This window comes from Hippocampus guttulatus, chromosome 12, assembly GCF_054856545.1.
Source record: "Hippocampus guttulatus isolate MCC_2025c chromosome 12, RoL_Hgut_1.0, whole genome shotgun sequence".
NCBI lineage: Eukaryota > Metazoa > Chordata > Actinopteri > Syngnathiformes > Syngnathidae > Hippocampus > Hippocampus guttulatus.
In genome coordinates, this window is record NC_141272.1 from 14,770,324 (window position 1) to 14,885,000 (window position 114,677).

At 43.3% G+C, this 114,677-nt stretch overlaps 5 protein-coding genes across 8 annotated transcripts in view; 1 reads left to right on the plus strand and 4 right to left on the minus strand.

The window, feature by feature from the left end:
• Positions 1-4,283: 4,283 nt before the first annotated feature.
• Positions 4,284-11,174, minus strand: foxa3 (forkhead box A3). Its single transcript, XM_086126048.1, has 2 exons — positions 10,837-11,174; positions 4,284-8,153 (listed from the first exon to the last, which is right to left on the minus strand). Exons 1-2 carry the CDS (start codon positions 10,906-10,908, stop codon positions 6,921-6,923), a joined length of 1,305 nt encoding a protein of 434 aa, XP_085982174.1. The 5' UTR covers positions 10,909-11,174; the 3' UTR covers positions 4,284-6,920.
• A 3,730-nt stretch (positions 11,175-14,904) lies between these two features.
• Positions 14,905-18,197, minus strand: irf2bp1 (interferon regulatory factor 2 binding protein 1). Its single transcript, XM_086126249.1, has 2 exons — positions 16,920-18,197; positions 14,905-16,081 (listed from the first exon to the last, which is right to left on the minus strand). Exons 1-2 carry the CDS (start codon positions 17,918-17,920, stop codon positions 15,799-15,801), a joined length of 1,284 nt encoding a protein of 427 aa, XP_085982375.1. The 5' UTR covers positions 17,921-18,197; the 3' UTR covers positions 14,905-15,798.
• A 349-nt stretch (positions 18,198-18,546) lies between these two features.
• Positions 18,547-21,778, plus strand: polr1g (RNA polymerase I subunit G). The gene is made up of 3 exons (XM_086126375.1): positions 18,547-18,737; positions 18,857-18,998; positions 20,812-21,778. Exons 1-3 carry the CDS (start codon positions 18,653-18,655, stop codon positions 21,410-21,412), a joined length of 828 nt encoding a protein of 275 aa, XP_085982501.1. The 5' UTR covers positions 18,547-18,652; the 3' UTR covers positions 21,413-21,778.
• Positions 21,779-45,455: 23,677 nt separating this feature from the next.
• nova2 (NOVA alternative splicing regulator 2) lies at positions 45,456-105,042 on the minus strand. Of its 2 annotated transcripts, XM_086124850.1 has the most exons (5): positions 104,351-105,042; positions 101,564-101,632; positions 87,808-87,951; positions 60,972-61,138; positions 45,456-54,236 (listed from the first exon to the last, which is right to left on the minus strand). In XM_086124850.1, the coding sequence occupies exons 1-5, from the start codon at positions 104,505-104,507 to the stop codon at positions 53,214-53,216; spliced, it is 1,560 nt and encodes a 519-aa protein (XP_085980976.1). In that variant the 5' UTR covers positions 104,508-105,042; the 3' UTR covers positions 45,456-53,213. The 2 variants fall into 2 exon arrangements, with proteins under 2 accessions (XP_085980976.1, XP_085980977.1); XM_086124851.1 differs by lacking the exon at positions 101,564-101,632.
• Positions 105,043-112,454: 7,412 nt separating this feature from the next.
• Positions 112,455-114,677, minus strand: part of gpr4 (G protein-coupled receptor 4) — an 18,273-nt gene continuing 16,050 nt past the window's right edge. For all 3 annotated transcript variants that reach the window (XM_086126168.1, XM_086126167.1, XM_086126166.1), the window contains one exon: positions 112,455-114,677. This exon is cut by the window's right edge and continues 368 nt beyond it. In XM_086126168.1, the coding sequence (XP_085982294.1) occupies positions 114,333-114,677 (345 nt within the window). In that variant the 3' untranslated portion in view covers positions 112,455-114,332.

Below are 114,677 nucleotides of genomic sequence, written 5' to 3' on the forward strand. Positions count from 1 at the left end.
TTGTGCGGCACTTGGATGTCATACGCCGTCCCATAACCAAGCGATGGACGTTGTCAGATGCGTCGAAAAGACAAAAATCCAACGTGCTCCTTCTCCCGCCGTCTTTGTTGATTCGTCGTCGAGGTCGCGCCGAGGTCAGGATACGCACGCGAACGACCCGCCGACGGCCCTCGCCCAGATTGCTCTTTGAGGCTCTCAGTGTGAGGCGTCCATGTTTAGTCTGCTGCACGCCGCGTCCATTTGGCCCCGAGCTGTCTCAACAAGAAAACGAAGCATTTGACCACCTTGGTGGCGCTTCTGGGCCCACCATCACTCGCAGTTCACGGTAGCACTTCAGTATATATTTTAAAAATTCTGTGGTTCTTAACCTTTTTATTGGTACCGAACCCAACCAGTTAATATGCACATTCACCGAACCCTTCATGAGTGAAAAATAAAAATAAATATCTTTTTACAAATTCAAGATCTTAAAAAAAACGCATTTATTAAAAACGGAAAGAATTAATACAATTTAAAGGGATAAGTATACTTTTTTAAAAAAAAATTACGACGTACTACCACGATAGTCACACATTGACAACAAAGCGAACTAAATTTCCCACAGTACTGATTGGACAAGCAATGTCATGTGATCATCTGCAGCCAGTGATGGCCAAGCGGGCATGTCATAACTAATTGACATCTTGAGTCGTGTGTGTCTTAACCTTCATGGCAAAGGCTCCATCGAACCCCTGAGACCGACTCACTGAACCCATGGGGTTCGATCGAACCCAGGTTAAGAACCACTGATATATATACATATATATACTGTATATATATATATATATGTGTGTGTATATATATATATATATATAAAATTCCTCGTCTCACCCCCCCTCGGGTGGTGTCCGTCCCTCATTCAGCTCGGGTCCTCTACCAGAGGCCAGGAAGCTTGAGGGTTCTGCGCAGTATCCTTGCTGTTCCCAGCACTGCACATTTCTGGACTGAGATGTCCGATGTTGTTCCCGGGATCTGTTGCAACCACTCATCTAGTTTGGGGGTCACTGCCCCGAGTGCTCCGACCACCACAGGCACGACTGTCACCTTTACCTTCCAGGCTCTCTCCAGCTCCTCTCTGAGCCCTTGGCATTTCTCAAGTTTCTCGTGTTCCTTCTTTCTGATGTTTCCATCACTTGGGACCGCTACATCCACTACAACGGCTTTCCTCTGCCCTTTATCTATGATCACGATATCTGGTTGGTTCGCCATTACCATCTTGTCAGTCTGGATCTGGAAGTCCCACAGGATCTTCGCTCTGTCATTCTCCACCACCTTCGGAGGTGTTCCCCATTTTGACCTTGGGGTTTCCAGTCCATACTCCGCACAGATGTTTCGGTAGCTATGCCAGCCACCTGGTTATGGCGTTCCATGTAGGCTTTCCCTGCCAGCATCTTACACCCTGCAGTTATGTGTTGGATCGTCTCAGGTGCCTCTTTGCACAACCTACACCTTGGGTCTTGTCTGGTGTGGTATATCTGGGCCTCAATGGCTCTGGTGCTCAGGGCCTGCTCTTGAGCAGCCAGGATGAGTGCCTCTGTGCTGTCCTTCAGGCCAGCCCTCTCTAGCCACTGATAGGACTTCTTGAGATCGGCCACTTCAGTTATGGTCCGGTGGTACATCCCGTGTAGGGGCTTGTCCTCCCATGATGGTCCCTCTTCCAGCGCTTCATCTTCTGTTCCCCATTGTCTGAGGCATTCTCTGAGTACGTCATCCGTTGGAGCCTTCTCCTTGATGTATTCATGGAGCTTGGATGTTTCATCCTGGACAGTGGCTCTCACACTCACTAGTCCCCGGCCTCCTTCCTTTCGGCTTGCGTACAGTCTCAGGGTGCTGGATTTGGGATGGAACCCTCCGTGCATGGTTAGGAGCTTTCGGGTCTTAACGTCCGTGGTCAGAATCTCTTCCTTTGGCCACCTTATTATTTCTGCAGGGTATCTGATCACTGGCAGGGCATAGCTGTTCATTGCCCGGGTCTTATTCTTGCCATTGAGCTGGCTTCTTAGGACTTGCCTCACTCGCTGGAGGTATTTGGCCGTAGCCGCTTTCCTTGTTGCCAGTTCGAGGTTGCCATTGGCTTGTGGTATACCGAGGTACTTGTAGCTGTCCTCAATGTCTGCTATTGTTCCTTCAGGGAGTGAGACCCCTTTAGTGCGGACTACCTTTCCTCTCTTAGTCACCATCCGACTACATTTCTCAAGCCCGAATGACATCCCGATGTCGCTGCTGTAGATCCTGGTTGTGTGGATCAGGGAGTCTATGTCCCTTTCGCTCTTAGCATACAGCTTTATGTCATCCATGTAGAGGAGGTGACTGATTGTAGCTCCATTTCTGAGGCGGTATCCATAGCCTGTCTTGGTGATTACTTGGCTTAGGGGGTTCAGTCCTATGCAGAACAGCAGTGGGGACAGTGCATCACCTTGGTATATGCCACATTTGATGGACACTTGGGCAAGTGGCTTGCCATTGGCTTCAAGTGTGGTTTTCCACATCCTCATCGAGTTCGCAACGAAGGATCTTAGGGTCCTGTTCACCTTATACAACTCCAAGCATTCAGTGATACATGCATGTGGCATCGAGTCATAGGCTTTCTTGTAATCAATCCAGGCTGTGCACAGGTTGGTACGTCGGGACCTGCAGTCTTGTGCGACTGTTCTGTCAACCAGGAGCTGATGTTTGGCTCCTCTGGTATCTCTACCAATGCCCTTCTGTGCTTCGCTCATGTATTGATCCATGTGTCCACTTATCTTAGCCGCAATGATGCCTGACATGAGCTTCCATGTTGTGGAGAGACAGGTTATTGGCCGATAGTTGGATGGGACTGCACCCTTTGAGGGATCCTTCATGATCAGGATCGTTCGCCCTTCGGTTAGCCATCCTGGGTGAGTCCCATCCCTCAGCAGCTGGTTCATTTGTGCTGCTAGGCGCTCATGGAGTGCTGTGAGTTTCTTTAGCCAGTAGGTGTGGACCATGTCCGGGCCTGGTGCTGTCCAGTTCTTCATATCTGAGACTCTTTCCTGTATGTCTGCCACTGTTATGGTAACTGGGTTCTGTTCAGGGAGGCTGCTGTGCTCCTCTCTCAGGGTCACCAGCCATTGTGCACTGCTGTTATGTGCAACCTCCTTCTCCCATATGCCTTTCCAGTACCTTTCAGTTTCCAGTCTTGGTGGGTCAGCTCTGTTGTTAGGACCCTGCCACTGAGCGTACACTTTCGCAGGTTGTGTTGCGAACAGCCTGTTTATTCGTCTGGCCTCATTCTCTTTTGTGTATCGCTTTAGGCGGCTGGACAAGGCTTGGAGCCTTTGTTTGGCAGTTTCGAGTGCTTCAGGTATGGTCATCTGGATGTACCTCTCGGGTATCGGCCTTTTCATCACACCTCTCTGGGCCTCAGTCAATTGACTCACATCTTTCCGAGCCGCCTTGATCTTAGCCTCCAACCGTCTTTTCCATGGTGGGTAACGTATCTCATGGCTTGCATGGTTGCTCTTATAGCCAAGCATCTCAAGGATCACTGATGCTGAAGCGTATATCAGCTCATTGGTTTCCGGGATCGTTACGGTAGGGATATATATATATATAGGCGGCCCGGTAGTCCAGTGGTTAGCACGTCGACTTCACAGTGCAGAGGTACCGGGTTCAATTCCAGCTCCAGCCTCCCTGTGTGGAGTTTGCATGTTCTCCCCGGGCCTGCGTGGGTTTTCTCCGGGTGCTCCGTTTTCCTCCCACATTCCAAAAACATGCATGGCAGGCTGATTGAACGCTCTACATTGTCCCTAGGTGTGAATGTGAGCGTGGATGGTTGTTCGTCTCTGTGTGCCCTGCGATTGGCTGGCAACCGATTCAGGGTGTCCCCCGCCTACTGCCCGAAGACAGCTGGGATAGGCTCCAGCACCCCCCCGCGACCCTAATGAGGATCAAGCGGTTTGGAAAATATATATATATATATATATTGTGTGTGTGTGTGTGTGTGCGTGTGCGTGTGCGTGTGCGTGTGCATAGTGCAGCATGGTTTGCCAAATTCCCAAACACACTTAACTGCACTTGGACCTGCACACAAAATCACCTCTGCGCCATTTTTTTACAGCCAACCTTACTGTCTACGAAAATAGAGCCCTCTTTATCAGGGGGAAAAATATATATATTTTGCTATAATATGATCCAATTGTAATATTATACTCTTGAAACACAGAATTTGCCCACACAAATGTACAATGAACAAAATGCCATGAAAACACAACGCATTTTTCCCATTTAAACCTTTTTTTATTAAGAAATATGAATGATGGCCATCACATTGAGAAGAATAAACAATATATTAAAAGGACACACACAGTTAAAAAAAAAGTAGTTTGTGAAAACAAAAAGCGACCACATAGCTTAAATATGACAATTTGTCATCCGTCATGTGACCTGAACTTTTATCATCCTTCACTTCGTTGAAAAAGAGGGGGGAAAAGGCACTTTTGGACCGCAATGTGACACGTTTGGCTAAACTCAGAGACCGCCCCGCTCAGTATTGTAACACACACACACACACACACGCACACATATACTTACACACACGCACACTATCAGCCCACCTGGCCAGTGGGAGCTCCATAGTGCAAAGTACTGTATGTAAATCTCCCATAGTGCATCTCTCCTCTCTTCTCGTATTAGTAACTAGCTTCACACACACACATACACACACGCACTCCCCGTTGACGACTGGCCTGGTCCAAGCCAACCCACTTAAACAGGTAACAAGGGGGAAATTAAATGCGTTGTTTGAAAGTTTTTACCACAGTTTGCTTTGCCTCCCTCCTCTAAACATCCCCATATTCCAAAACAACCTTGATCTTCCCAAACACTCCTCATTCGAGAATATTTGTACCCCAGAACTTTTCCATTCACTCATTTCGCCATACCAGAACATTCTTGTCCCATATTTCTTATTCCACGATAGTCATCTATTCTGAATGGTGTTCTCGTCGAAAACCCTCAGACCAAATGTCCCCATAGTCCATCTATTTCCTTTCTCAAACCTTCCATTTTCCAGAATATTCATATTTAAGTACATTCCTACTCTAGAATGTTGTCATACCAGAACATTCGTGTCCGATAACATTCCTTTTTTCCAGAGTTGTAATTTATTGTGGAACATTACAATTCCAGAACATCCCCATATTCCAGAACATTTTTATTCCTATTCCAGATTTTGGATGTACCAGAACATTTGTGTCCCTAATTCAGAATAGTCATTTATTCTGAAACGTGTGTTCCGAAATATTCCCATAACACTTTTTCCTCAACATTCCTATTCTAGATCTTTTCCAGACCAGAACATTCCTTTCCCATAACATTCCTTATTCCAGAATAGTCATTCATTCAGGAACTTTATACTATTCCAGAACATTCCCCGAACAGAATCTTGAACATTCATATTCTAGCTGTGTCCCATACCAGAACAATCATTTTGTCAGAACATCCCTAAATTCCAGGACACATTCCTATTTCCAAGCAATGCTTATCCCAGGGCACTAATATCGAGAACATTCATATTCAAGACCTCTCCCACACCAGAATATTACCCTCTCATAACATTCCTTATTTTAGAATGTTCCTATTCCTGAACATCCCCATATTCCAGACCATTTCTATTCTACATTTTTTCCAGACCAGAATATTCCCAATTTTAGAACATTTCTTATTCCCGAATATCCCTTAATTTCTGAATATTACAGTTCCGGTATTTTTCTCTGCCAGGATATTCCTGCCCCATAACATTTATTTATTCCAGAACATACCTATTCTAAAACCTTTCCACACTAGAATGTCTGTGTCCCATAACATTCGGCATCCCAGAATATTCAATCATTCCAGAACATCACTTATTCCAGATTAAAACTAAAAAGGGGCAAGCGGTACGGGATGTGATGAAAACAGGCTTTTGTAACATGAAGTGTGAAAGTAACACCTGAAGCACATGTTTGTAACTGTTTGGACAAAGCAGAATATAAGATATATTAAAATTTATTCCCTTTATAAATAAATGCAAATACCCATTTTACACACTCACGCATACGCACACTATCACACACATTCCCGCTATTTACACTTTGTACAAAATCTATCTTCATCGTTGGATGTAACCAGAGAGTCTCCATAGGGGGAAAGAAAAACATGTGGTCCTTCGTAATGTGGCTAGGGAAAGCCGTCTGAGCATTTATCCCAGGTCCATGATAACCAGCATCAAGTTCATCGACTAGTATGCTCATTGCCTCCACAAGTAGGATATGGGAGGCATACGATATGGAATAAAACCTCGATAAGGAGTCTACTATTGTATGCCGCATGCCGATGACTTGGGCCTTGTAATGGTCACCGGTAAGATTTCATTGCATACTAGGAGATCAAAAGTGACACAAGTAGTGGAACGAAGCATTTCTCATCAGACAGCAGTGGGAAATAACGTTACTCGTTAAGACAGGCATTCCACTCATGTGCGAAAGAGGGTACTAGTACATGGACCTGAAGATGGATCTCAAGGATGTGGAATAAATTCTCAAACTGCATTTGAGCATGCATTCCATTTTCTTTATATATTCTAATTGGGCGCTGAATTGTCCAGTTGGGCCTACTAGTGTTACTGTTCAGCTAAGTAGTTCATGAGTAAGGTTTCATTACGTACTGGGAGGACGCAAGTCATGGAGAAAAACATTATGAGTAAGACACAATCATTCTTCCAGGGGTAGAATTGTCTTCCTAGCGATGCTAACGAACATACTAGTACACGGACATTAAAATGGATCTCAAGGATATGGAAAAGAGGCTCAGATGGCTTTGCGTACACGTTGGCCATTTTAGAGTCTGTTCAGCAAGCTTCCATCTTGTATTGTGTTAGATTACGATGCGTTGAGCACGGAGCGGCTGTAGAGAGTCTGGTAGTAGGCACCAGAGTCCATGGCTGCCGGTCCGGGGCTGTCGTAGATCTGCTTGGCGGCCACAGGTGAGCCGCTAGTGGCATAGCTGTTGTACGCCATCACCTGGTCCTGGTAGGACTTGAGGTCCATCTTCTGCTCATTGGACATGAGGTTGGTGATGGAGAAGGGGTGGTTGAAGTTGTAGTGGGGGTCCAGGGACTTGAGGGCGTCGCTCTGTAGGTCCATGTGCGGCCCCATCGGGCTGGGTAGGAGGTGGGTGGACTGGGAGTGGAAGATGGCAGCCGAGGAGGTGGGTGGCATGGCGGTAGGGGCGGGAGGTGGCGGTGGGCAGTCGAGCGGCACCAGCAAGGCGTTGCCGGCGGTCCCGCGGGGTAGTGACTGGTCGTCGGACGAACCCGGGTGGGAGTTGTCCGAGTGGGCCGAGTCAGCTTCGTCCGAGCCTCCGCCCGCCGGGCTGCGGTCGCCCGCCTTACCACCCTCCTTTGCCGCTTTTTTGGATACCTTGTCGTCGATTTTGAAGCGTTTCTGGCGTCGTAGGTAGCAACCATTCTCGAACATGTTACCCGACTGTGGGTGCAGAGTCCAGTAGGAGCCTTTGCCCGGTTTGTCGGGCGAGCGGGCCACCTTGACGAAGCAATCGTTGAAGGACAGCGAGTGGCGGATGGAGTTCTGCCAACGCTGCTGGTTCTCCCGGTAGTACGGGAACAAGTCCATGATCCACTGGTAGATCTCGTTGAGGGTGAGCATCTTGCTGCCACTCTGCTGGATGGCCATCGTGATGAGCGAAATGTATGAGTAGGGCGGCTTGGCGTGTGTCAGCGAGCGGCGGTACGGCTTGGGCGGGATCTCCTTGTGCGCGGCGCGGCCTAGAGAGGCGCCCGACGGGTAGCCCAGCTGGCTCATGGACTGGCCCATGTTCCCGTAGTGGGACAGGGAGCCCTGGGTGGCGCTCGGGCCCAGTTGGGTGAGTGAGCCCGAGCCCAGGGAGGGCGCTACCGGTGACAGTGGCATGTGGGCCGGGCCCGAGCCCATGGAGGTCAGTGGGGATGTGCTGAGGCCCGAGCCAGGGTACGCCATGTTCAGGCTGCCGCCACTGCCGCCGCCCGTCGGGTTGAGGTTGATGTAACTGTTGATGGGGCCCATGGAACTGACGGAAGCCAGGGCGGAGTTCATGCTGCTGGGCGAGGAATACATCTGAAAGACAACAGCAGTTCATTAGCAATACAGCCATCCATTTTCTATTGTGCTTTTCCTCAATAGTGAGGCGAGTGACTTTTGACAGCTGACTTTTAGGCAGGATGCACCGTGGGCTGGTTTGAATTTTTTGCGCTGATTCCGAATCTTTCATCGTCTTTTTTTCTCCAGCACATCCCGTATTCATTCATTCATTTTTTTCTGAAATATCAGGGATTACAATGTGTAGTACAAATGCGCATTTTGTAGGTCAAACTTAAAAACAAAAAATGAAAATATCTCAAAAACCTGATGGGCTACAAAAACAACAAAAAAGTAAAGGCTTTTTTTTTTTTAATCAGCATCAAAAATATGACCCAGTGCCGATTTGTCAGAGCGTGTTTCCTGTTTAGAAGGTGAAATTCTGAGGAATTGGCCAATTTCAAATTAAAAAAGGTATTGAAACGATTCATTATCTAAATATTTGTAAGTCATTTTGAGAACACTGGATTACAAACAATGGATTGGTCAATCGTCAATGCCAGGGTGCACAAAGACAATCAATGGTCTGGTTGCCAGCCAATCATAAAGCACATACGCGACCAGTGGCCGAACTTTATTGAGAAGTTGCTTGGTCGATTTGTATTTTTTTCTTTGTGTTGTGCGCCAAAATTTGAGTTGCAATTGAACATCAGAGCTGCTACTGCTCAAGTGAAGTGAAAAACAAATGGACCACTGTTTGATACCCTGCACATGGGCAAGGAGAGCCAAGAGTTTCTTGAACTCGACTAATCGTCAAACCCGCTAATTCAAAATGGAAATGCACGCAAGAAGCCACTCCGACTCCAGCCCATGATGTCACTCACTAGGCCACGCCCCCTTTTAAAGGACAACCAGCACACGGATACAACAGTGAATAGCAATTACATTTGATGAAACCATGCAGGTTACAACCTCTTTTGTTCGGTTATGTTTTTATATTTGACGTTAATAATACTGTATTTATTCCTGATTAAAAAATGTAAAAAGGTGCCCATGCCCCCCCCCCCCCCACCAATCCATCTCCCCCCTTGCAAGCCACCACCTTAATCAGTTGTAGCTGCCCAAGAACAATTGTTTTCTGATCATTGTTGTATTTTTGTATTCATGTATTGGATGTTTGCCTTTAAGGGGTGTGGCCTCGCGAGTGACGTCCCAAGATTGGAGTCAGGTTTGTGGCCTTGCCAGCTTCTCCCCAGTTTTGTGATTAGCTTCTTTTTCCCCAGTTCCCCCAAAATTGGAGTAACAACTAAAATGAAGGGGTTTTTTTCTGGAAATTGTGAAGGTGCCTTTTCGTGAGTGGCTTCTTCTCCTTCTTCTTGTCAATGCACAATGAAGCTCTCAGTGCGCGCGGATTTCACACTCACGCGTGAACGTCAAAGTGCGTAAAAAGCGCGTCACGATGCTCCGCACGCACCCCCCACCCACCTCTCCGTGCTCGGAAAAACGCAAGTAGCTCCAAACGGTCTTACAAATTGTGTTAAAATGTTTTTTAAGTGTATATGTATATCTGTATGTGTATATATATATATAAATGTCTAAAATTGAAATTTTAAAAAATGGCTCACGATAAGATATACAACGTCGCGGAAAATTCCAAGTGAGGCGAGTTGAGGCTTCACGCGCACTTTGGTTAAATATTACCAACGTGGTAATTTCATCAGTAGTTGATTACATTCACTTTTAATTTAATTATCAGCCCAACTTTAACCACTTATGCCTTTAAACTGCTTTACAGACTGGATCTGAATTCAATGTGTCTCCGTAAAACCAACTGCAATTACGTCACCAAATGTGAACAATTGCTTCATTTTTGATCGACTTGGGGGAAAAAAATCTGTCATGTTCAATTTGGAATATGACATATAGGTGGAATTCTTTTTACTTCGGCATTTTTTCTTGCTTCTTTTTGACATATATTAATGTTTTTGAGGGCCTCTAAAGTAAATATAATTGTTTTGTAAGTTGTTCCTGCTTTTGAAGTACATTTCGAGTCTAGTCAGATTTATTCATATACCCTAAAATCAAATCCTTTATTGTAGGATTTTGGCCTATAAAATATATAACGTATTTTCTGTTGGTTTTGCCTTTACAAGATAAAAAAAATACACATTTAACTATTTGTACCGTTCCTGTAATATATTTATTTATGCATTTCTTTTCCCCTTTGGCATAGAAAATACACGCAATTATTTTTGCTGTGCTATTTTGGCCTCTAAATATACACACGTACTTGTATACACATTTTCTACTCCACGTTTTTGGCAAGTAAAAATACATGTTATCTTTTTGTTCTTTTGGACTCTTCAATGTATTTTAAATGATTGATTATATTGTTTTAGGAAAGAAATATATGTACTGAATTGTGTATACGGTTTTAAATGTTCACTTTTGATAAAAATGCATTCATATTCATTAAGTCACTTATTGGTCATCCTTTCGTATTTGACTACATAATTTAATATCACTTCATTTGAGAAACGAAATATTTGTACAGATTAAATGAGAATTAAGTTAATGAGTGAGTTGAAGTCAGTTTCCCCCCTAAGTTAAAAAAAGAAATACAGCTTGCATTTACCAGGCAACAATAATAAGATATTTTTTGTACGTGTTTACATTTATGTAGCAATATTTATGCAAGAAAAAAAGGGTTTCTTGTCCTTACCTCGCTGGCCTCGCTGTAGAAAGTATTCCACTCAGGTAGGTCGTGGGCTTCCATCTTCACAGAGCTCAACATCCCCACAAAGAAACACTGAGAGGAACCGGATGAGCTACTCGCACTTTAACACTTTTTCCCTGTTAAAAAAAAAAAAGTTACAATCCTTGATGACACGTAAAAAAAAAAAACTCCGTTAACGTGGAAAGTTGTGTCAAGTGACTCAAAGTTCATGGGTCCATTGTTTCCCAGCTGTGTGCAGACGTGGAGGCCCGTGGCGTGACGAGCAGGCCCGGAGCGTGTCAGGCGGTAGCGCAGGACGGCGTGAGGACAGCGGCCGGTCCCACTTCCAGTCCTTTATAAGGTACAGCTGGACCCCGCCCACGATACCCCCCCCCCCTTCCTCCTCTCCTGCACATTTCAATATGGAGTCAGGAAGGAGGCCCCTGCAAAAAAAGACCTATGTGGCCCCCTGGCGTGCTGTTTATTGGCCCGGTCGGACCGGCGGCCACCCCGGCTGTAGCAGGCAGGACCTCCAATACCACCACCACCACCACCCCCTTTGGCCCCCACCCTCTCAAAAGCCCATTAAAAGTTCAGATGGCATACCCACAAAAGTGAAAACAAGTTAAAACTGTCAGCATGGCAAGTGTTGGTAGGGGGGCGGGCAGAGGTCCGTCAGTTTGTGGCCCGAGGGTTGGGATGGGGAGGGAGGGGGGCGGCACTTGATAGTTGTTAGGTGGGTGTTGGCGTGAAAGTCGTTAATTCCCGCGGCTGTCACCTCCTTGGAATCTTTCACACGTTGGCAAAAGGAAGACATTTACAAGGCTGCAAATTTGCCTTAAAAAAGGCCATCAAATCAGCCCACGTCACTCAGGCGCATGCGTAATATCAATAATTTGAACGTTACTCAGAGAAGACTATTGGCGAACGCTCAATTCTATTGGCATGAAACATGGCACAATACAACACGTTGCATGCACAAGAGCATATAGCAGTAATTAAATAGCCCAATTATGATGTGAACGCACATTGAGACTATCATTATGAGTATATGATAACTATGCAAGATGTCTAATTTATACATTGAAATATTGAAGGGTGTGTGGGTGTGCATTGATAAACGAACATTAAATATATAATTAAAATAAATACAATACTTCAATTGAAAAAAATATATAGAATTCAGTGGTTTATTTCAAATTGCTGGTTTCATGAGTGCATGCAACCAAAATTAAATAGATTCAATATGAAAAATATAAAAGCAAAAATTCTAATGTAAAAGGCCAACTAAGATCAACAAAATATGTTTCATTATTATTATTATTATTATTATTATAGCTGTGACATATCGGCAAATTTAGTACTGTATTTTCTTTTTTTGGTACATTATTCGCTTAGTTATTTTTGGCCTGAGATTATACACATTGAACTTTTTGTTTGCTTGTTTTTTTGCATCTACAAGAAATATTTCATGATTGCTTCTTTTTAGCCTGCAACGTGTAAATAAAATTACTCCTTCGTTCTTGTCGTCATTTGAAACAATTCGATCGTTTTACGTTCCCCTGTGGACTTTGACGTCCATTTCGTTTCTTGTACGCATTTGCAAATGAAATATAAAGTAAGGACTACTGCTTTCTGTAAAGGATATTTTTTTAAAAACACATTGCTTTCTCACAGCGTAATTCTGTCACGTTACCAACTAGAATTTGATATAACAATCGAGCGTAATGCCAAGTAACGTAACGCAGTGTACTGTAGTGCGATGTCATGCATGCGCGGGGCCGGAATACACAAGACGGCCGTGAGTGTGCATGATAATGGGGGCCGGCACAATGGCCGTGTAATGAGTGACGCGCACACGGGGAGGTCGTCGGCGTGGATTAGGATACAGCAGGAAAAGGGTAGAGGGTGGGTGGGGGTGGGGGGTGTCACACGCGCACCTGCATCAAGGAGGACCTGAGTGGATCAAGGGGAACACCTGCGTACGCGTAATGATGTCGCCTCATGACAACAGCTAATCTTGTCAGTGACGTCATCGCGTGCAAGGAAACGCAATTTTTATGTACGGTATGTTTCAACGTAACTAAAGAAATATCGATTTGAAATAAGCGCCTCTTCCGAGTATTGATGGAGATGAACATCAAATTAAGTATAATTGAATGGTTTTTTTTTTTAGACATCGAGTTCTAAAATTCAAATAGAAATCACAACCTACATACGTGCCCCCCCCACACCCCCTACCTTCCTCAAAACCTTTTTCTTGTAAAAGTAATACTTGCCTCTCTCCCCAAAAATTGCAACACTGCCCCCCCCCCCAAAAATAAACCTTACAAGAGTTCAACATGTTTTCTTATAAGATTACAGTGTTGAAAAATAATTTTCTTCGGTTGAAAAAAGAGAGCTATATTATTTGAATTTAAAAAACTGATTGTTGAAAAGTTTGAAAAAATACATATTTTTAAAAAAACACATTTTTGCTAAAATATAAAAAATTAAAATAAAAACATTTTAAAATGTCAGGGTTTTTTAATGATAGTTTCGATTCATTTTTTTTAATTGTCGAGACAAACTTTCTCGTTGAAAAATATTTTTTAATGCTTAAAATACTGAAAAAAAACGATTTCATAAAAATAATTTGTTTGTCAAAAAGGGCGTTATAAAATTGACCTTTTTTTTTTAATTGATAAAATATCCACACCGTTTTGCAGAGGGCTTGCACATGACACACAAAAGAACCACGAATACTAAAGTCTGGAAGCGGGGGACGTCGTTGACTGCATCTGCAGTGTGCGCGTGTGTTCGCGCGCGTATGTGCGCGGGGGGCCTCCCTGCGTGCCTTCTTTGCATGTCACTGGTCGCTGCGTGGCCCATTAGCACGTGCATAATTGCTCCCACAATGGCGGTAATGAGTTGACACTTTCACTCACTTTCGCCCCCCCCAATCAGTGTGGTTGCATTCAGACGGAACGTCACATAATGACGAAAATGCGATCAGTGCGGTACAATATTCGTTGCAGCGCAAAGGCGACATCTGGGGGTCTAGCCTATTCCAACAACGTTATCAGTTATCACTCGACTATTTTATAAACTCATCAGTATGATGATTATGACCATTGTTGGACTAAGTCCAAAGTTAATTCAACATCTCACGTTTAAGTATCAATCTGCATAAAGCCAGTAATCAATGAAGATGTTTACTAGAAGTACAATCCATGCTGATTTATATAGCGCTTTCACAACAGCGGCAGCTGTAACAAAGCGCTTAACAAAACAGTTAACATAAAGTAAAATAATAAACACAACACCTAACATAAAACACGGACAGTCGTGCAGTCCTAACTACTTTTCCGTCACACGCTTTGTTGTTTGAAGCAGTTTGAGATGAAAGAGGAGAGAATCAAAGTGTCCTTTAACCAGTGGATCAGAGACGTCATGCTCAAAATGTGCACATGTCGGCTACAAGCTAAGTTTCAAAGTCAACAAGAAGCTGTAGCATCCATTGACGAAAAAGAGATTGGTTCACTTCTCCTGTCCCATGGAAATCCATTTCAATTCCAAGCGGTGACTCTCGGTTCCAAATACGCATCGGCGCTCTGCGCCAACGCTCCTCTCTCCTCATCCTCAACTTCAGCAGCCACCCATCCAGCCGCACCAACGCCGACTGTCCAACAGCGCCGACATCTCCACTGAACAAACGGGGTTGTGAAAAATGCTGCCCATTACAGGCGCAAAAAACACAAGCGCCCCAGGTCTGTCCAGCACCGACAGTCAATGGCGCCGACATTCCTCCCAATCAAAATCTGTGCTGGTACAGGCGTGCTGCCGAGAAGGCGCAACCACCAAGCACAGATACTTCTCCTTTGACAAATGTCGTGGCCAAAAAAAATGCTGAAAACAGTCCATATCAGGTTCACACGATGAAACAACAAACAACATGTGACCAAACAAAAAGACAAAAACAACAAAAAAGAACAAAAAAAGCAAGGCTCTTGAAGAGCACTTGCCGAAGGCTGCCTACTCGGGTGCCATTTTGGGAAAAAAAAAAGGTAAAAAAAACAAATACCAAGACAAATGTGACTTTTTCCATCCGATTTATTCCCGCCGGGTCGTTTTGTACAAGAAGCTGCATTCAAAAGATGAAAGAGCAGATTGGTTGTCGCCATGGCGACGCCACAGAGCGGCAGGACACTTCTGCACAAGGCACTTGTCTTACACCGTTAACGTCAGCATATAGCCGTACAGATTGTATACACATACATTGGCTTTGGTTTGGTTCATCTGTGCAAGGAACATTCTGGTTCTACAAAAAAAAACATTGGCAAGTTTATGAAATGATGTGCAATCTTTTTCAATGACAGCTTGTCGAATGGATGATTGCACTTGAAACAACCAGGAACCTTTGAGAAGGAAACACTGGCAGGCAGGTGACATGATAGTGGAAATTGTGGGGTTTGATATGTTTGCTTGATGAACTTCGACGCAAGTGTGGCACCAGCCTGATTGTCCAATTTTGTTTGCTGGTGGGGCTCTAATTCTTTGTGGGGACATTTTGACTGGTCTTTGTGCCAAGGAACTACATTGGAGTGAGTTGAGGGGCTGTATTGAGACAAAAGTGTGTGTGTGTGTGTGTTTTCTCATCTTTGCGTGGCACTGCCTTTGATATCCCAAGTGGTATTAAAAAAAATAAATAAAAAGATGCTGGTGTGTGTAAGTGTTCTTGTCTGTCTGTCATGCAGCACCACCACGAGCGTCCCACATTTATGGAGGGGACATTTTGGCTGGTCTATGCACAGAAAATGTTCCCAGTGTGTTGGACAATGATAAGATGCATGATCACTCTATGTGTATACTTCAAAAAGATATGGTGGCCCACACCTAGAGGGAATACAGAGGAGTAAAAACATGTTTGTGGATGGGTGTTTGTGTTTTGTGCCTGCCTGCTGTTCCATTTTGCCACAGAAACCACCATTACGTCTCTCGCTCCTTCTTGACGGTGACATCGCCGCTCTGTGCCGGGGCCCCATTGGAGCCACCGGCACCCCCGGGTCCACCAGGCCCCGCTCCGGGTGGGGCAGCCGACGGGACGCCCGTCACGCCAGTGCCCAGGATGGTGGACACCTCACCCTGCATGAATGCCCAGGGGGGGCTGTTTACCGACGTGTCCAGAGGGCAGCGCCCACCGCTGGGGCAGTAGACTTCGCCATCACCCCGCTGACTCTGGATGTACATTCTGGTGCATGGGAAGCAGAACCTGTGCGTATGTACAAACACATTAAACTTAGATGTCATATAGAAGTCTTTAATTGTTAATATTTTATCAGGGAACCTTGCATTTTTCTTTTTGGTAACATTTGTTCTGTTAAGTGTGCTTATAAGCTAAACTAACCTTTTTTGTTTTTACTATTTATTAACTATTTTTCTTTTATTATTTGGCGCTGTTGGACAGTCGGCGTTGGTGCGGCAGGATGGATGGCTGCTGAAGTAGAGAATGAGGAGAGAGGAGCGTTGGCGCAGAGCGCCGATGCGTATTTGGAACTGAGAGTCGCCACTTGGAATTGAAATGGATTTCCATGGGACAGGAGAAGTGAACCAATCTCTTTTTCCTTCAATGGATGCTACAGCTTCTTGTTGACTTTGAAACTTAGCTTGTAGCCGACGTGTGCACATTTTGAGCATGACGTCTCTGATCCACTGGTTAAAGGACACTTTGATTCTCTCCTCTTTCATCTCAAACTGCTTCAAAGCGTGTGACGGAAAAGTGGTTAGGACTGCACGACTGTCCGTGTTTTATGTTAGGTGTTGTGTTTATTTATTTTACTTTGTTAACTGTTTTGTTAAGCGCTTTGTTACAGCTGCCGCTGTTGTGAAAGCGCTATATAAATCAGCATGGATTGTATTGTATTAACGTTGAATTTTTCGATTTACTTTTTTATTTCTCTAGTTACTGTAAAAAAAAAAAGGCCAGTTTTTACGAATACTGTTAGGAGGTATTTTTAAATAAGTTAACTGAAATGATTCAACTTTGCCAACCCCTGATCAACACGATACATTACATTCAATATTGTGTAGTAATGTGAGTTGATACACACCGGTGTCCCGGCACGGAAGGACACTGCACAAAATGTGTGTCCTCCAGCCTCTCGTGACACAGCGTGCAGGACAAAGTGCTTCCGGTTAGGCTGCTGGCGGCCGAGGTGGAGCCCACCTCGGACGCTCCACTGTGGGGCAGGGCGGCTGCAGCAGTGGTGGCCGCCTCTGACGAGCTGCTGGACGACAGCGGCTCCCCTCCAGCGCGGGCGGCGAGGGGCCGCGGCTGCCTGGCAGGCGACGACGCGGGCTTGGGGCTCGTTTGGCTGACAGAGGCCGATGATGATGATGGCAGGCCGGCGGTCTTGCTGGAGCCGACGTGGGCCTGTGGCTGTTGCGACTTGGCCTGGGATGAGCTCAGCTCCCGCTCGAGCTCCGGCGTGATGAAGGGGGCGATTCCCATACCGATGCCGAGCTGGCGGCGGTTCATCTCGGCCAGCACCGGTGCCGGGAATATCATCGGGCTGCTCATGGGGGCCGTCCGAGCAGTCAGGCCAGCCGGCATGCCCGTCAACAGCCCGTGGGGGATTCCTGCTATGCTCTGAGTCACGAGATTCGGGGGTATGACCGCTCCGAGCATGGGTCTCCGGCTGCCGCTGGGGCTCTGGCGGTTGACCTCTTGTGACGGCTGCCCGTCTCGGTGCAGCCCGTTGGGCGGCACGCGAGCGGCGGCCGCGCTGCCGCCCTCCCCTCGACCACCCCGGTCGAAGCGCTCACCGTGGGGCCGGCCGCCATCCGTCGCCGGCTCACCGCGGCCCGGTACGGCGTGTTTGTGGGGCGAGGGTCCCGGTCCCGGCGAGCGGACGTGACCGTCCTGCATGCCGTGGCTGCGCTTCAGTTGCCGCGCGCTAGCAATCAGGAACTCGATCTGGTTGGCGCCCTCGTAGTTGACACAGCCGCGGCACACCACCTCGCTGAAGTCCCACACCACCGTCCACGGCATCTTGGGCAGGTCGCACAAGTAACACCACTGGCGCCGCGAGAACGAGGAAGGCGAAGACATGACGGCCGGACAGCGAGCCGGCTGGCGAGTTAGCCGGCTAACCCAACGTAGCGCACGTTCGCTAACCCAACCTGTTTATCTTTGAAGTGGTGTTAAGAGCGCTGGTTGCTAATTAGCTTCTCTTTTAGCTTCCTCGGGCACGGTTTGGAACAACCGTAAACACACTAACAATAAAAGGCGAGAGAACACTTTGTTGATTTTGACGATTTCCTCCACATTTTCCGAATTTGTTTACCCACTTAGGCCTGCTTCTGTCTCCTGTCAACCCGCTCTGGCAAAGAACGCGCGAGCTTTTACGTAATGAGTTAAGATGCATTGTGGGCGATGTTGTTTATGACGTCGCGCTCTTTCAACGCAAGCGGATGCACCACGTCTGGTTTTTGGACTACAAACAGTGTTGCCACAGGAAGCGATGCAACCAACTGCTGTCAACCGCTCTCGCGATATGTTCTTGCCAGTTCGAGCCCGTGCTGAATAACCTTAAGTAAACTGGCGAAATGCTTTCTGGGTCATGTCGTTTCTTCATCGGAGTCTTAAAGCAAACCAACACAACACCGTCTGGTTGTTGGACTACAAACAAGGCCGACGAAGGAAGTGCGGTACACCAGGGTCACAGTTCATCTGTGGCCATACGCACACGTGCAGTTATCTTTTCAAGCGCGCACCCACAGCTTTCAAACGTTGGAATACAGTTCGGACCACTTTCCCCGGTAATTTTTTAAAAGCATAAAAATGCCTCGAGATGTTTCATCCTCGTCAAGTGAGGACGAAGCGAGTAACCCGCCAGCGGAAGCGTCGTTTAGGCAAAAGCACGTCGGTGAGTTAGCACTCTATTATGTTTCTCTCTCGAAGCAGCAAACATCAGCATAATGCAATTATATGAAGATAATATGTGCTTAAGTGTACTTTATGAGGTGCTTGATGCTGTTTTGTCAGAGAGGAGCAGCAAGTATCAGTGCCCCGATGACTTCGTGTGCTTCAGCCACAAGCCTTGCAGCAGCACGCTGACTGAGAGCCTGAAGAGCAGCGAGAGCGAACTGTGGCTCATTAAAGCCCCTGCCAACTTTGATCCTCGATGGTCCGTCACTTCTTTAATGTTTTCTTTTGGGTATTTTCCACACACTAGTTGCGATAAAGACACAGGTAACAAGTTTACCAATTTACCGGAAGGCACAAGTCAGTTGGTCCCGAATGGCATCATGGATGACGTTTGGCTACTTTAGGGGGGTGTGACAGTCAAGAAATAAGCCCGTGAGAACCACGCTCACATCTTGATTGTACAACTGCTGCAGTGAAACTACTATGGATATGTATTTTTCCCCTTTAAGTTATTCAACACAGACAAAACAAAGTAAACACCCTCACTTGAGGCTCTTTAACGGTTTTAGTTGGCATTCTAGGCTAAATAACACTGGCACAAACTGTTTGGACAAACAAATGCGCACTAGCAATTTATGCTATTAATTCGTTAAGCTTACTTCTTGGCACGCAGAGTAATAAATTTTAGGGAATGCAGGCGCATTCTTTCTGCACGGTAGAAAAGTAGCTGCATATAAGGGGAGCAAAATCAAACTTGAAAATGATAGTCACTGGGGGCATTCAAGCACTGCCAAAAAAACAATTTATGAAATTCAAAACGACATCTCACTGTGATAGAAGGCATTTTTCAAATCGCAAAGATTTAAATTCATGGGGAGAAAAAAACAAAGCGGCTGGCTGCATTTTGGTCAGTCGGATGGATAATTACATCCACCCATCCATCGATTATCTGAGCCACTTATCTTGAACAAGGTCGCGGGTGAGTGCTGGAGCCTATCCCATCTGGAGGCAGGGTACATCCTGAACTGGTTGGCAGTCAATCAAATTTTGATATTTAGTGTTGTGATCTGTTTGGTCCTTAATAAGTACAGTCCGCGTGTTGACGTGCCATTGATTCACGAGCCATGAAAAGTTGTCAGCGTTTAGTAAGGTTGCAGTTTACTCTAAGTAGATGAATGAACTGTCTTTTATTTGTTGTCATTTTCTATAAATGTAACCTATAAACCCAAATACATTTATGGTAAATATTTGATCAGATTATTCTTGTAGAGGTGCAATAATTAATCGACAATCAATCGATTATCAAATTAATCTAATTTTGATCGTTGTTTAGCTCGCTTTATTAATTCCGAATTGTCCTAATTCTTTGAATTTCAGCTTCGGAACGGCCAAATATTCTCAGGTTTCTGTCGTCCTCCGTGAATCATAATATCATTGGAAAATTCCTTTTTTCCTAAATTTGTTCAACCTTACAACAACAGCAAGATTCCACCAGATGTTGTCAAATGAATACTTATTGCTTTGTCTAGAGCAGTGGTTCTTAACCTCCAACCAGTTCATATGCACATTCACCGAACCCTTCATTTGTGAAAAATAAAAATATGATATTTATTTATTTTTTTACAAATTCAAGACATTAAAAAATACATTTATTAAAAACAACCCCCCCCCTTTTTTTTTTTTAAATTGTGCACAAAATGAACCAGCCAGTGATGGCCAAGTGGGCGTGTCATAACTAATTGACATGTTGAGTCGGTTGTGTCTTAACCTCCATGGCAGAGGCCAGGGGTTCAGGTGAACCCCTGAGACGGGTTCACCGAACCCAGGTTAAGAACCACTGTTCTAGAGCACAAAAACAGATGAGATGTTGAATGAATAATGGAGGACGGATCCCTTCAAAAGTCTGAAGATACAAACTTGCGATTACTGAGTCACAAATATGCGGGTGTTCACTGTCTTGTGACAAAAGTAAGCAATCTACCATGGTCTTATTTCCTTTGTCACACCTGTTCTTTCTATTATTAATGTGGTGAAAATCTCAATGCGGTCTGACTTTTATTTCCCTCCCGCAGTTTGAGAGGTGCAAGCGTCAATCTTTCCGGCTTTCAGTCACTGAAGCTCCCTTCCGCTTCGGCTGCCGGCGACGGGCATGGCCAGCAAGTCTACAACATCCTGGCGTCCAATCACGGCACCTCCGACCTCCGCTTGCTCACCGCCGCATCTTCGTCGACGGTTGTGGCGCCTGCCTTCTCTGGCCTCTTGAGCGTTTGCGAGAGCTACGGGGGCGCCCGCGCGCCCCCCTGCGTCGTCCACGCCGCGCCCGCGCCGGCCATCCCGCCCGGACTCAAGCAGAGATTCCAGCCCTTTGGAAGCAAGACGCCCACCACGGCGCAGGAGACACAAGATGAGGACAGGAAGAGGAAGAAGAAGAAAAAGAAAGACAAGCACATTAAAAAGGAGGAAGAAGTGAGGGTCAAGCAGGAAGTTGAGGAAACAGGCCAGGAACACACTGAGGAAAAGAGCAGCAGGAAAAGGAAAAAGGTGGAGGAGGAAGTGGCCGTCGTGCAAGTGAAACAGGAATTAAAGCGTGAACTGGACGTGGGCGCTTTATACAATGATGACAGCTTAGCAAAAAAGAAAAAGAGGAAAAAAAGCAAAATGGACGCAGAATAAATGTCATCAACTCAGATTGAACTCAGATTTTTTTTTTTTTGAGGGATTGCGTACCTCAAAACATTTTCGCATTTGTCCTCATTGGGGTGTATGTGGGCTGGAGTCAGATGACTTTTGGTGACAGGTGGTGTACACCCTGGACTGGTCGCCAGCTCGTCGACCAGTTTTACTAGGACAAACATTCACTTCCATTCACATTTTGGAATGTGGGAGGAAAACCGCATGCACGCAGAAAGAGAACGTTCGAACTCTACACAGGAAGTGAATCCAGAACCTCGAGACTGCGAGGCACACATGCTAACTCGTAGACCTCTGTGAAGCCCCAAAAATAAAAACAAAACAAAAAACAAGCATTTTTTTAAAGCACATTTGTGTCATCCTCTTTCTTTCAAATTGATTATTTACAAACATTGATTTGTACTATGAAACAAAATATTGTCAGTGTTTCCATGGCTTTTTTTTCCTTCAATTTTGTTTTCAACACGAGTAAACAACAAATTGTCAAAAAGGCTTTCGCTGATTCTGGCAAATTTTGGTGTGCCGAATCCAAACATTGCATTAGCTTTTTTCAATCAGGTCAACTTTTTGAATTCTGGCCATATGTTTGTTACATGATTGTTTTTTTGCTACACGATATTTATAGGTACTTTCATCAATGTCTTTAATTTACATTCAACTTTGTAGCCTTTGGTTAGTAAACTCTACCAAAATAAAACGTCTCAATAAACTATCTCAGGGAAAAAAAATCTGAACAAAAATCAACCGATAATGTCACAAAAGTGTAATCAATTTGGAAAGAAACTTACTTTTTAAATCAACTTCACATAAAAAACCTAACCTGAACAAAAGAAACGGATCTCTTTTCACCAATGCAAAATTGGAAGAACGGTTTGATTTTTAAATGTTATTTTTTATTTTATGTGAACTGTTTTGTAAAGTGCTTTATGACAGCTGCAGCTGTTATGAAAGCCCAATGTATTGTATGTATACAAAGCCTAACGTTACTCGGTGTCCGAAAACTACAACCAATCGTTCACCAACATTTATGAACGCAGCTCGTCTCATCCCCACTTCAAGTATTTAAATGATCTGGCCGATATTTTTTTTACTTTGTGTGTGGATTTTAAGTGTTTTCCTCTGCTCAGAAAAAAAAGCTTCACGTCGCCTGACGCCAGCAAACAGTCTTTAACGTTTTATGGACGTTACGTATCCATAAAATCCCAAATATTGGGTCATTGTAATGCTCACATTCATTTTGATAATTGATTGCAGTTCAGATGTGAAGCAGTATAAAGCAGTTTCTCCATAGTGAGAGTCTACGGAAAGAGATGAGCAGAACGTCCAAAATACATGAGCGAACGTTCTATTTTCAGGTACGAATAGCAATGTTCACATGAATGTTCGTGATGACCGGTGGCCGTTTTCTGACATTTAAACAGCAATAAGATTTATTATGGTCACTTTAATTGTTTTGGACTGTCACTTAAAGTCGCAGGTCCTTCACTCAGTTCACGCTCTCTCGCCAGTCACGGATGAATCCATTTTTACGCATGAACTTGTCCAGCAGGTGGCACTACACTCCGCCCTTTCCTCCAGTAGACGCTGCAGCTTCACAGTCACCAACCATCTACACAGTATTTTCCACGCTTATCCTGAACAAGGTCGTGGGTGAGTGCTGGAGCTTAACGAAAACTATACCATGATCTGGTCACCGGTCAGTCGAAGTGCATGTATGGAGACGATTCGAACAACCGTCACTGAGTGGGAACCGAGCCCACGATGCTCGCATACAAGTCAGCCATCAGCGACGCGAGTTGAATTTCATGAAACCAAATTTGTTCACTTGTTTTGAGATCTCCCAAGTGTAACCCGAATCACTGTGCTTTTTGTGTGTTTTCAAGTGCAATGGTCCTCTGCATCCTCCCCCCTCCCGCTTCTCGGTGGTCGTCATGTGCTGTGCTGCTCTGCACCAGAGTGTGTTCCTGACTCCTAATGAGCTCCAGCATCTGCTCATGCGGAGATGGAGATACACGGCAAGCAGCTCTGGACATTAGGAAAAATTCAGCCCCTGAAGCCATGCAGTTTGACTTTTAGCAATGTCAAATTTAGTAGATGTGTCTATCATGAGTTAACCCACCCAAAAAAAAGCCATGCTTGAAATGATCCGGGAAGTTTTCTCCAAAGACAAACTACGACTGGAAATCTAAGAAATCCATCCCCTAAAGCCAGCTTCACATATCCACGTGAAATTTGATAGACTTGTCAGGCATGAGAAACCCCACAAACAGGCTTGTGTGTGTGTGTGTGTGTGTGTGTGTGTGTGTGTGTGTGTGTGTGTCAAGGAGGATGAATAATAAATGCAGCTTGGAAGTTTGGCTGCGACGTGTTCAGACTGCTGAGCAAAAGCTGAGGCCTTCACTGGGCTCAGCTGATGCTTGTGATGGGATGCAAGTGGGGGGGGGGGTCGTTATTGAGTTAATGAATTGGAGAGCCAACCCCCTCTCTTCAACCCTTCCTCCCTTCCCCCATCTCCAATTCCTCCCTCTCACTTTCTTTTATTTCCAAATAGCGCGCACATCGCTCCAGCTAGCCTGCGGCAACGAGAGCGTTGCTATGGCAACGGGGACCTGCCAAGGACCAGTGTGTTGGTGAGAAAGAGGGGACGGGGGTGGGTGGGGGTCGGGAGTGGGGGTGGTGGAGGGGTTATCAATGTCTTACACCCCACCATTTGACCAAAAATTAGTACACAGTGGCTCAACGTGTGCATGAATATACACAAACTCAACATTGTTTTCACTTTCAGAAGACACGCACGATACGCTGGGCGTGTTTGTGCGCAAGGCTGCAGCAGACATCAAAAGCCGATCCCTGCTGCCTCGCCTGAACCCCCTTCACCCGCCTCTTTATATCTGCACACTCCAACCCCACTCACTTACTGACTGTAATTAATATGGCCCAGACCATCAGTGCGCACTTGAACGCACACACGCACACAAAGAGGATGGGGCATGTGTCAATCACGTCGGCTATGTTGATGTCACTTACACAAGTTTAACGTTAGATTATTTTATTAGAAACCAGATATTTTTTGTCGTCGTCTAATTTCATAGAAGATATAAGAAACATGGACTGACTAAGAATGGGGCAAAAAGCAGGATTCAGACCAGAGTCTGGACAAGTTTCAGCAGTATTATGGTGAGGACCAGGGCTGTGAAATAAACTAGGATGGAGATTCTGGACTGGAGTCAAGATGAGAATTAGGAACAGGGCCAGGGAACGGATCGGGATAACGAACCGGACCCGTATCAGAATGTGGATTGGGATGAGTAATTGAGGAAGACTCAGGAAAGGAAAATGAACCGGTTCAGGATACGGGCCAGGCCATAGACCAGGATGAGGATCCTGAAAAGGACATTGACTGGGATGTGGATCATGACAGGAAATGGTCTAGAATCAGAAAATTGAGAAACACTAAAACCAGGACAAGAACAGTGAAATTAAGCAGTCTGACTATGAGGATCATGAGCAGGAAATTCACTAGAATCAAGGAATATAAATGGACCAGGACAAGGAAATGGCCCATAATCAAGTACAAGACCACAATAAGGAGCAGGAAATAGATGAAACATCAGGGCCAGGATTAATATAGAAATCAAGACTAGGATGAAGGTTAGCAGTAGACTATATCAGGAAAAGGGGCCTTGTCCTCATCCAGACAAGTTCTGGACCAGGACCGGCACAGGCATCCAGATCAGTCAGGACGATGATCAGGAAATAGGTGACCATTAAGATAAAGACCGGGACCAGTATACTGTACTCGACTCGATCAGAACTAGGTCCCTTTCATGGTTCTGTGAGAGATCCTAGATTAGGACTAGGAAAATCACCCAAAGCAGGAAATGGATGAGTATTTGAACTAGGGTTACATCAGGACCAGGATGAGAATCTGGACTTAGTCTTTGGCAACAGACTTTGGAGTCCTGAGGTGAAAAAGGTTGAGGAAGGCTTTGATTATGTGTGATTGGCTGCACACATAAAATGTGTTGCCAGGCTGTATGTGTGTGTGTGTGCGTGTGTGTGTGTGTGTGTGTGTGTGTGTGTGTGTGTGTGTGTCGCACAGTCTATGTGTGTGTGATCAGGCAAGCGTGACATATGTTCTGGTAGAGGCTCTCTTTTCAGCGTGCTGCTGTTGCCATGGAAATCACATCACCATCAGCACATCCCCCCATTGTGTAGACCTCTCTGCTTGCTTGCGTGTGTGTGTGCGTGTGTGCGTGTGTGTGTTTGTGTGTGTGTGTGTGTGTGTGTTTGTGTGTGTGTGTGTGTGTGTGTGTGTCCTTCATGTGTCCTTCATAGCGGATGCATCCAGACAAGAGTCTTTCATCAGTCCTGCTGCCTCCTTCCAGTTCATCTGCAATGATGTTTGGTGGTTATTGATCCTCGTATGCCATGTGAGGAAAAATGATTTCATTTTCACAAAGCAGAAACTTGGTTTAATCCATTCAGACAATCAAGTGAAAGCATTTTGGGTTGTTGTTGTTGTTTTTTTTTGAATGGTCCTTAAGTGTATTATGTGTTCAATGAATAGTTGAAAAAAACCCATTGCCAAAGTTATGTCACGTTATTAAGAAGAAAAGAATATCCCCAAAAATGATAGCTCATCTTTATGTGCTGGCAAGATCGATAAAGCGCTCGTTTTCATGATTTTATTCATACCGTGAGATAATTTGAAGGTTCGGTTTAGCCAGATGTAAAGGAAATTGCATTTGATTTATTTTGGTTTTAATCAAAACACGTTTGTTTTAGTTTGGTTTAACTTAAACAGGCCACGATTTAGGCTTTTCTAAATTAAACTATTACTCGGTCTTGCTGAAATGAAACCATCTTTGCTTGAGTCTGGTACACGTGAAAGCATTTTCATGTTGTGTGGTTTGGATTTAATTTGGCTTGTTTTAATGCAAACCTTCTTTGATATAATCTGGACTAAATTAAACAGTTTCTGGTTTAGTCTTGACACGAATCAAACCGTATCTGATGCAATCTAGTTTAAATTGAACCATACTAGTCTGGTGTGAAATAAAGCATCTTTGGGTTCGTATGGTTTCAATTTAGTCTGGCCTTGGTTCACTCTCACCGCTTCAAAGATTCTTTATTTTACACAGGAAAGAAGTCGGACTGGTTGGGAGAACAAAAACATTTTAGTCTGCTAAAAACAGCCATAGTTTGTTTTTGTGAAATGTTGTAGTTGAAATGAAACTAGTGTTAGTTTTTTAGATGAATTCTGATCAAGGATTATTCCAATTAAAATTGCTTGTATAAATTGAGGGGTTCGTTGTTTTTAGTGGATGGCTCTACTTTACGAACGGCAAAAGGAGAGATGGAATCCTCTAAATGCAGTTTTATTAAAAGGGGGGAAAAAAGACATCTGCACCTCCGAACGGATGGACGAGAACACACCCCCTTTCAGTAACGAAAACACTTCCTGCTTCTCTTTAGCCAGTCAGACGCAAGCAACATAAGAATGTTTCAACAATTATTAAACAATATAATTTAGGTAACTATAACTTACTGTAAAAAATATATTGCTCAAATATAAAATGAAAATAATTAATAATTTAACATAAGATTACATTTGTGTGTAAAAGGGTAAAATATGTGACTCAGCCTAAAATCTATTAAGACAAAACCGTTTTATGAATCATAAAATTGTAAGAGTTTGACTTGGCCAACTTGAGCCGTGCAGTAGGTCAAAAACACCATAAAAGGGCAAGCAAATCAGGCAGTTGCAACTCTGAATATGTCCCCCCTCCCCATCTAATTTACCTCCCATGACATACACATACGTACTCACATGTTTCCAACCATTCCAACTGTGCAATTCATTTTGAACATGTCAGTTGACGCATTTTCGAGCGGCTCGCGAACGCATCAATCACTCGTCTTCACGTGAGCTGTTGAGCGCAGGTGCCTCCGAATCCAATCATGGCGGGAGAGCCGACCTACTGCTCAACACACAAGCCATGTAAGTCGAGTCAAACGGTTACACGTTGATGACGTAGACAATTCACGACGGTTTAGTTGTTAACATTCAGGGATAATCAGTGACGTGCGGTGAGATTCGAGACTGGTCTTGCCAGTGTTGTGTCCAAGGACCGGCAACCCGAGGCCAAGGCCAAGGACTTGACTCCGAGGCCAAGGCCAAGGACTTGGAAAATTTTCCGAGGCAAGGCCAAAGCCAAGGACTTGAGAAATTTTCCGAGGCCAAGGCCAAGGACCAAGGACTTGCCTCCAAGGCCAGGGACCAAGGACTGATTTTGAAGCTGAGGCCTAGCCGAGGACATGTATAAAACAATGCTATCATACCACTTGGCAGGTCTTCATGATTTGCAACACCCCTCCATCATAACCCCTTGCACTCCCTAACGCTTGAATGAAGTGTTTTTATTCAAAGAGTAGAACAGTCAGGGTACGTGTTATTTATACTGAGAAAAACAAAAAAGCATATGATATACATTTATGAATTAATGTTTTAGTGCAGTAGTTTCTTAATGTGAAGTAAATCAACACTCAACAGGCATGACATGGCACGGAAGACAAGTTGAGAAATGACTTTGCATAGAAGTCAATCACTGAGTGCAGAAAAAGCGGTAATCTCTGCAGTGATAATTTTACAGTTTACCGTCAGCGAGTCCCAGGGACTCGCTGATCAGAAAAGTATGAGTCCCATTATGCATTGAGAGAGTCCCAAATTTCAAATTTTGTAATTCAATTGCATATGATAATAACACAAACAACAACATATACATACAATTATAAACAAATGTTGCAAAAATTTAAATAATTCAGGAGCAGGCCTGAGGATTTCGGCTCTTTGAAGTGAACGATGAGTCGTTTTTAGACGAAAAAAACGACCATGTAGACTCTACATGGTCGTTTCACCTTACTCTACATTGTAGAGTAAAGTGTTTTTAGCCCCAAAAAAACCGACCGTGTATAGTAAGGCGTTTTTCGATGAAAAAAACCCTACATGTATAGGAAGGCGCTTTTCAACGAAAAATACGACCATGAATAGTAAGGCGTTTTAACAGAAATAAAAAAAAAACAACCATGTATAGTAAGGCGTTTTTAGACGAAAAAAACGACCATGAATAGTAAGGCGTTTTAACAAAAAAAAACCCCAACCATGTAGAGTAAGGCGTTTTTAGCCGAAAAAAACGACCATGTATAGTAAGGCATTTTTAATCCCAAAAAAACGACCATGAATAGTAAGGCGTTTTAACAAAAAAAAAAAACAACCATGTATAGTTAGGCGTTTTTAGCCGAAAAAAACGACCATGTACTGTATAGTAAGGCGATTTTGGCCGGAAAAAAAAAAATGACCATGGATAGCAAGGCGTTTTTAGCCCAAAAAAACGACCATGTATAGTAAGGAATTTTTAGCGTCAAAAACGACCATGTATAGTAAGGCGTTTTTGGCCGAAAAAAAAACGACCATGTATAGTAAGGCATTTTTAGCCCCCAAAAAACGACCATGTATAGTAAGGAATTTTTAGCGTCAAAAACGACCATGTATAGTAAGGCATTTTTAGCCCCAAAAAAACGACCATGTATAGTAAGGCATTTTTAGCCCCAAAAAAACGACCATGTATAGTAAGGCGTTTTTGGCCGGAAAAAAAACCACCATGGAATGTAAGGCATTTTTAGCCCCAAAAAAACGACCATGTATAGTAAGGCATTTTTAGCGTCAAAAACGACCATGTATAGTAAGGCATTTTTAGCCCGAAAAAAACGACCATGTATAGTAAGGCATTTTTAGCGTCAAAAACGCCCATGTATAGTAAGGCATTTTTAGCCCGAAAAAAAAAACGACCATGTATAGTAAGGCATTTTTAGCCCCAAAAAAACGACCATGTATAGTAAGGGGGCGGCCCGGTAGTCCAGTGGTTAGCACGTCGACTTCACAGTGCAGAGGTACCGGGTTCAATTCCAGCTCCGGCCTCCCTGTGTGGAGTTTGCATGTTCTCCCCGGGCCTGCGTGGGTTTTCTCCGGGTACTCCGGTTTCCTCCCACATTCCAAATACATGCATGGCAGGCTGTTTGAACGCTCTAAATTGTCCCTAGGTGTGAATGTGAGCGTGGATGGTTGTTCGTCTCTGTGTGCCCTGCGATTGGCTGGCAACCGATTCAGGGTGTCCCCCGCCTACTGCCCGAAGACAGCTGGGATAGGCTCCTGCACCCCCCGCGACCCTAGTGAGGATCAGGCGGTTCGGAAAATGGATGGATGGATGGATGTATAGTAAGGCATTTTTAGCCCGAAAAAAAACGACCATGTATAGAAAGGCATTTTTAGCCCCAAAAAAACGACCATGTATAGTAAGGCATTTTTAGCTTCAAAAACGCCCATGTATAGTAAGGCATTTTTAGCCCCAAAAAAATGACCATGTATAGTAAGGCATTTTTAGCCCGAAAAAAAAACGACCATGTATAGTAAGGCGTTTTTGGCCGAAAAAAAACGACCATGTATAGTAAGGCGTTTTTGGCCGAAAAAAAAACGACCATGGAATGTAAGGCGTTTTTAGCCCAAAAAAACGACCATGTATAGCATGGCGTTCTTAGCCGAAACCCCCCCCCCCCCCCGACCATGTATAGTAAGGCATTTTTAGCCCCCAAAAAACGACCATGTAAAGCGTTTTAACCCGAAAAAAAACGACCATGTATTGGAAGGCGTTTTTAGCCGAAAAAAACCGACAATGTTTAGTAAGGCGTTTTTAGCCGAAAAAAACCTACCATGTATATAGTCAGCCGTTTTTAGCCAAAAAACATGACCATTTGTAGTAGGGCGTTTTTAGCCGAAAAAAACCAACTATGTTAAGTAAGGCTTTTTTAGCCGAAAAAATACGACCATGTTTAGTAAGGCGTTTTTAGCCGGATAAAAAACGACCATCGATAGTAAGGCGTTTGAACCCCAAAACACGACCATGTATAGTAAGGCGTTTTTCAACGAAAAAAAATCATGTATACTAAGGCGTTTTTAGCCGAAAAAAACGACCATGTATAGTAAGGCATCTTGAGCTGAAAAAAATGACCATGTACAGTAAACCGTTTTTAGCCGAAAAAACCCGACCATGTTTAGTAAGGCGTTTTTTGCCGAAAGAAAACGACCATGGATAGTAAGGCGTTTTTAGACGAAAAAAACGACCATGAATAGTAAGGCGTTTTAACAAAAGAAAAAAAAACGACCATGGATAGTAAGGCGTTTTAACCCAAAAAAACAACCATGTATAGTAAGGCATTTTTAGCCCCCAAAAAACGACCATGCATAGTAAGGTGTTTTTAGCCGAAAAAAACACCATGTACTGTATATAGTAAGCCGTTTTTGGCCGAAAAAAAGAAACGACCATGTATTGTAAGGCGTTTTTAGCCGAAAAAAACGACCATGTATAGCACGGCGTTTTTGGCCCAAAAAAACGACCATGTATAGTAAGGCGATTTTGGCCGAAATTTTTTTTTACCATGGATAGTAAGGCGTTTTTAGCCGAAAAAAAAGACCATCTATAGCACGGCGTTTTTAGCCGAAAAAAAATGACCATGTGTATATATAGTAAGGCGTTTTTAGCCGAAAAAAACGACTATGTATAGCATGGCGTTTTTGGCCGAAAAAAAAGACCGTGTATAGTAAGGCGATTTTGGCCGGAAAAAAAATGACCATGGATAGTAAGCCGTTTTTAGCCGAAAAAAAAGACCATGTATAGCACGGCGTTTTTAGTCGAAAAAACGACCATGTATAGTTTGGCGTTTTTAGCCGGGAAAAAAAACGACCATGTACTGTATAGTAAGGCGATTTTAGCCGAAAAAAAACGACTATGTATAGCATGGCGTTTTTGGCCGAAAAAAAAGACCATGTATAGTAAGGCGATTTTGGCCGGAAAAAAAAAGACCATGCATAATAAGGCGTTTTTAGCTGAAAAAAAAGACAATGTATAGCACGGCGTTTTTAGCCGAAAAAAAATGACCATGTATAGTAAGGCATTTTTAGCCCAAAAAAACAACCATGTATACAGTAAGGCGTTTTTAGCCGAAAAAAAACGACCATGTATATAGTAAGGCATTTTTGGCCGAAAAAAAACGACCATGTATCGTAAGGCGTTTTTAGCCGAAAAAAAACCGGTGCAAATACTTTTCTTGATTGGCTGTCAGCCGGGTGAGGGTGCCCCCTCCCCTCTGCCGATGGCCCGAAGACAGCTGGGGGAGGCTCCAGCACACCCCCCCGACCCCGACCCTTGTGAGATCAAGGGGATGAGAAAATGGATGGGAGGGTGGACGAACAGCACCCATGCCAGCAAGAAGAGAACATGCAAGAGCGACAGGCCGGAGCTGGATTTGAACCCTGGACCTCTGCGTTCGCACTCCAACGCACTAACCAGTGGGCCACGGAGCCAGCCCAGCGTCATACTCAAAAGTATAAATGAAAGCATAAAACACTTTTTTTTTTTTAAATAAAAGATCAACACAACACATTAAAAGTCATGATACTCTTAATTCTCTCTGAGTTGTCATTTCTTGCTCTTGTGCAGCTTTCTTGGCTTCGATCTTCTCCACCTGTTCCTGTCGGAGAAAGGGGATATGTCATCTGACCATCTAATCACAACAGGACATTTCCTGAATGTCATCAGCCATCTAAGTCACAACAGGATTTTTGCGTTTTTGGCCAAAAAAAAAACGACCATGTATCGTAAGGCGTGTTTAGCCGAAAAAAAGGACCATGGATAGTAAGTTGTTTTTAGCCGAAAAACAAAACGACCATGTATAGGAAGGCGTTTTTGGCCCAAAAAAAACCCGACCATGTAGAGTAAGGAATGTTTAGCGTCAAAAACGACCATGTATAGTCAGGCATTTTTAGCCTAAAAAAAAACGACCATGAATAGTAAGGCGTTTTAACAAAAGAAAAAAAACCGACCATGGATAGTAAGGCGTTTTAACCCAAAAAAACGACCATGTATAGTAAGGCATTTTTAGCCCAAAAAAACGACCATGTATAGTAAGGCGTTTTTAGCCGAAAAAAAAGACCATGTATAGCACGGCGTTTTTAGCCGAAAAAAAACGACCATCTATAGTAAGGCATTTTTAGCCCCAAAAAAACGAGCATGTGTAGTAAGGCGTTTTTAGCCCAAAAAAACGACCATGTATAGTAAGAAGTTTTCAGCCCAAAAAAAACAACCATGTATACTACGGCGTTTTTAGCCGAATAAAACGACCATGTATAGTAAGGCATTTTTAGCACCCAAAAAACGACCATGTATAGTAAGGAATTTTTAGCGTCAAAAACGACCATGTATAGAAAGGCATTTTTCGCCCCAAAAAAACGACCATGTTTAGTAAGGCGTTTTCAGCCCAAAAAAACGACCATGTATACTACGGCGTTTTTAGCCGAAAAAAACGACCATGTATAGTAAGAAATTTTTAGCACCCAAAAAACGACCATGTAAACGACCTTGGGGCTAAAAATGCCTTACTATAGGCATTTTTAGTGTCAAAAACGACCATGTATAGTAAGGCATTTTTGGCCGAAAAAAAAAAAGACCATGTATAGTAAGGCGTTTTTAGCCGAAAAAAACTACCATGTATAGTAAGGTGTTTTTAGCGAAAAAAAACGACCATGTATAGTAAGGCATTTTTGGCCGAAAAAAAAGCAACCATGTATAGTAAGGCGCTTTTAGCCGAAAAAAACGACCATGTATAGCACGGCGTTTTTAGCCGAAAAAAAACGACCATCTATAGTAAGGCATTTTTAGCCCCAAAAAAACGAGCATGTGTAGTAAGGCGTTTTTAGCCCAAAAAAACGACCATGTATAGTAAGAAGTTTTCAGCCCAAAAAAAACAACCATGTATACTACGGCGTTTTTAGCCGAAAAAAACGACCATGTATAGTAAGGCATTTTTAGCACCCAAAAAACGACCATGTATAGTAAGGAATTTTTAGCGTCAAAAACGACCATGTATAGAAAGGCATTTTTCACCCCAAAAAAACGACCATGTTTAGTAAGGCGTTTTCAGCCCAAAAAAAACGACCATGTATACTACAGCGTTTTTAGCCGAAAAAAACGACCATGTATAGTAAGGCATTTTTAGCCCAAAAAAACGACCATGTATAGTAAGAGGTTTTCAGCCCAAAAAAAACAACCATGTATACTACGGCGTTTTTAGCCGAAAAAAAACAACCATGTATATATAGTAAGGCATTTTTAGCACCCAAAAAACGACCATGTATAGTAAGGAATTTTTAGCGTCAAAAACGACCATGTATAGAAAGGCATTTTTCGCCCCAAAAAAACGACCATGTTTAGTAAGGCGTTTTCAGCCCAAAAAAAAAACGACCATGTATACTACAGCGTTTTTAGCCGAAAAAAAACGACCATGTATAGTAAGGCATTTTTAGCACCCAAAAAACGACCATGTAAACGACCTTGGGGCTAAAAATGCCTTACTATAGGCATTTTTAGTGTCAAAAACGACCATGTATAGTAAGGCATTTTTGGCCGAAAAAAAACGACCATGTATAGAAAGGCATTTTTAGCCCAAAAAAAACGACCATGTTTAGTCAGGCGTTTTTAGCCAGAAAAAAATGACCATGTAAGGCGTTTTAACCCAAAAAAAAACGACCATGTATAGGAAGGCGTTTTTCAACGGAAAAAAAACCATGTATAGTAAGGCGTTTTTAGACGAAAAAAATGACAATGTGTAGTAAGGTGTTTTTTTTGCCGAAAAAAACGACCATGTATAGGAAGGCGTTTTTAGACGAAAAAAACGACCATGAATAGTAAGGCGTTTTTAGACGAAAAAAACGACCATGTGTCAGGTGTTTTGAGCTGAAAAAAATGACCATGAATAGTAAGGCGTTTTAGCAAAAAAAAAAAAACGACCATGTATATAGTAAGGCGTTTTTAGCCGAAAAAAACGACCATGTATGTAGTAAGGCATTTTTGGCCGAAAAAAAAACGACGATGTATCGTAAGGCGTTTTTAGCCGAAAAAAACCCGGTGCAAATGGTTTTCTTGATTGGCTGTCGGCCAACGCCTTACTATACATGGTCGTTATTTTCTGCTAAAAATTCCTTACTATACATGGTCGTTTTTTTGGGGCTAAAAACGCCTTACTATACATGGTAGTTTTTTTTCGGCTAAAAACGCCTTCCTATACATGGTCGGTTTTTTGGGCCAAAAATGCCTTACTATATACATGGTCGGGTTTTTTTCGGCCAAAAATGCCTTACTAAACATGGTCGTTTTCTTTGGCCAAAAATGCCTTACTATATACATGGTCGTTTTTTTTTTTTTCGGCCAAAAAAGCCTTACTATACATGGTCGTTTTTTTCGGCTAAAAACGCCTTACTATACCTGGTGGGGTTTTTCGGCTAAAAACGCCTTACTAGACATGGTCGTTTTTTTTTCGGCCAAAAATGCTATACATGGTCATTTTTTTGGGCTAAAAACGCCGTATTTTACATGGTCGTTTTTTGGGGCTAAAAACGCCTTACTATACATGATCGTTTTTGACGCTAAAAATTCCTTACTATACATGGTCGTTTTTTGGGGGCTAAAAATGCCTTACTATACATGGTCGTTTTTTTCGGCTAAAAACGCCGTAGTATACATGGTCGTTTTTTTGGGGCTAAAAACGCCTTACTATACATGGTCGTTTTTTTGGGGCTAAAAATGCCTTACTATACATGGTCGTTTTTTTGGGCTAAAAACGCCTTACTATACATGATCGTTTTTTTTTCGGCCAAAAATGCGTTACTAAACATGGTCGTTTTTTTTTTTGTTGCTAAAAACGCCTTACTATACATGGTCATTTTTTTTCGGCTAAAAACGTCGTGCTACACATGGTCTTTTTTTTCGGCTAAAAACGCCTTACTATACATGGTCGTTTTTTTCGGCCAAAAACGCCGTGCTATACATGGTCGGGGTTTTTTTCGGCCAAAAACGCCTTTCTACATGGTCGATTTTTTCGGCTAAAAACGCCTTACTATACATAGTCGTTTTTTTCGGCTAAAAACGCCTTTTTTATACATGGTCGTTTTTTTTGGCCAAAAACGCCGTGCTATACATGGTCGTTTTTTCCGGCTAAAAACGCCTTTCTATACATGGTCGGGGGGGTTTTCGGCCAAAAACGCCTTACTGTACATGGTCGGTTTTTTCGGCTAAAAACGCCTTACTATACATGGTCATTTTTTTTCGGCTAAAAACGCCTTACTATACATGGTCATTTTTTTCGGCTAAAAACGCCTTACTATACATGGTCGTTTTTTTCGGCTAAAAACGCTTGACTATACATGGTCGTTTTTTGGGGCTAAAAATGCCTTGCAATACATGGTCTTTTTTTTGGGTTAAAAATGCCTTTCTATACATGGTCGTTTTTTGGGGGCTAAAAATGCCTGACTATACATGGTCTTTTTTTTCGGCTAAAAACGCCTTACCATACATGGTCGTTTTTTTTCCGGCCAAAAATGCCTTACTGTACATGGTCGTGTTTTTGGGGCTAAAAATGCCTTACTATACATGTTCGTTTTTTTGGGGCTAAAAATGCCTTACTATGCATGGTCGTTTTTTTTTCGGCCTATAATGCCTTACTATACATGGTCGTTTTTGACGCTAAAAATTCCTTACTATACATGTTCCTTTTTTGGGGCTAAAAATGCCTTAGTATACATGGTCGTTTTTTTGGGGCTAAAAACGCCTTACTATACATGGTCGTTTTTTGGGGGCTAAAAATGCCTTACTATACATGGTCGGGGTTTTTTTCGGCTACAAACGCCTTACTATACATGGTCGTTTTTTTCGGCTAAAAACACCTTACTATACATGGTCGTTTTTTTTTTTTTGTTGTGTTAAAACGCCTAACTATCAATGGTCGTATTTTTTCCGGCTAAAAAACGCCTTACTAAACATGGTCGTATTTTTTCTGCTAAAAAAGCCTTACTATACATAGTCGTTTTTTTCGGGTTAAAACGCCTTAATATACATGGTCGTTTTTTTCGGCTAAAAACAGCTTACTAATATACATGGTCATTTTTTTTCGGCTAAAAGCGCCTTACGATACGTTGTCCTTTTTTTTCGGCTAAAAACGCCTTACTATACATGGTCGTTTTTTTTCGGCCAAAAATGCCTTACTGTACATGATCGTTTTTTGGGGGCTAAAAATGCCTTACTATACATGGTCGTTTTTGTTTTTTCGGCTAAGAACGCCGTGCTATACATGGTCATTTTTTTCGGCTAAAAACGCCTTACTATACATGGTCGTTTTTTTTCGGCCAAAAATGCCTTACTATACATGGTCGTTTTTTGGGGGCTAAAAACGCCGTAGTATACATGGTAGTTTTTTTTGGGCTAAAAACGCCTTACTATACATGGTCGTTTTTTTCGGCTAAAAACGCCTTACGATACATGGTGTTTTTTTTCGGCTAAAAACGCCTTACTATACATGGGCATTTTTTTTCGGCTAAAAACGCCGTGCTATATATGGTCGTTTTTTTTTTCGGCCAAAAACGCCTTACTATAATACATGGTCGTTTTTTTGGGGCTAAAAATGCCTTACTATACATGGTCGTTTTTTTCGGCTAAAAACGCCTTACTATACATGGTCGTTTTTTTGGGCTAAAAACACCTTACTATACATAGTCGTTTTTTTCGGCTAAAAACGCCTTACATTCCATGGTCGTTTTTTTTCCGGCCAAAAACGCCTTACTATACATGGTCGTTTTTTTGGGGCTAAAAATGCCTTACTATACATGGTCGTTTTTTTGGGGCTAAAAATGCCTTACTATACATGGTCGTTTTTGACGCTAAAAATTCCTTACTATACATGGTCGTTTTTTGGGGGCTAAAAATGCCTTACTATACATGGTCGTTTTTTTTTCGGCCAAAAACGCCTTACTATACATGGTCGTTTTTGACGCTAAAAATTCCTTACTATACATGGTCGTTTTTTTGGGCTAAAAACGCCTTGCTATCCATGGTCTTTTTTTTTTTTCCGGCCAAAATCGCCTTACTATACAGTACATGGTCGTTTTTTTCGGCTAAAAACGCCTAACTATACATGGTTGTTTTTTTTTTTTGTTAAAACGCCTTACTATTCATGGTCGTTTTTTTGGGATTAAAAATGCCTTACTATACATGGCCGTTTTTTTCGGCTAAAAACGCCTTACTCTACATGGTTGGGGGTTTTTTTTGTTAAAACGCCTTACTATTCATGGTCGTTTTTTTCGTCTAAAAACGCCTTACTATACATGGTTGTTTTTTTTTTATTTCTGTTAAAACGCCTTACTATTCATGGTCGTTTTTTTGGGATTAAAAATGCCTTACTATACATGGCCGTTTTTTTCGGCTAAAAACGCCTTACTCTACATGGTTGGGGTTTTTTTTTGTTAAAACGCCTTACTATTCATGGTCGTTTTTTTCGTCTAAAAACGCCTTACTATACATGGTTGTTTTTTTTTTATTTCTGTTAAAACGCCTTACTATTCATGGTCGTATTTTTCGTTGAAAAGCGCCTTCCTATACATGTAGGGTTTTTTTCATCGAAAAACGCCTTACTATACACGGTCGGTTTTTTTGGGGCTAAAAACACTTTACTCTACAATGTAGAGTAAGGTGAAACGACCATGTAGAGTCTACATGGTCGTTTTTTTCGTCTAAAAACGACTCATCGTTCACTTCAAAGAGCCGAAATCCTCAGGCCTGCTCCTGAATTATTTAAATTTTTGCAACATTTGTTTATAATTGTATGTATATGTTGTTGTTTGTGTTATTATCATATGCAATTGAATTTCAAAATTTGAAATTTGGGACTCTCTCAATGCATAATGGGACTCATACTTTTCTGATCAGCGAGTCCCTGGGACTCGCTGACGGTAAACTGTAAAATTATCACTGCAGAGATTACCGCTTTTTCTGCACTCAGTGATTGACTTCTATGCAAAGTCATTTCTCAACTTGTCTTCCGTGCCATGTCATGCCTGTTGAGTGTTGATTTACTTCACATTAAGAAACTACTGCACTAAAACATTAATTCATAAATGTATATCATATGCTTTTTTGTTTTTCTCAGTATAAATAACACGTACCCTGACTGTTCTACTCTTTGAATAAAAACACTTCATTCAAGCGTTAGGGAGTGCAAGGGGTTATGATGGAGGGGTGTTGCAAATCATGAAGACCTGCCAAGTGGTATGATAGCATTGTTTTATACATGTCCTCGGCTAGGCCTCAGCTTCAAAATCAGTCCTTGGTCCCTGGCCTCGGAGGCAAGTCCTTGGTCCTTGGCCTTGGCCTCGGAAAATTTCTCAAGTCCTTGGCTTTGGCCTTGCCTCGGAAAATTTTCCAAGTCCTTGGCCTTGGCCTCGGAGTCATGACTCGTTTGTCTTCAATTTAATCCGTTTTATGTTTGCCTGAAGTCTAGTTAATTTTAGATTTCATCCTAGTCCTGTCTTGGGTTCTGTCTGTTTTATATTGAGCCATACCGTCCTCTTTAACGTTGAAACTTGTCACCTGTTGGGTTGAATCTTTGAAGTGAGGGAAGGCTTAGCTTCATTTACTTCATTGGGCCACGTGACTTAACGGTTTTGCTTGATGGCTCCGCTGGTTCCGCATCATCGTTCAACGAAAGCATACATCATACCTTCCTTTAGCACTTCCTGTTTTCTGCTGATGTTAGTCCCGACCACATGAAGCACCCACTGGAAAATGTTTATTTTTAATTATAAAAAAATTCCAACAAACATTTATTTGCACATCGTGTTCACCACAAGTCACAAACATTCTCAACAGCGCTACTTCTTGCACAACTTGAAGTTCACTTTGTGAGCTTTGGTTTTAGCTGCCCCCCAAAAATGGGATTTTATTTCAGGCCACTTCTAATCTGAGTTTAATATAATCAATTTTGCTTTTTGGAGATAAAAGATCAGCGTAATGCCGAGTAAAAAGTGCAGCATGTGCGCGCGCACACACACACACACACACAGCTTTTTTCAGTGACTATCACTAAACTTCCCGCGCATTCTTTTTTTGGCGGGCAGCACAAAAGTCAAGTGGTTAGCATTCCTGCCTCAACGTTTGAGGTTCAGAGTTTGAATCTCTATTTTGACCTTCCTGTGTGGGGTTTCCATGGAGGCCCTGTGTGAGTTTTTCCTCGTTGGCTTCTGTGAAGTCTCTTGATTGTCCATTGGAGTGAATGCGTGTTTGTCTATAGCAGTGGTTCTTAACCTGAGTTTGATCGAACCGCAGGGGTTCGGTGAGTCGGTTTCAGGTGTTGGACGTAGCCTCTGCCATGGAGATTAAGACACATGTGACTCAACATGTCAATTAGTTATGACACGCCCGCTTGTCCATCACTGGCTACATGATCAAATGACATTGCTTGTGCAATCAGTGCTGCGGGAAATTAAATTCGCTCAGTAGTCAACGTGTGACTGCCGTGATAGTACGTGGCAAAATTAAAAAAAAAAACGTATACTTATGTCTTGAAATTTTATTGACTTTTTTTCTGTTTTTAATAAATGTGTTTTTATGTCTTGAATTTGTAAAAAAGTCGTAGTTTTGTTTTTCACTCATGAAGGGTTCGGTGAATGTGCATATGAACTGGTTGGGTTCGGTACCTCGAACAAGGTTAAGAACCACTAGTTAGAGGGTTGACTGCACCTCATCATTCATTGCAATGTGAGTACGTTAGATTGACTTTTCAAGACAATCGATCGACCTTGCGCCTCAAAACCCGGCCAGGTATGTTATTGGCATTTCCGGTGAGCCCCTCGTCATCCTCGCTGCATGGTCCGGTCTTTGCGAGCTTCTTCAAGGCTGCAGTCCTGATCGCTTTTTGTGTTCTCCCGTCTCCAAGCGGGTAATGGCGCTGCCGGGCCGGTGTTGACAAAGGCGGATAAGTCGGCGTAAAGCAAGCGCTTGTATGCTTGGGAAGACGAGGCTTGAAGCTAAAGATAGTCGCCCGCGGCGTCGGGGCGACATCTGAGTGTCCCACTTTCGTGACGAGCCGGAGTCTATCCTGACCTTTTGGTGAAGGGAGCAAGGTTCACTCTGGGCTCATCGGCAGTTAATGTCAGGGCACATACAAGACAAAAAGCTTCAAGTTAACATGCATTATTTGGGGAGCCAAAGTAGCCGCACTTTCAAGCGCAGAGTTTGACTGTGGGGCCGATGCGTTAACCACCGTTCAACTGTGCTCCTTTGAGATTCAATGTGAATTTTATGATCAAAATGCCTTTTTATGATCAAAATCAGTGTTCATGTGCTCGCAGAATCAACAAGAAGCGTCTGACGCCAGTTCGGGAAGCAGAAAATGCTCCCACGATGCACTTCGGCGTGACCCCAACTTGGTTCCTGGAAAAATGGCGCTTGGGGAACAGTTCAAAAAAGGACACTGCACGGTTCATCCAAAGTCGGGCTATTGCGGCTCGCTCGAGGTAGAATATCACATCAAGGTCAGCGCCACCCATCTCTCTTTGCCAAATTCAAGGTGATGTATCTCATTTGAATGCTGTCTTGACATGAACGTTTACAACCAGCCGTCGTCGTTGTTTTCTTAGAAATAATGACATTTTGATTTTATTAGGGAACATTCAGTTCCTGGTTTTCATCTGGCGTTGACAGTTGCACCTCTGAAGCATGTTGAATGGGAAATTAGAAAGTTATTTCACCCAGACATTTCAAAGTAATTGCGATGCCATGAAAACGCAATATTTTTGCTCATGGTTTTCATGCCATCAGAATCTGAAATTGGCCGATGCCTAATGATCGATATCAAGTTGATTCGAGAGTTCAATACGCTGTGAAGACCGGTGTCCTATTATTGCCACAAAATGCATGATTTTCTTTTCTTTTTTTTAATGTTTTGAGAGCATGTTAAAAACTTTTGAAGTGATCTCGAAAGCACTCATCAAGACCTTTAATTTCTGACTTGATATACACTTTTTACAGTTCTTTTTGGGGGGGGGGGGGGGGGGGGTTAATTTAACCCCAGAAGATCTTATAAAGATCAAAGCCACCATCACACATTGAACTCAGTGAGCGGAGTGGCGAGCTACCACCTTCATGTCTACCAAGGGTAGAAACAATTGGATTTTAAAAAAAAAAAGTGTGGAAGAGTTTAGAATTTTCGTTTGACATGCTTGACCTGAACTTGACCCCTTGAATGTTTTGGTGATAATTTGTCCATATCCTTCCATCCATCCATTATCTGAGCCGCTTTATCCTCACGTTGGCGGGGCGACACCCTGAACCGTTTGCCAGCCAATCGCACGGCACACATCGACGAAGAACCATTCGTGCTCACACTCACACCTCAGGACAATTTAGAGTGTTCCACTAACCATCCATCCATCCATCCATCCATCTTCTACCGCTTATCCGAGGTCGGGTCGCGGGGGCAGCAGCTTTAGCAGGGAAGCCCAGACTTCTCTCTCCCTTAGAGATAAGGTGAGAAGCTCGGTCATCCGGGAGGGGCTCAGAGTCGAGCCGCTTCTCCACATCGAGAGGAGCCAGATGAGGTGGCTTGGGCATCTGATTCGGATGCCTCCTGAACGCCTCCCTGGCGAGGTGTTCCGGGCATGTTCCACCGGGAGGAGACCCCGAGGACGACCCAGGACACGCTGGAGAGACTATGTCACCCAGTTGACCTGGGAACACCTCGAGAGCTCGAAGAAGTGGCTGGGGAGAGAGAAGTTCCACTAACCAGCCACGCATATTTTTGGAATCTGGGAGAAAATCCAGGCACGGGGAGAACATACATACGCCACACAGGAAGGCCGCAGCCTGGAATCGAACCCTGCACCTCTGCACTGTGAGGCACTGGATGTGCTCACCAGTCGACCGCCGTGCTGCAATTTGTACGTGCGAGACATTGAAAAGCCTTGCCCATAACACTAACAAAGATGGTGTCCCCTTCGTCTTCGCGGACGATAAACTTCATAAGGTTTTGGACAAAATGCTAAAATGTTAAAAAGCGAAATGCCCTGAGCAAGCGGTTACACTCTACGAGCTTGTTGCCGGAGGAGCTTCTTTATCTGGGCGGATGAAGAGGAAGGAGGAAGAGTGTGGGAGGAGGAGAGTGACAGGAGGTTGGTCGGACCATGCTGTGAATGAGGACTCGGTTTCCCAGGAGGCTTTGCAACCACTGCCGGAAAGAAGCCGCTCAGCCGATGGCATGGGGAGGGAGCGGAGGCGGCCGCAGGAACCCGCCGTGTTGTGGAGTCATGGCGGATGTGGCGGTGTTGGCTGATCGGATGGCTCTGGTGCACAGGAGGATTGTGGGTAGATGGATATGTCAAGAGGACGCACGGACGGACCCTTCTGCCGTGATGCGTGACGGGCCCCTCGACGAGATCACCTCCGCTCTCACTTACCTGTGGTCACATGACTTAAGATGCGACTTTGCTTCAATGGTTTATTGGACCATGTACAAATCAACAAGACTTGACAGCTTTGCATGGTCACACATTAGCATTCATTGGTCCACGAGCAGTCGCTGGACGGATGTCACAGAATAGGGTACCTTCATCATCATCATCATCATCATCGTCCAGCCTCACAGTTTCATTGCACACCCTCACAGTCACATGCAGCAATGGTTGAAACACAAAAAGTACATGAGCTCACGTCACAGACAAAAGTCAGCGAAAAAGTTCACGGTCGGTCGACAAAGAGAAGCGTCCGCTCGCTTCCTCTGTCGCTTGACATTCTTTCCACAGCGTTGTTGGTCTCATTTGGGGTTGTAAACATGAAGTTAGTAGCGGAGAACCGATGCTATCGATTGACTGGCTCTGAGAAAAGGTCGGAGCGGTCTTTGGGCTCGGTCGGGAGGCCACACGCTAAAAGCGCTTTTGAACGAACTCCGACGACACCCTGAGAATCAGCGGCGCGCCTCTGACTTCGTCTTCCTTCCTCCAGAACTCTACCGGTTGCCATGCAACTGACTGCAGTTGGCATGGAAACAGGTTAAGGTGGACCTCGTAGAGGAGGATGCGCCACGGACACGAATGGAGACACGAGTGGAGTCTGCAGCTCCGGGGGAGGACGGCGCTGACCCCGAACAACTTTCCACCAAGCAGTTTAGTTTTCCCTTTGGAAGAGAACGTTCCGCATCTTGAATTTGGAGACGGGATCACCTTACGTACCGTGAGTACTCCCATGCAAGTCATGCCGGTAGGTGCATTCTGAGCAGGGTAGCCTAGTCGTCCTCATCTTCGGCAACCTCCCGAGGCGTTTCCAGGCTGGCTGAGGGACAAAACCTCCGTCCAGCCCTGAAGTCTCCTTCTGGTAGGATATGCCCCTGAACACCTCACCAGTGAGTCCCCTAGGAGGCATCCCAAATAAAGCCCGAGCTGGAGATCCAGATGACCAAGGCCCAACCCTCTTGAGGTGCCTCATTGCAGTCGCGTGCGATGTAGTTTTTGGTCTGTCCTGAGGTCTCCTCCTTGTTGGATGTGCCCGAGAACACAATTCCTCACAGCTGAAGAAATAAATGCCTGATTGAACCAAACTGGCTCAACCTTCTCGTGTGACTAACCCTGACCTAAAACACGACGGAGGGACTTCCTTTGTAAATGCTTGTGATCTTGTCTTCGGTCTGGCCTGAGATTTCCACCTGGTTTGACATTCCTTGGAACACGTTACTAAGGAAGCTATCACAAATCACCCCAAATAAACGCCTGATCCAAATGATCAAAGCCCACCTTATATCGTTTGCTTGTCTTTTTGGTCTCCACTCAAAGCTGGTGACCGTCGTTAGGGTTGGAATGTGCAGTAAAATGGAGAGTTTTGCCTTTTTGACTCGGCTCTCTCTTGACAACGTTCGGCCACAGCGACCGCATCACCGTGTGTTCCAACCTGCCATGTACCTCGGGTCCCATCTGTTGGTTGTCAAATGTGGTTCTTGGGACACGCAAATCTTAAAACTACTGCACTGCTTAGTGGAAAGTTTGTCTACATGTCACAGTATGCATTCTTGACGTTATTTTGAAAGGCATTAAATCCAGTTGAAGGCAATGTTTGTCCTTCTCGGGGACTAGACTAGGCCAATTATTAAAGAGACATACATGGGGACAACGGTTATACCTTGAGGGACATCCAGTAAATGGAGCTGATTGTTGTCCTGAAAGGTCACGCATGGAAATGACTTCCGTCTTTGAAAGAACATGCACGGGGACAATCGTTGACCTTGAAGGGACATGGTCACATCTGATTGTTGTCTTTACAGGCACATACAGTACACAGATGGGATTATTTGTCCATGAGAGGACATGTACGGAGGTGACTGTTATCCATAAAGGGACATTCATGGAAGTGATTGTTGTACTTTGAACCATAAACGAGGTGGATTGTTGTCTTTTAAAGGACACACTGTACATAGAGCTTATTATTGTCCTGAAAGGGAAGTAAAGAAAAGTGATTTTTGTCTTGGGAGGGGCTCCGGTGGAATGATTGTCCTTAAATGGACACACAGAGCCAATTGTTGTCCGTTTAAAGGGCTGTTTGCACGTTCTTCCCCAGGCCTGCAGACACGTGAGCGCATATGGTGCCACTAGTAGGACGGTAGTGAGTTATCGATGGAGAACGTCAAATGGTGTGCAGCAGCAGCAGCAGCAGCAGTGGAGGACAGTGATTGGTTGATTTTTGGTTTGGTCAGGTGACTTGAAAGGTGGTGCGGCGGTGGTGGTTGGTTGGTTGGTTGGTTGGTTGGTGGTGGGTGGGTGGTTTCGGGGGGCGGGGTTATGGACAGTCAGCTGAGTCAGATCACATGATGGTCACATGGCAGCTATAACGACGCCAGGAGCTTCCATGGGTATGGAAGCCTGACTGGTTTTAGCTTGTTGGTGGACACTGGACACGACAACAACCCCCCACCACCCATCCCATCCATCCATCCAACCTGCCCTACTAAAACACTCACTCACACACACACGCTCAGCCCCTGATGTGTTAAAGTGTGATGATGCAGAGTGTGGTGGAAGGTGAAGAATAAGACAACAGAAGACAGGTGATGCTAAAATGAACATTTATAATGACTGCTGTTGCTGTGGCAAAGTAAGAATCCTTAGAAAATGACCTCATATCATATAATAATAATAGTAGTAGTTCTTATTGATATTATTATTATTATTATTATTAGGACTAGATGGCCTTCACTTCACTGGTAATCCACAAGTCAACAAACACAAACTCACTAGTTTTTTTTTTGTCTTTACAAACACAATGCTACAGTTACATTTAATATTCAATACTTTTTTTTTACGTCAGCTCATCAACGGTGTTAAAAAGCAACCACTACTTGGACACTAAAAAAAAAAAAAAAAAAATTCCAAACTATTTTCTCTTTGTCCAGTCGTTCCCTTTTGACTCATTTATTATGAATGAGTTGGGAAATAAATAGTTTGTATGTATGTGGAAATGGGGCAACGGGCAGCATAAAATCAGGGGGTGGAAGTCAGAGAGCCATGCGGTGAAATGAAAAATTATCACTGGTGGCGTTATTAATACTTTTGATCATGTGATGGCGTGGAGGAGGGGGAGGAGGAGGATATGTGCTGATGGCTGGCTGGAAACCCGACCGTATTGCACAAAGTTAGCAGCGCCGCTAGCCAGCGAAAAAACTCAATGAGTGAAGTGATATGTCTGACGGGGGACTTACTAAACAGGGGGAATACAGCAGCTACGACGAACACGATTAACAAGAGCACAGCTAAAGTCTTTATGCTGCCCTGCCCTGTACAAAAAAGGTTATTTACAATGACAACAGAAAATGCAAAGAAACAACTTTTTTTGTTTGTCGAATCCCCCCGCGCGCCCTTTTTTTTCTTCTTTTTTGTCCCCGATGATGAGCCACAAGGTATGGAGCCTCAAACATGACATAGGGCAAATAATGTTTTAATTGTAGCCACGATGTGAATATGATGTGGACCCAAAATACAAATTTATGGCCACACAGTACGCGTGTGCACAAAATAAAAATGAAGATTTGACAAATCGGTATTTCAGTGCTCACAATTTTGGGTTTTGTGGTCATAAATTGGTATGTCGTGTCCATGAAATACTAATTTGTGTACAATAAGTAGATATAACAAGCGCACAAAATATGAATGAATAATACTATCAGCAGTGGTTATCTTGTAATTGAAATTTAGTATTTTTACTTCACGTTAATATTTCATGGCCACAAATTTGTATTTCATGCACACGTTAGACCCGTTTTATGGCCACAATATTCCTGACCACAATTTAGTATTTGATGGCCACAACTTCATATTCCATGGTCACAATTTTAGTATTCGGTGGCCACAAAATAATAGACTGTGGCCACAAATGAGCATTTTGTGCCCCTGTTGTAGCAATAGCAAGCCACAATCAAACAATTTTTCCCACATTTCATGTCTGGGCCCCTGTAACAAAGAAAAAAAAAGATAAAAGCAAAATAATAATAATAATAATCATATCAGCGAGCATTGCACAGTCTCACAGAGGTTTTTTTGGACTTATGGAATGGAGAGTTATTGTCCCGACAGCTGGAGATGAACATAGGAGGAGGAAGAGGAGGAGGAAGATCAATAATAAAGTTCATGAGCGAGCAAGGGGTGGTGGCGTGGTGGAGGAGGAGGGGGGGTGGTGAAAATCGGCTCCCAAAATATCTTCATTGTTAGAAAAAAATGGGGAGTTTTCAATGTCTTTTTTTTCCTCAAAAAATGGAGCGAGAGAGGAGACAGAGAGAAAGGGTGACGAAGGGGTTACAGGTGCCCCCCCAAAACTATGGCACACGATCAATGAGGAGCTCCACAGCTGAAGAACAACATGACAAGAGTTAGGAAGCAGCTGGCGGGGATGGGCGGCTCCTTGGCCGGACCTGGGCCAGGGACGGACAGACGGAGGGAAGGGTTAATCCTGCTGGAGGAGGAGGAGGAGGAGGAAGTGGTGGTGCAAGGGTGGGAGGGGTGGTGGTGGGAAAGAGGGGTGTCGTCATGTGATGGAGGAGGGGGCGGAGCATGCTGGCTTCACGGGCTGTCCCGACACGAGAGTGACGTGAAGCTCGGAATGATCGCGGCGCCCCTTTGAGGGCGTGGGGGTGAAGGTGTGTATGGGGGGCTTACTCCGAAGGTTTGGCACTGGTGACGACGAAGAGGAGCAAGAAGAGCAACGTGTGTGTGTCTGTGTGTGTTTGGGGCGGGGGCAGTGAAGTGCAAAAAAGAGGGCATGAATGAAGTCCCTTTCACAGCAACTTTTCGCTGTCCCCCCAACCATCCTCTCCACTTACTTGCATGAAAGGTAAGCAACACAGAAAGGAGGGTATCTGTCTAGTGCTAATTTCCCCTTTCACTCTACTCATTAGTGCTGTTTTTTATTCACCCGTCACACTTTTGTGTGAAAGGTACTCATATGGAGCGGGGCTGTTGAAATCAAGCTGCGAATTTGATGACTTCGGACTTGGCATCAAAGTCAGAATGCCACATCGAAGACCCTTTCACACTGCCAGTCCAACATTCCGTTTTCAAGTTTTTATTCAACCGTGTGAAATGTACGTGCTGGAAGTTGATCAGCAAATTTGTCTGCTTCGAACATAGAATTACAGATGTAACATAGGAAGGAGGACAGCAGCAAATGGCAAAAACGGAATCATAAGTATCCCTTTTCGCACTGTTAATCAGAACCAGCATTGCTTGGTTTGCTGTTATGTGTGAAAGGCATCAACACAGAAAGAGGGTGATAAACTCAAGCTGTAAATTCAGCATCTTTCTAAATATTATCAGAGGCAGAATCCTGCCACGAACGTTTCACTGTAATGTCACTGATGCACAAATGTCTCGATTAAATACTGCCTATCATCGCCAGATATTTCCCAGGTCATTGCACTGTGTGAAAGGTCCCAACACGGAATGCGGGGTTAAATCGATCCCCAAATTTTTCCGGACTGCCGCTTGTGTCTAAGAGGACAGCGGAAAGTTGAGATAAGGAAATTTTTGATGAAATAGTCACCTTTTTTTTTCGAAAAAAATTGTGTGAAAGGGGCTTACGTGTGATTTGCAAGTAAACAGGCTACACATGCACACACACAAATGGCATTTTATCGGTTAGTTGAACACAAACAACCCAAAAAAAAAATAATCCCACAAAACTAGTAAAAATAGGAAACAGTGATACGACAAATGCAGTCGACATTTGCTGGTGTTTCAAAGTGGTAGTTTTGAGAGGGATGATTGGTGGCAAGTGGGGGTGGGGGGTGGGGGGGTAGACATGGGTCCCATATGTGTGGTGAGAGTAGAAAGTATTTTTTCCCCTAGGGAAACGGCGCAAACATCTACTTAGCATATTAACATTCTAGCAACAAGGTGTAGCAAGTTAACGGTTGCTGGGCCCTCACAAAAGTTTTGCGTGGGAAAAAAAAGGGTGCGGAAAAGGGTGAGTGGATGGAGCATGCAGTACACCAACCCTGGCAAACGCTCCCCACATCCCCCCCAGCTTGGCCCCTTGCCACACAAAAATTAGTGCAAATGTGTTTTGTTCAAATCCTGTTTTTGAATAAAAATGTATTGTGGTTTGAGACCAAACATTTTGTGTGGAATTCTTTTCAACCTATGTGAAAGTTACCGACACAGAATTCGCGGCTGGAGTCGAACCACTAATTTGCCAGCTTCAGAGGTAATATCATTGGCATTTGTTCTTTTCATTTGTTTTTGGCAAATGTAACAATTAATTCATTGCGCCTGAAATACTGATTTGTGTTTAAAAAAAAATCAAAAACAAAAAAAAAAAGCATGCAGCGTGTGCAGGGACAAACGGGCGGGGCGAATTATAATGGGACGTTAGCATCCATGCTAGCCAGATTAGCGCAAAAGGAAAAAAAAAACGTGATCTGGGACTTTTGGGGTTTGTCGGGGTTTGTTCTATGTTTTTGTTAATAAACAACATAGTCTAAACTGGGGTTTTTTTTGTTTTTTTTGTCCACACTTGACATCATGCAATATACACGTGCAAAAAGGTTAACATCTATTCCCACAAAATACATCTTCACTAGAAAAAGGTTTAAAGAATGCTATGGAGTCACATTATTTTTTCTGTCCGTATTCCAGCATAGTAATGCTAAGCTATCGCTATAGTTTATTGGTTCCCTCTACTGTTGCATTGCGGGAGCATCCAGACTACCAGTGACGAAGCACTTCCTTGCTTTTTGATAGAAAGAAAATACGCTTCATTCATTTGGCACTTTTTCACATTTTTCCTGGTATAAAAAGTACTGTATGTTTGCAATATCAAATCAAAAAAATTTTGGCACAGCTTTTTACTACTTACAAGTTTGAGGACTTTTTTTTCTTTTGAACTTACACTTGATATGTTTTTTTTGTTTGTTTGTTTTTCAGTTACCATATCTTAGCAGCAGCATTTCCCACTGATACAAAAACAATGAAACAGCCAAACTACAATCAGTCGCAAAAAAAAGAAAAGCATCGGAACAGGTATACGGTTGGGACGAGACAACACGTATCGCTTCTGCTGCTCATCACCAAATCAAGAACGAGGGTTTTATCCCCGCTGTGGAAAGACAACACTGCCCCCGCAGGAAGCCCACAAAGCTGCATGCTAACCTGTTAAAATGTTGATCTTGCCACCCCGAAATGTCTTCAATACAGTGAACCCGCAAAAATCTGCAAACAATTGACACCCTCAGTGCTCCCCAACAGGTTTATAATTGTCTAAAAATACCGCAAGTTGAAAAAGACCTTTTGTCTGAATGAAACCTTCAACTTGAACATAGTTTCTTGACACCAAGATGGCAGCCACGGACTATTTGTCCGTTAATGAAACTCCCCAATCCACTTCAACATAGTTCCTTGACACCAAGATGGCACAAGACGGCAGCAAAGCTCTATTTGTGTGTGAATGAAACTCCTCAACTCACTTTGAGGTTCTTTTGAAACCAAGATGCCACAGTGTGGCGCCAAAGTAATACTTTTATTGCTTTGGCCTGAGTGCAAAATCAGCTCATGATAACAATAGGTTGGAAAAAAGACATCTGCAGTACCCTATGCCTAAACCGTGAATATGCGGGAGTTCACCATATTACTACTTGGCGCACCCAAGCCAGTGGAACATCCCATGGTTGCCATGACAATATCTGCAAGAAGAAAACTGGGACTTCTTGCTTGACTCCTCAAAGATCCTCAGCAGCAGCAGCAGAAGAAGAAAAAGACGACGACGAGAAGAGGAGGCATGCATCATGGTCGCCGCCAGTGGTGCGATGTGGTAGGGGGGTGTGGGGGCGGGTGCGTAGTCGGGATGGGGGAGTGGCGGGTGCGTGAGGATGGAGTTAAAGATGGAGTAAAGAAGCCTCCTTACCAGAGAGCCTTGCCGGCCCAGCGACGCCTACGAAAGACAAACTATTGAAGAGGAAGGAGAGGAGTCCCCCACTCGGGCACGCTGACCAGGGGGAATAAATCCAACGCACCCCTGCTGTTGACTTTTTACATTCACTTCAATAAGACCTTTTCAGAATGTTTGTAAACAACAGGCGCCAACGGTTCCTTCCGGGTGGCAGAGAAGCGAGTGGCTACCTCTGACATGAGATAAAACCATGAGAGAAACTAGTAAGAGATGTCTCCAAACTGCCGCCCCCCTTTTCCGACAGGAAGCTAAAAATAATCCTTCAGAAGTTTTTGATGATGGGGATAAATGCAGTGAGTGTTGTCTTCGAGTCAATCAGCACAACGTGATGACTAGCATGCGCGCTAGCCAGTTTAGCATCAAAACAGCATGTCTGTGCCATTTATCCGAATCCCCGTCATGACAAAAACATTGTAATGCGTTGCATCGCTTTGGATTTTGGATGCACGCAACTCTTGAGCTCCGAAAAATATCTGCTCGTCACATTGAGAATGAGGGAGATAAATGTGTTGGAAATTGGGAAAGTTGAGGCACGACGCGCTCAAGCGGATCATGCATACTTTATGTATGGTTTAAATGGGACTATGTGTTGTGGTAGATTATAAATTGGTGTCAATTGTGAGAAGATGATGCTGTTTATGTAGTAAATGAAGAATGCGTGTTACAAAAAAAAAGCCACTGACACATCACCAGTAAAATGAAGCTAACCTGTCCCACGGTGGTCTCGACCCCGCTCAAATCAACACTTGGCGAATTCTGCTTCACAATGGTCGGAAGGGCTGACATTGATGTGCTGAGCCACTGTCGCTCACGGCACGTTTCTTATTTTGTCGTTTACGAGTTGTCGGTGCAAAAAAAAAGCCAAAAATTAAATAAATAAATCAGTCACTGTCCTGCTTGATGTTTTGTTTTGTTTTTCACAGAAAGCTCGTTGGCATCGCAGTTTGGTCCGAAACAGGTGTTTGTTGCTGAAAGAAGAGAATCTCTTTTGTTTGGTTCTGCTTGGAAAATGGCTGGCAGTGAATGAGTAAACGCTCATTTACTTCGTCCCTCAGTGATCATGTGATATGTCTTCATTTCTTTCAGCGTTCCATCTCTTTCCCAAGTTATTGACCTAACAATCTTTTTTCCCTCAACTGACATTTCACACATTCAAGCTCGGGAACAAAAATCATCATTCCAACCGTTTTGTTCAATTAGCTCCGTCTTTTGCCACCCGGAGGTACGTGTGACGTCACAGGGAAATGTCCTATTGATGAAGGAAAAGTATGCCCCCCCCCCCCTCCCGGCACTCCCACCTGACATCCCGTCCTTTCCCAAGGACCTCTGCCGATTGATGACGGGCTCTCAGTATTCCTTCCAATGCAAAATTCATACACAATAATTGATATTTCATATTCGTTAGTGTTCCCTGCCATACAAAAAAAGTCGTCCAGTTGCGTCCCCTTGCTTCACAGTGCATTAAGACAACAATTCAGTGTACTCCGACTGTAAAAAAAACAAAACAAAAAAAACAGCACAAAAGAACACACAAAACGAACACGCCAGTAACCTCTGCCACCCTCGCCGCCTGTTTTTCAGTAGTTAGTCCCAAGTGCTTTTAGCCAGCAGGGACTCCATTTTATGGTTTAGCAAGCGCCAGGAAGGGATAAGCCAGGTCAAGATAAGAGTGGGGAGGGGGTAGGGGGGCGCGAACGAGGAGACCCCTAACATAGGTGGCGCCCGCCCTCCCCAGGCTTAAATAAGACATATATTACACTATGTGGCGTTAGCATTCATCTTCAGTCCAAAAACATTAAAATAAAAGATTTACATTCACCTCCTCTGGATAAGAATAAATAGTAATGATGTCATCACGCTGCGCAGCACAGTATCGCTCGCTACGTGAGGTCATCAATGTGGGACGGAAAATTTGGGGCAAAGTGTGGGCAGGGATTTGGGGTTGGGGGTGCGTTTGTTCTGTCATATACACACCTTTGCAGTCATGGAACCCTCACGAGGGGGGCGAAAAGGGGAAGGGACGGGGCAAATTCAACCAACAAAAACCCTGCAGGAGGTGGGTGGGGAGGCTGGGGGCTGGGGGCTCTCCTCCCCTACTTCCTGTCATTCAGCGTGTCCACAGTACACAAACGAAACAAACATCTTAATTTACGCAACAAAAAGGAATAAAAAGTCCATAAAGACGTTAAGTAATAAAACATATTTACATTTTACACTTTTTTTTTTTGTCATCTCAGCACTTTTTTTTCCAAAGGGCGAATACTGAGAGGACAATGCAGAGGGGTTGGGATTTTGGGAGGGGGTTGGGGGGGGGGGGGGGGGCGCTCTCCTCTCCTCTTCCCTCTCACGATTCTTCGTGGGAGCGTGGCGGGTTAGCCCACCTTCTGCGGGTTGGTGGCACGCACCCCCTGCTCATAGGTGATCCTCTGGCTGATCAGGTACTGCGCTGCCTGGGTGGCCGCCTGTGACCCCGTGATGGTGACCTTCCTGTTCCGGGTTCCCGGGATGAACTCGCCCTTCTTAGAGATCTGGATGCGAGCGCCGGTCAGCTCCTGGTACTCCACAAGCGTCTTGCCGCCCTTGCCCAAGATGGCGCCAACCAGGTTCTCCGGCACGGCGATCTCCACGACCTCTTTGGCGCCTTCCGCCAGCTTCTCGGTGGCCAGCAGCGAGGACGCCATCAGGGGTGAGGCGGCGCTCAGGTACCCGTTGGTGGCCCCGGTGGCAGTTGCCAGCGAGCCCAAGGAGAAGCCGCCCAGCCCCGCCGCCTGATGGGCGGCGCTGGTGGACGCGTCGCTGGCGTAAGATGCCAGCAAGTTGGCGGCGGCTGCGGCCGCGGGGTTGGCGTTGGCGGCGACGGCGGCGAGGACCCCCGAGGCGGCGGCCGGGTTGAGCCCCAGCCCCAGAGAGTTGGTATTGTAACCGTAGCTGGCCAGCGTGTTGAGGGCGGACGTGATGGTGAGCAGGTCGTTGCCCGACAGGCTGGACATGGTCGTGGGGAAGGCGCCCACCCCCGCCAGCCCCGCTTGGCCGAGGAGCGAGGAGGCGGTGGCCGCCGCCGCCGCCGCCGCCGCCGGCATGACCTCGGCCGAGTTGGCGTATGGCGAGCCTGTGGGGTTAGAGTTGGCCACTGGCCCGGTGATGTTGGAATAGGAGATGTTGAGGCAGGACGAGCTCTGCGGGTCCTCTTGGATCTTCTGCACGATGATCTCGACCGCCTTGCGGTTTTGCTCGGGCTCTCCGCTGATGGTGACCACGCGCTCCTGAAGGTTGATTCCTTCGGGCTTCTGCGACAGCTGCACCCAAGCGCCCGACTGCTCCATCACGGCTTTGACGGTGGCGCCGCCCTTGCCGATGATCAGGCCCGCCGTGCTGTTGGGCACAATCAGCTTGGCCTGGCGAACAGGACGACAACCAAACATTACACACTTTACATTGAACGCTGCCAGTTTTGCTCAAATGACTGTGCGTGCAAAAAACGACTTGGTTGCTCACGCAAACAAATGATCTACCAACCGGGTGCACCGAGGAGTGTGTCTGCCAAACACAGTGCAGTTCATTGGCGTGCGTTCTGGGACCAGTGTATCAAATCAATTCGTTCAGCATGAAATATCGCTGTGGCTGATGTTTAAATACCGCACCCGAATGGCATAACTATGAAAGAGCCAAAGGCAGAAGAAGACGAGGAGAGCAGATTTGGCAACCAACATTTTCGATATGGCTAAATTTTAATATTGCCAACGACAGGATAATGTGCGACAATAAGCATTTTTTTTAAAAGGAAAAAACAAAATATCAATCCAAGAGAATGTGGAAAGTGCACTTTCTTTCCCTTTTTTTTTTTTAGTAGTAGTTACTTACCAGAACCAACCAAAGTCAGCAATTATTTAAAAGTAGTTCACGTTGTACTGCAACTGTGCTTTCATGATGAAATTACAATTTTATGCGACAAGAGAAGCGTTTGTTGTGGTTGTGTGCGTGTGTTAAAGGCATCAGCATGTGTGTTATGTACCAATGCGTCCATGCATAACTGTTGTCAGGATAAGCGGCTTAGAAAGTGGATGGATGTGTTTTGTGTGGCTTGGGAAAAAAAATAAAAACACACTCGCCCCCCGCACATTACGATGGTGGTATCCTATGCGTTGATGCATTACATGACGATGTGATGTATGGATTCCCAGTGACATGAACTATGCCCGTGTGTCCCTCCTGCTCTTGCCCTCCGAAATATGATTTTTGATCAATGCCAAACTTGGAAGTAGAAATGCGGTTGTTTGAACTGAGATGTACACGCAACAAAAGCGTGGCAAGGTCACATGACTGATTTTAATATCTTGAATGTTTATATTTCGATTCAATCAAGATATAGCGCCCATCCCTAATTTTTGAAATGCCAGAAATGAAAAACGGTGCCATTAAGCAATGACATTTTGGAGGCAGGCAACCTTTTTGAAAGTGAGAGCTACTTCTTAAGTACCGATTAACGCAAAGGACTACCAGTTAGACAGACCCTTCTAAGAGTTGCTGAATTTATGTGAAGAATCGGATGAACATCAATATGAGGCACTGTGTTTGCCAGTTTCGGCCAATATTAACGTTTTCAAATCAATTCTACAACATTCCTAGAAAATCACAATGTCCAATTACTCACGAGCTAACTTTGGAACGGGCCCGTGGGCTACAAGTGTGCTCCCTGGGGGCTACCTGGTGCCGGCGAGCAACACCCATGCTGGTGACTCCTGATCTAAGGGCAAACTTCTTGGCCAGTCATAAGAAGGAATCATGCTACATTGCCTCAGCCCGTTAATATTATTTCTACTTTTTAAAATAAATGCTACACATTCCTCTTACAATAAATTCTCATATGAGTGTCTTTTTTCAAATGAGTTTGAGCACAGTCAAAAAATACAATTATCACGTTTTTTTTTTCCAAATGCATTTGAACATGGTTTTAAAAAATACAACTGGATTGGATTACATTTTAATTCATCTTTAAATACATGTAAACACGTTAAAAAAACTATCTGGACACATTTTCTTTTCTTTATAAAAATCAGCTTGTACACATTCTTTAAAAACCATTTACAAAAAAAAAAAAAGAATGTGAACACTTTTTTCTAAATTAAGTACATATGACTGTGCTTTCTTTTGAAAGCAAGTGTGCATTGCTGCCGCGTCTGACGGCCTTGAACAAGGCATCTGCTCCTGCCATACGTGATTTTGAATGCAACGAGAGAGAGAGAGAGAGTGCGACACCAAGAAGAGTGCACAGAAGAGATGTGGAGGACGGTGCAGCGTCGCCATGGCAACAAGGTGAAAAACAAAACACTGACGATAGAGAGCAGAGGGCGGTGTTGAGTTGAAGGAAAGAGGGAGGGAGCATTGTAAAAAGCTGCTTCACAGCAAAAAGAGAAAAAAAAAGTCTCAGGAGGTCACTGTTACCATGGAAACAGCTCCAGTACCGTATTGAGATGAGAGTCTTGTGAAAGGCAGCCAGCACACACATAGCACAGTGCTTTTAGTGGAAGTGCAGTTGAGCTAAGTTGAAAGATTAAACAAAAACCAAAAACGTAAATGCTTCATGCGGATAACTTTTCTATCCGTTCAAACTGATTTTTTAAAATAATTTTCTCTGGGGGTTAAAATATTTGGTCAATACCTTTTCATTTCCTTTGTGATTTTTTTCCCCACATCTTTGTTCAAAAATGTGCACACTTTATTTGTTTTATTGGAATAGATCAGCCGCACAGTGGTCGACTGGTTAGCACGTCGGCCCCACAGTGCAGAGGGTGCGGCGTTCGATTCCGGCTGCGGCCTTCCTGTGTGGAGTTTGCATGTTGTGTGTGGGTTTTCTCTGGGTGCTCCGCTTTCGTCCCACATTCCAAAAACATGCATGGCAGGCTAATGGAAGACTTTGAATTGTCCCTATGTGTGAGCGCGGATGGTTGTGCAACTGTGGTCACAAATCCCGCCTATTGTACGGGACACTGTGTGTGACATAGTACATTCCGATGCCAGCCACAAGGCAAAGCGCAGTAAAATTCATTTAACTTTGGCGAATAGACGAAATAAGGAGATTTTCGGTGCACGCGCACGCTCCCTGCTGCTCCAAACGCGTCATCTGCCACGCCCTGCACGCATCCGCGCCTCACCGCGCGAAATGCATTGACTTTAAATGAATTGCACCGCCAGAAATGCCCACAACGGATTTGGTGTGCACGTCGCATTAGTCATATCTTTCAAATGCACATTTTTTCCTTTCATTTAATACATGTGAATTTTTCACCCCGCCCCCCCAAAAAAAGTTGGATATTACAATTATCCATCCATTTTCCGAACCGCTTGATCCTCACTAGGGTCGCGGGGGGTGCTGGAGCCTATCCCAGCCGTCTCCGGGCAGTAGGCGGGGGACACCCTGAATCAGTTGCCAGCCAATCGCAGGATATTACAATTACACTAATTTAAATAACTTTTGTTCAATTGATCTATATTTTTGTGAAAAAAGAAAATTTGGGCAAATTTAGTTTCAAACCCAAATTTATTTCATTTTTATTTCTTAACAGAGATATGCGCAGATATTCATTTACTAGGAGTGTATTGTCTTTTGCACTTTTGTTTTTTGAAAACTGGGTACGGATGTAGGTAGTCAAAGATTGTATCCATAAGACTTTTTCCTCCCACACACGCACACAGAGAAGAAGAAGTGGGAGTAAACACATGCCATGTCTGATCCCTTGCGAACGATCGCATCCACCGACTTTTAGTCACATTCCGTTCTGCACTAATGAGCTCCTCCTTTTGAGCTCCTCCTTTTCCTCACATTTTTACAATATTTTGTTTGATCTTGTTTGAATATAGTGGAGCGGTGCATTCGCTAGCTGGGCCTTCAGGGAGCATCTGCTTAATACCACTACTACCATGTCACAATTATGTGAAGTGATTTTAAAATGAATAAATTTTAATGAGCCAATTTTCGGGATAAAAATATCTAAATGAAGGCAACAAATATTACAGTACTCTTGATGATGTAAATGATCACACTAATAGTTCAAATTTACAAACATATGATACTATGTTTATATATGCTGGATGTCTCCAACTAAAGCACAAGTACTCTGCATTTTTTACGGGAGGGTGACATTTTGTGGACTTCCTGCCGGGAGAGGCAATAACAGGAAGTAGGAAACGGGTGTCCAATGCTGAGGTCAAAGGTGACAGGAAATAGACTCAGGAAATGACCAGACTGCGGTCGAGTTTGTGTGTGCATGTGCTTGTGCGTCGAAGTCTTCGCAGCCAAAAATAGTCACGTGAAAATCAAAAGCGTCAGACGCTAGAAGCTCACCATTTTTTAAACATTTAACTTTTCTAGTCTACGAGTACTTCAGGAAACATGGAAAATGTATTAATGTTAATGTGAATATCCAAATAGCTGTGTGAGTGCATCCCCACCTATCAAGTGTGAAATTAAACAACTAAATCAATCATTTGTTATGACCTTACAAAAAATGATTCTTTACATAATCTCGCCCGCACGAGTGTTTCTCAGACAACAACTTGGTAGCTATCTTTCGCTTGTGATAGACGGAGAAGCCTTCTGTCACTCAGGACAAGTTATACAAAATGTGGAAAATAAAATAGACCATTACACTTTCTCGATTTTGGTGAGCTAATAGCTATGCTAGTTAGCTACACTAGTCAGCTATTTTTTTCAAAATTGTAATGGAGGGAGAAACCTCATTTGACTTTTGGTGCTGTTCTGCCAGAATGTGTGTAGTAAACTAGACCATTTAAATATTTTGGAAAGGCATTTTTTTACCGTCGCGAGCTAATAGCTATGCTAATTAGATATGATAGCTAGCTAGCTTTTAGCCTATCGTGGAGGGAGAAACCTTCTGTCGCAGTACTAGAGCCAAATTGTGTATGATCAACTACTCCATTTTAATGTTGAAAAACATTTTAATTTTAATGTTGTAAGGCAGTCTGTACTTTCGCGAAGTAATAGCTAGGTACTTAGCCAGGTTACTGAGCTTTTAATGGAGAGTGAAGCCACCTGTCACACGTACTATTTCTTCACTGAATGGTTATAATAAAACAGACACTTTAATGTTAGCGTAGTCCATTTTATTCTTGACCAAGCTAAAAGCTCAGCTGGTGAGCTTTAGTTATCTTTAGCTTGTAATGGAGGGAAATGCCTCCTGTCACTTTGGGGACTATTTATACGCACGCACGCATGAACACACACACACACACACACACACACAACACAGACACACATATATACAAATAATGTGTGTTGAGTCTATTTCAAGTGGAGGCTAAAGTTTCTTTTTGTGCATGCCGATGGCGACGAGACAAAAGCGACAAGGGGCCAGGTTTTTTGGGATGATTGATAGGAGGCGACTGCTCTTGTTAGCCAACAGCTGCCACCATGACCAGCAGCTGGTATTAAGTGAGATGATTTACGAGGTGCACAAATTGTTTGACTTAACCCCGACTGTGCGGGCGTAAATTGTCAACGCACTATGCTTATGTTTTGTGATGCGTTTGTGGTTACCTGTTAGCATGTAACATGTTGTTTCTGGGAGTGGTCATGTTCAAGCCATCAACAAACTCACTAGCTGTTTGCATGTGGCATGCTTAATTCGTTACATGTTCAAACCACCAACAACGGTGTTTTGAGTACCTGTTTATTTACGTGTACCCTGCCAAGAAGAAGTCAAGCTAACCACCACAACAGTTGTTTATGCAATAAATGACAGTAACACGCCTCCATCATGGAAAGAAGGGTATCTTCAAAAATATCATCTCAAAGATATATGAATATTAATGCCTAGGTCTGTTTTATTTTGAAGCTGCAGCGGGTTGTGGCTAATGCTGACTTGACTTGTCTTCTAGACGGCGTTTGGAGCCGTTTGTGTCACAAAATATTGCTCCCGATTTCAGCACGTCGCCGTCCTGAAATAACATCCACTAACTTATGGCGCAAAAAATTATTACGCTGGCTCTGTATTGTATGGCGTCTGTTGCTTGTGTTTAGCAGCGGCACCAATGTGAGCAAACGCTAGCAGCACTCAAGTGCTCCATCAAGGCTGGCGAGAGCCGTTGGATAGCCTTTTTTTAATCTGAATGCCCGATTATTCAAAATATGTTTTTGTAGGATATCTGAATACCAAAATATGTGTTAGCTACAGCCCTAGCTATTACCAGGTTGCATATTTTATTCGTTACATTCTCAAACCGTCGACAAACTCATTAGCTGTTAGCATCGAGTTTCATATTTCTGTTTGACGATGTTTGCACAGGATCCGCTACACAAATCGACCAAGTGTAATTGGGCTGTTTGGCAATTAAGTGCTATCTCCACCAAGGAAAATACAATGAAATCCCTCTAGCCGCTCACCTTACAGGACATATGTTTGAATTCGCAAGTGGTGGCTTCGGTGTGAAGATCCCTGGAGGGAGTCTAAGAGTATCCACAAGACTCCGTTAACATCACAAAAAGTAGCTAGATTTGTTCTAATTGTGTTAGCATCATTAGCCACTAACTGCTGAACTGGCTTTTTAATTATACACATGGTGTTTGTGTGAATGTGTGTGCGCGCGCAGACCCGATACATCAATAGACACCATCACTGCCAGAACCGACTAGTCGATAAGCAGCAATCATGAAGACAGACAGAGGGAGCTAATGGGCAAGTTAGCGATCAATGAGGCTAATTGTTAACTTGAGCAGAGGTCATCTTTCTTTGTGCACGCGTGTGTGGCTGTGTGTCATTTTCCCACATAACGCCAACTCTCCCTGCCATCAATCTCCTCCCTTCGCCATCTCTTGCTGTTTCCTGTCGCTGTTTTCCCGCCAGACTTTAGGTATAATTTTTTTGACACCTTTCTAATGGTGAGAAAAAAAGCTTTCACACTTAAAACTGAATAGACTAGTGCATTTAGAAGACAATGCACTAGGGTAGAATAGAGAATAACATTTAATTAGAGCAGTATGTAATGGAACATAATAGAATAGTCTAGAATGGAATAGAATGCAGTTGACGACTAGGAGATAACTAGGATACAAGACGACTTTAGATGGCAGCGCAGCATAGTCTAGAACACCAATAGAATGGTCTAGCACAGACCTGCTTGATGCGGTCAGGGTTGACAGTGGTCTGCGGCTGTAAGATGCTGACTGGTTCGGACTTCTGACTGCTCTGTGGCATCTCTCGTACTTTCTCTGCGATGAAGTCGTGGACGCCGTTGAGGGCCTCCACCGTCCCCTGAACCAGACATACCCGCTCCGTGGTGCCTGCACACACAAAGACAACAAATACATAATCAGTATCAAATTGTATGTAATTGCGTCTAGGCTTTTTAACAATTAAACCATTTAACTATACAAAGGAAACCAGCCAATTGCACTTAACAACCTCCAGTTTAGTACACAGGTCTATCATGATTACATAGAAAGTCCCAAGAAGCCTTTTTTTAAGACACTGGAAGTCTTGACATTTTGGCTCCAAGCAGCATTTTAGGGCCATTTTGACCATTTCCGGAGGTCCTTCAAAGACAAACGTGTCCAAGAATTGTTCTGATTGCTAACAATTTTCAAGCAGGTTATTGGATAAGTGGTCAGCACTAAAGTGCCAATATATTGAATTGTCGACATTGCGTGTTAGCGGAAACATTCAAGCAAGATTTAATGACTCTCAATAAAATATGAACTTGAACCAAACGCCTTGAGAATTTAGTCCACAAAGCCAGTTTGACTAAAAACATGAAATTTGGCCGCCACGTCTAACATCAATAAACCCACAAAAAACAATATGATATTCTGTAGGCACACCTATCATGAATAGATATACCATAAAAAGTCTCAGGAAGCTATGCTCAAAAAGGCACAGGAAGTCTGCCATTTTTGGTTTGAAGCAGCTATTAATTAATATAATTCTTCCAGGAGTCCTTCAAAGATCAACTTGTCCTGTAAACGTGTGACTGCATTCACTGTCGTTACTTTGAACTGTCGACTTGTTAGCGTGATGAAAAGGTGCCGTAGCTCATATGTGGTGAGGATGGACGGATGGATGATGGAAGGTTGGATGGAAGGAAAAAGGCCAGGCTAAAAATAAAAGACGGAACTGCCACATTATTTTGAATTCTGCAGTGTTTTCATCTACCTGCCTTCTTTTTCCCTCGACTAAACGTCAACAAACGTGTCACTGTGAGCATTTGAGCAGTGACATGGCTGTGTGTGTGTGTGTGTGTGTGTGTGTGTGTGTGTGTGTGTGTGTGTGTGTGTGTGTGTGTGTGTGTGTGTGTGTGTGACAGAGAAGGAAACTGGGCCTCGCTCTCCCCGACAGCTGGTGCCCTCTGGGTAATCTGCCCTCGACCAATCAGCAGCAAGGATTAGCAGGCCATTGTCTCGGCATCAGTGTGTGTGTGTGTGTGTGTGTGTGTGTGTGTGTGTACAAGCGCGTGTGAGAATAGGACTCTGTTGGGGGAGCTCTACACCAGCCTTCGGCACAGCTGTGCCGCCGCATCTTCATGCCAAACATTCCCCTCAGGGACCAGGCACTAATCAAATAAAGTCATTCAAATCACTAAATTAATCAAGAATGAATGATCAACCTGATTAAATCATGTTTAGTGATTCCATGGATCACTAGAGGTCGCTAAGGGCAGTGTGGTTGCCGACGGCCACGCGCGAAAAACATCAAAAGTCGAAGATGCAGTGTTGCCTTGATTTATGAGTTCAATTCATTCTCAATTTATTGACATGTCGAATTTATCGTATTGTGTTAGCGGGTGCTTCCTACTCCTTGCGAGTGTTCTCATTTTACAAGTCTGACTGTCGGTCACTTCCTGCGCACGTCGACCATGCGGAACACTCATCATCATCATCGCTATCGTTGTCGTCCAGGCTGCTTTTTATTATACGCCTGCTCGGATGACTCACTCCTTCCTCCTCCTCTTCGCCTCCCCGATGACCTGAGAGCTTCAACGCTGATTGTATGGCGCGCTAATCAGCTAGCACCCTAATGACAGTGGAACACGATCCGTTTGGCGTGATACTGCTCGACTTTGAGTTGAGTCATTCTGACTTATTTCAAAACTAAACAAATCTCCGCGTTGGAAACAATGTCAAGTGACCTTTGTTTATCAACTTTATAGGCAATATTTGAATTGGACTATGGCGAAAAGAAAAGAAAAAGCAAACATCAATGATAGTATAACGAAGCAAAACTACTCACACAAGGATTAGGCGATACGACCTTCAAATTAAATGGTACACATCCCAGGTACCAATTAAACATTTTGGTTGGACTATTGTAATCTTTGACTTTTGAGGTTCCCCTTGTATGCAGTGTAGCGAACCACGAGCAGAAACAGCCATGTGATCGCCAGGCCTCCCAAATAATACACCAATTCATGTTTTTTCTTTTTCTTTTTTTTTTTAATTTTTATTTTATTTTTTAAATCCCAAGTAACAGGAGGCCAGAGAGTGGCGCTAACTCTGAGGCTAGCCGGCGCCGCCATGCCAATGCTAGCAACCATCCAGCAGACGTTCCGTTTCAGAATCGAGTGTTTTTAGCAGCATTAGCTTTCGCCATCATTGATAATTCATTATTCAGTACTCGTGTTTATGAGCACCAACATCAGAAACAGTTTTGCAGTGAAGCAAAATGGATCCATGAGAATGAAATGCACCTCATGAAAATGAAAAATCTCCAATGGATGTTCTTAACGACATCCACAAAAGTCACGTCCGATCCTTGGGAGGAAGAGAAGATGGATCGTAAGAGAGGCGTTCATTACTTTAAGCTCATTAAAGAGATCTCTTCAAGGTGGAGGATTAGGCGGTGTTAGTCGGTTACCTTTGATCGCCATCTGATGGATTAACCGCCTGTTAGTGACGCCTGCCACAAAATGCCTGCTCCTCCTTCCTTCCTTGCGAAAGGCTCCCGAAGTTTCAGAATGCGTGTCAACGTGATCTTCAGTGCTCCGTGCTTACATGCGTGCGGATTAGAACATGCATGTTGCATGTTTTGGCCCATTGTATTAACCCACTCATTCCCACACTTTTGAACTCTTACTTTCAATGATATTTTGATTGTGTCACTTTTTCCCCCCAAGAAAAACTTCTCATCTTGAGTTTGCATGTTCTCCCCGTGCCTAGGTGGCTATTCTCCAGGTGCTCCGGTTTCCTCCCACATTCCAAAAACATGCGTGACAGGCTAATGGAACACAAAACCTTATTTGCAGAAAAAAATGACGCTTGCCCATGTTAATAATAACATTTAAGATCTTGAAAGGGCAGCTGATGACATCACATGACACATGAAACCTGATTGGATGGAGGCCATCTGCTGTAACCTTGGCAACAAACTCCCATGCTCAAACTGTGTAAATGTACAAATTACACTCAGGCACACAATTTTATGCAGCTGGTGATGATGTCATAAGCGTGCATGTGTGTGTGTGTGTGTGTGTGTGTGTGTGTGTGTGTGTGTGTGTGTGTGAGATCATGTGCTGATGTAATCATGAGCAGGAAGGAAAGTTGGCTGTGTTCTCGCTCAAGTCTTATGTGGATGAAAATGTGATGGTTCCCTTGGAACACACAGACACACACACACATACACACACTTGGGGGTGGGGCTTGGGGCGTTCAAATGAGGGCCAATTAGGAAAAGGGCATAGACAACGTGACGGCTGGGGTCATTTTAGCGCTCTCTACAAGAAGAAGAGAGGAAGTGAAGTTCTTTTGGCGTGTGCACCTGACAGCTTCCACATGTTGCTGCATATGTGCGTGTGCATGAGAGATCAACTTTTATTTAAAAAAAAAAGGCTTTCCACAGACTTTCTACAGTGTGGGGACCCTTACTTCAACGAGACCCCCCCCCATCCCTCCAAACTGCTTTCCTCCACGTGTCAGCAGCTTGAATGTAAAGAATCAAGACAAACAATAGAAGTTGGAAGAAAAGGAGAGAATTTTTCCCCACTGATGTCACCTTTTCTTCATTTGCTGCAGCTGCTGCCTCGACAAGCCCACTCCCCCAAATAAGGAACCCCCACACCAGTCCCTCCTCAGTCACCTATGAGCCCCCTGCCCCCGCTAAATGACCACAAGACTCTTTAGAAAGGGACATGTGAATGACGTATTTCTTCAGAACAATAAAGTAAACTGAATGGTTTTAATGCGTACGCCGAGAATGTCAGAGCAAGCAGAGCAGAGACCTCCTCCAAGGCCTATTAGTTCATAGAAGTGACATCAAGAACATTTATCTGATAGGAACCTTTTTGTTCCGGGACGTACAAGTAGAGTGCTGCCCCGACTTACAGGCGACCCGATGTAAATGTTTCTCAAGATAATGTAAAATAATTGAATGGGTTTTTTTTGTTAGTTTGGGGGGGTTTTTTTGGGGGGGGGGCGACTTGTGTGCAGAAATTTGACTGCCATGTGACTGTGCTGGCAGCAGGTAGTGAGAAAAACGTTTCACATTGAAGAACGGAAATGTTTTTTTGAGGAAAAATGCATTTATTTCCGAGAAATGACAGAAAAGCTAAATATATCGGGGAGAAAATATTTATTTTAAGAAAATGTATTTTCACGAAAATTTCTTGAACGAGAGCAGTGGTTCTTAACCTGGGTTTGATCGAATCCTCGGGGTTCAGTGAATCGCTTTCAGATGTTTGACGGAGCCTCTGCCATGGAGGTTAAGACACACCCCACTCTACACGTCAATTAGTTATGACACGCCCGCTTGGCCATCACTGGGGGAAATTTAGTTCGCTATGTAGTCAACGTGTGACTGTTGTGATAGTACGTCTTAAAAAAAAAAGTTCTTTTTTTCTGTTTTTAATAAGTGCGTTTTTTTTTTATGTATTGAATTTGTAAAAAGTCGTATTTTTGTTTTTCACTCATGAAGGGTTTGGTGAATGTGCATATGAACTGGTTGGGTTTGGGACCTCGAACAAGGTTAAGAACCATTGAACTAGAGGCAATATTTTCTTGTTGAGGCATTTTGTAATTTGAAAATTTCGTATGAAGAGACGTTCGTAAGTAGAGGTACCGCTATATATAGAGTATATATATATATATATCAAGAATTCTTTAATATAATTTTTTCAAAAAAGACTAAAATTTGCATATTTGTGAGAATGTTTTGTTTAATAGCTTATGACAGGTTTCACGATGATCACCATTCAAGCCTTGCATTTTCTGTGGAAAAAATATGGATCGATGCTCTTTGTAAACAAACACGTGCACACGGAGCGCTGCTTATCTGAGCACACACACTATATATACACACCCCAAATCACATGCGGCCTCATCTGTCACACACGCGCACACACAGGCTCAGTAACTGGACCTGGTGTGAATTCCTACTCTAACCAAACGAGTTCGGTGCTGTTGTGATCTTACTTGCGCACACACACACGTACACACACACACAAAAAAAAAAAAAGCGGAGCAAAATTAAATAAAAACTGTGATACCCTCGCAAGTGAGTAAGGGGAGCCATAGCCGCCGATGAAATTTCAGCTGCTGATTGAACGGGACTAACTCACAAATAGAAAATGAAAACACTCGCAAGTAGTTGCTGTCGGCCACAATTTATGTCCTCGTGCTCATGCGCAGAATAATTGGCCAATGAATTTCCGACATGAGTCACTGGGCCACGCCCCTGGATAACAAGGTACCAATGTATTTTAGAAAGTACAAAGCTTGTTTGGTGTCAGGAAAACTCAAGCACATATTTGAAGTGGGAAAAACAAAGAGCATATGCAGTTTTTCAGTGAGGTTAAGGAGCTGAAAAACTTTTTTTAATGACTCTATTGCCCAGGGCTCAAAAGAAGTGAAAAGTTCACGTCTTCCCACCCGAGTGATTTACATGTGCGTCGCGCCTGACTTGATGTTGGAGGAGACGCTCCAAACTTGTCAGCAGGAATGCGTCTCACTTGCAGATGCGTTTCCTCTTCCCCTAACACTCCCCCCCCCAACCTCCCCCTTCTCTTCCACGTGTAACCTTTGCTTGTTGTCGCTCACGGTGTCTTGCTGAGCAGCACGCCGGGTCACCTTTAGCATGCTAGCCTTCCCCTTGTGTATCTGTGTGTCTGTGTCATCACGCCCACACACACACACACACACACTCTCCCTAATAACAGTGACTGTCTTCAGCTTGTTGAGCGTTATCTCCCACGTTGGTGTCTAGTGTCGCACAACTGCATTAATGGACTTGCACCTGTCTTTCTCCAGGGCGATACACACAAACACACGCACGGACACACACAGACACACGCACACGTCTTTTCCAGTGTCTACGCTTCTTTACGTCCCAAGGCCTCAGTTATCTAAGCATTCCCCTCTATCCTCATGTCTAATGCGTGCATGTGTGTCTATCTTTGGCTGTGTGTGTGTGTGTGTGTGTGTAGGTGTGTGCGCGCGCACACAGCTGACAGGATAGAAAAGGGGCAGTTGTGGTCACACGAGGGGGTGTGCAGAGATGGATTTGGGGGGGTGGGTGGTTGGGATTGCAGTCTGTAAGGGCGAGATAGTGGTCTTAAAACAGCTGACACTGTCCACCACGCACAAGTACACACACACACACACACACACACACACACACACACACACACACACAGACACACACAGACACACATGCACAGTCCAACGTGGCAACATGAACATTCCAACTCAAGCCCAGCGGGTCAAGCGAAACAAAACCCAAATTAGCAAACAAAGACATTTTTCAGGATTGCATGATCTTCAATTTCCATGAATTTATTTCCACTTTTCATCATATGTACTGTATACGAGTTATGTAACTGTGACCCTTGTGAGGATAAGCAGTTCGGAAAATGGGTAGGCGGATTCATTTATTTACTTTCATTATAATGGCCAACAATTTTTATTACAATTTCTTTTCTAAATCAGAGACCCAAGTAAACTTTTCGAAACTCATTTTTTATGATTCCGCTTCTGCCCTCATTTTCTCTTGAGCACATCGTGTTTTCACCATAGTAATACAGTCATACCTCGGTTTTCGACCATAATCCGTTCCAGAAGGCTGTTCGAAAACCGAAACCACGCTCTTTAAAAAAAAAAAAAAAAAGCTTTATTGCACACGTCTGCTCACAAAAGAACGCTACACGAGGAAGCGTCACTTCCTCGTTTAAGGAAGGCGAGAGGAGTCAAGTGGTGCATTCAAGTACGCTCAGTTTGGTCGAGAACCGATTTGGTCGAGAACAGAGACGTTCAGAAACCAAGGTTTAACTGTATACCAAAAATGTAATATGTAATACAGCAATATATTTAGTAATATTTATGAATGAAGTGTTAGCTTGAGCAACAGGTGGAATTCTTTTCTTAAACGTCATAGCTATTAATTGCAATGCATGGCAACAACTTAACGGAGAAGTCAACTCAAAAATGCTCTGCAAAATAATATGTTCAATGCTACTCCACGAGTCCAAACACAGCATTCTGATTAATATTGCATTTGGGGAATATGAATGAAGCAGCACAATCCGCTCGTTCGTATCTATGTCAGGGGGCGGCCATTTTGCCACTTGCTTTTGACTGAAAATGACATCACAGTTGCTCCGGGCTCAGGTAACCACCAATCACGGCTCAGCTTGTGAACGTCAGATGACCAAATAGAAAAAAAGCTGAACCGTGATTGATCATAACTAGACCCTTGAGTAACTGTCACTGCTCATTTTAAAAATCAAATGCGTGTGTGCGTGTGTGTGTACATGTGACAAAAATTTCCTCACCAAGCTCTGCTCTAATGAGTAGAAAAAGAACAAAAAAACCCAGCTGACACCGGATCATGTTAATTGTAAATTAGCGTCTAGAATTGAGGATTTGGGCCCCGTGACACCAATGATGTTACCGAGCATGAAATGGTTGACATTTTTGGCATGGAAAATGTGCACACACACCCACACACAAACCGGACCAAGTGTCTAATTAACTTATTGAATGACTTAATGACGCCATACTAAATATATCCAGGATCAAATGTCTCCGCAAAAGACTCATGCTCGCACACATACACACTTTGGTCCACACACATGCGCAGCTGCATTGCAAACACTTCAGCAACATTTTAACAAGTTCACACTTGTTTGAACCGGGCCCTCCGCTGGAGCCCCGCGCCCCTAACCAAGACATACCGTGACATCGCGTGTTAACACCACAACGGGCTGCTTTCCGTCATTTTACGACGTGTTCTTCATGACGCGGCTAATGGTTGGCTCGCGTCCAGAATGCTAACGTATCAACGTAGCGTAAACAGTGCATCCTTTCTTTTTTTTCTCCTCTCTCAGTTTAGAAATATCTATTTAGAAAATGTCCAAAATGAAAAGAATATAACTTCATGTCATTATATGGTGTCGCGTGTAGAATTTTAAAGAAAAAAAAAAAAGAAGATTCCATTTCTGAATAAGGCTGCAAGATAACAAAATGTGGAAAAACTAAAAAGCAGTTGAGAAATTCTTACTTTTAATATTCAAATATTTTTGAAAAAAATTGAATGCATTTCCGAAAAAGCTTTATATTTCCAGGAAATACATTTCCCAAATAAATCATTTCCTAAAAAAAATAATAAATAAAGGGAAATTGTGATACCTTTTTTGAAGACTTAAAAATGAGAAATATTAATTTGCTTTTGAAAATATTTTTGGGGAGTAAAAAACCATATAAACGCTAAATGAACGGAAAAAAACACCACAACTTTTTCACAGTTTTTTTTTAAAAAACACATATCAAGGATACTAATATGGAAAGAAAACAAAAACTAGCATCAATTAAAACAACAACAAAATAAGTTCCGAATGTGAACAGTTAACCCTTCAACACAGAGCCCACTGAAAAATTCATCACCACAATTTAGTTTTTTGAGTTTAATGAAAGCTAACAAGAGGCGAGAATGCGGAGCAACTGGAATCAGGAAAACCCCTCAAAAAGTCGCAGATTACATTCCGAACTTTCTGATACTTGCTGCTGTCCGTTATTTTTCACATCCTCGTTCATTGGTTTGTTTTGCAGCTCTCGGTTTGCAAATGCACACAGCCTCCCTTTTGATTTAAACCACATCGTCAACGTCATCTTTACAGGTACTGTGTCTGCTGTGACACGTAACCATTAACAAGCAGCACTTTACTGCGACATCAATGAAAATAAATCCCATTTTTGGCTTGCAAAATCCAACGAAAATCGAATATTTTTGAAAAATTGTTGCCATGGTGAAAGCCGTGCACCCCCCAACACACACACACATACTCACTCACACACACACGCACACGCACGCACGCACGCACACACACAGTTCGTCAGGCACATCATTTAAGATTCTCACACTCACATTAATGAAGCACACAGAGGACTGAAACACTACTATTTAAATACTCACACTACAGTATTACCAATTGTTTTTTTGTTTTTGTTTTTTCACAACTGCAACACTCATACACGCTACTGAACCGCTCTCTCATGTACGACTGGACGAAGTGTACTACTTTTTTTTGTGCACAAATGAAACACAAGCACGACTGAAATGCTGTCAGACACTTCATTTATTTTCACTCATATAAACTACTAAAACACAATCACTCTTAATTGAAATGCTCTCATATACTCCTGAAACACAATGTTGAAACGTTCTTCGGGACTACTGAAATACTCTTACGACTACAACGGAAAGACTCTTACATCCTAAAATGCTGTCACACACATATATACGACTGAAAAAGTCACACACAACTGTAATACTCTCATACACAATGCTCTCATACATAATAATGAAATGCGCACACACACACTACTGAAATACTTTCACACACTACTGGATGGTTCTCGCACACTACAGAACCCCCCCCACACACACACACACACAAATGAAACACATAAGGGCACTACTGAAATGCTGTCAAACGCTACTCAAATTATTTTCACTCATATACTCTCACACAAAACTTGAAACACTCTTATAGTACTACTGAAACGTTGTCACACAGCTTTGTGAAATGCTCGCATGCATGCACACAACTGAAAATCTCACACCAGTGAATTCTGTTTTGCTCACAAACCCTACTGACACGCTCTCATACACACACGACTGAAACACGTACTTCAGTATGAGGTGTGAAAGGATTTCTGGGTTGTATATGAGGGCATTGCAGTAGGAGGAGAGATAATTGTGATTTATTGCATGACCCCGCTGGCTCCTCGTGTGTGTGTGTGTGTGTGTGTGTGCAGTCGCGGCGACAGTGACACACAGTCTGAATTTCACAACGTCCTCACTGCCCCCCCTCAATTCCTCCCCCTCCCCTCAAAAAGTCGGACATGACATTCCCAATTCCAAACTAAGAAAAACAAAAGCAGCTCTTGGCGGCGTGGACTTTTCCAAAGCCTTTTTTTTTTCTTTACAGGCCGCCAACTAGTGAGAACGAAAGCCATATTGTTTCACTTTGTTTCTTGAATCATCGACCTGGACGTCGCCAACAGAACTTTTTGGGGATGATGTCATCGCTGTAAGTGACCACACAGCTCCCAACATGGACGCTTGTTATGAAAGTTCTGCTTGACGGTGTTTTTCTCTTACACCAGACTTTCTTTTTTTGCTGTGGTACTTCAACTGCGTGAGACCATCTGGGCCTGAGCTTTGGGTCTTTGTAGTTCCTTGGGAGTGCTTTCATTTTGTATTTGTGTGTTGTACTTTTTCAGTCAATGGCTGAAAGTACATCGGGGTCCGTGGCTCTCCTTGTCAACATGTACAGGCGTTTCAGTTGCTTAATTGCTTCATATTTTTTTCACTTCACCTTGTTTGGTTCCTGACCCAAGCAAAAATAAATATATAAAAATATCAACCAACCGCTGGGTCAGAAATAACCCAATATGGGTTAAAAATAACCCACTCTGCAGCAGTTTTAAGTCGACATGTTCAATACCACTTTTTTTCAGACTGATGCCAGTACAAGCATTCACTCTTTAAGTACTTAGTTATACTGAGAACTGATACATCTCGTACTTTTGATCTATAAAATGTCATTTAACACAATGACAAAAAATCGTGTACAACCTCTCTTCCTGAGGCAGATGATAATTGGGTGATGTGTCAGACTGCCACAGGGTAGCGCCAATTACTGCCGAGGAGTTCTCAGTCGATGTCAGATTTTTTTTGTTGTGTTTTTTGCCTTAAGTATCAATGGTTGGTATCAGCAGCCTCCACGAGTAGCAGATACCCCTGGCCCAACACCTGGAATCCATCTCTAGTTTTATGGTGGAAGGCCAAAGCGAACATTTGAACACTGAATCTGTTGTATAAAAGTCACCCTGCACTTATGCAGAATTTTCATAATAGCTACAATACAATAAAATACATCCTGATTTATATAGCGCTTTAACAACTGCTAGATGCATGTCGCTGGCGTCGGGTCGAAGACTTACACATCCAAAATAGTCACTTTTCAGGAGACCCCGAAAGAGCATTTTTATTCAACCATTAACTTTGCAACATCAAAGAGATGAAGCAATTTTCAATACTTTCGACTGGTCAGTCATTTGTAAAAATAACATCCACACATGTGGACTGACCAATACACAAAGTATAGATTTGAAAAAATATTCAACGAACCAAATTGTGACTTATGAGGTTTTGGCCCAACACTAGCAATATGTGCCTCCTGTATTCTATATTAAAACATGTCTGTCTATAAAAATGTAATATACAACGTGTATATTGTGTGGGACAAATAAAGGATATCTTATCTTATCTTATATATTTTTACACTATTTACAACAGTCCCCATGCATCTTGTTTTTATCAAATTAGCCTAAGAACTAAGAATTACACCACAACATAACTGCATTAGCTCACCCTGAATGTGTGTGTGTGTGTGTGTGTGTGTCTGTGTGTGTGTGCGTGCGTGCGTGCATTTCTGTGTGAGCTCATCGCTATGAATCAAAAGCACATGGAAGCCGATTACTTTTGATTTATGTCAAGACAAACAACAACACGCACACAAAAACACACGGAAAAGACGTTTATGAGATGTCAGCAGAAACGACTTGAAGAGGTGAAAGTGAAGAAAGACAACGGAGAGGGCAAGAGGGAAAGAACTGGACAGAAGAAGGACAGGAAAGGCGTGTGGGAAGGAAGAACATGGAAGAGTGGAATGAGGACGGAAACTAGAACGAATGATGTGAGGAAAGGAGGAAGTGACAAGGGAAGAAGGGAGAACAAATGAAGAAAGGAGGGAGGGAGATAAATTCGGCAAGAAAAGAAAAGCAGAGAGATAACGGAAAGGAAGAAGGGAAAAACAAAAAAACTTCTGAAACAAGGGAAATGACCGAATGGAGAATGAAATAATGTGAAGGAAGGAAGGTAGGGAAGGTAAAGGAGGAAAGGAGAGCAAAAAAGGAAGTACAGATGAAATAGGTCCCAATGAACAAAGGAAAGAATTACTAGCGGAAAAGGGGGGAGAGAAAATGAATGAGATGAAGGAATAAGGAAAAGAAGAGAGAAAAGGATGAAAGGAAGAAATTAATACACGGGAATCTCGGTTTTTGTATGGCAAAGTTTCCGTACAATGCTGCTTTCAGAGGTTTTTTTCTTTCAACCGTTTGTCCCAATTTTCGCCACTCGGCACCACTCGATGTAAGATATCCTGTCAAGAGTCAGACCTTCAAAATAAAAGCTTGCCGTATAAGACCACACTTTCTTTGTTCTTTAGCCACATGCCAGCTTATTTAACAGTCACATTGAATAAACAAGCACAAAAAAGTTTTAGCTGGTATGATACCATTGTGCTTTTATTTTGAAGGACTGATTTATGACAGGATGTTTCACTAATCTTGCCCTAACTTTCCTGAGTGTTGCTGAGCAGGCCAGGAGGCTTATTCTCTTGTGTTAATCGTTAAAGCTTGGATTGTGAATTACACTTTGTTATCTGATGAACCCTTTAGACACAATATGTGCATATGCAGAATTGCGAGAAACATAAAATTCAAGAAAGAAGAAAAATGTCTCCTCTGTATGGCATCCATTCTTCAGTTAAGATGAAAACTGATGTTCATATATCCACTTCAAAAGGCAAATATTTCTATGTTTACATCAGAGTGTTTTTAGTATGGATATTAGTAAGATATTCTTTATAAATGTATGTATGTTTATAACGTATAATTTTTTTGTGAACATTTTTGGATGTCTGGAATGGATTAATTGAATTTACATTATTTTCGAATGACAATGTTGCTTTGGATTTGGGCTGATTCAGTTTTAGTCAGACCTCGGGGCCGGGGGGGGACAAAAAAAACTAAGAAGAAAAAGTAGTGAAAGTGGAGAATGAATCGGATAGTAAAAGTGAAATGAGGAAAGGAAAGCAATAAGAAAAGAGAAAAACAATCAAAAGTAAGGGAGAGAAAAGGATGAAAAAAATATCAGCTGAAGGACAACAAAAGGAAAGAAGCATCAGCGAAACAATCAAGTGAGGGCCGGTCAGGAGCAGAGGAAGAACGAAAGTCAGAAAGTGGAAAGGGAGGAAGGAGGGCATTTGTGACAGAACTGAAAAATCCTGGCCATCATTAAACACACCACAGACACACACATACAATTAAAGGGAAAGTCCAGTGGCCGTGACAGCTGACGGCTTTGTGGGAGCCCAGACGAAGAAGCGAGGGAAGGGGGGGTTTAATCATAAAGTGGGGTGGGGGTAGTATTTGAGGCAGGGGGATTAATCATAAAGGGGCTGGGTGAGGATGGTATTTGAAGGGGTGCTGTAAGGACCGGGGTTTGTGTAGGGCATTGGGGGGCTTTCACTCGGGGAGGATTAAAAATAATGGAAGAAGGGGTGGGAGAGGCAGCTGTGGAAGTAGCTCCATTGTCGTGTGTCTACGTGTGTGTTAAGGCGTCCCTCACCAGAGATGAAAACGCATCGTCAATACTCTCCTTTGTTTGCTGCACTCACGACTTCTTCCTCTATGCGCTCTCCATTAAAAAAAAAAAAAAGACAAAAAAGACATGCTGCGCCCTTAAGAGCACACATCTGTGGCGGGTGGGTGAGCCAGTGAGTGAGTGCAAGAGAGAAAGTAGTCAGAAGGAGAGACATTAGCCCATTTGGACCTTTTAAATGTGACCTCTTTGTGCTCGCTGGGTTGGGGGGGGGGGGGTTACCAGGGCGACCGGCGACGCTGAGTGTCATTGTTGTTGGGGGCCAATCAGGACATGGCAAATACACTCTAGTGTGTATGTGTGTGTGTGTGTATGTTGGGATTGCTTTTAGCATGTTGTTTTCATTTAAAGTCTTTGGATTTAAGCCTTTTTACACACAAATATGCGCACACAGACACGCACACGTATTTCATTCTGTTGCATTCTATTCGCAAAATAGAAAAGTGTGCCTTTAAGAGGTTTGTGTTGTTTTCAAGTGCTCGTTTTGTAATAAATCCATGCAGAGAAACATTATGTGTGTGTGTGTGTGTGTGTGTGTGTGGGTGGGTGGGTGTGGGTTTGTGTTTCTGAGAGGGGGGAGAGATAAATGTCAATTCACTCTATATGGACAATAACAAGACAACATACATGAGGAGCACTTGAAGACAACACAAAGCTCTTACATTTGTTTTTCATAAAATTGCATGCAACACAATTTCTGAAGTGTGTATGTGTGTGAGTGTAGGGGGAGGGGGGCTGCTGGGGGGTTTGCAAGGCAAGACGAGAGGGTCTGGATGTGGACCAAGATGTTAAGAAAGACATCTCTCTTTCTCGTGCTCTTACACCTGCTAGGGGCCTTGGGGGCAAGGGTGGGGGGAGGGGCCGCTAGGAAGAAGGAGTGGGGGGGGGGGCTGCATGGTGGTTGTCACTTTGATTCTCATCACCACGGCAATGGCCGTCCCACAATCCTCTGCTTTGTCCCATAGAGGTGAATGTGTGTATGTGTGTGTTGCCGCGGAAACAGAAACAAGTCAATGTTTGTGTACTATTTACAGGAAGCTTGTGCATGTGTGTGCCATTTGTGAGAGACTGTGACTGTGTGTGTGTGTGTGTGTGTGTATGAGAGGGAAGGGGCAATAGTGGAAGTGTTTGTGTCACTCAGTGCGTTTCTAAATGAGATTGTGTGTATGAGAGAGTGTCAGTGGGAGAGTAAGTAAGAGTGTGTATGAGAGGGTGACTGAGTGAGAGTGTATGCGCGTGGGAGAGTCTGCGTCTGTGCATGTGTGTGAAAGTGTGTGAGCGGGAGTGTGTGTGTGTGTGTGTGTGTGTGTGTGTGTGTGTGTGTGTGTGTGTGTGTGTGTGTGTGTGTGTGTGTGTGTGTGTGTGTGTGTGTGTGAGACAAAGATGCATGGTGACATTTGTGTAGCTTAGCAATGTCTGGCATCGTCATGAGAGGTGACACATCACGACGGCGGCAGCCATCGCTTTAAACTGCGCAGACTCCATGTGGCCTGTGGCTCTACTTTTGACAGAGGGAAGGGGGCAGGAGGGGCCGGAGGGGGTCATGGAGGGTTTACTAGTGTTTGTTGTCTCGTCATTTTACTGCGGTGGAGCGCGTGCACAACACATGGTTGAATTTGGACTAATTTGAGGTTTTGATATGATGACGTGATTCTGTACATCCAGCCACACGTGCTTTCAACATGTGACCTGAAAAGTGACAGTAATTTAAGCTGCGAGTAGCAGTGAACGGGTCCTCGTTCACTGCTGCACACTTTGGATATCACCCTAAAATCACACTTCTAACCAAAATGGCTATTTTCTGTGTGTTTTTGCTCATGGTTTCTTGAGACTTTTTTGGTGGGTCTACTCATGATGGAAAAACCAAATTTCATGTTGTCAAATGACACATCCTTCCGGAGCAAAATTTTCCAAAAACAGACTTCCTGTGTCAGTTGCATTATGGCTTCTTAAGTCTTTTTTTTTTTTTTTGTGGGGCTACTCATGATAGACCAGGCTACCAAATTTCTTGTTGCTAAAGGTGTATTCACACCTACACCGTTTGATGCGCTTTAAACAGACCAGGCTACGTTTCCCACACTGGGCCGGACCTTTTATGCAGGTTTGAATACACACAAACAAATCCTGATGCATACCAAACAAGCAGACCGAGACCCACTTTTTGGGGTGGTCTTGGTGCGCTTCCAAACAGACCTGGTGCGGTTCCCAATAGGTATGAAGACAAACCATTGCCGATCTGCACCAAATAGAGCATATGAGCCACTTATTGGGCATCGTGGCAAATATTAGCCCATGCCGAATGTTGCTCGAAAGTGATCCTGCGGTTTACTGCACACATTGGCCGACGCTGTTGCAAAAATAGCGTCGCAAAACATGCATTGAATGACACCCTAAATTATTTTGCAGCTCTACTAACAGTGAGAGGCCTGCAGAGCAAGAACGCAGCACGTAGGAATTGCACATTTGCCTCCAATTCCGGGTTTGCGCTTTTCGTGCCGCCCTCGTCATTTCATGGCAGCACCGATCTTCACACGCATCTGTGTTTACGGAATACAGTTCACGTTCAAAAAGCCCAGAGGGACTAAGCTCAACGGTTTTCCGGAGCAGAATTTTCCAAACGTTCTGTATGTTATCTTTTTTTTTCTTAGGTGCTTGCCGCTTGCCACTCTGCAGTTTTTAAAGCAGAATTCCCCCCTCATGAAGGCTGATCCTAGTCGATTCTTTTCCGCTCTATTCTAAGACACTTTCTCCCTTGCGCCACAGCAGATGGGGACCTCACCCCAGCCGGTCCTCCTCATGACCGGGGTCAAAGGCGCTATTGTCATACGGGAAGCCTCCCCCCACCCCTCCCCCCTATTGTCCCCAGCAGTTGGTGGCCATTAAAGCTCTCAGAAACCTCTGCACATTCAACTTTCCTCTCCTTTCTCCTCTTTTCTTTGCCCTTGCTGCTTTCACTGGCCATTCCTCTTCCTCCTCTCCGTCATCATCACATGCACAGCTGGACACGACTGATGAAAAGAGAAACCCTTATGATCAGCACAAAGTCGAAGAAAGTCTGATGATTTGATCAACAGAGGATACAAGTATATAGATTACTCGGGCCTGACTGATTTTAAATGGGCAAACAGCGGTCTCTTTTTTTTTTTTTAACAGTCAAATGTTCTGCTTGTAATTGATTTTTTTTGTGAGCATTCAGGGACCCAAAAAGTTCTTTTTTTGGGTCCCTTAAAAACTTAATACATAGTTTTTAAGTTAATCATCCGATTAATCGGCGATCTGAATTTTATTGGCAACGGCCTCAAAAAATCCAGATCAGTTGGGCCCTATTTTGTTCCATTTTTTTGTTCACCCAAAATTTGGGGCACTTGGAAGCCCAGGTACCACTGCACTAGCAAACACGTCCCTCCTCATGTGCACGGCTTTCACTAGCAACATGGCTGCAAATAGAGAGCCATCTCTGTCGCCTTTTTTTTTTTTTTCCAAAAAGCGACCAGACGCATTAATTTCCACTAAGAAATGGACAACATGCAAAAAATGGTAGCCAAAGAGCTGTACAAGAGGAACGCTCTGCCCTTTTAAGTATTCATTCATTCATTCATCTTCCGTACCGCTTGATCCTCACGAGGGTCGCGGGGGGGGGGGGGGGCTGGAGCCTATCCCAGCTGTCTCCGGGCAGTAGGCGGGGGACACCCTGAATCGGTTGCCAGCCAATCGCAGCCCTTTTAAGTATCTCACACGCAAAGATCAACAAAGTGCATGGCTGGTTTCAAGTTGTGGAAAAAAACAAACAAACAGCTATTTCAAGATTTTGTGGACGCAACAGGAGTGATGGAGTTTTTTGGAAGATTTACTGCAGAAATGTCAATTGCTCATCATTTTGAAGTGAACATGTTGCAAAAGGCCTACTGTCTTGTGTTAAATATGATTTGCTGGTGAACTCTCAGCACAAGAACATCGTTTTCCCTTTTATTTGGCTTGCTCTGCTTCAAACATTTGCTCGGCTTTGCACTGCTTACAAAAACGTGGTAGGTTCCGATCCTCACGATTATGAGGACCGAGCACACACACTCGCGTGCACATGCACACAACCGCAGTTATACACAATGACTGGGATATGAATTTGATGATTTGGGTTTGGAGCAGTGCGGAGAGAGGCGGGGGCGGGATGAGGTTGGATCAGTCAGAACTGGATCAACTTTTGGGGGAATGATAGATAGGCACAAAGTGTTTTTTTTGAGTTATTTATTTATTTATTTTGTGGCACTGATTCCAAAGGATGAAGAAAACAATGTCAGATAATAAGATTATTGGACAAAGATGGTGACTTTACCACAGAGATTCTTTGTTGTTGTAAGCATTGAGGAACCAAAAAATAAGTTAGTCATTTTATATTTTTTTTAATTAATTGGCCGAATAATTGTTGATCTGAATTTTAATCAATTAGACCCTGAAAAATGTGTACATTTTTATGTGCAAAAATCTTTATTTAAAGTTTGTTCTTTTTTTTTGCATTATTTTTGCCCGTATTTGAGGATTAACAATCCACGTGTGTTTGTTTCTTTCCGACCACCTTCATGGGTCACTGTAGATTTAATCACCACCATATATAATTAATTAAAAACGGTTGAGAAATGATTATTTTCAAAGGGAGAACGTTATTTTTTTTCCTCTAGATTTTCCAACAAGTCAGTTTGATCCGTGGCATTACACAAGAATCAACTTGCTTTACGTTTCGTTTTATTGCTTGACTTTTTACTATGAACAATGCTTTGCTCGTTTGTTTTATATAACACTTGCTTGACCGTTTAGATTAAAAAATTTTAAAGATCAATAGTCTACTCGGCTCTTGATTGTATTCCGATTGTATTGTTTTTACACATAAGTATTTTTGTTGAAACACTTTAGTTCATGATTGATGTTTTTAGAAATGTTGTTCAAATCAGTTGGCTGGGCTAAAACACAGTGCGGATTATTTGCATAATTTCCAATGGGCTGAAATGTTTCCATGCAAATTGAATGTTGCTAGATTCCATTTATCCAAAATAATGAATGATCCGTCCTGCTGTATCCCGCAGAAAGCTGGAAGTCTTTAATGCGATCACGTGACATTTTCAAACTGTACATGCTCATGAATCCGCGTGTCAGCTCCAACTTGAGTGTGTGCATGCGCTTAAGTTTTGACTTTTTTACTTCCATCCAACATGTGCTGCACGTTTCATGTCCAGCGGTGAGGACGCCAACATTTTGACGAGCTGCGGCGTTCTCACACACACACACACACACACACACACACACACACACACACACACACACACACACACACACACACACACAGGCAAAATACCAACTACGTCAAATAGCGCCATAGTCATTTAACAGCATTGAACAAAACGCATGATGCATTTTTATCACAATTTAAAAGAGTTCCCTGATGTCTTGATAAAATCAGACACCGTGTCAAAACGTGCAAAGGGCAAAGAATTACAGCATGCTGTGGTTGACATCACCCTGTATTTGGTGGGCCACTTCTGTCTCACACAAATCTTGAGTATGGCTTCTGTTACCATGTCGACCAGGGGCAAAGTGAAGGTGTTGGCGTGAGTCTAGTTGGTAGAAAAACAGTCGCAGGCGCACAAATTCAAGCAGAAATTTTTATCGGTGAAGCCAGCACTTCATCACCAAGCAGCCCATTTACACTTCAATGATTCGTGTAGAGCATCTGCGCATGTGGCGCATGCAGCGAACACTGCACCAAACAGATAAACACACTGTGCTGTATGTTGCACATGTAGCACATTTGACAAGAAAGTTGAGTTGCACACGTTTGAGTTTCGCTCCTAATCAGAAGCTGAATCGACAGCTCTGCTTGGCTTTCGGCTTTGACAGTATTTTCGTGAAGCTTGAAAGGGGCTCTGGATCTTCCCATATCCGAGCTGAATTATGTTAATTAGAGAACCCCCCCCCCCCCGCACCCCCTTTCCAGGCCGTAAAGCATCATCCACATCGTAAAGTTGACTGAGAAAATACCAAGATACGCAAGGCTGCGGAAACGGTGCATAATTGGAAACATCAAAATTCTAAAACATTTTCTGTTTTGATTAACATTGTTTTGTTGACCAAATAAATACAACAATATTTCATCATAATGTTGATGACTTAACTATTGATCTCCAATTCAGGAAGTTGTTCAATAATGAAAAAAATAAAACGGAATTAGAAAACAAATACCCCCGACTACCACTTGAGCAACGTTTGGGTTGTTCCTGCTTATCAGATGCTAAATCTGCAGCTCTGCTTACCTTCACACTGAACACGCATGCACATGCACACACACACGGACGCACACTCACACACTCACACGCACACACGCACGCGCTCTGGGCGTGATAAGAGGCAGCGAAAGTGTTTGACGGTTTACAAAGGTCATATTTCACTGGAAGACTACATTATCCCACCACACACATGCATGCAAAATGCACACACGCACGCATACACACGCGCACACACAAACGCATTTGATGTAGCAGCATCGATTGCCCGGCTGCAGTCCCGCCGTTCTATTTACGCTCGGGCCTCTCCGGGGCCCTCAACGCTCCGTCATTAAAAGGCCAAACACAACGACCACTCAGTGCTATCCTTCATCCCTCTGCACTCTGCTGTCAGTCCTAAAATTTGCAAAGTCAATGTGACTGTTGCGGAAGAGGAAGATAAAGGGGGAAGAGGAGGGTGCGTCCAGTCCTGACCCCGTCGAGGAGGCAGATGCTGCGCACGGATCGATTAGTCGTGCCTGTCAGCGGGGCCGCGGGGTCGCTGACTGATGTGCCTACTGAGTAAAGGGGTGCGCACCTGTCCTATCCTGTCCTTACTGACATCTGGATGAGATGCGTGTGAACACATGTCTAAAAAAACGTGATGCCGACCTACAATCTGCAGTTGAGTGAATATATGCAGCCGCTATCTGCATGCATATATATACAGGTATGTATATATAATGTAAGGAGACAAGGAGAAAGAGGAAGATTTATAGAAGGAAATCAACAAGCAAAAGAGACATGAAGAAATAGAGCTGGATGAATAAATACGTCAACAGAATGAGTGTGCCACAAATAGGGATGGCTAAAGAGGATGCGAGACAGAGCGAGAGAGAGCAAAATAGAAATAATATAGACCAGGGGTGACCAATACGTTGATCACGATCGACCGGTAGCTCGCGGGCTGGTCCCAAGTCGATCGCAAAGGGTGTTGAGGGAAATGGGAGGGCGGGGGGGATGATTTCTGTGTGTGTGTTAATAATATTATATATTTTTGTGTGTGCATACGACACCCTCAACATTCTATCAGTTTCACTTTCACAAAAAAGCACAGTGGTACCTCTACTTACGAACGTCTCTTCGTATGAAATTTTCAAGTTACGAAACGCCTCAAAAGGAAAATATTGCCTCTAGTAACGAAAGAAATTTCAAGATACGAAAGGTAAATATATAGTATGGGTTGCAACTCGCAGCTCCGAGTTTCCTGAACGCAAAATACTTATAGCTGCTCAGCCATTGGCTACTGCCGAGCATCATCCTGGCATCCCATTGGCTAAGAGGGACCTCTACCGTACGTGTCTGTGTGTCGATAGATAGATGTGTGTTTATGCAGCGTCTACGTCATTCGCTTCTCGGGCCATGAGGCGTTCCGATAGTTTTACGTAAATGTGAATCACCCAGAAAAAGTGTTCACCAGTCGGGCGATCGCTCACTCTGCTGATGTTTGCCTTGGAAGGATTGTTAAAAGCCAACAAAAGCAGATGTCATTTGCTCAGTTCTTTACAAAACGCCAGGCAAATACTGCTTCTGAGAGAGAACATGAACTAAAGAGGGCAAAAAACGATGAGGACACGGTGAAAAGTTAAATGGCCGTCATTTTTATTTTTTACTCTATTCTTTATTTTTTGCATTATGCACAACTCTCATTTATTGTGCATTAATCTAATTTGTAACATGTGTTTGTTACATATTTTGATGCGTTTTGATGCTTTAGAAAACAATTATATCTGAATTTTGGGGGCCTTGGAAAGGATTAAGGCATTTACATGGAAAACTATTTGCAAAATATTCTAGTTAAGAAATCTCTTGCAGAACCAATTAATTTCGTAAGCAGAGGTACCACTGTATTTAAAAAATGACATAAAATCAAAAATGCAGGTCACCTTTAACATACGGTGGTGCATAACCTGCATCATCGAAAGTGGCTAGCGGTCAGTAGCCTGCGTGCACAGGTGGTAACGCGTCCATTGTGGGCGGGTTGGTTGATTAAAAAGTAGATTTTCGGTCAAAAAAGATTGGGCACCCCTGATATAAACAGTAGCTAGAAAGACTGAAAGAAAAAGCAATAGAGCGATAAAAATGGGGAAAGAGAAAGAGAGCGCAAGGTGTACAGACAGAAATAATATGGATAGCTAGAAAGACAGAGAGAGAGAGAAAAAAAGAGAGAGTGAGAGAGATAGATAAAGAGACAGAAAGTGACAGAGAGAGCTTGAGAGACAAAGAATGAAGATGGTCCGAGAAAGACGCCCAATCGGCTTGTGTGGTCTGATATCGCAGCGCGAGGCCAATGCCAGCCATGTTTGCCTCGCTCTGTGATGTTTTTGCGGTGCGAGAGCTTAGCGGTGCTATAAGAGGCTTACAGAGCTGAAAACAGCGTGTGTGAGTGTGCGTGTCAGGTGTGTGCGTCACTCTGTTAGAGTGTGCGACAGATGTGCTTGTGTGTGTGTGTGTGTGTGTGTGTGTGTGTGTGTGTGTGTGTGTGTGCGCGTGTGTGCAGGGAGCTGCCATCATGGAGTGTGATTAGAGGCAACCTTCTAAAATGGTGGCGCGCTGTGACTGCGGTGGTAGATAATGAACACCAAACATGACATGGTTGGAACAAACAAAAAAAATAAAAAATAAAACAGTGTCCTTAACAAAAAACACCAAAAAAATTGTGTTAACTTGTTGGCAGGGTTTTCCCGCATACCATATAAAATTTGGAGGCCGACTCCTCCACCGAATTTACGGCTGCCCTCGGCTGCAAAAGCATCGACATTGTGACAACTGTTAATTTTTTGAGCAGTGCTGCACAAAGTCGGTGTCATCTTAGATGCAATTGGGGCGTTGCGCCACAGGGTGGAAATGTATCAGAAAAATTTGGGAGTCACACCTAAAACCGTTGTAGAAGAATAACGCTGTGACGACAGGACACAAATGACAAATTTTTCTTTCCTACTGTGTCAGATGATTTTGTTGAACACAATGTTAGTTTTTTGTTTGTTTGTTTTTGCTTAAATAGCTGGCTCTATTCACTAATCCGACACGCAAAAACGCTAACCGGGATTTTCTTTTCTTAGCATTTTGATAAGTTCTATCCTATGTGTATTGAGGACATTTTATCATTTAAAAAATAGGAGGCTTAAATATTCTGCTTGACAGATAGGACATACAGACACACAGACAGACATATCAACAAAACTGGTTGATTGACTGCTGGAACAATCACTCATTTATGGTGTGAGAAAAACTGCAACGTCATCTCGCCACATAAAGTAAGTATAGAAAGATGTATATAATACAATGACTGATCGGCGGACAGAAAAACTGATTCACGCGATCATCCAAGGGTTTTGGCCACGCAACGAGTTCGGCTTTCAAATTGAGCCGCGGCCGTGAAGCATGTGTGTGTGGGTGATTCGGGTTGCTCACTTTGCCTCCACATGTGTGCTTGCGTGTGTATATGTGGCCAATATTGCGTGAGGAACCAAACGGATCGATTGTAATTAAAAGGTGTAAGGGATGCATATTTAATGCGGAGAGGTCTCAGCTACATTAGGGCAAAGGGCTGAAGTGGCAGACATCGCATCAGGTGCAAGCCTGACGTTGAAAGAGAAATATTACAAGATGTAAAGAAAAAAAAATCGCTCCTTGTGTGAGTCCTTGTTACACTCATATGTTTGTTACTTTTTCCACATTTTGACAGCGGCTTTGTCCTTTGAGACGCTGAGGTTATATTTGGACTAGCATCAACTCACACTGTAATAAAGCTGTCATACTGCGTGTGGGCGTGGGCGTGTGCGTGTGAGGATGAATGGCGGCATCGTCTCGTGCTCTCACACTGGCGGCTTCTAATTGGCCGACACAGGTTGAAGTGCTGCTGATGCACTTTCTTGTCAGAGATGTGACGGATGAGCACGGGAACCACAGAAAGCAGGAAGGAAGATGGATGGAAGGATGAAAGCAAGGGAGGAAGGAAGGAAGGAATAGGAGGCAAAAGGATAAGAAATAGGTTCGAGGAAGAAACGTAAGGGAAGAAAGGAGGAGCAGCAGGATGGAAGGAGGTCAGGAGAAAAGTTGGTCTGAGGGAAAAGGGGGTGGACAGAGCAAATGGAGGCAGAAAAGAGGGTTCAAGTGAAGGAAATAAGGATACAAAGCAAAAGAATAAAAACCAGAGAAAGAATGCTAAGTTTAAAAAAAATGTCTGTATAGAAGGAAAGATGGCAAGAGGAAATGAGGGAACAAAGGTAGGGGGGAAAAAAGCAGGTATGAGGGGAAGTAATGAAGGAAGGCTGCAAGAGTAAAACGTGGGTCCAAGGGAAGGAAGGAACCAAAGAAAGAAGGCAGAACATTTTTTTTGTTTTAAGTGAAGAGAGGAAGGATGCAAAATAAGTGTGTCTGAGGGCAAAAAAGTCAGGAAGGAAAGCAAAGCAGGGAGTAAAAGAATTGAGGAAGGCGGCAAGGAGGTCAGGAAAGAATTTCAGGAGAAATGCAGGTCTGACAGCAAAGAAGATGGGAAGGAAGAAAGGCAGAAATGTAGCTGTAAGCAAAGGAAGCACGAAACGAAGGAAGGAGGAAATGAAAGTGAGGCAGGAGATGAGGAGGGGAAGGAAGGCAGGAAAGTAGGTTTCCAGACAGGAAGAAGTTCAGAATGCAGGAAGGAAACACTGGTCTGAGGTAAAGGACGGGATAAAGGAAGGAAGGAAGCAAGGTAGAGAACAAGGGTTTCAGGGAAGGAAATATGCAGGAAATCACAAGCAGGTGTATCATAGTTGGTATTTTGCTGTTGCCATGGCAACACCACATGCTCCTCTCCTCTATGGAAGCCAAGGTCTCCTATTCAAATCTCTCATTCACAGAAGAGAAAAGTGGTCCGGTCCATTTGAAGGGGGGGGGGCACATTTTAGAGAGAGAGAGAGTGTGTGTGTGTGTGTGTGTGTGTGTGTGTGTGTGTGTGTGTGTGTGTGTGTGTGTGTGTGTGTGTGTGTGTGTGTGTGTGTGTGTGTGAGTTGGGGGAGGAAAGTGACTAATGTCTTCCGAGGAGCAAGAGAGAACAGGAATCAGACGCTTCGGCCAAGTCGTTGAAGTAAATGTCCTTGTTGTCTTCATGAGATGCAACGACTCCACTTGCACACACACACACACACACACGCATGCATAAGCACAAGCATGCATATGTCGAAGATTATGTAGGAGGAAAGGGGTGCATATTTATATTATTTATACACACACACACACGCACACACACTCTGCCAAAATATAGCTGCAACGCTTAGCCAAGCTGACCGGGTGAAGGAAGGCGAGGAAGGACAACAAGTAAAAGAAAGAAACACTTGTGCACTCCTCCTGTCTTAACTGAAGGAGCTGTGTGTGTGTGTGAGAGAGAGAGAGAGAGAGAGAGAGAGAGAGAGTGAGAAAGAGAGAGAGAGAAAGAGAGAGAGAGAGAGCGTTTGCGTGCGTGCGTGCGTGTTGTCGCCGCTGAAGGGGGCATCTGTATGCAAATGAGACAGGGTTCTTCCTGGGTGACAAATCAAAAGGCCCACCTGCTGCAATGTGTGTGTGTGTGCACATGTAGGCAGGTCTTGTGTGCTACAACAGCACCTTGTTTGGAGCAGCGAATCCATCAGGACAAACAAACAAAATGGCTGCCTATGTTACCCATAAACAATTAGCAACACGTATTAGCATGATGCTACTTTAAAGAATTCAATGTGTAAACACACACACACACACACACACACACACGCAGCAGCACACATTCACACAGCCTGGCGCTATGATTGGCTGGCAAATGGCAATTGCAGCACACGCAGAGGCTGCCGTCGCTATGACAACACTGCAGCGGAATAGCATGTGGCGGGTATTCTAAGCAAGCAACCATGAGCTGCCGTTTACCCACAAATCCATTCACTGTTCCAGAAATATGAATAATAATCCCGCTAACCAACTCCGATCATTTTGAATGTAGCCTTTAATCATCACCAAATCCAAAATCATTCCACTCATCGTTTCCAGAAAACCAACCATCTTTGATCCATGCATCCATTCACCAATCCAACATTAATCCATAATCCCTCCAACCGACCAACCCACCATGCCTTCATCAAAACATCAATACGACATCCACCCACTATTGATCATCCGTCATTCATCGTTCCGTCTGCCCGGGAAACAACTCATACATAGTAATAATCCATCATCTCATCGTATCCTTACCAACCACCGGCCATCCGTCAATGCATTCATCCATCAATCACAATCAATCTATAATCCTAGTAACCACCAATCCATCCTTCATTCTCTCCATTCTAAGAAACCACCAATCAGTCATTATTGATCCCATTGGTAAGTGCAGTATGGTCCTATAGTATTCTAAATCCAAAGTCACTCCATTATTTTACCACAAATCAACCACCTTTAATTCACAATCCCATTTACAAACCATCAATCCGACTGTCATCCCTGTCTTTTATCCTACAATGAAAACAATCTGACCCATCCTCCATTTGTCTTTCCAGGAACCAACCAACCGAGCAAGCATTTTTGATCCTTGCATCCATCCATCAGTCCAGCATTCAACCATAATCCCACTATTCAGACATCAATCCATCATTTTCAAGATCCAATCATGATCGATCATCCATCATCCATTTTTCCAGCAACCAATTGTACCAAGCAGTCAAGCATTTGTGATCCATGCATCCATCAATGGATGGGACGCCAGTTCTTACCGGGATAGAAGTCTTTGGATTTGGACAGTTTGATGGTGGCGCCAGTCTCCTTCTGTAGCTGAACGATGGTCTGTCCGCCCTTGCCGATGATCGAGCCCGCCGCATAACTCGGGATCAGAACCTTCAGGAAGTACTCGCCTTCCTCTGCGGCGGGAAAACAGGAAACAAAAAGTTAGGAGGAGGCAAACTTTCCCTTGAAGTGCAACCTATCTTTTCAGGAAAAAAATGGCTGGAGTCAGTTTGTATCTTTGTCCTCATGCCAGACAGTTTATTTTTTCAATTCAATCGTAGAGATTTTATTGTGGTCGACTGTATATAATTACGCAACTGGGATTATATTGTTTTCATGTATTTGACAACATTGTGCGCCTTCCGTGCAGTACCATGTTATGCCACAACATAGATGTTATTAAACGTTTTTGTACTATTTGGAAGGGGCGTGTACTGTATACAACGGTGAATAAAATGTTTTAAAATAAATTTTATGTGTTGCCGCTCCATCTGTGTTAAAGTAGCAGTTGTCTTAAAGTCCATAATTACTGTAACATATATGCTAATTGCCATTAGCCCATCTATGGAGTTTCACTTTATCCGTGACCATTAGGATTGCGCACTTTTGTTAGATGGTTGAACATTTTAGTATTTAAATATACATTGTTTAATTCTTTTTGCTAGTGTGGAATGGGTAACACTTTTTTTGTTAAATGTTTTCTACACAGCCTTTACATATTGCCGATTTTTACATATTGCAGGCGAATGTGGATTTTCACCAATCTACGGTGGTTCACTGTGCAGTGGAAAGCAAGTGATTCTGATCACAGCCTGTTTGTACCTCAGTCCACATGCGTGCAATCTTCTTTTTTTCAATACAATTACATTGCATGGAAATTGAATTCCAAGAAGCTCCCGTTTGGACTCAAGTGTCATGAGACGGGGGAAGCGACGATCAAACGATGACCGATGCCTATGACAAGTCATTATTTCCATAATGTGAGGATTCCCTGCTGGTGTTATTGCTCACTTTCCCTGCGAAGCCTTTGAACGCGGCAGCCTCCGCATCGGCCCTGATCTAATTTCGGCGTCGGGCCCGAGGAATCTGGTAGTCGTCAGCATGTTGGCACGGCGACAAGTAGCCGAGAAGCCAGCTTCTAATCGGATCTTAGCCAGTCCCCGCCGCTGGACGCATAGCTCCACAGGATCGTGTGGGTTTTGGCGTGGAAAGGTCCTCCCGGTATGTATTTATTTATTTATTTATTTTTGTTGCCTGCAGGGACGTGACCAAGATGTTTGCGTTCCACATTCAGATGATTACAGATTTACATAAAGATGTCTGTGAGCTGGAGCTGTGTCAAGAAACTTTGGGGGAGAAAAATGAGACTTGGAGATGATCTCGGAACGGAAACAAACACAATATCTAAATAAATGCTTGAAATGATAAATAAACAAAGACACGTGTATTTCTCTTCCCTGCCTGATGCCTGAATAGCAATGTGAGCACGCTTCTCGATCACTTTTGACTGAGGGTGGGAAAAGGTTGTAAAACTTTTAAAAACAGAACAAATTGACTTGTTAGCGCATCCGCCTTACAGTACAGAGCTCCAGGGTTCAATTCTGGGCTCCAGCCTCCCTGTGTGGAGTTTACATGTTCTCCCAGTGACTGCGTGGGTTTTCTCCGGGTGCTCTGGTTTCCTCCCACATTCCAAAAACATGGTAAATTAACTGAATGCTCAGTCTAAATTGTCTCGAAGTGTGAGTGTGAGCCCGGATGTTTGTTTGTCTGTGTGTGTTTGCCCTGCGATTGGTTGGTAACCAGTTCAGGGCCCCCACCTACTGCCCGAGGACAGCTGGCATGGGCTCCAGCACGCTCATGACCCTTGTGAGGATAAGTGGTTCAGATAATGGATGGATGAAAACAATAATGTAAAAATCCATCAAGTAGTACACACACGGCTTTCTCCCTACGTATTCGGGCCCAAAGAGCATTTCCGTACATAGTCCTGGAGTATTTAATTTGGAGTAAAATTCAGTGACCTTATTTCTTCATTTTGCATGCATAATTTTATTTGTCTCAATTAATAAGTAGTTAATATATACCTATACAGTACATACATACATACATACATACAGTGTATATGTTAAAATTGGCTTAGACAATTACGCGGTTACTAATAATTGGTTGAATAATAATAATAATAATAATAATACATTTTATTTATAAGCGCCTTTCAAGACACCCAAGGACACTTTACAATAACAAAAAACACAAAACAATACGGAAGCAGTGTTATTTTATTTTGGTTCCCTGAATTTTGATCTTACCGTTACAGACCAAATAAATATTAATGCGTAACCCACTATTACACAACAGCAATGTTCGCACGGCAGGTGTGAAAGGAACCCCCCAAGTGGAGAAACACTCTCAGCTCCTACATCGTTTTAACATCTTTCATTTTTACTCCCCCAACCCTCCAAAAAAGAAGCAGCAATTTAAAAAAGAATTAATGTGATGGTCATGAAAGAGTGAAGCAGTCAATGAACGCGTGTATCACATCAGATTTGAGCCCATGTGCCGTACTATGTTTGATAATCCGGGACACGTAACCTCAGGGGGCAGCAGATTAAAATAGGATGATTATTACATCCACGCAAAAGCAGGGCCGCTGTGCTCTTCCAAGTGGAGCATAAAAAACTAAAACAAAAAAAATGCAAGGATAGAAAAATGTCAACTCTTTGGGGAAGACTACGACACCCCCACCAAGGCTGAACTGTTAGTGTTGTAACCATGTCTACCTCAAGACAAATTATGACATGTTTCACTCCAGTCCTATAGGTGGCGGTAATATATTTCTGAGTTTGTTTCTTATTTTTTGTCCGTTTGGTTTTGTTTTTTTTTACTACAGAGCCAGTGGAAAAGCCAGAAGGTCCTGTATTTCTTATTTTTCCATAATAATTAGTTTACTGTTTTTGTATTTTGAATATTTTTCAACCAATATTTCAGTATTTTTCCAATATTCCAATATTTTTTTTATGCAAGTAGTTTTTTTACTGGTATAATTTAGTTTTATCTGTGTACTAATTGAGTTTAGTTTTATTTCTATTTTAATGTCTATTCGTTTTTTGTCTAACATTTTCCCATCTATTTTGGTATTTTTCTAATATTTGTGTTTAATCCATCTATACCACTCGACCCGCAGCCTCTTTCTTTATTGTCTCGCGACATATTCTAAAAATAAAGTCTTATTCGGTCCCGGCGCAGGTGTTTCCCATGAACTGTTGTCCCTAAAGGGAGACAGGACTTCAGAGTACCAGCTTCCTGTCTACAGTGGCACCCCTCTCAGACACAAATCCGCGCAGTGACCAACGGACAGAAATAAACAAAACCCGGCGGCGCTCCAGCATATTGAAAAAAGAAACAGGCGTCATTATTTCACATAGTCGATTTGACGAGTCAAACAAACAATGTGTCAGCGAGCCTCTCGTGTTGCGTCAGGTCACATGAGGCAGGAAACAAGTTACGCCTTGACTGCTTTTTTCCTCGACACTCACTGACGGCGACGAAAGACAAAGAGCAGGGAGCGAATACGTGCGCGATGCCGTTTTTTTCATTGATGGGCTTCATTGCTTCTAACATTAGCTTCAATGTCATCATATTGGCTCTGCTATGATTTGTTTTCAACTTTAGCTTTCAATGTTAGCTTCTGCCGTCTTTATCCATCCATCCATTTTCTGATCCGCTCTATCCTCACAAGGGTCGCGGGGGGTGCTGGAGCCTATCCCAGCTGGTTTCGGGCAGTAGGACACCCTGAACCGGTTGCCAGCCAATCATAGGGCACACAGAGACGAACAACCATCCGCGTTCACACTCACACCTAGGGACAATTTAGAGTGTTCAATCAGCCTGCCATGCATGTTTTTGGAATGTGGGAGGAAACCAGAGTACCCGGAGAAAACCCACACAGGCCTAGGGAGAACATGCAAATTCCACACAGTGAGCAAATCTTGGGATTTTTGTTCACTATTTGTGTAGCCAATCTTTGTGTTTTTAACAGTTTGATACGCAGCACGTAAGCTTGTTTTTTTCCCCCGACGCAATGGATTTGAACAATTATCAATTACAAACAATCAGCTAATGTTGCTAATTAGCTGCGAGAACCAAAAGAGAGACTTGCTTGCTCTACCCAAAAAAAAAATCATGCTAATGGAATCTTAGCATCCTGGATTTTTAAGTGAAGCAAATACTGTATTTTTGTTTTAAACATTTTTTCTGGTGACAAACATGCTTTTGAGCCATTTAGCCTTTTCATTAAAAAAAAAAAAAAAAGAACTGCTGTTCATCTCCAATTAGCTGCTAGTGTTAATAAAATCTTAACTTCCTGGACTGGTTCATGAAGCCAGTCTTTTTGTTTTGAAAAGTTATATTCGCAAGAGATCAGGTTGTGTTGAGAGGATTCACCTTTTCACAAGAAAAGCAGCAACAACCAGGGTACCCTACTAATTAGCTGCTAACACCAGAACAGAGACGCCTCCTGGACAAGCACGCTCATGCTGATTGAATTGTTGCATCCAAGACTCTTAGATGAAGGCAATCTTTTTGTTTTTAAATGTTTTATTTGCAGCAGATGAGCTTGATTTGTAATTTCTTCTGAAACTTAGCAATGAGGCTATATTGCCAATTATGCACTAGTGCTAATGAAATCGTACCGACTTGAACCCTTTTTTTGAAGCTAATCGTTTTGTTTTTCAAACTGAGTCACAGCAGACAAGCCTGTGTTGAGACAGTTTGCCCTTTCATAATATCAACACCGCAGCTTGGTTGTTAATTAGCGTCTAGCGGCAGAACAGAGACCTCCTCTACCCAAGTGCACCCTTGCTAACTGAATACTATAATGCCTGACTCTTATGTAAAGCTAGTCCTTGTTTTCAATTGCTCCATTTGTAAAATCTCTTAAATTAGCAACAACTGGGCTTTGTTGTGAGTTAGCTACTAGCGGCAAGACCGACGACCACTTAAAAACATTGTGCGAACCTTCCAGTTTTATACAGCCTCGATAGCTTCGTCAAATCTTTTATGTAACAGAGGAATGTGTTTTCTCCTTGCCCTCTGCGTTTACCATCGTGCACTTGATCGTCGTCTCCTTGCCGCAGTGACCCATTTGTGCGCGGTGCGATGCCTTGGCGCTGACCTGCTTTAGATGGAGGCTAGCTAATTATAACCACCCCATGCTAACAAGGCAGGGAATTGGTAAATAGGAATGGTGAAACACACACACACACACACACACACACACACACACACACACACACACACACACACACACACACACACACAAAGTGCATTATGGTGAGAGGGCTTCATTATTTTGAACATGCTAATATAGCTATTAAGAAACATAAAACATACTTATTACCAATGATTGGCTGGCAAACAGTTCAAGGTGTACCCCACCTGATGCCTGAAGAGGGCTGGGCCCCTCATGAGGATAAAGCAGTTTGGATAAGAGAGGGATGCATGCCGAATATTACAAATGCATTTTCATTATTTTATGACTTCCTTGGCATTCATTGCTTTAAAACTTGAATTTTGCAACTTCATTTTTTGGAATTTTCAAAATTAAAATACTGAAACACAACATTAGTTTTGCTACATAGTACTTATCATTTTATGACACTCTTAATGCCTAACAACAGGGGTGCCCAACCTTTGTTTACCGAAGATCAAATTTTCGATCAACCAACCTCCCGCGATGGACCCGTTACCGCATACGCACGCACTTACTCACGCATGCCATGATGAGCAACAGCCATAACGGCCCCTAGGATGAACGAAACAAACAAAAAAAGTAGACGCAAGAGTTTGTGGGTTTGTGAAAAGGAAATCACTGCCTGCCTTCATCGAGACCTGATGGGGAGGCATGGGACGCACTTTTGCAGCGTGTTAACTATCGTAGCTCTCGTGTTAAAAATGTTTCTCTCGGCCCTCCAGATTCTCATTCTTTGCCAGTGCCCTCGGTGAGTTGTACATGAAACAAACTCTGAATGAGAATAATAATGACAATAAATATAGTGCAACAGCTCTGATCGCAAGCTGCAATTGCAGACCGCTAACAACTTCCGGTGACGCAGGTCACACGCCACCGAAGGTTAAAGGTGACCTGCTTTTTTATTTTATTTTATTCTTTAAATATTTTTTTTTGAAAGTGAGACTGATAGGATGCGAAGAGTGCAGTGTGCACTAAAACAAAAAATATATCCTATTACACACAGACACACAAATGTTCTGGGTTGGGGGTTTTTTCCTTCTACACCCCTCGCAATCGAGTTGGGACCAGTCATAAAATTACCAGAAAAACATTTGTAAAGTTATTTATTGTAATTTTTTTGTTTCTTAAGAACATTTTTTCTGGTAATTCAATGACTTCAATCTTGCACTTATATGACTGAATTGTTGTACTTTCATGATTTCACTGTTGAATCAGGTCTGTGCTTCTTTTTTAAGGCTGCACAGTCCAAACTGGGACACATGCTTTTCCCAGTTACAGTGCTTGGAGCTTTAAGAGCTAATAAAGTCTGCTGCTGAGAGCTTTTATGACAAACAAATCTTGCATCTCAAATCGCCACGGTCTTCTTTCCAAAACAAGATAAATCTCGTCACATGTGCATACACTGTAGATCCAACCAAGGTCACCCAGACTTGTTAGGCACCTTGCTAACCCATGCGTTTAACAAAAACAAAAAAAAATGCAAATGCTCATGCGGGTGAAAGGACTGTGCAGGTAAAGTGGATTCAATTTACGAACCATTCCAGTAATCTAATTTCTTCTTTTTTTTAATTCCACATCTTAAGTATTTACATTTTATTACTTTATTATTGTCATTTTGACTTTTCTTGTAAAATTGCATATTTTATCACTTAATAAATTTTGTCGTATTGCTTCATTCTTGTAATTTTATGGTACCGGTATATTAAAACACAGCATTTGTTGAATTTTTTTTCCTCATATTAAAATGTCCCGATTTTACTTTTTTATCCATCCATCCATTCATTTTCTGATCCGCTTATCGTCACATGGGTCGCTGGAGCCTATCCGGCTGTCTTCGGGCAGTAGGCAGGGGACACCCTGAACCAGTTGCCAGTCAATCGCGGGGCACACAGAGACGAGCGCAGCGCTCACATTCACATCTAGGGACAATTTGGAGTGTTCAATCAGCCTGTCATGCATGTTTTTGGAATGTGGGAGGAAACCGGAGTACCCGGAGAAAACCCACGCAGGCACAGGGAGAACATGCAAACTACCCACAGGGAGGCCGGCGCTGGAATTGAACCCGGTACCTCTGCACTGTGAGGTCGACACACTAACCACTGGACCACTGGGCCACCCCATCCTGTAGTTAACTCATTCACTCCCAAAGACGTTATTAAACGTCATTCCAGACTTGGTCCAGAATTGGCTGGTGCTGAATGAGTTAAAAGTGTAAAGATACATATATTTTTCAGTGATTTCTTTGTCCCAAAAGCCAGGATTTCATGCATTACCGGAACAAATTGCCTCACCGGGCAGGTCATCTTAACCCCGCTGTCATGAGTATGTGCTATTTGAAGGTTTCATAAGCAGAGCTCAATATGTGTGGGTGCCCCATCATAAATAATACACCATCACGGTGCGAGTAAACAGTGCAATCTGTTGCTAAGGCCCGCGCCGACCCAGCGGGCCCAGAATAGGTGCCACATGCTGCAGGATTGAGGGTTTAAATCCTGGGGATCTTGTGTCCCCAGGGCAAAGGAAAAGGGATCTCCTCTTTCTCCACCATCCTCATCCTCATCGCCCCACACACACCGACAAATTAAAAACTTAAAGACCCTGTCATGTGTATTTAGAGATTTGTTTCTGAATGCATTATACATGTTTATGGAAACGTAATTGCTGGAAATGTGCATAGATTGAGACCGATGAAGCTCTCCGTGGTGGAGCTACAGCTTTCAACTGTTTTTCACTATTGTCTGATTTTTCTTTTGACGAGGCTAAAACAGCACCGTGTGACGCATTTGGTGCCTGAGTGCCTCATTGTCGCAGCTTGGAGAAGACCTGCAATGACCCGGTGGGATATAGCGCAGCCACTGGAGGCTTTCAACATATTTTGCGCAGCTCAATACTAGAAGAAGTGACGGGAGTTGCGTCAGTACCTCTACTGTTACCAGAGTCTTTTTCTAGTACAAGTATCTGTATTTTTACTGAACTGAAAAGTGTGTGTAGCTTAGCCACCTCTGCCGATTTCTTAAAGGTGCGTCCAAGCCAGTACGAATTTTTGGCAGGAATACTTTTGGGGTTAAAATGTTGTGGTTTGCGTAGCGCAATGTCCATCAGGGTCTCGGATTACAACCGGATTAAATGTGCGCTCGTAACGCGCAAAACCAGACAGGACAGCGCCCACTTTATGAGCTCGTAATGCTCGCCACTTTGGTTGCATTCCTCAAACACCATTTTAGTAAGACTTGCAATATATTTGTAAACATCACCAAATAATACAATTTTTTTAAAAAAGATCATTCATTTCGCTTCATGGAGCATGGTGGAGGATTGTGGGGTGGGTTCGTGCCCTGTGGGGAATTCAAATATTCATCTCCTTTAAGGGAGAGGGAAGGGGGAACGTGCTTTGTCTAACACCCCCTGGCTTGGGGGTTCTTTTGTTGGGGGGCTGCACACAGAGGCAGACACACAGGCACACTCTGACACATCCTCAAACAGCAGAGAGGCTCCACCAGCTGTCTACGGTCAGAAAGATACGCCAAAATACACTTGGAACTCATCAAGAGGTTTTGGGAGGTCTGTTTGAAGCCATGTGTGTGTGTGTGTGTGTTTATGATTGATTGTGTGTGCTATCTATTACATACTGTATAAGCGACTAAATATATGACGTCTCAACGCTGGCCATTGTAGCAAGCGTCATGTTCTAGAATCCTCCATCGAGAGCCGTATGGCAGAGATTCATGACACATTTTGTGAATTATATTTTTTGCCAATTTAATTAAGGCCTGCTCTATACCGATTGACGCAGCCCAATCCACTGCACTGGACAATTGCAAAAATATCGAGTCTTCAAGCAATTCAGAACCGCATGTCTACTGATGCACGGCAAATGGGAAAAGTCGTGACCCTGTATCGGGTTTTTAGGCTCCACATACAATCTGCTGTACTGTACCGTATTAATTTTCGCCGGACCAAAAAAAATATGACACATTTGTCAAGGAAGAAACACTTTTAACTATCAATGCAGGTAATTATAAATATGTTAAGTGACGGGTCCATCCATCCATTATCCGAGCCGCTTATCCTTGCGAGGGTAATGGGCGCGCTGGAGCCTATCCCAGCTGTCTTCCGGCAGGAGGTGGGGTACACCCTGAACTGGTTGCCAGCCAATTGCAGGGCACACAGAAACGAACAACCATCCGCACTCGCAATCACATCTACGGACAATTTAGAGTCTTCATCAACCTACCAAGCATGTTTTTGGAATGTGGGAGGAAATCGGAGTCCACGAAGAAAACCCACGCAGAGATGGGGAAAGCATGCAAACTTGACACAGTGAGCAAATCTTGGGATTCAGAGCCCAGAATCGAACCCATGATCTCTGCACTGTGAGACGGACGTGCTAACCAGTCAACTACCATGCTGCCTCGTGAGGGGTCAGCAATTAAAATTATTTCAAGCAATGAAACACTTCATTCGGTAAAATAGAAGCAGCGATGCTAACAATGCTAACAGCCTCACTCGCTAATATGTGTATGTGTGTGTGTGTGTGTGTGCGTGTGTGTGTTGCTGAAGTGGAGGAGGTGCGCAGTGTCTTGCTTGCTTAGTTCAGCCTTTTTTTTTTTTAATCACCCCTTCGCATCCATATTCATCGCCTCCCTGAACAGGGCGCCTCACTCAGCTGCAATGTCCCCGCCTCGTGATCCTTCCGTTTTGTTGTTGTTCTTGTTTTACTCTAGTGCAGTATTTAGGAAGGAAAAAAAAGCCGAAGGAGGAGAAGGAGGAGAAGAAGTCGAAGCGATTGGCTTTACCGCCCTCCGCGATCGATTGGCCGCGGCGTCGGTTGCTGAGCGATGGAGGGATGGAGGAGGAAGAGGAGGGTGAGGGCGTGAGGGTCTTGAGCACAAGCTGATTAGAATGCATGAGGAGGACGAAGGGAAGGAGAATGCTGGCCGGGAACGCCGTGTTCTCCAACGTTTGCATCCCTGCGACGTTCGTCGTATCGCATCCAATTTCCTGTTTGTCACTTTGCATTACAAAAAAAAAAAAGAAAAAAGAAGACGCTCCACTCCGAATAGCCAGCATCGGCTTCTCTGATAATTTTGAATCAGTGTGTGTGTGTGTGTGTTCCTTGTTCCGACCTTCCGGGGGGAAAAAAAATGCTGTGTCAGTCCAACAATTTACAGATTGAACTGGAACAAGTCGCACAGCCAAGAGTGGAATGTCAAGGAAAAGAAAAGTACAGAAGACAAAAGGATTAAGAAGCAAGAAAAAAAAACAAGGGAATGAGGGAAAATATATGGAAAACGGAAAGGGGTGGAAATAAAAAGATGAAAGACAAGGAATGATGAGGCAAGGACAGAAAATGAGGGAATGAAAGGAAGTTACAAGGAGGAATAAAATGCATGAGAAATAAGAGGAAAAGATTAAAATAAAAGAAAGAAAACGAATGGAATAAGCAAATACTTGGAGGGGAAAAAAGGCAAGAAAGAGAGAGTGAAATTCAAGAAGAGAATAGCAAAGGAAAGAAACCGAATACTCATGATGACGTAAAGGAAGAGCAAATGAACTGATCAGAGAGTAAGTCATAAAAAGCTTGGGGGAAGGAAATGAATAAAAAAGAAAATGATAGGAAGAAGGGGGGTGTGAAAATGTAAAAAAGAACAAAGGACAGACAGAAAGCGATAAAATGTAATGAAAATAAAATGAGGAAAGGAAAACAGCAAAATAAAAACTGAGGCAAAGAACAGTGCGCGTGAGGAAATGAAATGTGTGGAAAAAGAAAGCAGAAATAATGACGAAAATTAGAACAAATGAATGAAATGCTGGATCAGAGAAAAGTTGTATAAAAAACAGAAGTGACAGAACAATAAAATAAAAAATAAAGAAATGGAAGCAGGAGAAAAGATGAAAGGGAAAGATAGGGAGGAATAAAGAAAATGATAGGAGGAAGAAGAAATAAAAAAGTCAAAAGGTCAAGAAATTTAAAAGCAAAGGATGAAAGCAAAATAGAGTGCAGTTCCATTTTGGTTGCCATGGCAACTGAAAGTTCAGACCTTGCTCGAGAGGCCATCTTTGCTCATCCACTGCACACACAAGAGCGAGAACTCCTCCTCCTCCTCCACCTCATCATCATGGTCATGATCGCATTTGCTAACTTGTCCAACAGTCGCGACTAAGCGCACTTGCTAATAACTGACATGCTCGTTTGCATTCTCGATCATTAGCGCAAATGTCAATGGCGCTCCCGCCCGCCTCTCTGGTTTATGTCATCCCTCTTTCTCTGAACTTTCAATTTCAGCAGCTACCCAATGGAAATACATCCATAATACATCTTTGGATTGATCTGTTTATGGCTTTTTTTTTAAAATGGTTATTCTTGACAATGTATTAATTGGGTTGCGCAACGTTTTATTGCAGCTAGTGTCACTTTGCGGTGCCTTGAAATGATTTTGTGAGGGATTCAGTCATTTTTCTCGAAAATGGATGGATGAAATCGAGCTGGCTAACACACAACAGAAGCAAGTAGCAAATACCGAATTAATGTCAGGACTTGCTTTTGAAAAACAATTAAATTAAGAGTTATAAGAGGGATCAGAAAAGTGACTAGTTGTCAACACTGACGCTTTTGTAAAGTAGCTCCTCTCTGTCCACAACCACGTGGTTAGGAAAAGCAGTGCAGATAATTGAAATGCAGAAGTTCCATTAATTGTCGAGCCCTAGTCAGCAACAAATTGTGTCATTTGACGTCTTTTCACACGGATGCAATACATTGTCAATTTAGGCTTTCACACGGTGGGGTCTGCTTGACATGATGAGTTCAGGGTCTGAGGATTAAAGCAGTTTGGGGGGGCTTGTAGAGGCTGACATGTAGTGTGTACGTGTGTGTGTGGGGGGGGGGGGGGGGCTGGGACTGGCAGGTGTTTGGAACAACTCTTCATTGATCTTCAAGACCTTCACCTCTTTATGTGACGTTTGCCGTGATTTATGAGCTGCAGGCGGCCATTTGGATCATGCACAGACCACTAACAGTGGTCTAGCGCGCGCCCACGCACACACATACACACACACACACACGTATATGAACACGCATACACGTGTACAGCGACTAAACGTGACTCTCGCTTTCACCTTGAGTCTTTATGCAGAGGTTGTAGGCTTTTATGCTTTTCATAAAAGCTGACCATGCCTTTTGACTATTTCAGCCCCTTGAAACTATCAAATGAATGTTCATAATTAGTTGAAGTTTTGTTGATTGCCATCTACTCGCTTACGGCATTGTTGTCATTTTAGCATGCCTGCCTGAGAAAATAAATCAGCAGATTTTGGTTATTTGCTATTTATTTATTTATTTGTTTGTTTGTTTATTTTGATCAGCTAATTTTTTTAGAAGATATTTTTGAGGTGATAATGATTAGAATTCCATCCATCCATCCATCCATTTTCCGAACCGCTTGATCCTCACTAGGGTCGCGGGGGGTGCTGGAGCCTATCCCAGCTGTCTTCGGGCAGTAGGCAGGGGACACCCTGAATCGGTTGCCAGCCAATCGCAGGGCACACAGAGACGAACAACCATCCACGCTCACATTCACACCTAGGGACAATTTAGAGCATTCAATCAGCCTGCCATGCATGTTTTTGGAATGTGGGAGGAAACCGGAGCACCCGGAGAAAACCCACGCAGGCCCGGGGAGAACATGCAAACTCCACACAGGGAGGCCGGAGCTGGAATTGAACCTGGTACCTCTGCACTGTGAAGTCGACGTGCTAACCACTGGACTACCGGGCCGCCTGATTAGAATTCATTCAATGAATTGATTTCAACAATGACCCAAAGGGATTGTGCCCCGCTGGTGTCATATTTATGAATGAAATGTCACAACGTCCACCACCCACATCGGCAGAGCACCGAATTTGCCCAAAATAGCTTTACCCCACCTGTGACACAAGTTAGACCTGCGAGTCTAAAATCGACCCTACTTTTAGGAACAAAAATTTTGCAGATGCGCCGGGGAGATGTGGCAGGAACGCCCAATAAGGCGTAGCACTTCTAGTATATTCACAAACCCGCCCGGGCACGAAAATTATGAAACACCCGTTTTTTCGCCAAATTGTCAGATGAGTCAAGGGCAAGGCAACTCCATGGGCCGGAACACCCAAAGAGGTGCAACACAGCCAACACAATAGACTTGAGTTGCGCCGGCACCAAAATTAAGTTCCGTCCATTTTTACACCGAGCGCATGGGGACCAGTCTTCCAAAATAGGGCCCAATGACTCAACTTCGTGTGACAAATAAATTAAACAAACAACAAGCCCAAATGATGGTATGGCTGGCATGAGTTCAAAGGTCATGAGGACTCACTAGCTTGGTGGTGTGGAGAAAGGAAACGATTAAAAAATGGATGTCATGGATACAAAAGAAAGCACATTGGCATGCCTCGGTAGGCAGAGTGTGTGTGTGTGTGTGTGTGTGTCAAGGTTAGTTATTGGTAGAAAGAAGCAGTCTTACCATGGCTCTCAGTGTCTTGGTGTGGGAAAACAATGCCTTCGCTTTCAAAAAGGGGCTGCAGGAAGGCCACTACAGAGAGAGGAAGCAGAGAGAGGGGGCGGGGTGGAGGGTTGGAGGGGGGAATTTTCGTGGCGTCAACTAATTTGTACACAGAAACAACCAAGAGGATGGCTAAGCTAGACGCTAACACACTTGATTTAGCGATACCATCAGACTGTGGTTGACTCAAAAGGCATTTCGTCAACAATAATCTGCAATCGTTTGCTTTCATTCACATGGCCGAGGTGGCTAAGACGCTCCTCATCCTGCTCTTCATCATCATCGCAACCTTTTCATTTGTCTAAATGGACGGGCTGTCTGCCTGCCTGCTGCACTCAGCATCCCCAGGGAGGTGGGCTTTTCCATACAGCACTAAGCTGCACTAAAATCTCACGAGTTGAAGTCAGTCGTCAAAACATCACTGATTTAAGGCACCAATCAGGAGATCGCTGCTTTTACACACCCATCTAAACTCCTGCGTCACCGATTTAACCTACGAATTAGAACATCAGATTGAACTCCTCAAAACATGACGGATTAAATTTACTCAAACAGACCATCATGGATCGAACGCAATCAACATAAATGATCTAGCATTCTCTTCAAAACATCATCGATTTAGGTCCATATATCTATCTATCTTTATATATACAAATATATCATCACATTTAACTTGCTCAACAAAGTCACTAATTGAAACATTTAACCCAACCATAACTGACTTAAGTCACTCATTGAAACATTATTGAAATGATTCTATCCAAGCATCACTGATATGACTCACTCATCAAAACATTACTCATTTAGGTCGATAATCACGATATCAGCAATTTAAGTCACTCGGCCAACCAAAGCAATACTCATTGAAGTCAGTCGTCAAAGCTTCACCAGTTTAAGTCACCGGCCAAACTATTTCTGACTTTACGCCATCAGAACATCACTACATTGAGTCACACATCAAAACATGAACTTAACATAATCATATTTGATTCGCGTCACTCACCAAATTTTGCGGGATTTAAATCAATGAAAATATGACCAGCTTGACTTCATCAGAACGTCACTGATTTGGCTCAAAATTGAAAACATCACTCATGTAAATCACAAAAAGGAAATGTGAATGTAACCCAACCGTAGCATAACAAATCCAAACAAAACTCATTACAGTCCCTCATCAAAACCTCAGCGACTCAAGACACGAACCAAAATACTGCTGACTTTATTCCATCTCATCACCGGTTTGACTCCAAAATCATAACATCACAGATGTCAGTCACACAGAGAAACCTGAATTTATTTCACGCACAACATAAAGCTCATTGAAGTCACTCACCAAAACATCAGCGATTCAAGTCACTATTGAAAATACGACCAACTTAACTCCACCATCGCCGACTTAACTCACTCATCATGAACACCGTTGACTGAAACTGGACTGACATCACCGATTTCAACGGCACTGATTTAAATAGCAACCACAATCACAAACATGACTGATTTAAACGGCACTGACGTCGCTCACTTCAGCTCAGTTCAATTCAAAACATCGCTGACTTCAACGTACGGCCAAACGTTGCCTGCGTTGTCTCCGTGAGATTTTCGGCAAGTAGGTCACGCAGACCGACTCTGCAAATGTTTTGATGTGGTGCAGATTTAGCGGATTTGAAACGATTTAAATGTTCTGCCAGTTTTTGGGTTGTTTTGTTATTTAAATCACTGGTCAGTATAGTCTCATTTTGGGTCACTTCTGTTTGTCTTCATCTCTTTATACGTCTACATTTAAAAAACAGCCAAAAACCTGCAAAAAAAAAAATGCTATCATTTGGACTGAATAATGCTGACATCGTAAGAATTGAGAACCTTCTGCTTACCTCCTATTCACAACATGTGCCAGTCATATTTTTCGGCTCATAATGCATAATTCAAAAAGGATACGTCAAGCTGTGTGCAATAGTTACCAGTAATTCTTTTATAAATTGTACATGGTCCGTCCATATCGACAGCAATACACCGTCACAACATTTCTCAATTTCGTAGCCATCTTAGAAAAGACAATGGACTTAACTGCTTTGAACATTAGTTTGCTTTGACATGATTGATTTCTTTTCTTAGCTTTCTGAGAACGTTTGACGATTTCCACCATGTCTTCGTGTCAAATACCATCCTGAATGTACAATATATCATAGTGTGACTGCATGATGGTTGAAATGCTGTGATGGGATGCATGACAGCATGTAAACACAAAAAAGAAAACAAGAATGGAGATTGCCATGGCGACATGCCGACCATCAGAATCGTCATCATCATCATCATAAGAGGGACTCGGTGGCGTGTGAGCGCACTTGCTCGTTAATCGGGCGATGGCGGCTGATGTGTGAGATTATCTCACTCACTCTCTCTCTCTCTCACACACACACACAAGGTCATGATGCCTTCACGCACCAGCCGCATCCGGATTTCACTTGTTTACGTCCCACTTGTTCCTTCGGCCCGGGGCTTCCGCGGAGAAAATCAGCCCAGGCGGAGTAGGCGAGGCTTCCGCACCGCCTCGCCTCCACATCCCCTGGTCGTGTCTCATTGTCCCATTCCCGTCACGCAGCCAATAAAACGCTTCGTTAAGCAGCTCCACAATAATGGTAATAATCGGCATCATAATAAAACGTCGCCATTCCGAGGGCCAGGCGGGCAGAGTCCACCCCATCCGCCAATCGTCAGTCGCTCGCTGCCTCCCCCGCGCGCATCTCTTACCTCCCGTGTTGGTGCGTTTGGTGCTGCTGGCCTCGGTGGGGGTCTCCAGGGGTCTTTTGCGCGAGTCCGGCGGGTCGGCCTCCATGTGAGGCTGCTGGCCGTGGTGGTGCGGGGTGACGAAGAGGCCGTTCTGCTGCACTGCTCCGCCGGCCATCATGTTTGCGTTCTCTCAGATGTTGCCTCGGTCCGCTTAAATCCCCCCACCTTCTTCGTCTTTTTCCCCCCCTCTCCCTTTCTCTTCTTGACGCAGCGTGGCCGCGCGGGCGAGTCCTGGGAGAGTAGCGCGCGCGCGTGTCCGCACAGACAAAAAAAAAAGTGGTGTGGGGCTCTCGCGCACGCGCGTAGGAGAGATGCTGCGCGCGGGGGAGGAGGGAAGGTGGGTCGGAGGTGAAGGTGGATAAGGGAGGGGGCGAGGGGAGAAGAGAATAAGATTCCAGGAGAGGCTGGTGGAGCGCGTTCACGTCAGTCTTCCATCACGCGCGTGTCATTGCGACGAAACGGGACAAATCCGAGCAAAAAAAAAAAAAAATAAAAGGATGGGGGGGGGAAGCTGCAGAGAGTGAAAGACGAGCGATCCGGCGCGTGCGTGACGTCTGGAGCGCGCAGGCGAGGCAAAACAGAGCGACGTGCTGCTGTGCGTCGTTTCGCTGAAGATGCTGCAGTCACTCTCGCGTTCGGAGAGCATCCCTTGTCCTCGCTCATGCTTCGGGAGGAGGAGGAGGGGGCGGGGAAGGGAAGAAAAGGGCGGTGACGTCACAGCCTCTTGCGTTGCCTTCAGCGGCTTTCCGTGAACTCCGGCTTCAGTCGAGGGGCAACATCTTTCGGATGTCTGTTGTTGTTTTTACGCTAATAAGGTGTACATTTACATGAACAAGAATCTTGTTACATTTATGGTGGAGATTTAGCCATATTTTCCCATAAAGTTAGTTTATTACAACGCATTCACTGATTTGCAGCGTGAAGTCATTGGATCATACTTCATTATTAATTGAGGTTAAACAATTCATTGTAAATAAAATAAACACCCTGAAAATGTGTTCTTCATTTAACATTTGTAAATCTTGAGCTTAATAAAATTGGCCACCCCTCATTAACATCATGTTCCTTGCAAATATCATACATAAATTGGTCATTTTCTTCACTTTTAATAAGGCTGAAATAATTGCAAGCTTTTTTGTTGTCACCACCCCTGAATAAGATTTTTTTTTTTAAATCGGGGTTATGAATAAAGGTCCCTCTTGATTGAGTCAGTCAGTGAGGTATGCATTTAGCCGTTCCTAATATTATGCTTATTTAGGTGCGTAATAAAGATACATAGCAAACTTTGTTCTTGTTCATCCTGATAGGTTTGATGGACTTGTTCTTCCATACCAAACATGCCTTTAGTGGAACTTAAAGGAAGTTTCCCCTAAGAGTTGGAAGCACACAATTGTCTTTGAGCGATGAAGTACGATGTGATGCAATGACATGAGATGGAAGCCATGTGACTGGTCACGTGAACCCACCTGAGTGCTTTGACATGTCGGCAGTGCTGTGAAGAGAGGTGAATCTCCGGTCGCTGCTCGATCTTCCCGGGAGCGCCGTTGCCTCCTCGCTCTTCCTCTGTGGCTGTTTGTCACGCACACACGCACACACACTATCAGACAGACAGGCAATCACTCAACTCTCCTCTGTCCACTGCACAGATGCAATGCACCCTCATCGCCTCCTGTAGCTTGTAGTCAAGGTGACATTGCCCGCATGCGCGGGCGCGCGCGCATGCACACACACACACACACACACACACTCACACACACAGTGAATGGCTATGAGATCACAGATTTTATAGCCATTTTTTCAGGGAGTTTTTCAGTGAACAATTCCAATTCATTGTATACTTTCAGTGTAGTACCATGTTTCGCCACAACATCCAGGCAGCACTGAGCTTTGTTGGTAGAATTTCAGTGTATTTAAGAGCAAGAAGAAGAGCCAAAGCTGGTCCCCAAGTCGTATTTAGTGTAGCGGTGATTTCCCCCAGAGTCGAGAGAATAGATTCCTGTGAGTATGACATTAAAGCACTATTAAATTTTTCTAGATTAGGCTTCTCAACTCACTTATACATAATTCTTGATAGCAAGATGTTGGCAAAATATTGCTCTTGTCCAATGAAGCTCTTCAAGTTACTTCAACCTAGTTCCTTGGTTACAAGATGTTTGCAAAGCACTACTTGGTCGGAATGAAATTCCTCAAGACACTTCAATGTAGTATTTTGACACACAATTGCCACAAGACGGCGCTGAAATAGTCGATTGCTTGCATAAACACTTTGTGAGCTTTTGAGCAAATAATGAACGATAGGTTCCCCCACCAAAATCTGCAAATAGGTGACTTTGCAGATACCAAACCATGAATATGCAAGGTTGTAGTGCATAAGTAAATTACCATTAAACTAGTGGATTTTCATCAGGCGTATATTGTTTGGTTGACCATTTTGGTGTTCAAATGTAAGGTACGATGTTATCTTTTGTTTTAAGTGTCAGGTTTTCAGTCAAGCTCAAGTAGAAGTGGCAAACGGGTTGAAACAAGCATGTTTTGCCTCTTATTTGGAGAACTGTGTGATCCTTGACGTTTTCTCAGTGAGGTTATGCCATCATTCTGCATTACTTGACAGACAGCGAGTGTGAAAACAGGCACTAAGAAATACTAAAAAGATGTGCCTCAATAAGTGACTTGTACTAAGTTTAAAGCGTTTAAAGCATGTGGTAAAACTCTTTAAAAGCATGTTGGGTTTTTTTCTTACACATATGGTTTCTCTTGATTCTCCATGTCCATGAAAGAATGCAAGGGCGTGAGAGTGGACCACGTGGCAGCTCATTTGGAGACGGCATGGCCAATGGGCACCTTTTGCGTTCCCAAGCTCCGTCCAGATGTTTCACCAGACGCTCCTGCCAGCCAGCGTCGCCGCCATGTGGAAAAAGTCAAGCGGGACGTTGGGTAGTAAAAACACATGCTGGCCAGCCAGTGTTTTAGATTTTGCAAGCGGATACGGTGGATTTTGTGAGCTCCTGTTTGACACCTGCAACGCTTCCTGCTCCGCGCAGGGAGAGTCTGAGAAGCATAACATTATGTCTGCTGGGGGAAAAATGTTTGTACAGTTTAATAGCTATAGGTTAGTCAACAGAGAATGTGACAAGGCGTTCTAATTTGGATCGGGAAAACGTCTGTGCAGGTAATGTTCAGTCTGTATGGTTTGACTCCCTTTGCAGATGTTCATCCTCTGGCGCCATCTGTAGGTAGCGAGGGCGTAAGCGCAACACATTCATTTTTTCGGGCGTCCTCAGTTTGGAGTTCTGGCGATTTTAGGTTCATGAAAGATTGCTTTTTTTTTCCTAATAGTTTTTTTTCTATTTCTTGTCAATATTAGTGTGTTGTTCATCTAATGTTTACTGTTTTTTAGATTCGTGTATTTTAAAAAATGCAATCTATTTTGGCTTTCAAGATGATCCATCCATCCATCCATTTTCTAATCCGCTTACCCTCACCAGGGTCGCAGGCGTGCTGGAGCCTATCCCAGCAGTCTTTGGGGAGCAGGCAGGGGACACCCTGAACTGGTGGCCAGCCAATTGCAGGGCACACATAGACAAACAACCATTCGTGCTCACACACACACCAGGGGACAATCTAGAGTGTTCCATTAGCCTGCCATGCACGTTTTTGGAATGTGGGAGGAAACCAGAGTACCCGGAGAAAACCCACACAGGCACAGAATTGAACCCTGCACCTCTGAACTATGAGACGGATGTGCTAACCGGTCGATCAGTGTGCCGCCCTGCCTGAGATCAATGTGGTTATAATATTTACAACCTTGATTTTTATTTTTATTTTTTGGGGGGGTGCTTACAATTGATGTATAAGCGAAGTTTGAATCTAAAATAAAGAAGTAAAAGCGATCTTGAAAACCATTCAGAATAAAAGAGGCATCAAGACATCAGCGTATCTTGGACGAGAGCTCGGTTCAGCGGACAGAGGTTAATCCTGCATATATTTGACTTTCTTGTGGTGGTGGGGTTGCAACAGTTTTTCTAAAAGAAGGAGAAATGGCAACATTAATCACCAAGAAAATGTTTTAACATTACTTGCCTGCACTACTTATTCTGCATAAAATGGTTTTTAAATCCTTCAACAAGTCAGAGGTTGACCAACATCCCGTCATCCCATGTTTTGTTGGACTTTCGAGGTTCTGGTATATCGCTGGCGTAATCTTCATTTTTAGCCAGATGACAATTAATTATCAATAATCTGCTTCCTCTTCCCTGGTTTGGTACAATGAAACAACGTAATATTCTGGTGTCATTCAGGATGAATGCTTTCCACTTTGAGAGAACAATTACCTCAAATGAACTGGTTTCCTCTCTCCGGGGACAAGTGAACTGCTTAGTGTTTGTACTGGGGGTGTTGTGCGCATAAAAGTGGAACCATCAATAAGGCAAGGAGGTGAAACTCACTGACGGGACACTTTCCTGATCCAAGTGGAGGGCATTTGTGTGACGTCTCGGCTGTCCCTTCCCCCACTTTACATTTCCATGATTGTCTCCCTGCTGTGCACTCAAAGATCGATAGAAGAGTTGCTGGTGAGGAGGAAGAGGAGGAGGTAGCACTCAGTGAGATTGAAAGGATGACATCACTTACTGTAATTCACAAAATGACTGGTGGGATAAACTGCAGTGTGTGTGGATGCTTTTAAAAATTATGTATCAAGTACAATGGTTGATGGTAGACATAATAGATTTGGGTTTTATTAGACTCACAGTATGGAAATTCACTTGCTATCCATCTACCAGAATATGTATTAATATGTCCTACGCCTGACTGTCCTGTTGTCATTTCTGTTTATGCAGTTTTAGGGTGACTGTCTTCCTATTTAGTTGTTTTCATATATAGTTTAAATATTTGACAATCCTGTCATCATTTTCTGCCCTGAAATAGCCTTTTATTCTTTTATTAGACTTTTAATCCCCGTTTTACCAGCAGAAGCCTTCTCCCCGAGCACAAACATACTTTTATAATATTTTCATCTTTGTTCCTTAAAAAAATGTATTAATTTACTCCCAACGGTCTATTTTCTTGATTTTCTATCTTTCTCTAATCTGAAATAGTTTTAGCCGAGGTCTTCAGAATCAGTCATGCTGATGTATGTGGCACAGTTCTGTTCTGTTATATTGTATTTTTGTTGAACAATGGTAGTGTCTATAATTGCAACTTTATAGTGGTGCTAATAAAAGATGGATTAAGTCAGGCAAGTCTCCACTAAAGGCTGTAGGTAACAAATGCAAGGCCTACCATGTCATTTTTTTAAAATAATTTTACATGTCAAAATGTTTACTGAGGACTCTATTTATGCTTGTTCCTTACCTGCCAAGAGGACCAAATTAGGACACGGTCATGGCGTCATGGTCACTATGTTGACAACTCTGAGGCTGAGTTTGAAGACGACTTGATTATTCTTCGCTAAATTAAAGTGTTGCCATACGTTTCGGTTGAAAACCCCCCGCAGACTATTATCTATTAGGACAGAATGTTTGCTAATGGCTAGTAGTGGAACACGAATGTGCTTCTTTGTAGTTTGGCAGCTAACGTACGAACCGAGGCAGGAGGTGAACGAGTTCGCAGCTGTAATTAATAAAGTTTTATTTTCCTCCCTTCGACTGCCTGACGATAGTGACATCGTTTACTAGTGGCTGGCAACTGCCAATAAAATGAAGGAGAAAAACTCACCTTTTTAAGTAAAATTATGTTGTTGTTTTTGTTATGTAAATTTATGAAACAATAAACAGATGAATAAAATTAGGGCCGTGATTTCGGCATGACTTTTTTTTAATTCGTTTTTTGTGGCACTCGGTGCAATAAGGTCGATCGCTGCTGCCGCTTAGTATTATGAGTATTATTATTATTGTTATTATTATCCTTTCTGTGACATAGTGTTAATCAGACACAAGATGGCGCTATTAGACAAAATTCAGTAAGTTTCTGATTCTGTGATTTTATTTTCTAGACGTGTTACAAGAAGAATGTGACTTCATTCCTCACTATTTATGACCGTGTTAAGAAAATATTTAAACATTGTTTATTGAGTTCAAAGTCAATTCACGAGGTCAAAACAATTTCCATGGTGTTGTCTCCTGGGGTAAGGTAAACACCAAAAGTGACGTAAGACGATCTTCTTTACGGCAGCGTTTGTTTGTCCAGCATGCAATGCTTCACAGTACCGTGAGAATGTTTCATTAATATGCGTGCTCTAAACAGAAACAGGTTCGCTGACAAACAAGAAGTCACGGGGTTGATTGATCTAGGCCCGTGAGAGCTTCAAGGTCCAACAGGTCGACGTCTACTCGAGCTATCGAATGTCCAACGACCTCAGTGCATCCAATGTTGACACTAACAGACCTCATGCTGACACAGCCGAGACCGTCTCTGACAGGAAGTTGTGCTTTTCTTCCCACTAAAGAGCAACCACAATATCATTCCCATGGTTAAATTAACTAGAACTAGAATATTGTCCTAGGGGTCTGAACATTTGAAGAAGCTCAGTGGCCAATTGTTTTAGACTCTGCAACATGTTGTTAGGTGTCTCATTCAGTGTTCCTGTAACTTCATTAGGTAAAAAAAATAAATAAACCAACGATGTTGAGGTGAATTGAGGAGCTTAATTTCGACAAAAGTAATGTTTTTCTTGCATCTTGGTCCCAAGGAACCACTATGAAGTGAGTTGAAGAATTTGACAAAAGTAGTGCTTTGCCATTATCCTGTGGCATCTATAGCCAATTAAAAATATTTTAGTAGGGTGTCAATTAAGATAAGAAACCCTTTATTTGTCTCACAATGGAGAAATTCACAGGTTCGCAATTACTCACAGATTTTTGCATTTGAGTACTTTGTTTTGTATGAATGGCAACAGGTGGACACTCTGGTTAATTATGGATCTTATGAAAAAAAAACATACTGTGAATGAGCCATTTTAGTTTGCTTACAACTAGATGGCAGTCAAGAGCAACTCCAACACCAAGATTGTACTCCTCTACCAAAGAAGAGAAGCCAGGCCCAAAACGAAGTCAAGAAAGTTTACACATCAACCTCCCTCATTTGCTTTGAGATGCTATTAGCATAAAAGATGTCAGCCCTATGTCACCAGTATAACACCAACCTCAAAAGTACATAACAGTTTTTTGTTATTTTGTTTGTTTGTTTGTTTTTTAACATGAACCGTTGATAGTTCGTTGGAATTTTGTGAGTAGTTCCTCTAAAAACGTACTTTTTTTTGTTTGTTTTGTTTCTTTGTTTGTTTGGGGGAGTTGGCTTCAAAACATTTGTAGTTGAGGATTGGATCTTTTTCATTTTGTTTTGGTTCAATTTAAAAAAAAAAAAGAAGCATGATACATATGTTTTGTCCTTGTTCACAATGGTATTTTCTCATACATCTGGTTAGGAAGTCCGCTGTCCTGTGTGGGCCCCCCTGTAGATCAGCTGATTGAAAATTGTGGCCCATGCCATTGTTCAAATTGTCCATCCCTGAGTTTCATTGTCATTACAATTTTTGAAATCTTTTTTAAAATTATTTATTTATTGCTGCTTCTGACATGCACAGTTCAATTTGGCTGCAAATAGAGAGGAAATTATTTATATAGAACCCTCAATCTGTAAGAAGCAGGGGAAAATCATTAAAATAGGGAATCCACTCCCCCCCCCCCCCCCCGCCCCGGCTGAAATAAATTAGATTTCATAATATAGATTATATACTATAGATATAGATAATGCCTGTGGTTTGCAGTGCTGTTTTCTGCTTTTGATCTCCAAATGGATTCTGGGTCACATTGGTCACGCTGGGAGGAGGAATAAATGGCGCCCATTCAGTAGCCGTGATAACAAGATTAAACCTGTTTGCATTTTTTCAAACATCGACCCAAAATTAAATATACGGTTGCTGTTCAATGACAAACATATGTTCCTTAAATAATTTTTCGTCAGTATATGCTCTTTCTTGCAGGGACCAGGATGGCCACAGGGACCTTAACAAGTCTTAAATTTCACTTGAAGCCATGATAATCCTTAAGAATTACACACAAAAAAATACATATTTTGCTTTTATGAGTGGAGATGAAGGAGACTGAGTTGGTTCGAAACAATATTTCCTACTTTGCAGAAAAAAATCATTTGAAACCCTAACCTGATTTTAAACCAGAAATCGGAACACTACTTTAAAACCTTAACCCTTCTAAATGCAAACCCTCAATCCAAACCCTACTTGCAAATCCTAAACCCTAACTATACTTGCAAACCCAAACTCTAATTGCAAACCCTAACCCTACTTATCAACCCGAAATAGTAATTCTTCTTGCAAACCCTAACCCCAGTTTAAAACCCTACTTTGAAAACTTACTCCCAGTTTAAAACCCCCAGTTTAAGATAAGAAAACCTTTATGTGTCTTACAATGGAGAAATTCCCAATTTACAGCAGCAAAAATTATGAAAGGGAGAAGTAGAAGAACAAAAAGTATATCAATAAATATAAATTATAAAATATAAATAAAAGTATGTTAAAAATGGGTCGGTGGGGGTGAGTCCAGGTTTTCAGATCTGTCTATTGAATAGCCAATTCAATATTCAATTTGAAACCTTAACCTCACTTTAGATCCCTACTTTGAAACCATACTTTGAAATCTATTTACAGGGTACATAGTATTTGAAAATAGTCGCATAAGACAAGACAATGACCCCAAAGATTTGAGTCTGCGTTGTTGAGGTGACAATGTGCTTTCTTCTGGTCATTAATAAAACAATGAATAACTTACAAACTTGACTTTCAAAATAAAATTTTTAAAAAAGTGTGTCCATGCATGCATTAAAAGTGTGGACATCGGCAGACGTGGCGGGAAAAAGTTACAGTTCATGCAAGAAGGATCCCAACTGGAATCCCGTCTGAAAGACATCAATGAACTTTCCTGATTCCTTCCGGTCAAACGTTGGTCGATCACACCTAACATCGCTTCCTCTACAACAGGAAGTGGCATGTCCTCCGTCACCTTTCCCATCAAGCCATCTGGTCCCTTTAGTACCCTACCACTGAGCTTGGTACCTCAACGGGATGGTGACACATTTTGCTTTATCTTCGCACGCATCACAACTTCTGACACCAGAAACACAAAAGTACAATAGCCAATTCTGACTTTGAAACCCCAATTTGTAAACTTAAGTATATCATGAAACGATCATTTGACCCCAATCCTCCTTTGAACCCGAATTAGAATCTCTCACCCTACTTTGAAATCTGAAACCTTGTTTGTTAACTAAAACCTTACCCCAGGCTTTAAAGTTTCCTTTGAAATAGGGCCCGTCCTACGAATCAGATGGGTGATTTAATCAGCCGTTATTCGCTATTTTAAAATCTGTAAAAACACTGGCTGATTTGTGACACTTTAAAAAAAACGTTTGTACTCATTTGCACATTACAGCATAAGACAAAGATAATGATGTTCAAACATTCAAAAAAAAACTGCCCCCCCCTACAAAAAAAAAACTGGCCAATTTTTGCCAATTTTTCTATGTATTAAACAAATACTGAAGGCAAATTTTCTGCCTGGAAATAATGTCTTTGCTCTAGTAAGCATTAAGGGACCAAAAAAAAAAAAAGAAGATATTCTATTTATTATTTTTGTCTATTATTAAACAGCCGAATAGTCACTTTGAATTTTATTCTGCCAAATATCAGAATTGGCATTGGCCTCAAAAGAATCAGACTATTAAAGCCTAACTACGGTCTGGAACCATCATTTGAAACCCCGCCCCTGATTTGAAATTCAAAACCTGATGTGAAACGATCATTTGAAACCCGAACCCTAGTTGTAGTTTGAATACCTCATTTGAATCCCTAATCCTACTTTGAAACCAAAACTTTCATCTGAAGCCCTGACGAATGCGTCAAAGCACTTTTTTTTTGTCCAGTCTACAATCACTTGAGTATGCTCATCTGCAGACATTCCTCCTTCAGCGCCACCAGTTCCGTCTTGTATTCCCCGGCCTGGCTATTGTCGGCGTAGACGCACGGCTGCTTCTTGGTTGCCAAGGGCGTTTCCAAGGTGACGGAGGCGGCGTTGAGCACGTCGGCCTGCGACGGCGAGGAAGCGGAACCCCTGCAGCATGCTGCCGACAGCAGCGCGGACAGTGCCCGGCCCACGTCGTGCCTCGCACCCTCGTTGACGAAGCAGTACAAAATGGGGTCGGCCACACAGTTGAGGCTGGTGAGCGCCAGTGAGACGTGGTAGGCGGCGAACAAGCGCTCTTCGGAACTGCAATC

Coding starts and splice junctions, on each gene's coding strand:
- foxa3 (XM_086126048.1), bottom strand. CDS start 10,908: ATGTTGAGCTCTGTGAAGATGGAAGCCCACGACCTACCTGAGTGGAAT. Junction 8,154..10,836: donor TCTACAGCGAGGCCAGCGAG/GTAAGGACAAGA, acceptor GTTGTCTTTCAG/ATGTATTCCTCGCCCAGCAG.
- irf2bp1 (XM_086126249.1), bottom strand. CDS start 17,920: ATGTCTTCGCCTTCCTCGTTCTCGCGGCGCCAGTGGTGTTACTTGTGC. Junction 16,082..16,919: donor CCTTCCGTGCCGGGACACCG/GTGTGTATCAAC, acceptor ACATACGCACAG/GTTCTGCTTCCCATGCACCA.
- nova2 (XM_086124850.1), bottom strand. CDS start 104,507: ATGATGGCCGGCGGAGCAGTGCAGCAGAACGGCCTCTTCGTCACCCCG. Junction 101,633..104,350: donor CAAACGCACCAACACGGGAG/GTAAGAGATGCG, acceptor CTCTCTCTGTAG/TGGCCTTCCTGCAGCCCCTT. Junction 87,952..101,563: donor CCAAGACACTGAGAGCCATG/GTAAGACTGCTT, acceptor TTCCCGCCGCAG/AGGAAGGCGAGTACTTCCTG.
- polr1g (XM_086126375.1), top strand. CDS start 18,653: ATGCCTCGAGATGTTTCATCCTCGTCAAGTGAGGACGAAGCGAGTAAC. Junction 18,738..18,856: donor GTTTAGGCAAAAGCACGTCG/GTGAGTTAGCAC, acceptor CTGTTTTGTCAG/AGAGGAGCAGCAAGTATCAG. Junction 18,999..20,811: donor GCCAACTTTGATCCTCGATG/GTCCGTCACTTC, acceptor TCCCTCCCGCAG/TTTGAGAGGTGCAAGCGTCA.